Source organism: Lithobates pipiens, unplaced genomic scaffold, assembly GCF_037356315.1.
Source record: "Lithobates pipiens isolate NorthernLeopardFrog02 unplaced genomic scaffold, aLitPip1_a1.2 Scaffold_16, whole genome shotgun sequence".
In the NCBI taxonomy this organism is placed as follows: domain Eukaryota; kingdom Metazoa; phylum Chordata; class Amphibia; order Anura; family Ranidae; genus Lithobates; species Lithobates pipiens.
The window spans coordinates 566379574-566509957 of NW_027507748.1; the positions used below are offsets into that span (position 1 = coordinate 566379574).

Sequence of the window (130384 nt, forward strand, 5' to 3'; positions counted from 1 at the left end):
AAAGGTTTAGAATCACTTTAAACTCTGCTGTATGATCTGAAGTCCATATATGTCGGTGCAATAAGACAGGGCTCGACAAACCCCAGGCGCCAGGTCACCAATGCGACCAGAAATCGCAACCTGGTGCCTAAGCTGCCACCAACCCACTCACTATTGATGCCCCAGACATGCAGCGCATGAACACTGACTGCCGTCCTCCTCCCTCCTCCACACTCAGCGGCGCCGCGCTAAGTGTGTGAAACTGACGAGCAACGAAGAGAGGAGGATCTGTCAGATTTCAGCTTGATGTCGGGGTGGGCGGGTACCGGCCGGGGTGGGCGGGACCCAGCAACTATCAAACACCAGCCAATGGGATCTGGGTGGGCTGCTATGTGTATGTGGCCCCCTCCCCTTTTCTTAAGCAGCCCAATCGTTGGCTGGTGTTTGATAGCTGCTGAGTCCCGCCCCGGCCGGGTCCTGCCTATTCCGGCATTAAGCTCAATTCTGACAGCTCCTCTGTTACATTTCAGTAACGGAGTGCTCCGCGTGAAACCTGCTAGTGCCAACCAGTGCCACCGCCAATCAATACCACCTGCAATCACCAATCAGTGCCACCTGCCACTACCAGTCAGTGCCAACCAGTGCCACCGTCAGTCAGTGCCACCTGCCACCGCTAGCCAGTGCCACCTGCCACCGCTAACCAGTGCCAGTGCCACCACCTACCAGTGCCACCGCCAATCAGTGCCAACTAGTGCCACCTGCCAACACCAACCAGTGCCACTGCCAATCAGTGCCATCTACCAGTGACAATTAGTGCCACCGCCAACCAGTGTCACCTGCCAGTTCCAAACCAGTGTCACCTGCCAGTTCCAAACCAGTGTCACCTGCCAGTTCCAAACCAGTGTCACCTGCCAATGCCATCTGGCAGTTCCACGTGCCTGCCACCTGCCACTACCAATCGGTGCAACGTGCCACCGCCAATCAGTACCAACTAGTGCCACCGCCAACCAGTGCCACCTGCCAACACCAACCAGTGCCACCGCCAATCAGTGCCATCTGCCAGTGACAACTAGTGCCACCGCCAACCAGGGCCACCTGCCAGTTCCAAACCAGGGCCACCTGCCAGTTCCAAACCAGGGCCACCTGCCAGTTCCAAACCAGTGTCACCTGCCAGTGCCATCTGTTGCCAGCCTTACTCTTTCTGGTCAGCCCATAACCCTGATGTAACAGTGTTTGATTGGAGTTACTGACTGGGTGCTCCATTGTGAGTTATGCCACGTACACACGAACTGACTTTTTGACAGCAAAGGTCCGACGGAACGAGTCCGTCGGACAATTCGATCTTGTGTGTGCTCCATCGGACCTTTGCTTGGCAAAATTCTGGCGGACTTTAGAAATAGAACATGTTTTACATTTTTCCACCGGAACTCCGCCGGACCCAGTTCCTACCGAGAAATCCGCTGGTGTGTATGCTAGTCCGACGGACAAAAACAGACGCGAGGGCAGCTATTGGCTACTGGCTATGAACTTCCTTATTCTAGTCCGGTCGTACGTCATCACGTTCGAATCCATCGGACTTTGGTGTGATTGTTTGTGGCCAAGTCTGTTCATTCGGAAAGTCTGCTAGAACTCCGCCGAAAGTCCGTCGGACCTAGTCCCTCAAAGTCCGGTCGTGTGTACGTGGCATTAGGGATAGGGGTGAAAATGAGTGGCCTTACCCCGGGAGCTGACAATCCATACCACTCTAAAAAAAAAAAAAAAAAACTGGCTCCTAACTTTTTTAACTGGCTCCCAAATTCAAAGCAAATTTGTCAACCCCTGCAATAAGAACAAGTTCCCAATGTCTTTCTGCAGCATAACTGCACAAGCATAGTACAGCAAGTTCAGACGTAAGAAGTCTGAGTGCTATAGTATTTTTTTCTCTAGATCCTACTGGTGGGCGGATAAGAAATTTAAGAGGCACTTAGCTAAAGGTACATTTGTCTTTTCAGTTTTTGTTTCTTTTGTCGCAGTCTTTAAAAGCTTAAACAGACCTCTTCTTGTTTGGTGGAAGTAATGAGGCCCATTACCATTTTGCATCTTGTGCAGGGAATGTTGTTCTAAGTGTTGTGTGGCTCCTCGCATGAACAGAGAAGTAGTGAAGCTCGGTTGTTTAGAGCACCGTATATACATATTACACCCACGTATGGGTCCTTTTAAATTAGAAAATGTTTCTTGTGAGTGCTTTGATCTTAGAAACATGATATTGTGGATTCATTCCTTTTTAATGACTGGAGTCTGATATCAAGAGCTGTTTGCTGCCTCCAAAAGGCTGTTGGGTAGAGCTGTTGTGTTTTCAATCAGCAATGATTTTCTAAATGGAGAGGTTGTGTCAGGTCAGACATCTGGCAGACAATACTGAAGCTTTTAGCAGGCCTGTCTGTGTTAATTGATTTAAAGTTACTGTATGAAAGTAAACAAGTTGTTGATGTGATCTTCGTATCTTTATCACTAAATGCAGACAGGTTAAAATTCTACCTAATCACTCTCTCCATTGGTACACAAATACCCAGAATAAATTTAACTGCTTGCTGACCGCCCTATAGCACTTTTACTGCTACAGAGCAGCAGCTCTGCGCAGGATCACGTGTGTGTGTGCGCGCGCGTGTATGTATGTGTATATATTTATATATATATATATGTGTGTGTGTGTGTGTGTGATCCTGCACTTCCACCTGCAGGGGGCATTCGTGCTTCTGCTGTGATAATTCACAGCAGAAGCCAATATGCGGGTGCCAGGCATAGGCCGCCCTCCCATTCTTGATGCGTGGCAATTGATGGTGTCCTCCGCCAATCACTATCAGTCATGGGTAATCCTAGGCATATATTTTCCTGCACAGCAGCACCTGGGGCGGAGCTAGCCTTACTCCTCCTTTCAGGACCAGTCACCGGCCAACAGGGGCATGTCTCCATATATCTGCTAATATCGCCGGGTCCTAGTGCCGCCTAACCTCCGAGGCACAGCAGGAATCATTCGGGTCACTATCCACGCAACACAATCACATCAGACAGCAATATTGTTAGTATTGCTGATAACGATGGTGCAGTTGACTGCCCCCCCCCCCCCATCCTGGCGCCCCTCTCAATACAGCACACCCCCCCCCCCCCCCCCCCCCCCGGCAGCAGATCAATAAAGTATACAGGTCACTCAACTGTGAAAAGAAAGTTTTCTGTAGGCCAGGACTTCCTCCAATAAAACAAACTATTTAAAAATACAGGGGAATTCTAATTCCCAAACAAATGGATGCCAACTCCCCAAAATTGTAGGTGCAGGGGATTTGATTGAGTATAGTTTATACACAGAACAACCACCTATGGGTAGATAGGAGGTAAAAAGTGATCTGTCTTTCCCCACGTGACATTAAACCAAACAAATCAATATTATATCAATTATATTATCAATATTAATATGTCTATATTATCACATTTAAATAGGACAAAACAACCCGTCAAAAAATGTGGTCAAACCCTTCACCATACAATTGAAATTAAGAGAACAGTGTTGTCTTTACAACACATCCATTAGTCCGGACCACATCAGGAGCCACTGTGAATATGCTCCACAGTTGTACATGACTCCAAATCAATATTTATAAATGGAGTTAATACCACATATGTATAACTGCATAAGTCTACACACTGTCCCTCATCCCCAGCATGTCCACCTAGATGCCTCTGTTATTCATGCTGACATATATCACAAATCTATAGGCTGGCAGAAGATATGAATTCAGCAAATAGAGAGGTTATATCAGTGTCTATAACGTGGAAGGTCCTCAGCGAATCAGTTATTTGTGCACATTAGCTAGACTTTTAGATCTAGAGGCAGGCTCGTAATGCACCTTTAGCAGGTAATATAGTTGTGGCAGTAGAAATGAAGTAAGAAGTCATCAGCAGGTTAGCGGTAGATTAAAGTTGAGTATAGGCACCATACAGTAGGTCAGAGAGCAGTCAGTAGAAAGTGCAGCACCTCCAGGGTGCAAAGTCCACCTGTGAGTATGTATACAAACATAAACTGACACAGCTAACCCAAATCCAACAACCTCCAGCTTTATCATCACCAGGCATTAAAGGATAAGTTTGATTTAAAAAAAATAACTGCAAATTTTTTTGCAGGTAAAATAAATGTGCATTTATTATTTTTTGTAACAGGAGCCTGGAAAGTATTGCATCAGTGATCAGCAGTTCGCTGATGCCATGCAGGACTCCTGCACACTGTCAGTGTTATCTGCTTGCCCATACATCCCGTACACAGCTGGTGCAAGGTTTTTTGACACCCTAGGCAAAATCTCATTTTGCCCCCCATTGGCTGCAGCCCTGACTCCACCATCTTTTGCCCTGCCCTTGTAAAACATGTGACCTACCTGACCACATACACTGACCTATGTGACACATACACTGATATAACTGACTCATACTTCCTGCACTACTTACACACACACCCCCACACACTCTTCCTTACTTCTCCATGGCCTCATCGTCCATCACATCTCTCCTGAGGGCTCTCTCTAGCACTGGGTGGGCAGTATTGCTTAGGAGTCCCCGTCGGTGCCATCCAGATGCTCCGTGGTGTCCCCTGCTGGTCGGGAAGTCAGCTAAACTAACAGCCACTGCACGGCTCTCATGATCTCCACTAAGCCCCCCCGGCTGCGCTGTACTCACACAGGCCGCACCAAAGGGACAGGCTGGAGCAAAGGAGTCCTGGGGTGGCAGCGAGGAGGGACACATTGTAGGATAGTGGAACGGCACCTGCAGCGGATGTGTTCCCGGGACAGCAGGCACTGAATGGGGGCCAGCGATCAGGAGAGCTGAGCTCACACATGCCTGGAACTTCACCGCACTGTGACAGAGGCTGTGGCTGCCCCCTAGGTGGTAGTGCGCCCTAGGTGGCTGCCTAGTTTGCCTAGTGGTAGCAACCGCCCTGCCCGTATAAGTAAGCTGATGCTCGCTGACAGGAAAACTCAATGAACTACCACAGCGCTCCACAGTGCAGTGCTATTTCGTTGAGAACTACAAGCAAACAGCCACTAAGGATGTTGGGGGTTGTAGTTCATTCAGAGACACAGAGCTGTGTGTATGAATTACGAGGCCTTTTTAAAACAGTGACAGCTTGTACGGGGGAACTTGTACCTGTAATGCTGCCACAGGTGGCAGCTGCAGTACTGAGAACTTGTTGCATATTCCTAACGGTTTACTTATACTTTAAGTATATCCACAACTAGTTCTCCATGGTTGTATGTCAGCAACTGAGACTAACACTATTGTCTCACTGTGTCATTCTCACCCACCCGCTGCTCTGCCGGCATCCTACTTGGTTTCTGTGCTTCCACCTCTCCTTCAATGTTGCTCCACTGCTGCTATCCCTCAGTGGCCACATTGGGGGGGGGGGGGGGGGAGAGATCACTTTTTACCCGTGATCTTCCCATAGGTTGGTGTTCTTTGCAGGAAGTCCTCCAAGTCTGCATTTCCTCCCTAACTATATGTGTAAGGGCAGGTACCAGTGAACATTCTTGTGGGCTAATCACATACACAAAGGGCAAACCTGCACATATGATGCATCAGTGTAACCTATGTGGACCCCAGTATGTGAGCCATAATTATCTAACTGGGTATGCAGCCTCACATTCTGCAAGGCCATAATAGAACTCACTCTTTATTTCACTCGCCATCTGAAAGGCCACCCCGAAAATAAGGATCACAAACTGGTCCTTTGTGTAAGAAGTTTGACAACTCCTACTACAGAGAGTTTGACATCTGGCGGACACTCAGGTTATGGTCTATAGCAGTGATGGCTAACCTTGGCACCCCAGATGTTTTGGAACTACATTTCCCATGATGCTCAAATACACTTCAGAGTGCATGAGGATCATGGGAAATATAGTTCCAAAACATCTGGGGTGCCAAGGTTCGCCATCACTGGTCTATAGCAATTATCTGTGAGGCTGACTTTTTAAACCAGAAATTTACATTGTATTAAAAAGGGCACAATGTAGAATGATACATGTCAAAGATAATTACTGAAAATAATTGTTTCTTATTCTTGCAGGTGGTAATGTGACCCTGACAGACCTTCCACATACTCTTTCACAGATTGAGAAAAACGTTTCTGCCAATGTTCCCGATGGCTATTCACTTAACGTGTGTGCATTGTCTTGGGGACTGGACCAGACCAAATTTCCACAGGACTATGACTTTGTCATTGGGGCAGATATTGTGTATCTGAAGGAGACCTATGACCACCTTCTCCAAACATTGCAGCACCTCTGTTGTCCCAGCACCACCATATTTCTTTCTTCCAAAATGCGTGCCGAGCATGGTACTGTGGACTTCTTCCAGGATGTCCTGCCCAAGTATTTTAATGTACAACTTGTTTGGAGAAATGCTGAGGAGAACATCAACATCTACATTGTGACCCAGTATCAGAACTGAACTCTCATTCTTGGACATACAATTCCTTATATTACATTCCAGAAAATGAAAGTAAGCCCAGTAATGTGAACCCCAGTCATAGCGTTAAAGCTGAACTCTAAGCAGATATAGACAAACGCCATTTAATACAGTTGTGTAGTCACTGATAAAATCATTAATTGTAGAATACATTTAACTACTATAGGTACCTTCATCAGTGTATTTAACTGTTGTCTTGGAGTTCACTTTTAATGCTTTTCTACGCATAGAAAGGGTTCTCCAGTATTTCGAAAGGAGGATGTTTTTAAGGCAGATGTTTTAGGACACATTTTAATGATTAATTCATACCAAATACATTTATATGGTTTTATATGGTATGTTTATATTTCACAGAAGAGTGATAATGGGTAAACCTGCAGCAACCAATCAGATTTCATTTTGGGGTAGTAATGTCTGACTAATGAAAAAGGAAATTGAATTGGCTGTAGTTAGTGCACATTGCTTTATAGGATTCTGCCACATGGGTATAGTGGTAGATGTTTTCTATTTTACATTACTACATGCTGGATTTTCCTGTACCTTTACTGAAAACAGAGCCTGACCTACTGCTAAATTTTGCAGCCTTAAACAAATATCAGGTCAAGAGGATATCAGCGTGTACATGCATGTAAAGGATGTGTTCACACTTACAGAAAAGATGTATATTCTATTATCCCAGAAGTCAGGCTAAATATTCCCACCCCTCTGGTACAGCAAGTGAAGAGAAAACTAGTTCCACCTGTTTCAGAAAAGCCATCATGTCAAACAGGTATTAGGCAATGAGATGACAGGAACCTGAGGGAAATGCAGGTCTGTACAGTTTTTTTTGCCTTGAATTAAAGTTGCACTATTTTAAAAACGACACATGGGAGATCCCTGGACTACAATTGGCATTAAGTGGTAAAGGCCAATATATGGCACCAATAATGGATCTGACACTGGCCTAGGTCAAAGGTGATAGAAACTTGCTGGGATTTTTTTTTATGTTGGGGGTAGTCTAAAGCAAAGATGAGAACTCCTTGAACTGAACAGACACAGATTTACTAAAATTGGTGCAACTGTGTATGGTAGCCAGTCAGCTTCTTACCTCAGCTTGTTCAATTAAGCTTTTATAATAAAACCTGGAAGCTGATTGGGTTCTATGCAGAAGTGAGCAATTTTCTGTATTCCAGCTTTCGTAAACAAACCCCACAATAAGAGCATTGCCAATGTGGGTACCAGACTCAGTTTATATCATCCCTATGGGATGAATATTTAGTCTGTGTAACCTCATATACAGTTTGACTTTGGACTGAGTTCACAAACCAGGAGAGCCTTCTGTTACTACAAATGACACATTTATCCCTGCCAGGATATGCCAAACAATAAATCGCCCATGGATTTAAAGGGTATCGACCAAAACAAGCATTTACGTTTTTCAGACATCCCAACCTGCAGAAACTCATTTCAGGGAGGTGACGTTTTGCGCCGGTGTTGACCCCCCCCCCCCCCCATCACTGCCAGGTTTTTTTTTTTGGTTTTTTTTAATTGCTACAGCCTGCAGATCAGTCTTCTCTCTGCCTCCACCTAGCCCCCTCCTTCCCTGTTGAACAAGGTGGTTCTACTCTACATTTTGGATTATCATTTGATATATTGATAACTGGTGGATGACTTACCCTAACAAACTTCACCTGCAAAATAACATACTGTAGCACATGATATAATTCATTCCTCTAAGTCAGGGGTGCCCAACCTTTTGAAGAGCAAGGGCCACTTAAGCGTCTTGGTAACCAGTCACGGACCACAATGTGAGGAGCGGGTGGATGGCATGTCCGTGTCCACTCTGCATTTGGAGAGCGGACACGGACACAGCCCGCGATACTTTTTAGCAGATAGTATTGGAGGTAGAACACAAGTCGGTTTATGTCTGCCACTACTTAGAGGTGAATGGAGGGTCCAATGGGTCGGACTGTCAGACTGACCGCGTGAAAGGGGTCCAAGGCTGCTTTCACACTGATGCACTGCGGTTCACCCGCACCACGTGTACAACGCAGTGTACCTTATGGCTTTCCTGCAGTTTGTAATAGACTTCTATTATATTCTGCAAGAGGAAGTAAACCCTGATGGGTTTACTTCCTCTTTGATTCCCTGCAAAGGTAAAGCATAATGGACTACTATGCATCGCATAGTAGTCCATTATGTGTCACTTACCTGAAACAGGAGCCAGCGATGTCACCGCTGTCCCCTTGTGTACGGAGCCTCCATCTTCTTGGTGGGTCTCGCTGCTCCGGCGCTGTCATTCAACGGAGATGTGATGACGTTACTCCCACGCATGCGCACGGGAGCCGCCACTCACGGCATATCACCGTTAACAGCTGCGCGCTCAGTATGCCTGCGCGCCGCTGTCTACGACGCATGCGCCATAGACACCGGTGCCTGTCTTTTGGCAAATATCTCCTAAACCATGTAGGTTTAGGGGATATTTCTAGGACCTACAGGTAAGCCTTAATCTAGGCTTACCTGTAGATCAAAGTGGTTTGTAAGGGTTTACAATCACTTGCAGGTTTGGTGCACTTTCAGAAAGCTCGCCAAACTCGCAGGTAATAATAGAAGTATATGGCTCAGTGCAGGTGACCCGCAGGTAAATTGCTCTGCACCTGTGGATCAGTTTGAAAGCAGCCCAGTAACCACTGCAGAAAAGATATGCCCATATATACACTGTGATTTTAGTAATAAACTGACCTTTAATAACAGTATTCTTTCTATTCTATCCCAGAGCAGGAGGTCGCGGGCCACATCTGAGGGCTCCACGGGCCACAGGTTGGGCACCCCTGCTGTAAGTCCTACAAACTTCCATACCTCCACCTGGAGTTGCTAGTAACAGATCATATATGCAGAAGATAGTCTTATTAATGTAATATTTCTATTAAAATGTGAGACTGGGATGCTGAAATACTTTGTAATTAAAATGCACATACCATTTTTTAAAGAAAATATTTTTTTAAGGAATATTTTTTATTACCCACAAAAATTCCAAATGAGTTTTATAATGTTCTGATGTACTGCTGTTTTTAAAGAACATAAATTGGAGATTTTATGTCCATTTGAATACTGTAATGTTTTTAAACAAGTAAAAAATAAATGACAATATCACAGTAAGCGGCATGTGTTCTCTTTCTAAGTGGGAAAAGCTATTATTTTCACATGATTTTACAGCTTTCTGTACAGCACATTTAAATAAATTATTTCTATAGTGTAGCAATTCATGATCTTAAATACTTTCCAGATTGTCTTACTTTTCTGTATATTGCAAAATGCTTGTTTGCACCCTTCTGGTTACAGCTGGAAAGCTTTTGTAAAAAGGTAGAGGGGAGAGCGCCAAGCAAGCTCTTGGTGTGGTACTGTTTTAATAAGTGAAGAGTAAAAATATAAAATTAGCCACTCACAGAGGTGCAGAGCAAGTGTAAGGCTCACAACAGTAACGTCCTGGCTGAAGGAGGCGTGGCTTGCTTCCAAAACGTTCCCAGATTGGCTAGTCCCCTCCTGGTTGACAGACCGAGCTCCAGACTCTGACAGCTCTCTCCCTGGCGTCCTCCGTCATCGACCTTCTCTAGTGCCGCCGCTGCGACATGGACTGAGCCCTTACACTTGCTGTGCACCTTTTGAGTGTATATTTTTACTCTTTACTTATTAAAATGGTACTACACCAAGAGCTTGCTTGACGCTTCTCTCCCCTCTACATGGATCACAGCAGTCTTGCAACACCCTTGGAGTTGGTTACTGGATTCTAACCCTTTTATAGGCAAATTTCAGACAGGTTTTTTTTTTTTTTCTGGACTCTCTTATGGACAGTACACCCTGTTAACTCATGATCTATACATTTTGGTCTTTTGACACCTTACAGAGAAGGGTATTGCTGAGAATTTTGTTTGTAAAAAAAGGTGCAATACACAGGCTCCCGCAGACTAATCCTCCAGCCCCAGATCTGTATTGCGGTATGGACCTTCGGGTTATGGAGCTGGGGTACCTCTTCATTTTCACCTGGTGATTCTGCTAGTAACATACTTTCTGGCCTATGATGTATCCCATGAAAATGCTGCACTTTAAATCAAATGATTTTACCACTGTAAAGGGTAGAAGTAAATCATGATCTCTCCACCCCCAAAACTGAGAGGCTACTCATTAGATCATTGATCCTTGACTTAAACAGGTACATATGCACTTAAAAGGCTCTCTTCTGACTGATTCTCAATGGCCTCTTTTCTGGTAGTAGTGTTCATTGGGTACTGATGTCAGATAGCACATACCCATGTCAGGTGCTAGTGGTTTTATAAGTTTGTGTGCGTTGGCAGTTTTCTACTTTCATATAAAAGATTTCAGACTTTATGTGCACTTTTCCTTTCCTTTTGAATTGGATATATTGGTTTATTCTTGTACAGAGTGGATGCTGCCAAGAATCAGTTGGATGATATCCGATTATGTTATAGTGACATCCCTTCAACTTGAGGTCCACCAATCTGGAGCGTGATCTCTTTTAATTTTGATTGGAGGAGGTTTCTTCTCTCTCAGTGGTGAAATCATTTGATTGGATTGAAACTGCACTTGGAATTTTCTTTTCATACATCAGGGGACACAGCCATAGAAGTTACCATGTGGGTTATAGGACACCTTCAGATGATGGACACTGGCACTCCCTAAATTAAAAAGTGCACTCCCTATATAACCCCCTCCCACTGGTGGGAGCACCTCAGTTTTTTTGCCAGTGTCTAAGGTGTTGGTTACGAGTAAAGATGTGCTGTGCTCCACTGGAGCAATCCTTGCTGGGGCTGGCTATGTAGACAGATCCATTCAGAGTGTCTAATCTTGGCCATATTGCTTGGTACCCGGCCTTCATATCTGAAGAAACAAGGTTTTTGCCTGTGAATGCTCTCCTTTGGGAAGCTGGACCCTGGGATGCAGTACTTTTTTGGTATTAAGGCCATAATATGTCCTGTATGGCATATGTCTCCTGGTGTGAATCCAGGGGTTGGCAACCCAGGAAAAATATGTCATAGGTAGGATCCTTGAATTCCTACAGGTGGGATTAGAAATTAAGCTGGCCCTGAGTACTTTCAAAGGCCAGGTATCGGTCTTATCAGTTTTTTTTTTCAACAACCACTTGCTTCTCACTCTCTGGTTCGTAATTTATTCAGGGGGAAACGTGGATTAATCCTCCAGTTAGGTCACCCCTGAATCCTTGGGATTTAAGATTAGTCCTGTCAGCTTTACAAAAACAGTCTTTTTGAGCCAATTCTGGATTTTTCCCTTGGTCCTCTTGCGGAGAAACATAATTTTCCTGGTTTTCATATCTTTTGCAAGAAGAGTATCAGGGTTGGCTGCTCTTTCTTGTAAAGAGTCATATTGGATGATTATTAAGGATAAGGTTGGATTGCGGCCTCATCTTAGTTTCCTTCCGAAAGGTAGTGTCAGGTTTTTTCATATTAAACCAAGATATTGTTCTACCTTCATTTTTTTCCAGAACTTCATTCTCTGAAAGAAAGGGAACTACATTCTCGCGATGTGCTGAGAGCGGTCAAGGTGCATTTAAAGGTGACCGCTTGGATACATAAAAACAGATGTTTTTTGTTTGTGTTGCCTGATGGTCCTAAAAGAGGACAGGCAGCATCGGAATCTACGATTTCTAGGTGGATTCGTCAAGTGATTGTTTAAGCTTTTGGCTTAAAAGAAGAAAATTCCTCCTTTTTCATTTTAAAGGCACTCCACCAGGGCCGTTAATGCTTCTTGGACAGTGCATCACCATGGCTCAGATCTGCAAGGCCGCAACTTGGTCTTCAATCCATACATTTACCAGATTCTATCAAGTAGATGTAAAAGATCATGAGGATACCGCCTTTGGGCATAGTGTACTGCAGGCTGCAGTATGAGTCCTCTAGTCTCTTGGTGCCCTACTATTGCTGTGTCTCCCTCCCTTCAATTGGCATTGCTATGGGACATCCCACATAATAACTACTATGGCCCTGTGTCCCCTGATGTATAAAAACAACTTACCTGTAAAATCCTTTCCTTTGAAGTACATCAGGGGCCACAGAGATCCCTCCCTTCTTTGGTATACACGTGTATTGCTTTGCTACAAAACTGAGGTACTCCCAACAGTTGGAAGGGATATATAGGGAGTGCACTTTTTAATTTAGAGTGTGCCAGTGTCCATCATCTGAAGGTGGCCTATCACCCACATAGTAACTTATATGGCTCTGTGTCCCCTGATGTATGAAAAGAAAATTTCAAGTGCAGTTTCAATCTAATCAAATGATTTCACTACTGTGAGAGTAGAAACAACCTCCAACCAAAACTAAGAGAGATCACACTCCAGATTGGTGGACCTCATGTTGAAGGGATGTCACTATAACATAATAGGATATCATCCAACTGATTCTTGGCAGCATCCGCTCTGTACAAGAATAAACCACATCCACTTGAAAAATCTGACCAGCTTCCACTTGAAGATCCAATTCAAAAGGAAAGGAAGAGTGCACATAAAGTCTGAAATCTTTTATATGAAAGTAGAAAAATGCCAACACACACAAATTTTATAAAACCACTAGCTGATAAAGAGGCTACAGTATCCTCTAGGGTTACATCTGAGGATTACCTATTGAACCTTCACCTTTCGCTCTGTTAAACCTTCAGGAGCTGGGGATCCGAAAAGAAAAACCCACAATCCTGGGCCTGCAACAGTACCCTGGCAGTAAAAACTTTTATGGCCTTAATACAAAAAAGTACTGCATCCCAGGGTCCAGCTTCTCAGAGGAGAGCATTCACAGGCAAAAACATTGTTTCTTTGTATACGAGGCCTGGGCACCATGCAATACGGCCAAGATTAGACACTCCGAATGGATCCGACTGCTCCAGTGGACCTCAGCACAACACATCTTTACTCGTGACCAACACCTTAGACCAGGGGTCTCAAACTGGTGGCCCTCCAGCTGTTGTGAATCTACAAGTCCCATGAGGCATTGCAAGGCTGACAGTTACAGGCAGGACTCCCACAGGCAGAGGCATGATGGGACTTGTAGTTTTGCAACAGCTGGAGGGCCACCAGTTTGAGACCCCTGCCTTAGACACTGGCAAAAAAACTGAGGCGCTCCCACTATGGCACTGTGTCCCCTGATTTACTTCAAAGAAAAGGATTTTACAGGTAAGCTGTTTTTAAAAATCATGTTTTTTTACTGTTGACTTTTGCGTGCCACTGACTTTGAAATTTTTGGATTTTTACTAGTGTGCGCTGTTTATTCTTCCTAGGGTGACAATGGTCACTCACTGTACTGTATCTACGGCAGTGTTTTTAGGACTGGATTTCTAGCAGGATCAACAAATATTTTTTGCTCCTATTTAACAGATATAACAAACTGCTTTTAAAGTGATCGTAAAGGAAAACATTTTATTATAAAAACATAACAAACATGTCATACTTACCTACTCTGTGCAGTGGTTTTGCACAGAGCAGCCTCGATCCTCCTTTTCTCAGGTCCTTCACTGGTTCTCTGGGCTCCTCCCCTTTGCTGAGTGCCCCCACTGATACATGTCCCCAAGGGCAGTACCTGGGTCCCCATACAGTTTTTATTGCCTTTAAAATTAGCACTCTTGATTTTTTTATGTTCGTGTCCCATAGACCCATAGGGTTTGCATGTTCGCTCAAACCTTTTGCCTGTTCGCATGTTTTGGTGCGAACCGAACTGGGGGGGGGGGGGGGATGTTCTGCCCATCCCTACCCATTGGCCAGTATTATTTTTTTAATATATGTCCCCAAGGGTACTGTCTAGCTCCCAATGTCCTTTGTTTGAATTTGGGGAGTTCCCTATCAAAAAAAACTTGGTAATTTACACACAAGAAAAAAAATATCTGTGCAGTATAGCAATTAAATGAAAACAGATTTAGGGTTTGTTCGCGCCATATGTCCTTAAAAAAAAAGTTGAGAAAAAACACACACAATTGATATGCATTGAATAAGCGGAAAGGCAGCTCTAAAAACACAACAAAGCACACTGGCCTTGTAAAGTATATAAACATTTTAAAAATTTTTTAGATGAAAACGCAACCATAAAAGATCAAAGTGCTTACTAGCTTGATCATCAGGCTTCTTGTTTTATAAGATGTTTCCACAGAAAGTCTGGTCAGATCTCCTTCCAGCCCTCTTAGAATACAAAACCACTGCATGCTTGAAGTCAGTGGCACACTCTGCACTGAGATGATAGCTGGTTTAAACTTTTATGGTAATGAATGTTTTTTTTAATGTGATATAAAGCAGTATATTAAAGTGAAATTGGATTTTTCCCCGGTATGCCAGATAAGGTTTTTATTTTTTTTTGCTAGCAACCACCATATTCCTCTCCTATTCGACACACGCTCACTCCGAAGGGTCTTAAACCCCTGATTGAGATCAGCTCCCTCTCTTGTGCTGGTTGAGGAGATTGGCTTCAATATCTCCAACTACATAATTTTTATGATATATTGGTGGTCAATGGGGCAGCTTTTTGGGTGATCTGACTGTGTTTGAGGAGTTGTGTGGTTCTGACCAAATACGTACACATGCTCTTTCTAAAATATATGGTATCCTCCTATCCCATGCAGGACTGCTGTTTTTATACTCGAGATTGGGAGCGAGAACTAGGCAATGATTTGGCTCCTGAGGAATGGGATAGTCTTTTGTCTCACATTTAAATCAACCCTAGATTCCCACTCGCTGGAACTCAATTATAAAATCGAAGCCAGATGGTATTGCTCCCCTGCTCTAGTAAACAAAATTAACCTGACTATACCAGACCAATGTTGGAAATGTGGTGAGCCTAGTTGAACACATCTACACATATGGTGGTCCTGTCTGGTAATAAAACCATTCTGGGCAGCTATACTCCAGCTAAGCCATTTGATTACGGTTAAGATCTGGCCAAAGACCCCAGAGGTTGCTCTTTTATCCCTGATTCCAGGATCAATTACATCTATTAACAATTAAATATTTTGATTCTTGTTAATGGCAAGTAGAGAGATTCCCTAGATATTGGAAATCGGCAGCAATACCAACAATACGTGAATGGGTAACAGATTTGAACTACACTATGCGTATGGAAGAGTTGGTAGCTTCAGCCAAGGAAAATGACTAAGTTCAGGGAGACTTGGGACTGCGTGGGTGCATTTTCTTGAATCCCCTATATTTCCACCTTTTATGAGTTAAAAGGACACTGCCACCCCCCGCTGGGCCACACACCTTGAGCTACTGGAAATTAATGCACATACGCATGTGTATGTATATACGGGGTATGAATGCATGTGTATGGATATGTATATATGCATGCGTGTGGGTGTATGTGTATACACACACTGCTCCATCCCACCATGCTCGCTTACAAATAATAAAGCACACATCAGTCCTGCAGGCATATGTAATTGGCGATTGTACCACATATATGAGGTATCGCCACAAACAACGTGAAAATAATTCTAGCACCAGATCTCCTGTGTAACTCTAAACTTGTAATGTGTAAAGGTTTTGTTTATAGAGCAAAAAATTAAAACTGCAGAGGTGATCAAATACCACCAAAAGAAAGCTCTATTTGTGGGGAAAAAAAGGACATCAACTTTGTTTGGGGACAGCTTTGCACGGCCACACACCATTCAGTTAAAGCGACGCAGTGCTGTATCGCAAAAAATGCTCTGGTCATTAAGGGGGTAAATCCTTCCAGGGCTGAAGTGGTTAAATACCACCAAAAGAAAGCCTTATTTGTGTGTGTGTGGGGGGGGGGGGGGGACTTTATATGGATACAGTGTATATGACCATGCAATTGTCATTCAAAGTGCGACAGCGCTGAAAGCTGAAAATTGGCCTGGGCAGGAAAGGGATAAAACAGCGCAGTAAGGATGAGCTCTGGCGTGTTCGCATGGTCCACGTGCAGAGCCCGACAGGAATTTGGCGCAGTGCTGCGCTAATCACAGGCAGTGAGACATTGCCCCGATGTGTGGCTGCAGAGATCGCTAGGGATGGTCTGAGCTCATCCCTAGTGCGCAGTAGGCAAGTTGAATAACCAGTGGTGGTGAGCAGGCAGCGTCACTTGAGTGCAGCAATAATGAGCGCCCATGTAGTGTCACAGTTTGATGCCTATCACAGGATGGTGCGGAAGTGACGTTGTTGCGTACTGCGCATGCGCGATGCGCTCCAAACGCTCGCGCCGTGCGTTCCAACATAGTTTCGGCAATACAGTTCAGCGAAACCATCACATAATGTTACGGAAGTGATGTTACACACAACACAAACACGGGCCACGTTGTTGCGTACTGCGCATGCGCGATGCGTTCCAAACACTTGCGCCGTGCGTTCCAACATAGTTTCGGCAATACAGTTCAGCGAAACCATCACATAATGTTACGGAAGTGAAGTTACACACAACACAAACACTGGGCCGTTCGTTACAACACTAATACTTCCCTTGTTACCTAGTAGGTTTTGCATTGCTGGGACTTGTAGTGCCTATCCTGAGCTACATGCTTCAATGTTCAGTGTCCTCATCCCTATCCCCATGCTTCAATGTTCAGTGTCCATCCTTATCCCCGTGCTTCAATGTTCAGTGTCCTCATCCTTATCCCCGAGCTTCAATGTTCAGTGTCCATCCTTATCCCCGTGCTTCAATGTTCAGTGTCCTCATCCCTATCCGCGAGCTTCAATGTTCAGTGTCCTCATCCTTATCCCTGTGCTTCAATGTTCAGTGTCCTCATCCCTATCCCCATGCTTCAATGTTCAGTGTCCTCATCCCTATCCGCGAGCTTCAATGTTCAGTGTCCTCATCCTTATCCCTGTGCTTCAATGTTCAGTGTCCTCATCCTTATCCCCGAGCTTCAATGTTCAGTGTCCTCATCCCTATCCCCATGCTTCAATGTTCAGTGTCCTCATCCTTATCCCTGTGCTTCAATGTTCAGTGTCCTCATCCCTATCCCCATGCTTCAATGTTCAGTGTCCTCATCCCTATCCGCGAGCTTCAATGTTCAGTGTCCTCATCCTTATCCCTGTGCTTCAATGTTCAGTGTCCTCATCCCTATCCCCATGCTTCAATGTTCAGTGTCCTCATCCCGATCCGCAAGCTTCAATGTTCAGTGTCCTCATCCCTATCCGCGAGCTTCAATGTTCAGTGTCCTCATCCTTATCCCCCTGCTTCAATGTTCAGGGTCCTCATCCTTATCCCCGAGCTTCAATGTTCAGTGTCCTCATCCCTATCCCCCTGCTTCAATGTTCAGTGTCCTCATCCCTATCCGCGAGCTTCAATGTTCAGTGTCCTCATCCTTATCCCCCTGCTTCGATGAGGACACTGAACATCGAAGCATGGGGATAAGGATGAGGACACTGAACATTGAAGCTTGCGGATAGGGATGAGGACACTGAACATTGAAGCACAGGGATAAGGATGGACACTGAACATTGAAGCTCGGGGATAGGGATGAGGACACTGAACATTGAAGCAGGGGGATAGGGATGAGGACACTGAACATTGAAGCTCGGGGATAAGGATGAGGACACTGAACATTGAAGCAGGGGGATAGGGATGAGGACACTGAACATTGAAGCTCGGGGATAAGGATGAGGACACTGAACATTGAAGCTCGGGGATAGGGATGAGGACACTGAACATTGAAGCTCGGGGATAGGGATGAGGACACTGAACATTGAAGCATGGGGATAGGGATGAGGACACTGAACATTGAAGCTCGGGGATAAGGATGAGGACACTGAACATTGAAGCACAGGGATAAGGATGAGGACACTGAACATTGAAGCTCGCGGATAGGGATGAGGACACTGAACATTGAAGCATGGGGATAGGGATGAGGACACTGAACATTGAAGCACAGGGATAAGGATGAGGACACTGAACATTGAAGCTCGTGGATAGGGATGAGGACACTGAACATTGAAGCATGTAGCTCAGGATAGGCACTACAAGTCCCAGCAATGCAAAACCTACTAGGTAACAAGGGAAGTATTAGTGTTGTAACGAACGGCCCAGTGTTTGTGTTGTGTGTAACTTCACTTCCGTAACATTATGTGATGGTTTCGCTGAACTGTATTGCCGAAACTATGTTGGAACGCACGGCGCAAGTGTTTGGAACGCATCGCGCATGCGCAGTACGCAACAACGTGGCCCGTGTTTGTGTTGTGTGTAACATCACTTCCGTAACATTATGTGATGGTTTCGCTGAACTGTATTGCCGAAACTATGTTGGAACGCACGGCGCGAGCGTTTGGAGCGCATCGCGCATGCGCAGTACGCAACAACGTCACTTCCGCACCATCCTGTGATAGGCATCAAACTGTGACACTACACCCACACTGTACTTGACAATAAAAAAAAAAGAAAAAAGTAAAACTCCAATGGGTGTAACAAGATGTCCGCTTGCCTCCTTCTCACTGTATTCCTTCTGTGGAGGAGTGCGGGGTGTAGAAAGATGGCAGAAATGAAACGTCACCTCCGTTAAACATTCTGACGGGTCTCCTAATCGGACGAAACACCTGCACGACTGGAGTCTGATTATGTCTAGAAAATGGCCTTCATTGTATTACACAGCTGCTGGATGACCTACTACAAACACACAGAATATCATCCCAGTGGTCTCCGGAAAAATGGCTGCCGAGATGACCCGGAAAAGGATGGCCTTCGTTTGGCGCTGCTGTTTCGCGTCATCAGGATGCGCCGCTGTCATTCAACGCGGGTACAGTGTCAGGGATGCTGCGCTGTAGGGTAAGTGATGACATTGTGTGTATGGGGGGAATCCCTGTGTCTCCGGACATTCTACTGAGTCACTTATCTCCTCTTCCATGGCAGCTCCTCTCCTGGCACAAGGCCGCCCTCCTACACACATGTAGCCGGGTGCTGGCCGCAAACAAGGACCTCCTGCTGAAGCTGAGGAAGAAAACCGGCTACTCATTCACCAACTGCAAGAAGGCCCTGGACAGGTTCAGCAATGACATCAAGCAGGTGATGACTGTTCTCAGGCTGGGGGTCATCTTACTACAGGGCACACGGGGGGGCCTCCTAGTACAGGGCACACGGGGGGGCCTCCTAGTACAGGGCACACGGGGGGGCCTCCTAGTACAGGGCACACGGGGGGGCCTCCTAGTACAGGGCACACGGGGGGGCCTCCTAGTACAGGGCACACGGGGGGGGGCCTCCTACTACAGGGAACCTCCTACTACAGGGGAACTGGAGTCAAGCAATCAGACAGTTGCAAATCAGTGGTCTCGCTATCAGACAGGTTTTTTTTGGTTGGATATTCAACACAGAAAAACTAAATATAACATAGTGTATGTGTGACAGCTCTGTGTAATCATTATTTTATATATTACATCACCCTCTCTAACATTTACAATATGGTATGATTTTACTGTGGAAATTTAAAGATACAGAGCCCCAAGTATCAACCCATTGGCAACAAACTGACATTTTTTCCAATACTTCAAAGTGGATCAGAAACAAAATCTCCCATTGGACCAAGATGTTTACAATTCAGATGTGTCATACACACCCCCCTCTGATATTTTACAATATGGTATGATTTTACTGTGGAAATTTAAAGATACAGAGCCCCAAATATCAACCCATTGGCTACAAAGTGACATTTTGGCACTACTTCAAAATGGGTTCAAAACAAAATCTCCCATTGGACCAATATGTTTACAATGCAGATGTGTCATACACACCCCCCTCTATGATATCTTACAATATGGTATGATTTTACTGTGGAAATTTAAAGATACAGAGCCTCAAATATCAACCCTTTGGTTACACAGTGACATTTCCGCAATGCTTCAAAATGAGTTAGAAACAAAATCTCCCATTGGACCAATACGTTTACAATGCAGATGTGTCATACAAACTCCCCTCTATGATATCTTACAATATGGTATGATTTTACTGTGGAAATTTAAAGATACAGAGCCCCAAGTATCAACCCATTGGCAACAAACTGACATTTTTTTCCAATACTTCAAAGTGGATCAGAAACAAAATCTCCCATTGGACCAAGACGTTTACAATTCAGATGTGTCATACACACCCCCCTCTATGATATCTTACAATACGGTATAAATTTCCACAGTAAAATCAAAGATATAGAGCCCAAAATATCAACCCATTGGCTAAAAACTGAAATTTCTGCAATACTTCAAAATGCGTCAGAAACAAAATCTCCCATTGGACCAATACGTTTACAATGCAGATGTGTCATACACACTCCCCTCTATGATATCTTACAATATGGTATGATTTTACTGTGGAAATTTAAAGATACAGAGCCCCAAATATCATTTTGTTTTGAACCCATTTAGAAGTAGTGCCAAAATGTCACTTTGTAGCCAAAGGGTTGATATTTGGTGCTCTATATCTTTAAATTTCCACAGTAAAATCATACCATATTGTAAGATATCATAGAGGTGGGTGTGTATGACTCATCTGCATTGTAAATGTTTTGGTCCAATGGGAGCTTTGGTTTCTGACTCATTTTGAAGTATTGCGAAAATGTCAGTTTTTTGCCAATGGGTTGATATTTGGGGCTCTGTATCTTTAATTTCCTCAGTAAAATCATACCATATTGTAAGATATCATAGAGGGGGGTGTGTATGACACATCTGCATTGTATGTGTCTTGGTCCAATAGGAGATTTTGTTTTGAACCCATTTAGAAATGGTGCCAAAATGTCACTTTGTAGCCAAAGGGTTGATATTTGGGGCTCTGTATCTTTACATTTCCACAGTAAAATCATACCATATTGTAAGATATCATAGAGGGGGGTGTGTATGATACATCTGCATTGTAAACGTATTGGTCCAATGGGGGATTTTGTTTTGAACCCATTTAGAAGTAGTGCCAAAATGTCACTTTGTAGCCAAAGGGTTGCAATTTGGGGCTCTGTATCTTTAAATTTCCACAGTAAAATCATACCATATTGTAAGATATCATAGGGGGGAGTGTTTATGACACATCTGCATTGTAAACGTATTGGTCCAATGGGAGATTTTGTTTCTTACTCATTTTGAAGTATTGCGGAAATGTCAGTTTTTAGCCAATGGGTTGATATTTTGGGCTCTATACCTTTACATTTCCACAGTAAAATCATACCATATTGTAAATGTTAGAGAGGGTGATGTAATATATAAAATAATGATTACACAGAGCTGTCACACATACACTATGTTATATTTAGTTTTTCTGTGTTTTATATCCAACCCAAAAACAATTGTCTGATAGCAAGACCACTGATTTGCAACTGTCTGATGGCTTGACTCCAGTTACAGGGGACCTCCTACTACGGGGGACCTCCTACTACAGGGCACACGGGGGACTGCCTACTACAGGGCACACAGGGCCTCCCAACTCAACCTTCTTCAGCAGGAACTCTGTGAAGCCCAATTTATATTTAAAGTGGTCACATGACATCATCTTAGGGTCACCACTAAGGATGAGGTCAGGCGTGTTTGCAACCCACATGTGCAGAGCCCACCAGGAAGACGGCACTGCACAGCGCTAATCACAGGCAGTGAGACATTTCTCAATCTCTGCAACTGCAATTCTGGAAATTGTCTCGCTGACTGAGATTAGCGCTGTGCAGTGCCGACTTCCTGGCAGGTTCTACATGTCTGGATTGTGAACACGCCTGAGCTCATCCTTAGTCACCACACACATTACAATCTGGCCGTATAGCAACTTTTTTGGTGGCCATGCATGCTTCATGGTTTTTTTTATTTTTATTTTTTATTTATAGAATTCATCAAGGTTACAAAGAACATAGAAGACAAGTGCATAGTAACAGCAGTGCAAGGAATTTTCTACAGTCTCCCAATACACTACCTAGCTTAGATACTGTATGATCTGTCATGTGCGGAAAATTAAGATCTATAGGAATATTGTTTTTAAAACCAGCTTTAACTACTTCAATACCGGGCACTTTCACCCCTTTCCTCCCCAGGCCAATTTTCAGCTATGAGTAAGCACTTTGTTTAGTGTGAAACACTGCAGATTGTTCCTATATTGCTTTTCTGTGGCTTGTACAGTGTGATCCCGATTGTTTCAATAAAGGCACGAGAAATTTTACCCGGAATGTGGCTGTCCAGAACTTTCTATTTCCTTGATTTGCAATTTTCAGCACTCTTGCACTTTGAATGCCAATTGCGCGGTCATGCAACACTGTATTCAAATTACATTTTTATCAATTTGTTCATACACCTAGAGCTTTCTTTTGGTGGTCTTTAATAGAGGTGCGCCTCTTCACTGGTCTCACGATTCAAATCGATTCCAATTATCCGCTCAACGATTTTGATCAGATTCTGTGATGCATCACGCTTGCTGCCCATGGTTTTCATCAAAAAAATTAAGCAGTCAGACTCATTCAAGGCTGCATCCCCTTCCCTATCCCAAATCCTCACCTGTGGTGTAGCAGGCCCTAGTTAGGACAGAAGGGATGCAGGACCTTGTAGTTTCCACAGTTGCAGTGTGTTAGGCCTTCGTCAGAACAGAGGAGAAATGCTGCCCCCCCCCCCCCATACACACAATTGGACTTTAAACAAACTTTTCTGTTGATTTCTTTACAAAGGCTGTTGGCCGTGAACTTGTACACACGGCAGGACTTTTTCAGCCAACTTTCACCAAATGTGTGGTTTTTCTGCTCTTTACCGCCACCCTTTGGTCAACTTCTGTATTGTTGTCTGATCTTTTGCATTGGTTCTGAGCATGTGTGTTTGTACTTTGGACTAAAGTCCTTTGGTTTTCTGTACACATGATTGGACTTTGATCCATCAGACTTTTGTTGGCGAAAAGTTTGTCTATTTTCAGAGCGAATTTTTGTCCCATGAAAAAGTTTGTCCGATGGAGCGTACACACGGTCTGATGTTGCCTTAAAACAGCTAACTTGCATGTTTGTTGTCAACCAGTCCAATCGTATGTATGTGCCTTGTAGTTCCCCCAGTTGTAGTGTGGCAGGACCTGATTAGAACAGGGAAGGCTGAGCCAATTGCGGATGAAGTAGAGCTCAGACCAGTCCCGACTCCCAGGTGATGAGCCTCATGATGTCGGGTGTTTGGAGCTCGGACTCATACCAGATGCCATGCACGGTGAGCTATGACTGTGGATCCGACTTTGCCCCACGGCTTGAAGTCCAACATCTATCTGACTTCAGTGAATGGGGATCCGCCTTTGATCCCAATAATACCAGGCACTTTGTGTCTGGTTTGACCCTTGAAGGGAAACTCCACGGCAAAAAAAAAGAAGAAAAAGCTGCGTGGGCTCCCCACGCCCCCATCCCAAAGTACCTTGTCCCCATGTTGATGAGGACAAGGACCTCTTCCCGACAACCCTGGCCGGTGGTTGTTGGGGTCTGCGAGGGGCTTATCAGAATCTGATAAGGGTGTCCCCAGATCCAACCCCCCCACCCTATGTGAATGAGTAAGAGTACATTGTAACCCTACCCATTCACCAAAAAAGTCAAAAATAAAAAACAGTACACAGGTTTTTGACAAAATTAATTTATTAAATCCGCTCTGGCGTCTCTTCCAATTTTCTTCTCCCCTGTCCGGCTCTTTTCCATCTTCTTCCTCTGCCGGTTCTCCTCTGCTAATGTCTTCTAGCCCTCTTCTGTTCTTTTGCCTCTTAGAGTGGAAGAGAGCATCGAGTCAACATCGGAGGAAAAACAGAGGGAGGGGAGACGTAGCAGAGGCAGAAGACAGCTGACAGAAGAACCAGAGAGGGCTAGAAGACATCAGCGGAGAGTGAAGGATAACCGGCAGAGGAAGAAGACAAAGAGCCGGAGAGGGGAAAAGAAATCGGAAGATACCCTTGTCCTCATCAACATGAGGACAAGGTGCTTTGGGGTGGGAGGCGCTCGCTCATCCCCACCCCCTTTTCTGACCTGCCGGGCTCTGTGCTCGGATAAGGGTCTGGTATGGATTTGGGGGAGGGGGCACGCTGTTTTTGGCATGGGGGTTCCCATTAACATCCATAACATACCAAAGGGCCTGTTATACTCTTGGAGGGGGAACCCCCAAGCAGTTTTTTTTTATTTATTTTTTTTATTTTTTTTTTTTATTTTTTTTTATTTATTTATTGGGCGTGGAGTTCCCTTCAAGATCCTCCGAGCACAAGTCGCATGCCAAAGTCGGATCAGTTAAGACGATGATCCGACTTTGGTCCAACTTCAATGATATTCAGTGGGCTGAAGTAGGATCAAAGTCGGACCAAAGTAGTGCAGGAACCTTTTTTGAAGTCGGACCAACTTGTGTCGGGCCAGTTAAGACGGCTCTCATAGGGAAACATTGATTTCCATACGTCGTGCGACATGAGCTCCCAATGTCGGAGCGTTTGTCGTACAAGTGTTAAACTGGCCTTAAGGTCAAATTACAATTCATGAAAAATTATTTTGTTACCATTCTGTGTTCAACATTTTTGAATGCCTTTTTAACCATTCCCTCATCTTTCAAAGGCAGAAGCTTGGCTCCATGAACAGGCCCAGAAAGAAGGATGGAGTAAAGCCTCAAAATTGCAAGGAAGAAAGACTGCAGAGGGTCTTATAGGACTGTTGCATAAAGGCAACTCTGCAGTGTTAGTGGAGGTGAGTATACACCCTGCTTTATACATGGAGACTAGGGTAGTGGAATGTGGATGTGCTGTATTGGTGCCGCTATTTCTAGTGCTGATAAGCATATAAAACCCCTCTCTAATTTCAGTGTTGAATTACTTTATTGTATGCTTGACTGCATTTTTTTCGTTCTGAAAACTACGAGCATAAAAACTGCACAGCTTGTTCTATTGCTATATTAAAGGGATTGTAAAGTTAATTTAATTTTTTTTTTTAAGTAACAAACATGTTATACTTACCTGCACTGTGCAGCTCGTTTTGCACAGAGTGGCCCCGAACCTGCTCTTCTGGGGTCCCTCGGCGGCTGTCTCTGCTTCTTCCCGCAGGTACTTCTCACGTTCATGCAAGCTCCCTTGCATGGTGAGAAGCACCTGTGGGCACGCTCCCGTGATACAGCTGGCGGCTATAGCTGCTCGCTGTATCACACGGCCCCGCCCCCGGCCCTCCGCTTCAGTGGATGTGATTGACAGCAGCGCAAGCCAATGGCTGTGCTGCTTTCCATCCACTCCAGCCAATCAGCGGCCAGGCTGAGTGGCGAGGAAGGATGGCGGGGGCGAGCATGGGATTTTCGAGGGGTGAGGTAAGTAAAACAGGGTGCTGGGGGTGCAGGCACTGTCAGATGTTTTTTCACCTTAATGCATAGAATGCATTAAGGTGAATTTTTTTTTTACCTTTACAACCCCTTTAACTAGTTGCTGTCAAATGACACACGATTCACACAACGTAAACCTAGGATTTACACACTTTTTCCAATTTGATGAAAACTTTAATGGTGTGCAAAGTAAACTATAGAGAGACCCCATGTTAAAGCTGAGGTTTAGTGTACTGTACACATATATTGCCTTCTCTTGTTACCTTCTCCACCCTGATCATCTGTGTTTATAAAAACAAATTCTGCTTTTGATCTTTTTCAGTATTAACAGATGAAAGGACACATCCCCAGGGTCCCTTTTTTAGATGTGCCTGCTTCTCCTTGCTGGCCACTGGTTGGTGCAGACTTTAGCTGTGCAGTCTGCTGATTGATTGTTTTTGGTCATGCACATCTAAAGAGATAGCCGGGTATATTTTCTTTCGCATAAAGCTCCAGGACATATTAAGATGATGGGTGGGGGGCGGCAACAAGTATGGATCAGAGAAAAATGATTGACTGATGTAATTTAAACAGAAGGGGTTTAAAGGCTGTATTGTAAAGATAACTTTTTGCAGGGAATTGAGAGTAGTTGAACAGGGAATAGAGAGGAGTGTGGGAGTAAACAGAAGGCTGGAGCTCAGCCTATTCCATCTTTAATGTGGAATAAACAAAGAGCTGAGGGATTAAAAGTGGATTAAATCCATAATGGCATTGTGAGAAAGGTGGGGACACAAATTCACACTGCAGTTTCCAAGAAACTGGTGAGATTTTAAAGCAGAGTTCCAGCCTCTGAGCAAAAAATTTTAAATTCAGCAGCTTCAAATACTGCTGACTTTTAAAATAAGGACAGTTACCTGTCCAGAGATTCAGAGATGTTGGCCCCCTGAAGCTGATTCATCCATCGGCTCAGGTGCAGGTGCCGGCATTGCAACTAAGGGAAATTGGTAGTGAAGCCTTCAGGCTTCGCAGCCGGTTTCCTACTGCACATGTGCAAGTCCCGCTGTGCTTTCTGAATGGTCCCGTTGTCTTCTCGGACACACACAGGTCCCAGAAGGCAGAGGGGAGGAGAAGGGGCCCATTGAAAATGCAGAGATGTGATGTACCTCACTGGGGAAAGGTAGGATGAAAGTCCAGCTGGAGAACAGCAAGAAAAGGTACAAAACGGCAAAAAAAAAATCCAAAAATTTGCCTGGAACTCTGCTTTAATTTATCACAGATCATCCAAAAGAGTTGATCTCAAACAATGTAAAGGAGTTGGCTTTGTTAAATATAAGAATACAATTTAATGCTCTTTCTTGATTTGATTGGAAATCATGCAGTCAGGAGAACCATGCTGTTAACTACTTGAAATACCTTTACCAGTTAGGAGGACTACAAAAATCGCTTGATTTTTTCCAGGTGAACTGTGAAACAGACTTTGTTGCCAGGAATGTGAAGTTTCAGCAGCTGGTCCAGCAGGTGGCAGTCTCAACACTAAAGCATTGCCATAGTACAGAGAGAAACCAGACCTCCTACCTGAAGGTGAGATGTTGGAGACCACACATTAAGATTTCTAGATTAATAGGTAATATCTTCTAGGCACAGATATATGGAAACTAATTTGCCGTTTTATGTTTGATGTAAGCCAGTGGTCATCAACCCTGTCATCAGGGCCCAGTAAAAGGCCAGGTTATATGTATTACCTTGTGGAGATGCAGACTAGAATAATGCAATCACTGAACATCAAATTATATCACCGGTGATGTATTACAATTATCTTGCAAACCTGGCCTGTTAGTGGACCCTCAGGACAGGTTGATGACCACTGATGTAAGCAACTGACCCAGAACAAGTATGACCCTGCATAGAAAATACTTAACTATCCTCTTCAGCTCTGGCAACTGTTTACCACCAGAGTAATCTTGACAGTTCAGCAATTTGCCATTAATTTTGTTATAAGATACTGTAGTGTGTGTGTGTGTGTGTGTGTGTGTGTGTGTATGTGATATATATATTAAATATTCTTTGTGCACCTGTTATTACAACACCAAATATATGTAGATGTTGTATTTTAATTATAGTTGGTGACATGGAAATTTATAGATGGGCAACTCCTATCCTCCTATTGATTAGTGGTTCCAAATTTAATAACTACTGCAGTAGGGAACAGATACAAAAGATACACTCCGCATCTTTCCAAATAACTGTTCTGCTATATTATGACGCAATTGAAGGTTTTTTTATAAACTATTACGTAGGTATCACATTTAATATTACAATTGTACATTTTATGGTAACAAGGGGCGTAACATAGGCAGACTAATTCTTATCATGCCTTGAAAGAATGCAAACATGTAATGAAAAAATTGTCGTGTGCACAGTGAGGGCAGTGTGAAATACATACAAAATAGAATACAATTATATACAAAACTCACAAATTTCCTTTGCAGTTGGCTAAAATATATAAAGGTGACCACAGAGGCCCAGATAATAGATGTTTCACATGTACGCTCTAGACCTTTCTATTAAAAAATAATTGGATCCTAAATTCTTTGTATTATTTAGACCCCATGGTTCTGTATGTTTCAGAAAGGAGATTACAGATCTTGAACTTCTGTCTCTCAGTAAGCACTGGCTTCTTCTTTTTAGCTGGGGACAGTCTTCCACTGATCAACAGAGTAAGGGGGTTCTTTTCCCACTGATTGCTCATATAAGGGGGTACTTCTCCCACTGGAAACCACTGTAAGGAGAAACCTCTCCACTAATGTAAGGGGGAACTACAATTTTCAGAGATTATTTTGTCTCATAGAAGAGAGGAGTACTGCATACTCTAGGTACACCACATCCTTTATTCTTTTATTTACCATTATACAGTATCAAATCAATAACTTACAGATTAAAGTATAACCTAAAGGCCAAACGTGTTTTTTTTTTTTTTTTTTTTTTTACGTTTTGAATAGAGTGGGGAGGGATTGTAACACCTGTCAGGTTTTTATTGCTCTCGGTGCGCCCCTGTTAGAGAGATTCACACTCTATATTTGTCCTGTTTATCATTGAAAGTGAAAGTAGCACCTTTTGGGTTGTCCCCAGAAAAGTATTAGAGGGGAAATCTTCCAATGGGGACACTAGTTCTGGTGACATGGGGGTACCAAAGTTTTGCCTATAGCTCTGCTTTAGGCTAATGTACCATACATTGTAGATGTAGTAATTTATGTTTCCTGAGACATGAACATTTTTTTTTTGGGTTCCTTTTTGTTTAAAAAATAAAATAAAATGAGGCTACTCGTAAATGGTCCCATGTGTGTGTTTATTATTATTATTATTATTATTATTATTATTATTATTATTATAGGGCTCTTACCAATATAGAAAAAGCCACTATATGGCTTGGGGGGGTCAGTTAGAAATGTATGTTGTAATCTATGCAGAATGTTACATTTGCAGTTATGTTTTGGTTAACTTCTCCTCTGCAAAGATAGATTATAAAAAGTGAATGTAGCATGTTCTTTTCTTTTAATTAGGACAGGGTTGTAGCTGAAAAACATTTTAAGGTTGTATATACAGTATTTTCCTTAAATTTTTGAAGTCTACCTTTTTTGCAATATAATAGTTTTTTTTCTTTAATGCTGAAGTTTAGTCTGTTTTATATTTTGCTTCCACATGTTCCTTCCTCTCACCTCCTTCCCTATTTTTCTATTTTCTTTACATTCCTTATTTTAGACCCTGTGACATCATCATGACCGAGATTCTTTACTTTCTAATGCAGTCAAAACTGGTGGGGGTGTTCAGCAGGGTGTTATACATAGCTTCCTAAAGAGATCACACCAACCCTGCCTTAGTACTCCTTGGGAGGCGTTATGCACATATCAAAATGCATTAATGGAAGAGGTGGGGGGTGAGTCTGGAGGAGTTGGCGTTAGTAGGCAGAACATCTGTGTGATGCTCATAGTATGCATTATAATCGGAGTAAGCCATTTCGGTACGTTTCCTAAAAGATTACTACGGCTGCCAACGCAGACCTCCTAAAAATGCTGTTTGCATTGCTGATCCATTGGTTTTACTATTTTAATTAACCTGTGAAAAATATGCAGATTTGGTAAGTCATAGGGCCCATACACACGATCAGACTTTTTGACAACAAACATGCAAATTAGCTGTTTTGGAGCAACATCCGACCATGTGTACGCTCCATCAGACAAACTTTTTTGGTTTTCATCGGACTTTTGTTGGCTGTGCGAACGAACAAACTTTCTGGCAACAAAAGTCCGATGGAGCAAAGTCTGATCGTGTGTACAGAAAACCATAGGACTTTTGTACAAAGTACAAACAGGCATGCTCAGAACCAATGCAAAAGATCAGACAACAATACAGAAGTTGACCAAAGGTGGCGGTAAAGAGCAGAAAAACCACGTGATTTGGTGAAAGTTGGCAGAAAAAGTCCTGCTGTGTGTATGCAATACAAGTTCAGGGCCGACGCCCTTTGTACAAAAATCCAAGGGAAAGTTTGTACAAAGTCCTATCGTGTGTATGGGCCTATAAGTATCTGCATACTTGTTCTAGGTTAATGACTCAAACTGTTAAATCAAGAGAGTTGGCATGCCAAGAGATTTCAGAATGAGAAGTCACATCCTTGTTTCTCTTCCATTAAAAGCATAAAATCCAACAAAGTACAACACAAAAATGTATTAGAAATAAATGTATATGAGCCTCTTTTCTTTATTCGCTTGTTTCCCTATCTGCTGTTCTAATCTATCATGCACACAGTAAGTTAAAAATAAATTTTTCATTACTATAGGGTTTCCTTGCTGAAGAAGAGTTTTTACAAATGAAGACAGAAGAGTCCTTATTGAAAGATCTTCTTGCAATGACAATTGGTAAAAAAAAAATATTTTCCTATATGTATGTTAGTGACATGTAGTCTGATGTTCCACTTCTGAAAGAAAATGGTGTGAGTTTGTGTTGCCTTTCATTTTTATTTGTATTCTTTTAACTTTTTCTTTTATCTGTTTTGTGTTTTGAAGGAAAACTGGGCGAGAACATGACCATGAAGAGAGCTGCATGGGTCACTGTCCCTTCTAGTATGTTTATTGGTTCATACATGCATGGCTCCCTACCTGCAGATGCACCTTCCTTGGCTAACATGGCATTTGGGAAGTATGGAGCCTTGGTTGTTTGCAAGCCAAATGATAACTGCAAAAGCAACATTACTGAACTGGGTCGTAGACTGGGCCAACATGTGGTGGGCATGAGCCCATCGACCCTGGGTTCTCTAGAAGATGAGTCTGCTGGGGAGACAGAAACCAGGATGCTGGCCCAGCCTTTCCTACTGGAGCCCAACCTAACTGTAGGACAGTATCTTCAGCCACATGATCTTGAAGTGCTGGATTTTGTACGCTTTGAGTGTGGGGAGGAAACACAGACCACACAGTCCAACCAATCCTAGTGCGTCATAACATTCTCCTTCTGGAAAGTATGAACAATGTAACGTGTATATATATATATATATTTTTTTTTTTTTCCCCTAGTGAAAAATAAATGATACCTTTCACTATTGTGTGCCCTTTTTAATTTTGTCAAGTTAAAGCAGTAAGTAGTTATAAATTATACATAGGGTTTAAAAAAAACATCCCTGTTGATAAGATTATTCAATTTTAATCTCTTTACATGTCTAGACAGCTATAGCTTGCCTGCAATTTGCAATTCTGGTACCTCTTCACAACCACAGCATCCCTGGTGTGCGCAGCTTATCCAGAAAACAGCAGTAGCACAGTCTGCTCCATTGAATGCTCAAGGTTTATGCATGCAAGATGAAAAAAAGAAACGTATGTGTGTTTAAGTCCCCTTTCATACTAGTGCGAATTGTCCTGTGACTTGGGACCATAAAGTCGCATGACAAGTCGTTCCCCATGATTTCCAATAATAGTCATTCATATATGTGCGACTTCAAGTTGTGCTGAGTTCAAAGTATTCCCTATACTGCTTTGCTCCGACTTTAATGCAAGTTGAAGTCCATAGACCTCAAGTTTACACAGGCATTCCTTGAAATCGCAGTAAAATCGCGCAACTTTTAAGTCGTGGCAGTGTGAAAAGGGCCTAAGACTCCCATCCTTTGTGCAAACCTATTGAAGACCAAACTCAGTAGCCAAATACACTAAATATGTTAGTATCACAATTGATAAACTATTGCACTTTGTATGCTTTGCCGGTTACAATGGCTTTAAATTGATCTCTTGTCTGGAGAGTTGAACAATAGTGACATCTAGTGCTTCAACATGGTAATGATCCTTTAGTTAGGAGATGGAGTCTTGCCCATTGAAGCTATTAAACAAATATGATGATAAGATGCTGTTCAGTGAGGGAAGTAATTTACTAATACAGCAATACAACAGCCAGCAGATAAAATGTAATCTCTAGATTGTAGTAATAGGAAAGAGTCTGAATTTTGAAGTATCTGACTCAGGACCAAATAATTTTTTTACTGTATAATCTTTACTTGTCTAAAAAAAAATTGAAAATACCGAAGAGTGCCTTTTTTATGTACATATCAGGGAGTTGCAGAGGGTTAGGCCCCTTTCACAGGATAGGACCATCTGTATGTTTTTCAGGTGGACACAATCGGGCTACCCATTGTCCTCTATGAGGAGGCAGATGTTAGAGGATATGTGTCTGCTGACCTCCGATCCAACAAAATCTGCTGAAAACATACGTATGGCGATACGTTCATCATCTGTCCAATGGGTCAGATCGGATGAAAACGGACAGTATGTTCGTTTTCATCTGATCTCCCCATAGAAAAGAGCGGGACTCTGACAGGTCCATCTATGCACAGTGATTGGAGACAGACCTGTCATCCACCTGAGCAAGCGATTTCTGTCAAAACTGATCCGCCCTGTGTGAAAGGGGCCTTTAAGGTTGCCTAAAATGTAAACTAGGTAGGTAGGTAATCATAATTTTAAAAGGTGAACAACCATTTCAGCAGCCTACACAGGAGGATAGGTGCTGGTAGTGTTATTGCAGACAGCTCCCCTTATTTCCTACCAAAGGAAAAGTTAAACTTCGCCTAACCTGCGTCTGAGCATCTTAAAGTAGCTGTAAAGGCAGAAGGTTTTTTTTTTTTTTTTTATCTTAATGCATTCTATGCATTAAGATAAAAAAAACTTTTGTATATAGCAACCTCCTCAGCACCCCCTAATTACTTACCTGAGCCCCATCTCTCTCCAGTGATGTCCAGGACACTCCTCTTTGGCTGAAACACCACAGAGGTGCCATTGGCTCCCGTGGCTGTCAAAGTCAGTTAGCCAATCAGGGGAGTGATGGGGCCTGAGCGGGACTCAGTGTCTGAATGGATACAGTGAGCTGTGACATGGCTTGTGTGCCTGCATAGGAAGCTGCTGGCTGTGGGGGCACTCGACAGGAGGGAGGGGCCAGCAGCAGCAAAGATGGACCCGAGAAGAGGAGAGTCCAGGCTGTTCTGTGCAAAAGCAACTGCACAGAGGAGGTAAGTATAACCTGATGTGTGGTGTTGTGTTTGTGTGTTTTTTTTTTTTTTTTTTTTTTTTTAAGACTTTACAATCACTTTAAACGTGGGGCTACTCTGTGGGTGAATTGCACTTGTGTTTCACTGATTTATCAAATTCCTAGGCCACAATTCATTGGAATGCTCTTCTGGCAGCTTATTTGACAACTTTGCACATAAACATGTTGCTTCTCTTGCCAGTCCACACATATGTGTGTTGTTTTTCACAAATCTTGCATTCTCAACCATTTATCAGACTTAAAAGCCTATCTCTATTTCATAATATTGTCCCCTGGTCAGTGAAACTGCTTCTTGGCCACAAGCTGGCCTCAATATTACATAGTTGGTAAGGTTCAATAGACGCCTGTCCAGCCAGTTCAACCCGTGTGAGTGCGGATAATGTCAATACCATTTCCCTGTATATTGAGTTTGCTAAGATGTCCATCTAAGAGCATGCATGCACAGAACGTTCCAGTGCACAGCCAGCTTATTTAAGCTGTATATGCCAAGCATGCGGTGCTTAGAGAAAGCACAGCAGACTGCTAACAGGCACTTGCAACAGTTAATTTCTCCTTATCCAGGTCACGTGATTCACCAAGTGTTGCTTGGCAGGCTAAGGTGCTTAGCTGGATTTTTGCATAGGGGGGCTTGGTGAGCCCTATTAAAGGGTCTCCCTTCTGAGGTGTTTTAACACGACACCCAGGTGCTCTCTTTTTGTTGCTGCTAAATGTCTTCAAAAAAAGAGGAGCGGGACTAACCCTACAGGGAAGGGCACACCTATGTCATTAATAGTTCCTGATGAACTTAGTCATATCCCTGGTGTTGTAACCCCTGAAGGACCACAGGCTTCCGGGCAATCTGAGCCACTGCGCCTATCTGGGATTGTGCCTACAGTCAAAGCTGCTGCTTTAACATTTATCACTAAGGATGAACTGTCCTCATCCCTAGCCGGCTTAGAGCACAGGATTGCTGGTATGATTGCCTCCATCCCGCACGGTGGCAAGAATCGTGAGAGCATGAATGGGTTGGGGAAAAAAGGATATTCAGTTGATGTCTGCCTCTCAGTCGCAGAGGCTTTCATTCTGACTCTGACCAAAATGGTTTGTTCTGCCGTTAAGTTGCTTAAGTTTCCTCTTAAAAAAGCAGAGGTAACTGAGCTCCCTGGTCCTGTTGGGATCCCAGAGGCTTCTTCAGGCCGCACAGGCTTTCCCTCTACACCCCCTGCTGGAATAGGCGGTGTATGCTAATTAGGAACATCCTGACAGGATTTTGTTCCTCTTAAGAGGTTTTACCTTTTTATATCCCATGGATGAAAAGTTTGTTAAAAAAGGGAGCATGCCAGCCATAGATGCAGCAGTCTTTTTTCCTTAAAGCGGTAGTAAACCCGCTAATTTTTATTTTTTACCACCTGCAAAGCAAAAGGCATAATCGGCTAGTATGCACCGCATACTAGCTCATTATGAAATACTTGCCTTAGAACGAGGCCCTGACATCTGGCCGGATCCACACCGAGGGAGCTGACATGCTCCCTCTGCGTTTCTTCCGGGTATCGCCGCTCCGGCACTGTGAGTGGCCGGAGCCGCAATATCGTCACTCCCGCGCATGCGCGCGGAATAAGGATTTCATCCCGGCCGGGTCCGACCACTGCCGGACTTTCAGCCGAGAATCCCCTTGTGCGCATACCGAGGGGAATATCTCCTAAACCGTACAGGTTTAGGAGATATTTTTTTACCTACTGGTAAGCCTTATTATAGGCTTTCCTGTAGGTAAAAGTAAAAAAAATTTGTATACAACCACTTTAAACAAGAACTTAACTTGTCCAGGTAGATAACGCACAGGGTTTCAAAGACCCTGTTGACAAGAAATTGGAGTCATTATTAAAGGCTTCTGTTTCTTTGGCCAGTTCACCTATTCAGCCAGCTGTTGCAGCAATTGGTATCTGCCAGTCTGTAAAGGATCAGGTCAAATGGCCTGATAGGCCTAACCAGGAGGATGATCTGCCTGAAAATAAGACCGATATTCCTCGAGTGCTGTTTTGCTGTTGACACCTTAAAAGGATGCAATACAGCAGGTTTCTTGTCTGTACATATGCACAGACTTTGTGGCTTAAGAACTGGTCAGCCGATCTTCCTTGTGAAAAGTTATTGGCAGGCTTCCCTTTTCATGGGAAATGTTTATTTATGATCATTTGTACAAATATATCCAAAAAGATTTCCCAAGGCGTCTTTCAGGACAGCACCTGAGATAGCGACTCCTCCCTCCTCGTTAGGAAACGCCTTCTTCCTCCAAACTTTAAAGGGAGGCACCTCCCTACCACACCTCAGTTATTGTGTTTCCTCCGGCCCGGAGGGAACATCTTTTGGGAGGGAGTCAGATCTCTTGGGTGTTCCTGAGGGACAAGACTTCCTTCCCTTTTTTCCTCCTTAAGGGACCCGCTGTCCTCCCGACCTACCCAGGCCTCGGCAGCGGTAGCAAGCAGGCTCCTCTTCCCCTCTTGGTGCTCGGAGAGAGCCGAAAGATTCAGTGGCCCGCACGTCCGTAGGCGCGACGGCGCGCGTGTGCCGCCGCCATGTTTTTTTTCGGCGGTCGCGCCAGAAATGACAGAGCGGGTCACTGGGTCGGCGGAAACTTAGTTTCTGGCGTGGACGCAAGGGGGGAGGAGGGAGGACAGGAGTTGGTGCCTATTTCCGCTTCCGGTCTGGTGCAGATGCATTATGGGAGTCCGGAGGCGGCGTGTAGCCACAAGTGGAATTCTGCACACCTGTTATGGAAGATTCAGCGTCTGCAGCGGTGGGGACAGGCACAGGCACCAGCAAAGTCCAGGTAGGAGGCAGTGGTTAAAGTCTGCCTTTTTCTCCTATTTCCTGGCTTTTGGTCTCTCTTTTTTTCTTTCCCCCCCTGGTGGCAAGGGGCCTATCTGGGCACTGGAGGCTGACTGGTTTCTTCTCAGTGCACCTGTGTGGTGATCCCTATCAAGGCTGAGACTGGGTCTCAATAAGGGTCCCCAGTTTTTTTTCCCTTTTTTGTCTTTTTCTTCATAGTCTAAGAGCTCTGACCCAAAGAAGAGATGTCCTTCTTGCAGGCAAAGCTGGGAGAAAATTGGAAGAAAACCCTATGCAGTGCCTGCATTACTTCTTTAGTTAAAGAGGAATCAGCCTCTGTATGTGAGGATCTGGTTGCCTCTGTAAAGAAGGAGCTATACGCCACGATTCAGAATTTTCGTGACTCACTAGTAAACCCGGCTGCTAGTCAGCCTTCCACTTCAGAGTCTTCCCAGGGGTCGTTCTATATCCCGGTATTGGAATTTCTGCCTGAAGACCCTTCAGATAGGGAAAAGCAGTCCACTGCTCTTCCGTTAAAGATTCGGAAGAGGAGTTGGAGGAGTCTGAGGTAGTCCCCTCTAAATTCAAACTGTCCCTTGAAGAGGTAGATGGCCTCCTTAAAGCCATTCATGCTACGCTTGGCTTAAGTGAGGAGAGAAAGGAATTATCACTCCATGACCGCATGTATGCTGGGTTGGATGAGCCTAAGGGCCGAACGTTCCCAGTTCATCCGGTCATCTCTGAGGCCATTAGGAAAGAATGGCAGGATCCAGAGAAAAAGCCCTTTTTCTCCAAAGCCCACAAGAGGCGTTTTCCTTTTGAGGAGGACCCTGCAGCAGTGTGGAACAAGGTGTCCAGACTGGATGCCACCTTCTCCCAGGTCTCAAGGTCCACGGATCTGTCCTTTGAAGACATGGGAGTTTTGAAGGATCTGATGGACAAACACATGGATCTTTTGCTCAAGAGATCATGGCAATCAGTTATGAGCAATTTAAAACCAGCAATGGGCACAACGTGTGTAGCCAGAAATTTAGAATACTGGATCAACCAGTTAAAGTCGCATATAGCTGCAGATTCCCCCAAACAGGAAATCTTAGATTCTTTTCCTACCCTGACTGCGGCAGTTACTTATATTGCAGATGCCTCAGCTGAGGCAATTAAGATGTCAGCCAGGTCAGCAGCTCTAACTATTGCTGCAAGAAGAGCCTTATGGCTTAAAACCTAGCCCGGTGATTCGGCATCAAAGAACAAGCTGTGTGGGTTACCCTTTTTGGGTGACCTTCTCTTCGGCCCTGACCTCGATAATATTCTTGACAGGACAGCCGATAAAAAGAGATCCTTCCCGGTCAAAAAGAAAAAACAGGTACCAAAATGTCTTTTTCGACCTCAAAAAACTCAGGATCAGGACAGCAAGTTGCAGGGGAGAAGGAAAAATTGGTCCGCCCCAAAGCCGAAAGGTGGAGGCAGAATTCTCTTCCGTCCTCCTACACAGACCGAAAAATCTCAATGACTCGTCTCTGCGGGTGGGCGGAAGACTACAAGAATTTCTTCCGCAGTGGTCAGGGATAACTTCAAATCAGTTTATTCTGACCACTCTCTCGCAGGGTTACACACTCGAGTTTGCCAACAACCCCCCAAAAAGGTTCCTGATTACAAACACCCCACGGGACTCGGTAAGGGCCCTGGCCATGAAGTCCTCTCTAGAGGAACTGATGCAGCAGGGTGTAGTAGTACAGGTGCCCCTGCAAGAACAGCAGGAGGGGTTTTATTCACATGTTTTCCTAGTAAAAAAACCGACAGGAAAATTTCGGTTGATTCTCAACCTAAAACCTTTAAACGAGTCCATCAGGTACAGAAGGTTCAAGATGGACTCAATTTTTTCAGTCAGGAATCTGTTGACGCCAGGATGTTTTATGGCGTCAGTGGATTTAAAGGATGCATACCTACATGTTCCGATCTCGCCCCAGTCTCAGAGGTTCCTCAGGCTGGCGGTGAGGTTGGGGGGTGTGGTTCATCATCTCCAGTTCAGGGCCTTACCCTTCGGTCTGTCATCATCTCCCCGAATTTTTACCAAAGTAATGGCAGAAGCTTTAGCTCCGCTGCGACTTCAGGGAATCGCAGTTATTCCCTATTTAGACGATCTGCTGTTTTTTGCCCCATCCAGCGAGGAATTGCAGATCAATCTAGGCAAAGCTCGCAGCCATCTGGAGGCTCTGGGGTGGATTTTGAACCTCCAAAAGTCGTCTCTAAACCCATCCCAGGAGATTTGGTTTTTAGGGTATCTAATAAATTCGGTGGATCAAAAGATCTTCCTTCCCTTAGACAAAAAGGACAGGATTTCCGGTGCAGTGTCTTTACTGCAGACCAGCCAAAATCTTACGGTAAGACAGGTTATGTCAGCTTTGGGGGTTCTAACCTTAACAATGCCGGCAGTCCAGTGGGCAAGAATGCATTTCAGGTGTCTGCAGGCTTTTCTTCTAAAATCTTGGGATCACACAGTGGCATCCCTAGAAGCAGAGGTAAGAGTGGCAACCCAGGTGAAAAGCTCCCTATGGTGGTGGAAAAGACAGGATGTCCTATCGGAGGGGTTAGTCTGGGCTTTTCCAGTCGAGAAAAGACTAACAACCGACGCCAGTTCCTGGGGGTGGGGAGCCCACCTAGGAACACGTTTTACTCAGGGATCCTGGGCCAAAGAGGAGGCAGTAAGGTCCTCAAACTGGAGGGAGCTCAAGGCGATTGCCTTGGCTCTGGAATTGTTTGTTCAGGAGCTTCAGTCCCATCATGTTCAGGTCCTAACAGACAATGCCACGACGGTGGCTTATTTAAACAGGCACGGGGGGTACAAGAAGCAGGTCGCTTCAAGTACTGGCCATGGAGATCCTTCGGTGGGCGGAAAAGCATTTGTTGTCTCTATCAGCAGTCCACCTAAAAGGGGATCTAAACAGGTTAGCGGACTTCCTAAGCAGAAACCCTATTCGGGAAGCGGAATGGTCTCTAAACCCGGAAGTCTTCGCAATGATTGCCGGGAAATGGGGGCTACCAGAGGTGGACCTGTTTGCCTCAAAGGAGAACGCCCAGGTTCCCCAGTTCTTTTCCCTGGACAGTCGCTATGGGTCGCTGGGCACAGATGCGCCAGCATATCCATGGGAATTCCGTCTTTGGTACGCTTCCCCCCCATTTCAGTTAATCCCGTTAATTTTAAGGAAAATTCAGAGGGAAAAGGTGCCAGTTATTCTAATCACGCCCTTTTGGCCAAAGAGGGCCTGGTTTTTGACAATTCTAGGTCTGGCAATCAAGCCTTGTTGGCATCTGCCCCTCAGGCACGATCTGTTGTTGCAGGGCCCAGTAAACCATCCAGGAGTGGCCAGCTTGGCGCTCACAGCCTGGTTTCTGAAAGGCAGCTCCTTAGGAGCAAGGGGTTTTCCAGCCGTTTGATCTCTACCCTTTTGGCAAGTAGGAAAAGGGTTACAGGGGCCATTTATTCTAAGGTTTGGAAGCGTTATAAAACGGGGGGTTTTTCAGCCGCCTAGGTGCCAGGGAGCCTTGTCTCCATCTTGGAGTTTTTACAAGATGGAGCAGACAAGGGACTAGCAGTTAGTACCCTGAAAGTGCAGGTATCAGCTCTGACAGTGTTCTTAGAAAGATCTGTGGCCTCAGATCCGCTGGTGATCATATTCTTTAGAGCCCTTAAAAGGTCTAGGCCAGCACCTATTAAAGTTTTTCCTAGATGGGATTTGTCGGTAGTCCTACAATCTCTAACAAGGGGTCCTTTTGAGCCCCTTGAGGAGGCGCCCCTTAGGTTTCTCACATTAAAGACCGTTTTTCTGATTGCCATTGTCTCTGCATGCAGGATCAGTGAGCTAAATGCTCTGTCAATTAAAGAACCGTATCTATCCATTTTTCCTGACAGAGTTATTCTTAGAACAGATGCAAAGTTCTTACCGAAGGTAGCTTCAGTTCAGAACTGTATACAGGACATTACTTCCAACCTTTTGCATTGACCCAAAAGGAGATAAGGAGTCTCTTTTCCACATGTTGGACATCAGGAGGACTCTGTTGAGTTATCTAGAATGAACGTCTGAAGGGCTCCGTCCTGAGTCACTGTTTGTACTTTTTTCAGGAAGTAAAAAGGGTTTCCAAGCTTCTATAGTTACTTTAGCTAGATGGCTGAAATTATCTATCTCGGAGGCATATTCCCAGGCAGGATTATCCCCTCCAGCAGGAATTTGTGCACACTCAACCAGGGCTCTGGCGTCTACATGGGCAGAGAGAGCTGGTGCCACCCCTGAGCAGATCTGCAAGGCGGCGACATGGTCGAGTTTTCACACATTTGTGAAACATTATAGACTGGACCTCACTTCGGCCAGCGATCAAGCGTTTCGCAGAAAGGTCCTGCAAGCTGTCTACTGCGATTTGCAGTAGAGGAATGAAATTTTCTGTTTGTGGTTCTACACTTCGAGCTTGCTACAGCTCCCCGGGTGTTCACAAAGGTCCTAGCTCCCACAGCTGGTGCAAGGATTTTTGACACCCTAGGTGAAACTTAATTTTGCTGCTCAGGTGTGTCAAATAAGGAGTACCAGACAACCCTCCATTCGGCTCTATATGAGTCTTCTAGGGAGGATGGTATCCTCCTCCTAGGCAGTGCCCTATGTCCAATTCCATTCCAGGCCTCTACAAAAAGACATCTTGTTTGCTTGCTGGATTATCCAATGTTCTTATCTTTTGGGCACGCTTAAGCCTAAACTGGTTCCAGGATCAGAACCTGCGAAAGGGAAGAGCCTTCCTCCAGGTAACTTGGAGAGTACTAACTACAGATGCCAGTCTCTCAGGCTGAGGAGTGACAGAACAGATCCTGCCCATCAACATCCTGGAATTATGGGCAGTACGACTGGCCCTACAGTCCTGGATGATGGAACTTCAGGAATGCCCTATCAGGGTTTAGTACGACAATACCACTGCAGTGGCCTATATAAACCATCAAGGCGGTACCAGGAGTCGTTCAGCTATAAAGGAGGTGAACCACATACTAGCCTGGGCAGAGGAACAGGTGTCGATTCTATCGGCAGCCCATATCCTGGGAGTAGAGAACTGGAAGGCAGATTATCTCAGCTGCCAGCAGATCTGCCTGGGGGAATGGTCCCTACACCCAGGGTTGTTCCAGTAAAATTTGTCAGCGTTGGGGATGGCCAGAGGTCAACCTACTGGCATCCAGGTTCAACAACAAGCTACAGCAGTTTGTGTCCTGAACAAGAGATGCTCTGGCAATTGGAGCAGATGCTCTGGTAGTTCCATGGAGCCAGTACTTCCCTGGTTTATGCTTTCCCTCCGATCCAGCTCCTTCCACATTTGTTGCGCAGGATTCAGAGAGAGGTAATTCCAATCATTCTGGTGGCACCGGCCTTTCCCAGAAGCCAGAGATTGTGAGACTGACAATAAACGGGCCGTGGACACTTCCACGGTACCCCAATCTATTGTCTCGAGGTCCTATATTCCACCTAAATTTACAGTTTCTAAATTTGATGGCATAGCTATTGAAGCCAGGGTGTTAAAAGACCGTGGCATCTTGGGACCAGTGGTGTCTATCCTATTGAATGCTAGAAAAGCTGTCACTAGGAAGATCTATCATAAGGTCTGGAAGACTTATATTGCTTGGTGTGAAGCCAAAAAATGGCATCCTCGGAAATACTTGATTGGGAGAATTCTCTCTTTTCTATAGTCAGCTGTGAAAATCAAATTGGCTTTGAGTACAATTAGAGGTCAAGTTTTGGCCCTATCAGCATTCTTCCACAGGCCTTTAGCCTCCCATTCACTGGTCCGAACATTTATGCAACTCGCTTCCCCCCCATTAGGTATATGTGTTCTAGGGACTTGAACTTGGTGCTGTGTTACAGAAACGACCATTTGAACCCTTTAAGGAAATTCCATTAGACTTGCTGTCACGCAAGCTAGCCTTCATGGCTATTGCCTCGGCTAGAAGGGTGTCAGAGTTGGCGGCCCTTTCATGCAGGGAACTGTACTTGATCCTTCACCACAACAGGGTAATTTTACAACCTGTTCCATCCTTGTCAGGTCACCTTGAGGCGAGGTGACAGATGCACACCGTAGGGATCAGGAGTGCACCGCAAGGTTGTGGACCCTACGGCTGACTGCTGCGGACGGGAGACAGGTCCCACCGGGGTTTGAGCGTAAGATTCCCTGGGGCGCGGAGTCTAAGAGCCAGCAGGTGTTCCCCAGAGCCTCGAGTGGAGAGGATGGACTTGACTGCAACTGGCTCCAGGTCGCGACCCCCAGCTCACACCCACAGTAGGCAACAGGAGGATAGGGATGGTGAGGGACAAAGCCAAGGTTGGGGCCACAAGCAGACAGGAATAGTCTGGGACACGCCAAAAGGTCAGGATCACAGGCAAACAGGGATAGTCAAAGACACCCCAAAGTCGGTAACGGAACAACAGAAGAGTACACGGCAGGTAACAGGAAGCTAAACACACAAAGGAATACACAATGGTTGAACAGCACTGTTGGCTTGCAGTGCACAGGTTAATATAAGGTTCCCTGATAGGGCCTGGGGTGGAGCCATGCTTAGAGGAGAGGTTATAAAAACCACCAGGTGGAAGTGGCTGGCCTCTTAGTCTGAACACATGAGGGGAGGTAAGCAAACAGGAAGATCACTGCATAACCATGACAGTACCCTCCCTCTTACGAGGCCTCCCCCCTCCCCCGTCTGGGTCCAGGCTTAAAGGGAAACTCCAGATGGAACCTCCTCAACAGACGAGGAGCAAAGACCTCAGATGCAGTGATCCAAGACCTCTCCTCAGGGCCCAACCCTTTCCAAAGTACAAAGTACTGAAGAATGCCTTTACGGAGCCGGGAATCCAAAACTTGACTAACCTCGTATTTTAGATTATCCTCAGAGGCCAAAACCGAGGTATGGAGAGGACAAGAGGACTTGAGGACTAAAGGCTTTTTAGGAATGGGTAAGGGCATGAGAAGATCAGGAGTCTGAGCAGGGTCCCCCACACCCTTAAAGATGAGCTGGGCATCCATAACAGGACCACCAAACTGGGCAGAGGTCAGTGGATCCCTGAGGTCAGGTTGGTTAGAAGGTGACATGTCACAAGTGTCAAGCTGGATAGCTGCAACACAAACAGAATGCAGAGAACCCTGAGAAAAAGATTGAAAACCCCTCCTGGCCGAATGAGGTATTCTATCCAAAGGATGGATTGAGCCTCTTAAACGTGTTTGAATGGACATAGCAGCAGTAAGGTGAGGCCAGGTCACCGAAGGTGCTGAACAAGAAGCAGGAAGCTCATTGGGCATGGGATGGACTGGCATAACTGGTGCAGAGGTCGACTGAATAGTATTGTCAGGTGTAGCGACCATCTCAATCGCATCACAGGGCATAGCAACTGTGGAACTTGCAGACAAGTTAGCCTGGCTGTGCGTCCAAGGGAGATTAGGGACAGGCAAAGGTAAATGGTTATGCGAACTAGAGTGAATGATCGACTCAGGTTTATAGGTGGGCCCCTCATCCAGAGTACCACATGACCTAGAGAGTGCATCAGTCTGACTATTGCAGGACGCATCCCAGAGATCGCTATATACAGCGGGAAGAGCAGAAGATACTGGGGTGGTGGTAACAGGAAGTTTCTCCTTTGGGGTACCCTTGAGTAGGCAGGAAGAGGAACAGGAGGAACCCCAAGCTAGGATCTGTCCTTCAGACCAGTCAACGTGTGGAGAATGGAGCCGTAACCAAGGAAGACCTAATATGATAGGAGATGAAGCCTTAGGTAAGACAAGGAAGGATATCCACTCCTGGTGGAGTGTCCCTACTGACATCTTAACAGGAAGAGTCTGAAAGCGGATAGGGCCCCCTGGGAGACCCATGCCATCAATCGCCAAGACCACCAATGGTGTTGTAAGGGGAAAAAGGGTAAGTCTCATGGAGGATGCAGTTTCCCAATCCATGAAATTGGCAGCGGCTCCAGAATCCAGATGTGCTGAGACCGAACGAGAGGAAGCACCGTCATGAAGCAACACAGAAAGGAGAAGACGTGAAGGTGATATTTCAGGGTCTAATACTCCATCTTCCAGATGTGTTAACCCTGAGCGTTTTTCCGGACGAAGAGAATAAGTGTCACGGAAATGACCTTTGGCCCCACAATAGAGACATAGGCCCAGAGTTCTGCGCCTAGCACGTTCTTCGGGAGATAATTTATTTCAGCCCAACTGCATAGATTCCTCAGTAGGCAGGGGGTGCTCCTCGGATCGAATAGAAGGGACTGGGGCTCAGGCTGCCTAAAGAACGGGGAATGCTGGCGTCTTTTTTCCAGGGCCCTCTCCTGAAAGCAAATATCGATCTGGTTACACAAAGTGATGACACTGTCCAGATCAGCAGGAAGGGATCTTCCTGCTAATTCATCCTTCACTCTATCAGAGAGGCCAGGTAAAAAGGTTGCAACTAGGGCCTCATTATTCCAGCTCAATTCAGCTGTGAGGATACGGAACTGAAGAGCATACTGTCTCACAGACGCATACTCTTGACGGAGACATAAAAGAGTGCTAGCCGCTGAGGAGACACGACCCGGTTCCTCGAAGATATTCCGAAAAAGTTTCAAGAAATCAGACAGGCTAAAACCACGGGATCATTCAGTTCCCACAGAGGGGTAGCTCAAGCTAACACCTCGCCGGACAGGAGGGATATGATATATGCAACTTTTGCCCGATTGGACAGGAAGTTTTGGGCAGAAGTTCAAAATGAATTGTGCACTGGCTAAGGAACCCCCTGCAAGCCTTGGAGTCCCCAGAGAAATGGGCCAGAGCTGGTAGTTGCAATGAATGTGTGGCTGCGACTGATGCGATAGGTGCATCGGCAGATAGCGGTTGAGGTTGTTGAACTGGGGGTCCTAATGAGGCCTGAACCTGTTCAACACGGGATGCCAAATCCTGAAGGAATCGCATCACCTGGGTCCGATTCTTGGGTCTCAAGTCTGCGAACTAAGCTCAGCAATGGATCATCTGCAGGAAGCGGCACGTTAGCCGGGTCCATGGCTGATCAAACTGTCAGGTCACCTTGAGGCGAGGTGACAGATGCACACTGTAGGGATCAGGAGTGCACCGCAAGGTTTTGGACCCTATGGCTGACTGCTGCGGACGGGAGACAGGTCCCATCGGGGTTAGAGTGTAAGATTCCCTGGGGCGCGGAGTCTAAGAGCCAGCAGGTGTTTACCAGAGCCTCGAGTGGTGAGGATGGACTTGGCTGCAACTGGCTCCAGGTCGCAACCCCCAGCTCACACCCACAGTAGGCAACAGGAGGATAGGGATGGTGAGGGACAAAGCCAAGGTTGGGGCCACAAGCAGACAGGAATAGTCTGGGACACGCCAAAAGGTCAGGATCACAGGCAAACAGGGATAGTCAAAGACACGCCAAAGTTGGTAACGGAACAACAGAAGAGCACACGGCAGGTAACAGGAAGCTAAACACACAAAGGAATACACAATGGTTGATCAGCACTGTTGGCTTGCAGTGCACAGGTTAATATAAGGTTCCCTGATAGGGCCTGGGGTGGAGCCATGCTTAGAGGAAAGGTTATAAAAACCACCAGGTGGAAGTGGCTGGCCTCTTAGTCTGAACACATGAGGGGAAGTAAGCAAACATGAAGATCACTGCATAACCATGACAATCCTTTTTGCCAAAAGTGGTGTCAGCCTTTCATTTAAATCAGGACATTATTTTGCCTTCTTTTTTTTCTCTCAGCCTCGTTCGGCAGAAGAGAGACGACTGCACTCCTTGGACACTGTCCAGGCAGTCAAGGTTTATTTGTCTAGATCTGCGGAGATCCGAGGTTCAGACTTATTTTTTGTTTCACCAAAAGGACCCAAGAAAGGGCAGGCAGCTTCCAAGCTTCCATTGCCAATTGGGTCCGTCAATTGGTCATTCAGGCCTACATTCTGAAACATAAAGCTCCTTCCTTTAGGGCAGTGTTTCTCAATTCCAGTCCTCATGGCCCACTAACAGGTCATGTTTTCAGGAATTCCCTCAGATGAAACAGCTAGGGTAATTACTAAGGCAGTGAAACTGATCAAATCACCTGTGCAAAATAATGGAAAGCCTGAAAACATGACCTGTTAGTGGGCCATGAGGACTGGAATTGAGAAACACTGCTTTAGGGTAAGAGCTCGTTCTACCAGGGGTGTAGGAACCTCCTGGGCTTTTAGCCATCAGGTATCTGTGGCTCAGATTTCTAAGGCTGCTACCTGGTCTTCAGTGCATACGTTCACAAAATGTTATCTATTGGATGTTCGAGCAGACAAGAATTTGGCTTTTGGCCGTAGTGTACTGCCTGCTGCCGTATAAGTTCTGATGGCCATTTTTTGGCGGGTTGTCTCCCTCCCCTCAAGGCTATTGCTCTGGAACATCCCAGTAGGTAATGTATATTAGCGTATTTCTGTGTCCCATGATGTATGAAAAAGAGAATAGGATTTTTTTCATCATACTTACCTGTAAAATCCTTTTTTTTGAGTACATCACGGGACAGAGAGGTCCCTCCCCTCTTTTTTTGAGGATTCAGCGCTTGCTACAAAGCTGAAATGCTTCCTGTATGGGAGGGGATATATAGGGGATCACTTCCTGTCTAAAGACCTTTGGTCTACCAGTGTCCGTTCACCTGGAGATGAAGTATAACCCAGCAGGTAATGAATATTAGCCTGACTGTGTGCCATGATGTACTCAAAGAAAAGTATTTTACAGGTAAGTATGATGAAAAAAAAAATCATATTTTTTTAAAACCGTTTAAATTGATGGGTTTAGATCTGCTTTATGATTTACTGCTGTTCAGGGGCTCTGGGCTTTAGCAAAATAGCAGTGTCTGGCAAGAAGAAATTGGAGCAATGCTGGAGGCAATTTACAGCACACACTAATTTTGGGAGCATAGTGATTAATGTGGAATGTATGTTCCTTGCTAAAGAATATTATATTATTATATTATATTTTTATCAGGTTGTTATGAGTAAAGTTACGCTTTAAGCTGACCGTACATTGTGTCAAACATTTCTTTCAGTTTAGCAGGGACCAGCCAAACTTCAATCCGTGTATGGTCACTGTGGTTGAGCAGAAGTCAATCTATCGATCACATCTACTATTTTTTCTGTTTTGCTTAATCAGCTCTACAGGCAATAGACTGCAGTGCAGATCAGTGTATTCAGAGGGCGGGAGAGTCTCCCTGCTGCCAAAATACACAGTGGGGAGAATTCCCCCATCCACACATTCAAGTCAGTTTTTTCAACTTGTTGGTTGAAAGAAAAAAAACTCATCTATGGTCAGGCACAATTATTCACTTTCACAGGACCCAGTTGGCTGGAAGTTATTCAGAACTGAGACTTAGTCATATAGACATTTAAGGCTGGGTTCACACTAGAACACGCAGTGGCTCACTGCAGGAGTCCGGTGCATCTCCATTCACCATTTCAGGTCCGATTTCAGCCTGAATTTTGGGCTGAATTCAGAACTGAAACGGACCAAAAGACGCACAGGAGCCGCTGCGGAGAGATGTGAACGGGCTCCATAGAGAGTCGGTCACAATCTCCTGCTATGCAAATTGGATGTGGGGAAACCCTTGTCCAATTCGCATAGGTGTGAACCCAGCCTGGCAGTTGTATGGCTGAGGGGTTAGGGGTTAATGTTACAACAGTCAGGGTTTAAATTTTAAGTGGAGAGGAGTTAAGACTTGGGACCCTGTAAACAACCTAGGGTTAGGACCCAGCATCTTCCAAAGGCACAGAGGAACTGATCTGAAGGCGAGTGCAGTTACTTGGCAATACCCTAGAGTGCTTGCACTTTAAGGCTGGGTTCACACCATCGCCAGCTCCATCACACAGCAAGGGTCCTGTGCGTCCTGGCTCACCATTTGAGGTCTGATTTCAGCCTGAATTTTGGGCTGAATTTGGACCTGAAACGGACCAAAAAAGGCATATGTTTTTCCAGCAAATCGCACCGGACCTGCTGCAGGGATATGTGAACGGGCTCCATAGAGAGGCAGTCACATTCTCCTGCTATGTGAATTGGATGCAGTAATCTGAAACCAATTCGCATAGGTGTGAACCCAGCCTCATGCTACTTTATCATCTCTAGAATTTGCTGTCCCTTAAGTTATATGTAAGGCTGCTTTCACACTGAGGTGCTAAAAATAACACATGGAAAGCGTCTCTCCTCTCACTCCAGTGTGAAACCCCGAGTGCTTTCACACTGGAGCGGTGAGCTGGCAGGACACTAAAAAAAAAGTCCTGCAAGCAGCATCTTTGAGGTGCTGTAGGAGAGGTGCCCCTGCCCATTGAAATCAATGGGCCGCGCTGGCAAAGCGCTGCTTTTAACCCTCTTCCGTCCATTAGTGGGGGTTAAAGCTCCCCGCTAACGGCTGAAAAGCGCCACAAAAACTATGGTAACGGCACTTTACCACCGACGCCCGCCCCAGTGTGAAAGTGCTCTAAAGTCAATTACCACTTAGTGAAATTTCAGTTTTCTTGCCTCCCAGAGCTTGGAAAAAAATTTTTTTAGCTTTCAAGCAGATAATAAGCTTTAGGGGTTACAATATTTTGACTAGGAAAATAGCTCAGGAGCAGCTGGAGGCCCACATCTCCCTAGAGCAGGGTTCAAGAGGCGAAGTTGTTTCCAGGGTGGTAAATCCCTGGTGCAGATGGACTCCCGATGGAAATTTGATATCAATTTGTTGAGCTGATGGCTCCTAAACTTACCTCCCTTATTGCAGAATTCACCTCCCTGGATTAACTCCCTGTGTCTATGGAGGAAGCTATTATTGTGTTGGTTCCGAGGACCAGCCTCCTACAGGCTAATTTCCTTTATTGAATGTTGATACCAAAATTTTCTAGCCCGTCACCTCTCTACAGTCAATGAGAACTTGACGCATGTGGAGCTAACGTACTTAATGCCAGGGAAGGGAAATAATATAAGATGCCTTTTCCTTAATATAACCCTCCCGCACTATAATCCTGGTACTAGGGTGATCGCTTCCTCCTAAATTTAACCACTTGCATACTAGCCTGAAATACCCCTTTATAACCAGGCTATTTGCGATTCCAGTGCTGCAATACTTTGACAACTATTCAGTCATGCCACACTGTACCCAAATTACTTTTATATCCTAGAGCTTTCTTTTGGTGGTATTTACTAACCACTGGGAAGGAGATGAGGGGGTCATTGTGAAGGATAAATGAGGTGAAAGTGTTATTATACTGGATGGAAATGAGATCTACAGCTTACACTCAGAGAGGAGTCGGGGTTGAAAGGCCTAAAAACAAAAGATCTCATACTAAAATTAATGTAAATAGGGGGTAAATAGGCTGCTGCCTATGATCTATTGATTCACTCTTCTTTCCTCTGTTGTGAAAGGATGGAGGGGAACTCTCAAATGTAGTAGTAGTAGTAGTAGTAGCGTTTACCTTTGTGATTGCTGTGATTGTCATTTACAAGGCACGGCACAGAACCACTATGGTCTGTGCATTTTGCCTGTGAGCTGTGCCATCTGATAGTGTGATTACAGACAGATGTAAACAGAGCACATCCACCAATCCACCATTTTTAAAACTAATGATGGTAGTCAAGTGCTTAAAGTGTAACTATAGACTTTTTTTGTTTGTTTTTTTTTTTTTAGATTTGGTGAACGGTTAAAACCACTGTCAGTAATTTTGTTATCGCTGTCTGTGACCCCCATTAGGTAGGTTCATTCTCTGCTTGTTCTGGTCACCAGGAATGAATGTGAGGGTAAGCCCTTGTACACACGGAAAATGTCAGATCGGCCCGTGTTGTCGGATAATCCGACCGTGCGTGGGCTCGATCTGACTTTTTCCGTCGGAATGTCAGACCAACAAAGTTTGGAAGCTGGATATAAAATTTTCCAACAACATGATCCGATTGGACTTTGTCCCATCGTTTGTAGAAAATTCCAATCGAACAAAGTGCCACGCATGCTCAGATCAAATTACGAGACCAAAGCTATTGGCTACTAATCGGAACGAACGAACATCATCACGTTCCGAACAATCGGATTTTCCGACAACTTTGTCCGACTGTGTGTATGCAACACCAGTTTCGGACAAAATTTGGTGATCGGAATGTCCAACTGTGTGTACAAGGGCTAAGTCCACACATTCGAGGTACCACCAGAACAGGAATGGAGGGGGAATATTGAAATGGAGACATTTTGTTTCTTGACAACCTTCTAAGGATTTCCCTCACATTGAGTCTACAGGACAGGAAGTGAAGATACAGATATCAAAAAGGGAAATCCTTTCAACCATTCCACCCTATCCTAAATTATAAATATAAATTCAATCTTCACGTGTGATCTAAGGTTTTATAAGGTGTATGGCAGTTAACGAATATCTAAACCCAACATTTCATATTCCTGATATGTGCCTACTGTTCCATGTACTTTTAAACGTATCCTGTTCCCTTTTGTATTGCTTCCTTTGTGTGAAATCCCTGGTGTTTCTGGCAGTCCTTCTGCTTTCCTATTAAAAACTGACCACACTAAGCAGGAGAACACACCGTGGTCAGTAAATACATTGGGAATAGTTACAAATTATTATTTCAATTCTTTGGCTCCAACAAAAAGGCATAGCAAGTAAACTTTATTTATCATTGCACCTTAAATATACCAGGCTATAAAACTAAAACAAAAAATTCCTGTATGTTACACAGAGTAAGGCAGGAGAGAATGCCCTTAGTGTGTGCCTAACTCGCAGGTAGTGCTTGTAGAGCATTGTGAGGACCTTAGGGGACAGGAGATTCCAGATCCTGGTCAAGCAGCAGATCAGAGCTGAGACATGGCAGTAAAAGGTGAGAATTGTACATGGCGCTTTGTATATGACAAGCAGTATTGCCGCAGCTCATAAGAGGTATGTATTAAGTATAGCATCCTGTCATATATAACTTTATATTGATGTTTAGATTCACGCTTAGTTCAGTGCTGCCTGACAGCAGTTTGTGAAATAATACAATTCTACTTGTCAATAACGCCCATGGCTTCAAGATTGTATGATGTGCATGGCATTCTTAGAAAAGTCCAATTCCTTTTTTCAAGCTTAGTTGTTTCCATGCAGGTAAAGCTGAAAATTCTCCCCTGGTCATCCCAAACGTATCAACAAAGTCATGGTCTGAAAGGTAGTTCTGGAATGTAAACACAGATAATTACAAATGAGAGAAATAAAATGTTATTTATTTTTTGTTACTACTAGCCACAGACAGCATTCAGATAATCTAAACCTTTTCAGCAGTCTTCCAGTCATCTTTCTATGGCGGGGTTATGCAATTAGCGGACCTCCAGCTGTTGCAAAACTACAAGTCCCATCATGCCTCTGCCTCTGGTCATTATGCTTGTGGCTGTCAGAGTCTTGCTATGCCTCATGGGACTTGTAGTTCTGCAACAGCTGGAGGTCCGCTAATTGCATATCCCTGCACTATGGCAATATAAGGATAGGACTCACACACCAACAGCTTTTCTCCATAGAAAAGGCCATGACAGCCTGGTACCTACAGTGCCTTGAAAATGTATTCATTGGGATTTTATGTGATAGACCAACAAAAAGTGACACGTAATTGTTAAGTGGAAGGAAAATTATTATTATAATTTTTTTTACAAATATCTGAAAAGTGTGTAATAAGTGTGATGTGCATTTGTATTCAGCCCCCTTTACTCTGATACCATTAACTAAAATCTAGTAGAACTAATTGTCTTCACCTAATTTAGTAAATAGAGTCCACCTGCATGTAACTCAATATCAGTATAAATGCAGCTGTTCTGTGAAGCCCTCAGAGGTTTGTTAGAAAACCTTAGTGGAAAAACAGCATCACGAAGGCCAAGGAACACACAAGACAGCTCAGGGATAAAAAAAAAAATATCCCAAGCTTTGAGCATCTCATGAAGCACTGTTCAATCCATCATCCGAAAATTGAAAGGGTATGGCACAACTGCAAACCTAGGCCGGGCAAAGAGAGCATTGACCAGGGAAGCAGCCAAGAGGCCCATGGTGGAGGAGCGGCAGAAATCTACAACTCATGTGAGAGAATCTGTCCACAGGACAACTATTAGTCTTGCACTCCACAAATCTGGCCTTTATGAAAGAGTGGCAAGAAGAAAGACATTGTTGAAAGAAAGCCATAAGAAGTCCTGTTTGCCGTTTGCGAGAAACCATCTGGAGGACACAGCAAACGTGGAAGAAGTCAAATGAGACCAAAATGTAACTTTTTGACCTAAAAGCAAAACGCTATGTGTGGCAGAAAACTAACACTGCACATCACCATGAACACACCATCGCCACTGTGAAACATGTTGGTGGCCACATCATGTTGTGGGGATGCTTTTCTTCAGCATCTTCAGGACAGGGAAGTTGGTCAGAGTTGATGGGAAGATGGATGGAGCCAAATACAGGGCAATCTTAGAAGAAAAGTATGCAAAAGACTTGAGACTGGGGCGGAGGTTCACCTTCCAGCAGGACAACGACCCCAAACACAGCCAAAGCTACAATGAAATGGTTTAGACCAAAGCATAGTCATGTGTTAGAATTGCCCAGTCAAAGTTCAGACCTAAATCCAATTGAGAATCTGTGGCAAGGCTTGAAAATTGCTGTTCACAGACACTCTCCATCCAATCTGGCAGAGCTTGAGCTATTTTACAAAAATGTCACTCTCTAGATGTGCAAAGCCGGTAAAGACATCCCCAAAAAGACTTGCAGCTGTAATTGCAGCGAAAGGGGGTTCTACAAAGTATTAATTCAGGAGGGCTGAATGCAAATACACACCACACTTTTTTCACATATTTATTTGTAAAAAAAAAAATTGAAAACCATTTTATCATTTTCCTTTCACTTAACAATTATGTGCCACCTTGTGTTGGTCTATCACATAAAATCCCAATAAAATAAGTTTTTTGTTGTAACATGACAAGATGTGGAAAATTTCAAGGGGTATGAATACTTTTTCAAGGCACTATACTTGTACACAGATGTTTCAATATGCTAACAAGCATTTCTATGGCTCTTAAAGTCATACTAAACACACACAGTTTAATTTACATTGTCCCGTCTATTTCTGTGTGTGGACCAGCTTTTTCCCAGGCTGTATGCAAGGAAACATAAGCAGGAGGAAATTCTAGAATCCTTTGCTGCTGGTCACATGTTAAAAAAACAAAAAAACTGCCTTTGGGATACAGAGTAAAAATAAATATTTTATATCAATAAACTGTTTTGAATTGCCATACAAATATATATATATATATATAAATTCAAATTGTTATCATTTTTTGCAATAACATGGTACGGGTGGATTTCTGTACAGTCACAGGCTCTATCAAGCCTCTCCAGCCTGTGTCTTAAGAGTGAAGCCTACATCAATCTACATGTAATATCTAACCTCCATTCTGTTTAGCTGGTTAGTGGACATAGAGGAGGAGGGAAGGAGTAGGCTGTCATTTACCACTGTGTAAACGCACAGATATGTGACTCTGTAGTCACATGGGCTGCACAGATGTGATAGGGAGGAAATGCTAAGCATAGAAACTCACTGAAAACTGAGCATGTGCAGAGCTGCCAACACTGCTCTGCAAAATCCCAAGCTGAATTGGGGACTTGGACAGAAGGGGAAGATAGAGAACAGCAGGATCAACCAGGTTTTTTGCAGGATACAGAAAACGAATCTCATACTGGCTGAGTGAGTATGAACAGCATGTAATACACCATTTATTGATAGTTCTTTATGATGTGGGTTTAGTAACATGTTAAAGGCTTGTTTTGTTTTTTCTTCTTTTAACATCCAATTGAACCTGCAAGACTTATGTTTGTGTACTGATGCGCAGTCATGTTGGAACTAAGGGGTCAAGCCCAACCTCTGAAAAACAACCCCACACCATAATCCCCCTCCACCAAATGATTTGGACCAGTGCACAAAACAAGGTCCATAAAGACATGGATGAGCGAGTTTGGGGTGGAGTCCTGAAGCCAATAGAACATCTTTGGGATGAATTAGAGTGGAGACTGCGAGCCAGGCCTTCTCCTCCAACATCAGTGCCTGACCTCACAAATGCGCTTCTGGAAGAATGGTCAAACATTTCCATAGACACGCTCCTTAACCTTGCAGACAGCCTTCCCAGAAGAGTTGTAGCTGTTACTGTATAGCTGCAAAGGGTGGGCCAAATCAATATTGAGATGCCATTATATACTCAAGACTGGAATTCCATTAAAGTTCATGTGCGTGTAAAGGCAGGTGTCCCAATACTTATGACAATATCGGGTATATCAAGTTCTCGTACTCCATTCATCGCCTGACCTCACCTCTTTCTTTGTGGGATCCACGCCTTCTGGCAGCTCATGTTTTTGTTTGCCTTTTAAAGCATCAAGGGGAAAACACTGATAGACACTGTTCGCACTTGGGGAGCTGGGGGACAGCACAACTCCATTTGCTTCCTGTGAGATACAAAGCATAGTATTATTTTACAGTACTGTTCATGCTTGTAAGCCTCCCTATTCACTGCCTGTAGTGGATACAACCTTTTCATTTGCATTTACCCCTTCCAAACTACACACTGCATATACAGTATACATATTTCATATACATATCAGTATTCATATTTAATAATCATTTATTGATATGAGCTATTTTGCTGAAATGTAGATTAAAGCCACGATCGGACTTTCCAACGGGAAATGTTCGATGTCAGGCTGTTGTCGGGAAATGTTCGATGTCAGGCTGTTGTCGGGAAATGTTCGATGTCAGGCTGTTGTTGGTAAATGTATGCTCCATTGGACAATTGTTGTCGGGCTTTCCACCAACAAATGTTGGCTAGCAGGTTTTCAAATTTTCCGTGGACAAATGTGTGTTGTCGGATTTTTCGAGCGTGTGTACACAAGTCCGGCGGACAAAAGTCCAAAGTACAAAAACGCATGCTCGGTAGCAAGAATGAGCCAGAAGCGGTCGGTCTTGTAAACTAGCATTCATAATGGAGAATGGAATCTCCAAATGTAGCGTACATTCTCTTCTTCTTTAATGGGATAATAATGAAGCTGCTTTACTGGTGATACTGATGGAGTTATTGCAAACAAATTTTCAACATCTTTTTTTTTTTTTATGTTATCAAGAATAATATTATTATGCTTTTTTTTTTTTTTTTTTTGAGCAAGTTACCACCACACCATTATTCCATAGTTTTTAAGATCAAAAATACAATTATTTTGGTGTCCCTTGTCAATTTTACATTTAAAAAAAAAATGTAACTGCCTACACCTAAGCTGTCATTTGAAGTAAAACACATAGACAAGTATTATTCTACACAATTTTTTTTACTGTGCATTAAAAAAAATAAAACAAATAAAATTAGACATGCGGTCTGCCAATAGAACTTGACCAAAAAGTGCATTCTATGCATCCAAAAATATAGAAAATATACCAAATCAAATCATTATTCAACCAAAAAAACCATCAAAGCAATAACACCAAGGCCAATAATAAATAACACGTTATCTCCTCCGATTCTGCAACATGTCTGGTTGATGAATGGCCATTCAGAAATGAAATGAAAAGCGCAAAATGAAAAGCGCAAAATTAAAAGCACAAATCAACACTCAACAAACTTCTACTAACTCAAAATTAGCAGAAGGAGCCCAAAGGGTGGCGCTAAAGAGCTGAAAAACCACCCAGTACGTCACTACGTTAGTAATTGTTGGCCAACGATTGTGTGGCCATGTGTATGCAAGACAAGTTTGGTGCCAACGCCCTTCGGACAAAATTCCACGGTTTTGTTGGCCAACAATCCAATCGTGTATACGAGGCTTAAAAAGTCACTGCACATGTTCTACCTGATGTGCGAACTACATTCAGCAAATTTTTAATGATCAATGTACTTTTGTGGTCCTGGTTTACTAGAATGTGAAACGAAGAGAATATCACATACAGTAACTGGAGGTTTTAAGTTAACACAATTAACGCCTCTTCAAGACATCTGTGCTGATCAAGCTGTCAGTTCTAACCTGGCTGTCATGCAGATCCAGTGGCTTCAAATGAGTCAATGCCCTGGAACAGGTATTCAACAGGCAATGTCATAGTGTCAGGAAGATCCTCCTCACGGACGTCCGAGCGGCGAAAGTCGCAGAAGATCTCTTGCCCAGTTCCAGGAGCGTTACCGCGATCGGCGGTGCGCGCGTGCACGTGCGCGCGCGCGTGCGCATGCACGCGGGAGCGCGCACGCGGGTGCGCGCGCGGCCGTTTGACGCAAATTGGCGCCAATAGCGCTATTTAAACTGGATCCATGCCTCACTGCCTTGCTGCCTGATCAACAGCGTTCCTGTGCGTCCTGGTGATCCGTATCTGAATCTGAACCTGAACCTGTACCTGTACCTGTACCCTGATCCGTATCGAACCCGGCTTGTTTCCGATTCTGCTGTTTGCTGCCTGCCCCCCGACTTTGGCTTGTACCCGACTACTCTTCTGGATTCCGTTTCTGTATCTGATCTGCCCGCCTGTGCCTGACCTGGACTGTTACACCATCCGTCAACTGTAAGTTGCTTGCTGTTGTACTACAGGACACCTCCCAGTCCTCCGCAATATTTGGCTGTACTCCTTCTGTGTTTGTAGCCTTCTACCTTTGGCCACAGACTACTGGACTCTTCCGCTTCCGCTTATCCATTGCACCTGCATCCGTTGTTGGACTACAATACCCCTCCGTTGTTTGTCACCTCCTGCAATCACTTGTATGCCGTTGCTGGACTACAGGAACCCTTCTGCTGTCTGCTGGACCTTATCTCACCTTTGCCTGCATTCAGACACCGGACTACAATACACCTCCTCCTTCAACGGTCTTCTGCCTTTACCATCTGCTATCCAGTCAGGCACTTGTGCCCCTCTGTGCTCCTGAGCCCCTGTCACCACTACCAGGGTCTCTCGAGTCAGAGGTCTACGAGAGGCCACTCCCTGCACTCCGGGCTCTGCTTAAAGGTACGTGACAGTATCAGGCAGCCATGTCTGAGCCCACGCAGGGAGATTCGGCCATGGATGATTTATGCCGTCATCTTGCTGGACTTACCCAGGCTGTTAAATCTCTACAAGAAGGCTATTCTCGATTGGAAGAGCGTGTCCAGGTCCTATCTACCACAGGCCCTACCGTGTCGGGAACTTCTTCTGCGCCATCAGTGGTTATGTTACCCCCTGAACCCAAGGTCCCAACTCCGGAGAGGTTTTCGGGAAATCGCAGCAAGTATAGAGCTTTTCGCAATGCCTGTGAATTGTTTTTTGCACTTCAACCCAGAACTTTCTCTCTAGAATCCACTAAGGTGGGTTTTGTTATCTCCCTCCTACTGGGTGAGCCCCAGGCTTGGGCCCACCGCCTTTTGGAGCAAAAGGAAGCCTGCCTTAATAACCTGAATACCTTTTTTCAAGCCATGGGTTTGCTCTATGAGGATCCTCAACAGGCGGCCACAGCGGAAGCAGCTTTATATTCTCTTCAGCAAGGCCGCAGAGCGGCAGAGGACTATGCGTCTGAATTTCGGCGCTGGAGTTCCGATACTACCTGGAACGATGCTGCTCTGCGATACCAGTTTCGCATGGGACTCTCTGAACCTCTAAAGGATGAATTGGCCCGGGTGGGTGTTCCAGCAACTCTTGAAGCCCTTATCAACCTCTCCATCCAGATAGACAGACGCTTGAGAGAACGGAGAACAGAACGCACTGCCGGGCCGTCCCGACCAGTCTGGATGTTACCCCGTGTACCTAATTCCCCTGCACATCCTGCTGCTGACACGCCTGAACCCATGCAACTGGGCTTACTTAGACCAACGCTCACCACCGAGGAACGACAACGCCGGCAGCTCAACAATCTGTGTCTTTACTGTGGAGAACCCGGACATTACGTGAGATCCTGTCCTGCCAAATTCCGTAAGCATTCTTCTGTATCTTCTCCTGTTTTACCTGCTGTGCCTAGTAATGCTACTCACCTGGCTGTTCCCGTCTCTCTTCAGCTACCCGGAGGGAACATTCAAGTCCCCGCAATAGTTGATTCTGGAGCGTGCAGTGGATTTATGGACTTATCGTTTGCCCAAAAGTTCCAAGTGCCCTTACGGCCCAGGGCGAAAGGGCTGTCTGTACACCTTGCCGATGGGTCAGCTATCAAATCAGGACCAGTGACACAAGAGACATGTCCTTTGACTGCTACTATTTCCGGTAACCATCAGGAACAACTCTGCCTGGACATTATTGAATCTCCCCTTTTCCCTATCATACTGGGTATGCCCTGGCTTCGGGCACACAACCCGCAAATAGACTGGTCCACCGGAAACATTTTCTTTTTCTCCCCCTATTGTCGTCAACACTGCTTTCAAGAATCAACGAAGGTTTCACCCCATTTAATGTGCATGGAGACCGATGTTGAGACTCGCCAGCACGTTCCTGAGACCTACCATGACTTCCTGGACGTGTTCAGCAAGAAGGGGGCAGAAACACTTCCCCCTCATAGACCCTACGATTGCCCAATTGAGATCCTTCCCGGAGCCGAAATCCCTTTCGGGAGAATATTTCCCTTAACAGAAGTGGAATTGGAGACTCTCAGGACTTACATTGACGACAATCTGAAAAAGGGGTTCATACGTCCTTCTACGTCCCCAGCTGGGGCAGGAATCTTTTTTGTAGAAAAGAAGGACCATTCTCTCCGCCCTTGTGTTGACTACCGGGACTTAAATAAAGTTACAGTCAAGAACCGGTACCCACTGCCTTTGGTACCCGAATTATTCCAGCGCCTTGGATCAGCTAGTATCTTCACAAAATTGGATCTTTGCGGAGCCTATAATTTGGTCCGTATCCGAAGCGGGGACGAATGGAAGACTGCCTTCCGCACCCGCTTCGGACATTTTGAATATCTCGTAATGCCCTTTGGGCTATGCAACGCTCCTGCGACTTTCCAGCATTTTGTGAATGATATCTTTAGAGATTTTCTCGACCTGTTTGTTATAGTATATCTGGACGACATCTTAATTTTCTCCCCCTCTCTGCCAGCTCACAGGGAACACGTTAAGAAGGTTCTCACTCGGCTTCGCCAACACGGCTTGTACGCAAAACCTGAGAAGTGCGAGTTTGAACGTCGCAGCATTCAGTTTTTGGGGCTGATTATTTCGGTGGATGGAATCAAGATGGATCCGCAAAAAGTTTCGGCCATCCTGGACTGGCCAGCCCCTACTGATAAAAGAGGAATTCAACGCTTTGTGGGGTTTGCGAATTTTTATCGAAAATTCATCAAGGGATTTTCTACAATCATCGCTCCAATCACCAGATTAACGAGACAAGGTATCAAGTTCCAGTGGACTCCGGAGGCACAGGCCGCATTTTCTTCCCTTAAAGAACAATTTGTATCAGCATCTGTCCTGAAGCATCCTAATTCTGCGCTACCCTACATCCTTGAGGTGGATGCATCCGAAGTTGCAGTGGGAGCAGTCCTTTCTCAGAGACAGGGCCCAAAGGCTTTATTGCACCCAGTGGCGTTCTTCTCACGTAAATTGTCTGAAGCGGAAAAGAATTATGATGTCGGGGACAGGGAGTTACTCGCTATCAAAGCCGCACTTGAGGAATGGCGCTATCTCCTGGAGGGAGCAGCTCATCCCATTCTGGTATACACTGACCACAAGAACTTAGAGTATTTAAAGACTGCTAAGAGGCTGAAGCCGCGTCAGGCCAGATGGGCACTGTTCTTTACAAGATTTTCCTTCCACATAACCTATAGGCCCGGATCAAAGAACACCAAACCCGACGCGCTATCCCGGATGTTCAGCGAACCCGAAGTTCTTCAACCCACAGACACCATCCTTGCGCCCGGAAATTTCCTTATGCTCCAGGAAGATCTTCTATCCCAACTTAAGCAGGCTTCATCTTCAGCTCCACATCCCTCAAACACCACCTTACTCTCTAGCAATAACTTGTTATGGCATGAAAACAAGATCTACGTGCCCCAACAACTACGGGTTGCTGTTCTCAAGTCTTGCCACGACCACAAATTGGCCGGTCATTTTGGGGTACACAAGACCGCCGAACTTCTCCAACGCACCTTCTGGTGGCCTCAGCTGCTAAGAGACTGTAAACTTTATGTTGAATCTTGCATTACCTGTACCCAGAACAAGAGTAGCAAGACCAAAGCCTGGGGGTTGCTGAAACCACTCCCCATCCCGGAAAGGCCTTGGAAAATGATTTCCATAGACTTTATTGTAGAATTACCTCCGTCAGAAGGCTTCACCACTATCCTTGTGGTGGTCGACAGATTGTCCAAAATGGCTCACTTTCTGCCCATGAAGGGTACACCTTCTGCCCCTGAGACCGCAAGGATCTTCATTAAGGAGATTGTAAGACTCCACGGTATACCTGCGAACATTGTTTCCGACCGAGGGGTACAATTTACATCAAAATTTTGGAGAGCTTTATGTAAGTCCTTGAAAATTGATCTTTCGTTCTCGTCTGCCTATCATCCCCAGACCAACGGCCAGACCGAACGAACGAACCAGACCCTTGAGCAGTATTTGCGGTGTTATTCTTCTTTTTCGCAAGACGATTGGGTATCCCTTTTACCACTTGCCGAGTTTTCCTACAATAACTCTGTTCATTCTGCAACTAATCAATCTCCCTTCTTTGCGAACTATGGTTTTCACCCTCAGTTCTTATCAGCCAATATCCCAGAATGCACGGTTCCAGCAGTTCAAGAAACTTTGGACTTTTTCTGCACCAATAACAAGTTGCTTCAAGAAACGATGGCAAGAACTCAAGAACGCAACAAAGCAGTTTTTGACAGAAAGAGGAGAGGGGAGCTCGACCTAAAACCCGGAGATTTGGTTTGGTTATCTACTCTGAATCTAAAATTAACATGCCCATCTAGAAAACTGGGCCCAAAATTTGTGGGTCCTTTCCCAATTTCCAGGAAAATTAACAATGTGGCTTATGAGCTGAAATTACCAGAATCGCTGCGTATTCACCCAGTGTTTCATGTGTCCCTCTTAAGACCTTCAATCCAGGATCCCTTCACCGATCGGAACGTGGGCCCTCCTGAACCTGTGCTTATTAATGGTGAAGAGGAGTTTGAAGTAGAAGCAATTTTGGATTGCAGAAAGAGACGCAACCAGGTACAGTATCTGGTGAAGTGGAAGGGGTATGGTCCAGAAGAGAACTCCTGGGAACCAGAGACTGGCATCCACGCCAAGAGGTTGGTTCTGGCATTTAAAAGATCTCACCCAGGTAAGATTTCCCAGTTGGGCATCCGGAGGCTGCCCATTGGGGGGGGCAATGTCAGGAAGATCCTCCTCACGGACGTCCGAGCGGCGAAAGTCGCAGAAGATCTCTTGCCCAGTTCCAGGAGCGTTACCGCGATCGGCGGTGCGCGCGTGCACGTGCGTGCGCGTGCGCATGCGCGCGCGGCCGTTTGACGCAAATTGGCGCCAATAGCGCTATTTAAACTGGATCCATGCCTCACTGCCTTGCTGCCTGATCAACAGCGTTCCTGTGCGTCCTGGTGATCCGTATCTGAATCTGAACTTGAACCTGTACCTGTACCTGTACCTGTACCCTGATCCGTATCGAACCCGGCTTGTTTCCGATTCTGCTGTTTGCTGCCTGCCCCCGACTTTGGCTTGTACCCGACTACTCTTCTGGATTCCGTTTCTGTATCTGATCTGCCCGCCTGTGCCTGACCTGGACTGTTACACCATCCGTCAACTGTAAGTTGCTTGCTGTTGTACTACAGGACACCTCCCAGTCCTCCGCAATATTTGGCTGTACTCCTTCTGCGTTTGTAGCCTTCTACCTTTGGCCACAGACTACTGGACTCTTCCGCTTCCGCTTATCCATTGCACCTGCATCCGTTGTTGGACTACAATACCCCTCCGTTGTTTGTCACCTCCTGCAATCACTTGTATGCCGTTGCTGGACTACAGGAACCCTTCTGCTGTCTGCTGGACCTTATCTCACCTTTGCCTGCATTCAGACACCGGACTACAATACACCTCCCCCTTCAACGGTCTTCTGCCTTTACCATCTGCTATCCAGTCAGGCACTTGTGCCCCTCTGTGCTCCTGAGCCCCTGTCACCACTACCAGGGTCTCTCGAGTCAGAGGTCTACGAGAGGCCACTCCCTGCACTCCGGGCTCTGCTTAAAGGTACGTGACACATAGTTTGTGATCTACTCATTCTGTTTTAGTATAAATGACTGAATCAGCACGACAGCCAGGAAAGTAGCATTTTTAGGAGGGTTTAGCAGTGGTGGCTTTTTTTTTCCCCTCTCAGTACAGGTGTTGTTTAATTCACTTTACTTCACACTTTAGTAAATTAGACCATGTGAGTGGGATAACCCGACAAAGGTATTAACCAGGGATGTAGATACATCAGTTTGCCATTGTTGCCAATACAAAGCACTGTCACATGGGAAGGCTAGAATACCAGTGCAAACTCCTCTTTAGGTTGTGTTATAGTAGAATTGTTAGAACATTACCCTTGTAATCCTCTCTATGGCTCCAGTATCGCCTAGTTCTTTCTTCAGTTCTTCATATGATTTACCACTCTACAGGGAAAAAGGGAATGACAAAAACTGTGTTTATTTAAAATATTTCATTTAATATTGTAAAATATGATGTAAACAGACAATTGGAATTCTATTTTTTTAATCTGAGTTAAATTAGTTTACTGTATGTCCACGTTTTACAAACACGGCCCAGTCACGTACCATAACCTTTAAAATGTCCAAGTACTGCTTGTTCTCCTGCACGTATCCGTTCTACTCAATTTTACTGTTACAGTATTGGCAGGGGCGGACTGACCATTCAGCCACTCCGGCACTGCCCGAGGGCCCTGGGCCACTAAGGGGCCCCATCAGGGTTGCCAACCTCAGTAAAACCAGGGACAGTATGTAAAAATCTGTGTTTTATTTACACCTGTCTCTGCAATGTCCCTTACCGACATCCTTTTGGTCTAAAAATCCCGAGATTATAGCTGCCCCACCTCTCCAGTACCTTCTCAGCCAATAGAAACATGTCTGTGTATACTGTGTGGCCCCATAATCTCTGATTGCCTGGGCGCCCCATAATCTCCAATTGCCAGGGGGCCCCATGAGTTGTCAGTCCACCCCTGAGTATTGGTTTAACCGCTTGACTTTTCACTCCACTTTTCAACCTACATTAACCAAAGCATCATCCATAAGCTCACACGCTTACCTGCACTTCATTACCCTCCCAAAAAACTCTCCTTCAAGAAAGTTGTTGACCCGCTAGTTCCCTGTGGGCATTATACATTTCTAGTATAGCTATTTTTTTTATTTTTTTCTTGGTACTTCAGAAATGATGTTAATAAAATGCTTGTCTCTGCATTGTATTAGGAATTCCATAATGAGGAGAAAATCTTTACGATGTACTAGATCTTACACTCCATTTGAGTGGATCCCAGGCCAGAAACCACCCTCTGAAGTTGGGGGGCTCAAATCCCTGTTTGATGATTAGAATGGGTGTTTCTGAGTCTCTGCAACTAGGATGAGTGTTCAGATATTCCAGAGCTGTCACTGGTGCCTCCTTCTTCTCAACTTCATTGGCCTCTGAACCAATCCACAGAAATATCTGAAGGAAACAAGTATACTGTCAAATCACTATCCCATTTTTGACTATGTTTAGTCTTTAGTACGTGACAAAAGTGGCCAGTCCTTGGATACATACTGTAAGTCCACATATTCAACATAATTGATTAGCACAGGTAAATAATTACACTTATATAATAAATTAACTTAATTTAATTGTAGTATGCTCTCAAATTAAATTGACTTTGCATGAACATTGTCTGTTATGTGCCGGCCTTGACAAGTCATTAGCAGTCTTCTCTGACCTGATCCCATGTGTCCAGGAGCATGACATCAGAAGGGTCAAGATCATCTTGGTTAAAATCTGTGATGTCAGTGACAATAAAGCGTCCAGTCTTGTTGGAGCATTCAAAGAGCCGTGGTTGGACATCATCAGTTACCTTCTGAAGCCTGGTGGAAAAACGTAGACATTAAATAGAAATACAACATTCTGTTATTGTCAGGGTAAAAATCTGTAAAATTTGTTGTTCTTCTGCACCTTAAAAGACCTGGCAGGTTTCTAACTTGTATTTGTAACTAAATAATGTTCTGAACTATAATGGGATGTGGTGTTATGACCCATCTATCAGTCTATAGTGTATTTAAGGCGTTATTTTAAATAATACATCAGACATTGGCCTTATTTGCACAGGCATACAGATCTAGACACCCATGCAAAGGGACATCTTCAGCCGTGCAGAATGCATAGGTCTTCCTTGCAGCCCTTGAAATCAATAATAGGCGGCGAGCTGCATGGATCTGCACAAATCTCCAAGAGCATCCGAAAGAAGGAGTGGCTGGTCCATAAGGGGCGCTGACCCCCTAGTTTGCATGCGGGGTGCCGGATTCATGGGTTTCCATAAGTTATTTTTTGTTTGTTTTTTTCAAGCCACATGATTAGAGCCCGGGCTCTAATTGGCCTGAAAAAGGTTGGGCTTGGGGCGCAGTGCTCTGAACCTCAAACCCCCCCACTTGTGACACTAGCAAATCAATATTTGCTATTGTCTTCCCGCTTCTCCTTCTGGCCAATGAGGACAGGAGGCAGATAGGGTTGGCCGAGATAGGGTTGGCCGGGAGGAGAAGCCGAGGAAGCTGCGGAGGGGCTGAGTTCAGGGGGGACCATGGAGGGCTGAGTTCAGGGGGGGCCGTGAAGGGCTGAGTGCAGGGGGACCCTGGAGGGGTGAGTGCTGGGGGTGGTTTGTTTGCCCCCCCCAAAAAAAAATCCTGCATGGGTGAAGATTGCCGTTTGGATGGGTGTATGGAGCAGTATGCCCATGTGAATAAGTCATTCTCTAGATTTCCTTGCTCTCAGTCATCACCTTCATTTTTTGTTTGAGTTTTTGTTCAAAGAAAATACTCACTGGAATTTATAATGATTGACAGAGGTAGAATTCACGAAAGTATCTTTAATGCATACTAAAAGTGTTGAAGAATGCACTAAATTCATATACCTGTCTAGAACTTGTGGCACATCAGGAGCCAATTTCGAGTACTTTTAGGATGCACTTGAGACACTTTTGCAAAATCTGTCTGAACCAGTTTTTCTCTCAGTACACCAACAGAGAGTTGGTCCTAATTAGCTTGACTTTTACATTTGGCGCATTCAAAGCAAGTGGTGCATCCAATGCTACACAATTTAAAAATGGCGCATGTTAGAACTACCTGAATTTGGTGCATGGGTCGCTGTCAGAAGCAAAAGTGTTGCAAATGCTTCATGAATTTAGTGTGATGCATTAACAAGCGGAATTAATGCCAGAAAAGTGGGGCAGCAGCTTAATTGAATTCCCCCCTGTGTTCCACATTACAAGCACAGCACTAGAATCGTGACTAAAGCACATCTGCCTAATTTGTATTTCCGCAAACTTGTTGGGCTTGGGCAAAACTTTCTGGACCATGGCTGTAAGATGGAGGGCAGAAATCTGAGTTTGTTAAATGTGAGCAACCAGAACAAGACTGTGTACCTTTTGTCACTGGCATATGGGGCTTTGCCACCCAGAGTTTCCCAAAACTGTACAGTCTCCTGTCCCTCTGCCAGAGTCTCCTCAGAACCAGCAGATAAAATGGCTGCCAGTTGCTTGGCCATTTCTCTTTCATCTCCACTTGACCCCTGTGAAATAATTCAGAATGTACAGATATGTCATTAACAATATTTAGATGTGTCTAAGAACCTCGTCACAAACACAACATAGGGACATAGTCAAAATGTTTTTGTGATGGTTTTCTAAATGTTTTAGAGTAGTCTTAAAGCTAAACTCCAGGCAGATATAAAAACATTTAACCACTTGAGGTCCACGCTATAGCCGAATGATGGCCACAGCACAGACCTGAATTTCCGGGAGGCCGTCATAGGACATCCTCCCCTTTACGTGCTCCCAGCATGCCCCCTGCAGGGCGCGCAGCCCGCGCTGTGATCACCGAGTCACCGACACTCGGGTGATCACCAATCCGAGTAAGGGGCTGGTCCCGGCCCCTTACCACGTGATCAGCTGTCATCCAATGACAGCTGATGATGTGTATAAATAAAAGCTCAGTAACCGGCTTTTTTTTCTCCTCATGCTGACAGCGTGAGGAGAAAAAAAAGCCAATCACCGGATTATGCTCAAGGGACATCGGTCCCGAAGAGGAAGGAGGCACATCTGCCTCCTCCTCTGTGCCTCCAAGTGCCACCTGCCATTACCCACAGTGCCCACCACTGCCACTTACCAATGCCCATGAGTGCCACCTATCAATGACCACAAGTGCCACCTATCAATGCCCACTAGTGGTGCCACTCAGTGCCACCTAGCAGTGCTGCCTTTGTTTAACCCATCAGTGCCCATCACTGCCAGCTATCAGTGCCACCTATTAGTGCCACATCTCAGTTACCACCAATGCCACCTATCAATGCCCTTCAGTGCCACCCATCGGTGCCTACCAGTGCCGCCTATCAGTGCCGATCAGTGCAGCACATCGGTGCCAATCAGGGCAGCCTCATCAGCGTACATCAATGAAGGAGAAAAAATACCTGTTTGCAAAATTTTATAACAAAATATAAAAAAATAAATTTTTTTATTTTTTAACAAAAAATAAAAACCGCAGAGGTGATCAAATATCACCAAAAGAAAGCTCTACTTGCGGGGGAAAAATTATAAATATTTAATTTGGGTGCAGTGTTGTATGACCGCGCAATTGTCATTCAAAGTGCGACAGCACTGAAAGCTGAAGATTGGTCTGGACAGGAGAGGGGTTTAAGTACCAAGTAAGCAAGTGGTTAATGCAATTTTATTTTAATTTAAGCATAATGAAATGCATATTTAAATTAAACCACTGTAAGTAATTAAACCTGATTTGATATAAGGCCCCAGTGTTAGCTTCTATAGTAGTTCTAGTGGCCAATCAGACGTGGTTTACATATGCACTGACAATGAACATACGGACAGGAGGAGAGAAGAGTGTGACCAGAGGGGTGAACTGCTCTTGTTCTGTCACTTTCCAACCACAAGCTTGGTGCAGAGAAGTCACCTAATGTTACAGTTTTTTTGTACAGTTTGGAAGGACTGTGTTTATCTTAGACTGGAATGGATGGAGAGAAATACAATACAAAAAAATATATATATTTTTGTAAATAGTGCTAGTGGAGTTGTTCCATTATAATCAAGCTCACCTTTCCATACCACAAGTAGTGATCAGTCTGGGTTTTCAGCAGGAAAACATCATTAGAGTTAAGAGAAGATGCATATGCAGGAACCTCTATAGCTTTGGTATTGGAAGGTTCTGTGCCGTGAATCTGAAACAGTCTGACAGGTGGTTCGGGATCCTCATTTCCCTTGCGGGATGTGCCCCCCTATACAATAAAGCATAATACAAGGGTTAAGAAAAGCAATAGATAAAGGCTTCATGTTTCATTTGGCCCTCTAGAGTATGTCTCAGGATTTATTTATTTTTTGTTGTCTTTTATCTCATTCCGTAGCCTTTGGGGTACATTCACACTTGCGGATATATATATATATATATATATATATATATATATATATATATATATATATATGAAATATACTGCCTGTACTGACTGAATACAGAGTTTACACAGTATATATATAGGCGATGCTGAATGCAGTGGGAGCATGGCACCCTGCCCTTGGCCAATTATGGCACTCACTGAGGAGTGTGCTGTGATTGGCCAAAGTATACAGATCAGGTGTATGCTTTGGCCAATCATCATACAGCAATGCACTGTAGTCTTGCAGTGCATTATGGGGCGATAGAATTTGCCGGTGAATGCCCCATAAAATTCACTGTTCGGCAAACAGGCAAATACCTGATGTTTGAGCCGAACTTACCTTTAACTCAAACTCGAAGCTCAGCCCTACTCACAGTGCTTCAGCACACTAAGGCCGGGTTCACATATGTGTGGCCACTGTTCCCAACATGGGGTCCGGTGCGTCCCTATTCACTGGGTTCAGATGCGATTCAGGTCCGAATTTTTGCCTGAATTCGCACCTGAACCAGACCTAAAAAACGCACAGGACTCTTTTGGAATGCAGACAATGGCCGCCCCAGACCTGTGGGAACCGGCTCCATTGTGAGCCGGGCATACTCACAGGTCATGCGAATTGGATGTGGGGAAACCCAAGTCCAATTTACGCATATGTGAACCTGGTCTAAATGTCATCCACATTAGGTTTAGATCTACTATAAGTCAATGGTGGGACAAAATCATGATAGGGAACATTTTTTTTTCCCTAGGTAATGGCTGCTTTTACTCTGTGTTAAAAAAACAGAACACTCTAAACTTTAAAAATACACTGATCTTAGTTTAAATCCTACCTCAAATATAACCATCTTTCCTTTAAAGATGGCCATGAAGTGTCGAGGCTCCTTTCCCATGCACACTCGCACCTGTACCGGCTCTCCTTTAAAATCTTGATCGACTTGAACAGCCAAGAAGGCAGAAGCCGCTAACTCATCTTGTGATGCATGGCGACCCTACAATTAAGACAGCAGCGTAAGAAATAGCAAAGAAAAACTTTGTGAGCCTTCCCAAACACAATAATTTCAACTAAATAAAATACCTCAAATAGTATCTGGATTGCTAGACAACTCTTATGTTGTTTTTAAAGTACACCTATTAACAAAGGTTAACAAATGTACATACAGTATAACTCAGGAGATAGATGTCCAGTCTAGATGCCAGGAGGTATGTACAGATAGCCAGGAACATGTCCTTCCACTGATGGTAACAGAAAATGCTCAGAAGAAAGAAGATGGTATTTTTTAGGTACATTGGCTAACTAATTCTAGAATTTGTCCAGCTATGCATGTTGTCACTATTACCAATAACTCAGGTTCTGTTTTTAGTAATAGAGGCCAGTGAAGCATGCAGTTGGTAAGAAGAGGAGTATGCTAGCAAGACTGCCATTTGTAATGTTAAACTTTGGAAATGTTTGATACATAAGAAAAAAATGTGTCAGCTGTTGCTTGGCATTGGTTTTATAGCTGATTATTGCCCACACAACCCATAAAGTCATTTTGACTAAACATATACTTGACTGATCCTGACAATTGAGGGGTATTTTAATCAACAAATAGGAAATGAAAATTTTGAGAGTATCAAGTTAGAAAGAATTTGTCAAGCTAGACCAAAGTGGCCATCACCAGTTCAGGATATTTCTGCCAGAGCTCAACAAACATCTCAGACAGTCAGAAGACGCTTATTATAATACATAGAAAATAAACTCAGCTGTTTGCTCTGCTATAAGGAAAAGCCCTCACAGGTATTGCTATCACCATTAGGTGAAGATTAATTCAGGTCTCAGCACTATGCAAACAATTCAAGGATGGACAGCTGTCTATATGATTTTGACCACAAACAGGTGATATATGTCCATTTATGGCCAAGATGTTTAGATTACAGAACTCCTGTGTTTCAATCTCATTTTACCAACAGAAGTGTAACTAATGACATGATTCCATTGGAGTACCATACCATATTTCTCTTGTTGTGGCTTCTGCTGGTGGCTAAAACCCCTTTAAAAATATACATTCTTGTAGGAAAGGGTTTTCTGACTGACTTACTGTTCTACATGTGCTACCTCAGATCACACTCACTGTAGATGATTTCAGCTTAGATTTACCTGCCATATGTAGAGTATATAGTGTGGTTTCTTGTTCAACTGGTAAGTGTAGAGCACCAGGTAACAGTCACCTCCATAGAAAAAGCCATACCACTGAGGATCCACTGGAACCATCTCCAAGTTCTCTATTCTCCACACCTAGGAAAAACATCTTTGTTAGAGTAATGTGAAAACTCCATGCCACAATAGTGATCCATATTCCAATAGTGATTCCATATTAAACGTACCACCTCTATGCCTCAAGACTTTTATTGTAAACCTACCTGTAATTGATTGCCTTATGAATGATGTAAGTGAAGCACGTTCCTATATGTGCAATATTTTTAAATTGAAATGCTATTTGTTGCTGAGCATTGTTGAATTTCAGAAGTATTAATCATCTTGCTTCAAGAGTGTAATATTATTCCAATTACTGTGACCCATGAAGAACAATAGAATAGTAATCTGCAAATAGAGTGGCTTTCTGCCACAGATGTTGACCTGTTGGCCTTTCCATGAAACCAAACCTGGCTCTTTTCTGTAGCATACAACATATTGCAGAAATACGTTGTACTCTAATAGTTATATTAAACAGGTATAGAATCTGGATATAGAAAGTAAATACTAATTATATAGTGATTCTCATCATAACATCAACCCTCTTACCTCAACACTTCCACTTCCATCATCTACCATGCGCTCCTGAGCGGCCATTGCTGGCTTTGCATGAAGTAGGGAAGCATCAAATTTCTCTTGGCTGACCTTGGCTGAAATATACATTGATATATGATTTAATGGTGAGTCCACATAAAAATGTTATGTTGGTGTTTTAATGAAGGATGATGAGCCAAATTGTATCTTGACTTTTTTATTTAATCTTTGGAAACCAAGCGACAGTATTTCATCCAGGACTTGCTTATGAGTCAACATTATATGTAGGAGTGTAACATCTTCCTCTTACATTCTGTTTAGTAATAAAAATTTGTTTTCTACTTCTTGCTCACATAATTATTTTGTATTAACATTCTTGAGCAAAATGTCATTAACACACTAAAATGTATGTTGTTATCACAATAGTGGCATCCTGAGAGGCAGCATTATTGAATCTATGATGTACATCAGGGGTAGGGAATCTATGGCTCTTGAGCCAGATGTGGCTCTTTTGATGGCTGCATCTGGCTCTCACCTCTCAATCCGCGGATTGCATGGTGTGCTGATCTGTGGATTGAGCCCATAGGAAAGGCCGCAGCTTCGGCCTAGCTCCGGAGCTGTGGCCATCTTGGTACACCCGGTGGTGGCCTAGGTGAGCGGCGCACTGATGTCATCATCACCCGCCATCAACCCACATGGGTTGGTCACATGGTGACCCCGCCCCCTTACGATGTCATAGTCCCCATGTGACATCAACCCATGTGACCAACCCATGTGACATATACCATGTGACACCGCCCCATTGTCACTATATAAGTGGCCGCGCAGCGCGGCTCTGGCATTCCGGCCGGAGAGAGCGACGTGTCAACATCTCCTGGAGAAGAAGAAGAAGAAGAACAAGAAGAAGAACGGAAGGCGACCGGAAGGCGACAGCGGCGACAGAAGAACGGGCCACCGCCTGTAAAAGAGCTATAAGAAGGCGCGGTGGCCCGGCAGAAGAACCGAAGAGGGGGACAAGACCCCCGAAGTCGGGAGAAGAGGCCGGCGGCGGGGAGGAAGAAAGCCGGACTCCTCCGCTAGCAAAAGAGCTACAAGAAGATAGCGGAGGAGTCCGGCGAGAAGACCCCCGAAGACGGAAGACCCCCGGAGCTGTGCAATAAAATATTTTATCTCGTGTGTTGTGGTTTTTTTTTGGGTACTTTTATTTTACAGGTGAATGGGTAGGGGTACATTGTACCCCATACTCATTCACATAGGGTGGGGGGCCGGTATCCGGGGGCCCCCTTATTAAAGGGGGCTCCCGGATTCCGATAAGCCCCCCGCCCGCAGACCCCGACAACCAACGGCCAGGGTTGTCGGGAAGAGGCCCTTGTCCTCATCAACATGGGGACAAGGTGCTTTGGGGTGGGGGGGCCGCGCGGCCCCCCTTCCCCAAGGCACCCCCCATGTTGAGGGCACGCGGCCTGGTACGGTTCGGGAGGGGGGGCGCGCTCGCTCGCCCCCCTTTCCTGGCCGGCCGGGTAGCGTGCTCGGACAAGGGTCTGTTGTGGACTTTGGGGGGACCCCCACGCCGATTTTTTTCGGCGTTGGGGTTCCCCTTTAAGTCCATACCAGGCGGCGGGGCCCGCGACGTCTCCTTCGCGGGCCCCGCCTACCTGGAGACGCGCTCGAAATGAGCAGACTTTCCTCAGAGCGGGAACAGTTTGCTCATTTCGAAAGTGGCCTACACACGGGCGGACTGTCCGCTCAAACCAAGTTTCAGCGGACAGTTTTTCGGAATTTCCGAAAAACTTTGTTCGTCAAACTGTCCGCTGAAACTGTCCGCTGAAGCCCCACACACGAGCGGACTGTCCGCTGAAACACTGTTCAGCGGACAAAGTTGAGCGAACAGTCCGCCCGTGTGTACGCGGCCTTATAGGTCATAAGTCTCTAGAAACGTTTGAGGGCCACAGATATCCATATTCAAAAAGTAACCCTTTCTGAAAAGGAAGCATTGAAGCTGAAAGCTGATGTCCCATTATGAAGATGCTAGTTGTTGGCTTTCAAATTAAATATGAAATTTATTCCACTGAAAACCACTTATTTGTATTTTCAGCTGTACAGTAAATGAATAATTGAAGTCCCTGAAAGAAATGACTCACTGATATTCTGTGCTCTAAGTATAGCTGTTTACTAATAGAAATTGTATTGTATTCCAATCATTTCAATTCCTTCAGCTTCACGCCTAATGATGGTGAATTATTAAGTATCAAAATGACAGCTGCTTGTTTGGTATAGGCAACAACATTTTGTTTCCCTTTGCTCAAGTTTTTATAATGGTAAGTTTGCTACGGACTCTACTCACCAATCTTACTGCCACTGAAAGTCTTCCCCAAACCCACCGATTGGTCTTTCACTGTCCACTTCTGGAAAAGCTGTTTAAACATGGCAGATTCAGCTCCATCATTAACCATCTCTACGTTGGTACTGTGCGGATAAGATTTCATTTTAATGAATTCCTGTTCAGATCAATAAAGGAAAAATTACCACTGTGGTGATCTCAGATATGCAATTACCAATGCTCTATTTCCAGTAATAGATTGCCCAGCGTAAGTGTCTATGGTAGCATTTAGAAGCATGTTATGTTTCAGAAGTAATGTTAAAAGAACATTAAGATGCATAAGATTCATTACTTATTTTTCTGGAATTAAGATAGGCAGAATCTAGAGAAGAAAGGAAAAGTGCATACTGTTGTGTACAGTCATGAAGAAGAGTAGTTTGCCCCCCCCCTCCCTTCCCAAAACGACACACTGACCTCAACAAGGACACTAGTGCTGGGGAGCTTTCTAGCTTACCAATTAAACAGTTCATTACCTTGATCAAAGTGTGATAACAAGTCCTCAACAGTTAGATGGATTAGCATCAACACATCATCCACATCAAATATTACAATATGCCTAGAAATGGACATATATGTCTTGCCATATGAGAAACTTCAATTACATTAAATTAGGTGGATATTTAAGAAGTTAAAACAAGCTTCTCATCTTTAAAGTGTAAGTAAACCCTCCTATCGTTTTCAGCCAAGGAAGCTGCCATCTTGGCCTCTGTTTAATCTACAACTGCCATGATGTTGCACATGTGATCAGTTCAGACACATGCCATTGGATGGCTTGACATTTTGGTTGAGAGCACGACCAATGGTAGTGTTACATTTCTGGCAGGTGCCGGAAATGAAACTGTTTTATGGATGGGTTTACTTTCGCTTTAAGTATTTAATGTCATGGGCACTCTAGGAAGATTTGCCCACAATTTATGGTAAATAATTACTACATATGACCCATCTAAATAAAAATCCAGTTATTTCATAAAATAATGCTGAATATGGGTATATTTTATATAGTTACCAAAGCTTTGGACATTGCAGTCTGCTTTTCAGCCTTTGTTGCACCTTTCCCCTTCCAAACATATATTTTGATTCCTCCTTGATCTAAGATGTAACAGTCCTAGAAGGACAAATGAGATTTCAACGAGGAGGAGTAACAGATACGACTCTAGTTTATCACACAGCTATTATTCATGTACTCCTGCTAATTGATCCTGTAGGTCTTCCCTAGGTCTTCACTTACCTGGTGATTTAACATGTCTTGAACTAATGGTCGTTTTGCTATCTCTGTCACCTCCATTTGCCCACTAGCATCTGAAACACTGATACAAAAGTGCAATTTAATTATAGACTTCCAGAAAACTCTGTGGCTAAGTGGTAAAGCTTATATCCTGTGGAAAAGATGAGTTTGGTGTTTAAAAAGAAAACTATTCCGTACAGAATACACACATATAATTACATGGCAGTTAATGAAAATGACAAACTACAGAAATTCCTGATTAATTATCAGCTCTGAATGTGTTGATTAGAGACACCCCCATTCAGTCCTAAAGAGTGGACTTAAAGTGTTACTAAACCCAGGACCCTGCATCCATTATATCTGGTCTCCCACAGCATATAGAACATGGAAATTGAGTACATTTAAACTGCTAAATACCTTTTTTCATTAGCAGTATATAGCAGTCTTGTGACTTTTATCAGTGTCTGATTAAAGCTTGCAGGATGTGTTTTCATTCTCCTCTGACTGTCCTATGAGGCTGCAGGACCTCTGACCTTCTGTCTGGACAGTGCTGATTATCTTCCCAAGAAAAAAAAACACTCTAGCAATACACACCAAACTGAGCATGAGCAGAGTGACTCCAAAGTCTCTGTCTTATTAGGAGATTGGATTGGGGACAGTGAAAGAAGGGGAGGATACATGATCAAACAGCCTTTTTACACAATGGAGATAATTAACCACTTAGATTCCACAGTGAGTATAACAAGCATACAAACTGATTTCACAGTTGTGGGTTTAGTAACACTTTAATTAAAGATCAAATGGAGGAAAGTGACCCCATCCTAACCTCAATAAGACTGAGTGTCATTTACTTCTCTGAGTCTCCTTGTGCTACATATTTCCCATAGAGTTTTGCAGGGTAGACACTGCTGGTGCTTACAAATGTAAGTGAACACTTGCCTGCTTTGGCTCATTTAGGTTGGCTTGGGCAGTTACCATAATATCTATATGTTATAGTAGATAATAAGCAAGCAAGCTTATTTTTTTCTTTTCTTTTTCCTCCAAGATTAGCCTAAGTTCTCTACCCCTTAAAAAAAAATATGCTGTATACTGTAACGTCTTGTACATGTACTGTACAAACATGTATGTGTATAGAACCAGAGTTTTCTGGTTCTGGCACAGCCTGTTAATGTTTGTTGGCAGGGTTAGTCTTTTATAGATATGGAAGCTGACCTAAAGACCTATAAGCATACTGCTCTAGCCAAGACCTTTACACTGTAATCACCATTCTTACATACCCAGATCGGCTGGCTGTATCATCTTGAATGGCTCTTCATTGTTGTTGTTTTTTTAATAATACCATATCATTTGGCAAGTTGTTCAGTGCTACCAGCATTATATGCTTTGTTCACAGGGCTCCAAAGTACACCATTACCATGTCATGCACATTTTATATACTTATTAGCACCCATTGTGCTCATGTTGGGCTTTTAATCTGCCCCTGTGCCTTTAAGGAAAATTGTTTGCCTCCAGGCAAACCTCCCCTTAATTTATCCATTGTTATATATTGTGTATGCTCAATATGGAGACTCTCAAATATGAGTATGGACCACACTTTACAGTGGGACCTTGACAAGATGGCTCAGCTTCCACATATATTTGCAAACATGTGCAAATAAAACCTTTTTTAAGGAGAATTTTGCTATTTTGCTTTTTTTTTGCAGGCTGACTACTTGATGTCCCTAGCGTGCTGGGAAAACTTTTGCTTGTTTGTGGTATATACAATTATTATACAAAAATTTGGATGGACTGGTGTTACATTACCTATAAATGTCAGTACCAGTTATATTATGTAAATTTAGGAAAGAATCCAAACCTTTTTTAAAGCAATCTACTGAGCTGGCCAGAACCACCTCTGGAGGGAGTCTTTTCCACATTTTCACAGCTCTTACTGTGAATAAACCTTTCCATATTTGGAGATTAAATCTTTTTTCCTCTAGATGTAAAGAGTGCCTCCTTGTCCTATATGGACCACTTGTGTTGATCATACCCCCCCCCCCCCCCCTTAATTTTCTCTTCTCAAGAGGGAATAGATTAAATTCCTCTAATCCTTCCTTTATAGCTGAGCTCCTCCATGTCTCTTATCAGTTTGGTTGCCCTTCTCTGCACTTTCTCCAGTTCCCCAATATGCTTTTTGAGAACTGGTATCCAAATTTGAACTGCATAATTCAGATGAGGTCTTACTAATGATTTGCACAGGGGCAAAATGATATTTCTCTCTCTGTTGTCCATACCTCTCTTAATACAAGAAAGGACTTTGCTCGCTTTGGAACCCCGCAGCTTGGCATTGCATGCTATTATTGAGCTTATGATCTACCAAAATCCCCATATGTATATGGTGTCTTTTTTCAACCTCACCAACTATGTAACTATGTAAAAATATAGCTATATCCTTTGCTAACCTTTAACTAGGAACACATAACACAACTATAGATTGGATGCACACACTCACTACTTACTGGTATAGCATGATGTTAGCTTTCTGTGTCTGATCAGCAGTTTCATCAGCTGTCCCTGGTCCAATAGTTTGGGTCCTCTCTCCAAGTGTGTTGTATAGAAGTTTTAGTAACTCAGACGATGCTTGCTCATTATCTCCTTCAATCACCCCAATCTCCATCCGGCCTCCCCTTTCCCGATCACGTATGTCCTTAGCCAACAGCATACCCTAGCAAACAAAAAGCATAAGACCACACCATACCGGGACTAACTGTATTTTTGTTTATAATAGTATGTAAAAGACAATGGTTCTGGAAGCAGCAGCTACCTTCATTCTCTCTGCCTTATTGCTGTCAGGTCCATTCCACTGTACAATCACTCTCCCCAGATCCAGTAAAAACACATCACCAAGGTTAAAACTGCTCCAGTTGAGCGCCACCTGTAAATAATATAGAATGTCATATAAAACAACAAATACAGAACAAATACAGAAATACATAAATTATATACCATTTAAAAAGCTATCAAATAATTCTATGTGTGCGCTTCCTTTTGTCTTCCATACAATCAATTTCATAAAAATTCACATTTGTGTGCTAAGGAAAAACCCTACAAATTAGGAGCAAATCGGTAGATTGAATTATTTTTTTTTATATATAAGTCAGTTTCAGGCAACCGTACAGGAGGATTTTTGTACATTGTAGATAAGCATCTGGAATGCCATGTAACTATGGGTCCTCCTGCTGGTACTACAAAGGCCTTATTCAACAAAGTGTTCTTATTTTTAAGTGCAGTAATCAACATCAACTATCAGAAACTATCCTGTGCTGGTTTGACTTTAGAAGAGTGAATTCTGATTGATTTATTTATATTATTGCACTTGTTTAGGTATAAAGTTGAAAAAAATGATAGCACACTGAGGGCCCATTCAAATCTATCGATTGTGGGAACAATCTATGTTTCCACAATGCATGTTACATTATTTGACCCGAATAGCATCCCAAATCAAAGCGGCACACATCTGTGCAACGTTAAAAATTATGTGGCATGTCCTTTTTTTGGGATATTTTCATGTGTTGGCAGCCAATGTTTTGAATGGGCTGCCTTAATACAAGTGCGTTAACATACGTACAGTAAAGTGTTTGTAAAGGTTCATTTAAAAAAATGAAAAAAAGAAACATGTTATACTCAACTGCTCTGTGCAATGGTTTTGCACAGAAAAGAATGAACCTCCTATTCTAGGGTCCCCCACTGGTGCTTAGGCTCCTCCTCGAGTGCAAGCTGCTTGCTATGGGGGCACTCATGTGGGCTCAATCCCGAGTCAAGTTGTGTATGTCTATTGGTCTTGGCCCCAGCCCTGCTCCCTCCTCACTGGATTTGATTGACAGGCACCCGCTGCAGCCTCCATTGTCCAGTGGGGAGAGAGAGAGCAGCACTGAGGAACAGGGCTGGATTGAGTTTAGGCCTCAGGTAAGTATTTAGGGAGGGGCTCTGAGCAATAAAGTTTTTTCTTTTTTTACTTGAGAATGCAATAAGAGAAAACCAGAGATTGCATTAAGGTATGAAAAACATTATCCTTTACAACCACTTTAATGTGCCACACAAAAGTAAATGGTTCCTTATTCTTGCCACTATAATGTGCATGATATATGAAATGTACAGCAACATTATTGATTACTGAGGGCTGTTGCAGTCTTATTTAAAAAAATATAAATACATGTAAAGTACTACAGTGTTGTCTTCAAATCACATACTCCTCTGCCCAGTAAATACAGCATGTCCTGCTGCACCCCTGCCACAGGCCAGGTTCCACGCTGCCATCTTCATCTGTCATCGGGAGCCCAGCTGTCTCTGCTGGGTTCAGGCAGCCAGTCCCCAAAGACACATGCCACTCTGTATTGTAGCGTCAATTGATTGTAATAGCTAGTTTTTGTTTTTTTTATTAAATATCAAAATGTTATACTTATCTGCTCTGCGTAATGGTTTTGCACAGAGCAGACCCAAACCTTCTCTTCACGGGGTTCCCCGCCAGCACTTTGGGCTTCAAATCAATTACATCCAAGTTATGAGAAAAACAATAATGTATAAATAATAAAAATTAAAAAAAACATCTTTGTGTCAAGCAAGTTCACAGTGAAAAAATGTATTAATATCGAAGCATCATCAAAAAATTTTACATTTTCAGCAAGTCCACAGTGAAAAAGGTATATATTGAAAATATATATATAATAATGTCCTATAAGGTGACTCTTGTGATGATGATCCAGGTAATAAGATCGGTGACTTCACACACGTGCCCCCCCCCCCCCCCTCGTGTGACTGTGCTCACCTCAAGGTGTGTGACTACACAATCATGTTTGGTCTACAAAAGCAGCTGAACCACCTCTGGGCTCTAAGTATAACGGACTTTGCAGGATCCCCCAGGTATAATCCAGAGATGTTGTCCTCAATTTAAAGTAAGAAAGAGGCTGGATAGTGCATCATCGTTTGAGTATAAATTCATTATTGGTAAAAAAAAAATCAGGGTACTTGTGTGTATCAGCAGCTTGCTCAGAGAGCACGTTACTGTCTCTTTCACCGTCCTAGCCCCTCCCCTACACGTGATGACACAGGGCTAATCACGTGTCTTTTTGCACAGATTATGGGAGTGTGATTAATGCTACGCTGCTGTGTATTGTTTTTTTATCCACATTTATAATTTTTATTTATTTATTTTATTTGTCAATACTACACCTGATGGTAGTTGTAATTTTGGCTGGTCGTCTCTAATGGTAGCTCGCAAGATTTATTTTCTATTTATCTATATTGAGCTTCACATCCATGCCAAGTGTCCCCTTAGCAAGCTGATTACTATGGGGACACTTGTGCATGCTCATAAGACACACAGAGTGGGGCTTAGCCCCACCCCTCTGCTCCCTCATCACTGGCTCTGAATGATGGCAGCGAGAGCCAATGGCTCCTGCTGCTGTATCCGAGCCAATGAGGAGCGCGAGAGCCTTGGCTCTTGTGCCCATCGTTGGATCCAGATCAGGGTCAGGTATATATTTAGGGAGGCTGGGTGTGAGCTGCATGCAGAAGGTTCTTTACAGTACTGCTTAGAATGTCTTTACAACAACTTTAAGGATGCTGTGGGAGCAGGGACACATCAGAGACACATCATTCTCACCTAGACAAGAATATCAGTCCGAGGCAAGGCTGGTTGAAAAAAAAAATGGTATTTTAAACTTGTGGATTGGGGAGGGTTGAATGGAGGAAAGGACACATTTTACAGTGAAGGTCCAATTTGAGTTAACTGATAGTTGGTACGTTTCCATTACTGTCCCAAATTACTTCTCCAAATAGCCTGTAAAACTGGAGCACTCTACAAGTGAGGTGCCTGCGACAGTTCTGTCAAAGCAACGGCAGATTCATATACATCTCACTGACATGTACATGAATCTATCACAAATTCTGGCATTCGTCACACTAATACAAGACAGGTTTCTAATCGGTATCCACAATAGGCTTAATGACTCCCAGGGTCTATGTCCAGTTTTCACAATTTTATGCAAGGCAATCATGCCACAGACATAGCCAAGATGGACAGCTAATGGATTGATGAATGCAGCTGTAGGTGCAGAGAATTACCTCGGTAGCTGTGACATTCCGTTTTCCCTTAACATGAAGAAGCCTCTTCACATCATATGTGTTCGTATCCACGTGTTTCATACCAGATGCTACACCACCTTTCTTGTAACTGAAATAGTAAAGAAATTGTCTAAGAATGGTCAGATCACAAAGAATCACAGTATACTGAACATTTTATAATTAAAATCTGCACAGTGTGTTAGAAGCCCTCTTTAATCTAATACCTGATTATTAACAATACTAATATGTATGATTGTGTGGACCTTAGGATCAATTGAATTATTATATTTGTTCAAAATTAAGGAAAGTAAAACAAACAGACTTTAGAGAAGTCTATGTGAAAATACATATATTTTTGCTTTTAAGTGCTATAACCAGGTCTTTACAGATAGTATTCATTGGGCATTCGTTCATACAGCCCCTCCCTATTCATAATTCAAACTTGAGAAAATAGTTTCCTATTTAATATTCCTAGTGAGATTTAAAGGGGTTGTAAAGCTTTGTTTTTTATTTTCTAAAAAGCTAGTGCATTGTTGGTTTACTTACCTTTTCCTTCGATTTCCCTTCTAAATTTTTTTTTCTTTGTCTGAATTTCTCACTTCCTGTTTCTCCTCAGTAAACTTCACACCATTATCTGAGCGGTGTTTAGTCAGCCAGAACAGCTTACTGAACAGCTTACTGAGGAGGAACAGGAAGTGAGAAATTCAGACAAAGAAAAAAAACATTTAGAAGGGAAATCGAAGAAAAAGGTAAGTGAACCAACAATGCACTAGCTTAAAGGAACCTATTTAGAAAATAAAAAACGAACCTTTACAACCCTTTTAAAGTATTTCTACTGTAATATTTCTTGGTAAAGATATTAACATAGGATTGAACATTACATTAGGTATACATATATGGGTATATCAACTTTTTGGAAACCATATACAGTATATAACTATTTTTGTTACATTCCCTCTTCCACAAGCTCTTGGTCATTAGATTGGAGGAGGGCTTTCTCTTTACACATACACTTTTTGTAAGTTGCCAATGTGGCATTATAATGGAAGGGAAGAGGCCAGCAACCTTTGTTGAAATTTGAGTTTCAACAGCAATTCATTCTTTTACAGAGAAGCCAACTGATGCCATACTATATTGGGAACTACAAGTAATACGTCAGGTCAAGGCAGATGATGGGGGCTTGTAATGTCCTCTGTGAGCTCCTGAACCTCTCCTTTTCCCCATTACTTCCCTCTGGAATGAGCAAGGCACATTAGTTGCAGTCTTGTGCACTGCTCTGTGCACACTATAAATTTCATAGACCATCTCAGGGGAGAGCAGGAGAGTTTGGCTACCTTAATACATACACTCTCTAACAGGAAACCGGATCACAGCCGCAAAAAAAAAAAAAAAGGAATTTGAAAGAGGTCTGAGAGCAATAGTAGGTACTAATATTGGTACTGAGGTACTGTTTTGATTAACAATACATACTTGATTATAATTATTCTTTAAGCCAGAGTTTAATATCACTTTAAGTCAAAACCATAACTGTGTTAATTGTGATATTATCCTATGATTATTGTGTACACTGGTGGCCGCCATATAAAATTATATATCTCTCTATGGCGGAGTCTTGTATATAGCTTAGAGTATCTGGTCTTACACAAACTTATTGTGATTTTTCTTTGGAGAGGTGTCATCTTAATCTGTGCCACAGCTACAGTTATTGATATGCTTACGGTACATGTATATGCTATCTGCATTTTCTCATGTGTAAACACATGGCATGAATATTCGCACAACGCGTCCCAAAATGCAAAAAAATACATAACTATTCTATGCATTTCTGCACATGTTGAGATCTGACCCACACCATATGTACACTGCAACCTTCTTATTCCATAGCATCCATCAGCAGCTCTGGCACCATACATCTGGCAAAAAACACAGCAAAATGCACATTTTTTTCTTTGTATGAAAGTGTCATTCCTCTATTAATAGCCTTTATTGGTATTATTATGTCCATTATTTAATGAAAAATCTTTTTATCTGCACCTCAAATGCTTTCTTTATGCTTTTTTTTTTAAATAAGATACAATCTTAGAGTTAACACAATCAAAAATGAATAGTATTTTGATAGATCAAAGCTGCTGTGGTAATGTATTCCAAGCATCAAAGCTTTTTCTTCCTTTGTTTTAAGACTAAATCTAGAATGTCAGCTTCGTTTTTTGTTTTTTTCGCTGTTTGTGTCTCGTTATAAGAAATTTTTCTTCACACCTTGTTTAGGGGACAAAACAGAGAGAAGGTTTCTCCAAAGTGAAAGGAAACCCCCTCCCCCTAAACCGAAAGATTTATTTTCACCTCCTATTTTGGCGACAACAGTAAAATGTTGGAATTTATATCGCTGTCTCAATGACAATGGTCACCAAGACAAACTGAGAAGGTGAATGGGGTAAACACAGTAAGTAAAAGCTGTAGAAATATAACTGGCACTCCAAATACAAAAAAAAAAGAAAAAGTAATTCTTTAATGGGGTCATAAATAAGAAAAGTCTAAGGCCTTATTCACATTCACATTATTTATAGCTCAAAGTTCCAAAATGCTCAGCTTTCAAAATCCCATGGTTTTCAATTGTGCCTGTTCACACCTGAGCATAGTGTTGCTTGAATCTCTTTTTACCTACAAGTGTTTTAGCCCCAAAAGACTTCAATAGAATAGTAGGCAAAATTTACATTTTTTAACTAGCATTCCATTAGATAAAAATACGTTAAAAAAAAAGACTGTGAAAACGAGCAAAGATGCTCAGCTCAAAGTGTGAATGCAACCTAAAATACATTACATGCACACAAGGCTTTTTTTCTCAGAAAATAGGTGCAGGAACCCATCCACGACCCTCCAAAACCTCCTGCATTACGTACAGAGTGCTGAGTTAAGGGGGGGATGTTGTGTTACACACAGAGTGCAGAGTTCAGGGGCGTGCTACATGCAGAGTTTGGGGCGTGTGCTACGTACATTGTTTAGAGTTAAGGGCTGCTCTGCATACAGAGTGCAGAGTTCAGGGATGCAATCTATCCACATCTTACTTTCACCCCTCTTCAGCTCTGGCCTCTGCATGCAACCCCCCTTCCACTGCCCCCATCTTCCCCCTCCCTCCTTAGAAGCTCCACCATCTTCCACCACATGTCTTACTTGTGTTGCTGTATTAAGTTGAAACACCCAGCCAGTTCTAGTACATCCCCACACACTGTAGGTGGCTCTGCCTCTATCACTTGCTGGGATATCATCCATTAGTGGTTTTGGAATCTGCACTGCACCCCGGGCACCTTCATATCCCTTGTTCCCACCCTGCACTCTGTGGGAGCTGTTCAGGAGATCAGATCTGTGGGAGCTGTTAGGAGATAAGCTGTCACTGATAAACACAGAAGCCGGACTTCTGTGTTTACAACTGATAGTGGTGAGAAGGGAGCAGAAGGCCTGAGCCAGAGGTGGTAGAACTGAGTTCCACCAAGTTCCAGCTGAAAAAAAGCCCTGCATGCACATATAGGGCTCATTCAAATGGGCGAATTAAACCCTCCTCTGTAATGAGCCGCTGGCAGATGCCACCTCAGAGCCGAGAGGTGACACGGTCTTTATAACACTTCCACATACTATACATAACAATAATATTTTTGGGCTTTCAACGGTTGTCAATGTTATTGATACTTTTCAAGTTAATTTCAAAGTGTAAATGGGCTTGCTGTCAATTTGCCCTTCCAGAATTGTATGCCTTCATCAGCCATTTATCTATGCATGCAATAGGAGGTAAGTGAATGTGTGAACTATGCTCATCTAAAGATCCAATCAATTTTCAGACTCTGTTGACCCCCTGATTGTGGAATCCCCCCCCCCCCCCGTACTCATTTTTTACCTAGAAGTGGAGAAGAAAAGTTCAGTCCACTAAGGCTGGGCGCTCATTGTACTTACATTATGCCGTGTTTGAAGTACCCTTTAAAGGACTCTGATTCATATCCCTGGACCTCCCGATGCTGCACAGGACCTCCTCCCAGGAAGTCATCCAGCTGGATGGTGTATATGGCTGCTGACCCCTGCTCATCTTGGGAAGAGTCATTACCAATCCAGTAGTGGATATCATAAAGCAGGTTGTTGCCAGATTTTTTTGTCTAGAAATGCAAGAAAACCAAAATCAATGAATGTTTCCATTTCTTATGTTGAAAGGCAAATTATTCTTTTTTAAAAACTAAATTGGGAAATATTGGCAGAAAACAAATGGCCTGCATTTGCTTTAGGACATCATTCAGTTTTAGCCTTGCTCTTTCCCAGGGTTGCAATTGCTGGCTAAGAGCTTTGTTGGCACTTTATAGTATTTGCTTACCTTGGGCCTCGCCTATTGTTTATATTGACTTCCTGTTCATTCGTGTATATAAAGATTATCATGCTTTTACTTTTCATCCTTCTCAGCACACGCCATTAAAAAACAAGCCAAGGACAGTTCTGAATACAATTTGTGCTTAGCCTACAAATACTTACATACAGTAAGAGGTAGCAGTCTCCCTCAAAGAAGTTCCCATGGGCTTTCGGTGGCACCAGCACAAGGTCCATTTTCTAAAAAATGTAATACAAAGAAACTGTTTACTTGGACAGGATCTCTATGTGTCTCAGTCTTTAGTGCTGTCATGATTTAAAGTGTGTGTCAAGCCAAATTTTTTTTTCAGTTTTAAATAGAATAAGGAAGGGTTAAAAGAGAAGCGTGGGTTTACAAATAAGAAAAACTCCAAGCCCCTGTACACATGGTCGGACATTTCAACAACCAAATCCGTCAGATTTTGCCCATTGGATTTTGTCCGTTGGATCTTGTCCGAAACTGATGCATACACACGGTTGGACAAAGTTGTCGAAAAATCCGATCTTTCAGAACGTGATGACGTAATTTCGTTACAATGGGACTACGGAATCTGAGCATGAGTGGCACTTTGTCTCATCGAAATTCTCTACACATGATTGGAGTATGTCCTATCGGACCAGTTTGTCGGAAAATATTTCCAGCAAGTTTGAAAATTTGGTCCGACGGATATTTAGACGGAAACAGTCCGATGCATACCACACACAGTCGGATTATCCGACAACACCGTCCGATAGGATACATTCCGACGGATTCTCCGACCGTATGTACGGGGGCTTATAGTCACCTAGGTGGATGCAGCATTGATTGTGGATCTGTCTCCTGCTGCCTCTGCACTGAGAATTGAGAGATTAAACACAGCTGATCAATCAGTTCTCCCCTCCTCTCTGAGCAGAGAGCTGGTACTGTACCTGTCAGTCACGGCTCTCTGCTCTATCCCTCCAGCACTCAATGGAGCCCTAAGCTGGGGGGGGGGTGTATTGAGCAGTCTATCAGCAGCATAGCCGAGAGGCTGAGCCAGCTGTCAGTCCAGGCATCTGGGTGGATCCGGACTGTAAAGTTGGGATCTTTCCCCAGCCTTGACCGGCTGAGTCATGTCAGCCGACAGCGGCTATAAACAGGTCACAGGAGAGCAGAATGAACAGCACTCCTGTGATTCATAGGAGAAGTATAGCCAAACAAATATTTGGTACAAACTCACATTTAAAACCCTCAAAAGTGTGGGTCCGTCTTGAACGTGAATCGATCCCGTTTCCTATTCCCTGGAGCGGGACCGGCCTTACTGAGCTGGCGCTGGTGCATCCCCTCATTGAGCCTACACTACGGGGACTAGACAGGTATTACAAACTGGCAGGAGTACCCAGCTTCCCCTCATCCTTAACACCTATCATAGGACTTAAGAGAAGTGACCTGCTGCAGTACCAAGTAGCAATGGCATGCTTCCATCCCGGGTAAATTGTATAAAAAGAAAAGGGGGACAAGTGGGACTTTAAATGAAGCATGTCAATTGAAAATAACAATGTATGAATACATGTGAATAAAATAATTTAGATTTAATTTATAATCAATGACCCCTAGGGGTTGTCCATGATCTGAATGCATACAATGGTAGTACAGTAATATAAATATAGATATACACTCAATATATTTTCATAATAGTAATCAGAGAATCTGGAGTATAGACAAATCAATGGACATACATTGATGCAGTTCATAACAGAAATACATAAATTACTAATCAAAAATCATAAAATCACATGAATGAGTACAAACTCTATAGGACAAAAGTTTATATTATCAAGGATTAAAATAAGCTTAAGTAGGCATCCTCAGTTTGAGAACCCGACGCGTTTCTTGGCTTCTTGCCAGTCATCAGGGGTGGGATGCATGTTTTTACTAGAAAAGCAAATAAATATGACAAAATATTAATATAGGTGGAACCTCAGTTAAATAGAGAGAGTATCAAATTGGTCCACTTAATTGATAAAGTGACTTACAAAATAGCCCAAGAATTGGGCAGAACTTCCAGCAATGGGAACTGTTAAAGCTGAGATATAACCGTCTCATCCGGGGTTGAGGCAGGGTTCAGACCATCCCCCAACAATGTCAGGGGGCAGGCCAGGGGGAACCGAAACAGACATCCTCAACACAGGTCCACTAGGTACTAAATGTATATGTGTGTTACCCAAATCTGCGAAAAAGAAAAAAGAAAAGTGTGATGGGTCACCAAAAAAAACAAAAAAAAAACAAAAGCAGGACACTGAGTGTTGGATTGAACGTGTTGAATGAATATAGCTAATTACTGAAAAGTGTGTGCGAATGAGAAATACACAAATGATTGGGAAATAGGAGAAGACTAAATGTGTGTTGAATAAGTGGGAATGGATGATGGGGAAATACAAAATCATCCAATTCAAATGTGTAAAAAAATATGTGCAGTGCTCTGAATGAAACAATGTATGTGCAAAAAGGAAAGAAGAAAAACGAAACAAAAAAAACCATGAATAAAACTCTATTACCCATATGTAGAGTTAAGGAGTGATCTCTTCCTAGTGGAGCGCAGTGGAAGAGTGAACTGTCTGTCTGTCCCAGCTCATATACCCCAGGCCCTGGGCGGATCCCTGCCAGCGTCATGCATGATGTCTTTTGCAGCTGTGAGAAGAGGAAGGAACACTCACAGCTGAGGATAATCCATACCTCAGTGGGTGCCCATCCATCTTAGCTGCAGCATCAGGTGGAAAGACAGAACGAGAAAAAAATAAAAATAAAACACAAAAACAAACAATAGACTCCCACCTTGCAGTGTCTGTTGACACCACTCGAGGGGCTCATTTATGCATGGCGCCGATGCGCTGAGATCGAACCCCACCACCCCTTGTGATCCACAAAGGGAGGTAGGGAGGGTGACCCATCACACTTTTCTTTTTTCTTTTTCGCAGATTTGGGTAACACACATATACATTTAGTACCTAGTGGACCTGTGTTGAGGATGTCTGTTTCGGTTCCCCCTGGCCTGCCCCCTGACATTGTTGGGGGATGGTCTGAACCCTGCCTCAACCCCGGATGAGACGGTTATATCTCAGCTCTAACAGTTCCCATTGCTGGAAGTTCTGCCCAATTCTTGGGCTATTTTGTAAGTCACTTTATCAATTAAGTGGACCAATTTGATACTCTCTCTATTTAACTGAGGTTCCACCTATATTAATATTTTGTCATATTTATTTGCTTTTCTAGTAAAAACATGCATCCCACCCCTGATGACTGGCAAGAAGCCAAGAAATGCGTTGGGTTCTCAAACTAAGGATGCCTATTTAAGCTTATTTTAATCCTTGATAATATCAACTTTTGTCCTATAGAGTTTGTACTCATTCATGTGATTTTATGATTTTTGATTAGTAATTTATGTATTTCTGTTATGAACTGCATCCATGTATGTCCATTGATTTGTCTATACTCCAGATTCTCTGATTACTATTATGAAAATATATTGAGTGTATATCTATATTTATATTACTGTACTACCATTGTATGCATTCAGATCATGGACAACCCCTAGGGGTCATTGATTATAAATTAAATCTAAATTATTTTATTCACATGTATTCATACATTGTTATTTATTTGCAATTGACATGCTTCATTTAAAGTCCCACTTGTCCCCCTTTTCTTTTTATACCTATCATAGGACACCCACGCTTTGTGCCAGGCGCATCCGATAAATCTTTTCGTTTTCATCAGGACCAGGACCTAGCCAGGGCCTCTCTCTCCTTGGGAATAGGTGATTGGAGAGACTTTTCGGTTCTATATGTGGCATTAGGGAACACTGCGATGGGCAGGTGGAAGCTAGCCCAACTTTCCACTTACTCAAATCCTTACCAAGCAGTGATAGCTTTAACCCCGTTCGAGGAGCTGTGCATGGGAGAGGGATCGATCCGCGGGTCCCTCTCCCACTCATATGACATCCTCCTAGAACACTTATCTCAGGGGGATCTGTCGTTCATTAGAAAATGGGAGAGAGACCTCAATGTAAAATTTTCGGCAGACCAAAAGAATCGTAAAACTCCTTTTTGCACGCAAGTCTTCCTTGTGCAGAAAATATCAAGAAATCACTTACAAAATTTTGACCCGCTGGTACAGAACTCCCACGGTCCTAGCTGCCATCTTTCTGGGACACAGCCCAATGTGCTGGAGGTGTGGCACGCAAGCTGGTACTTTGCTATATATCTTCTGGGAATGCCCACACCTGACCCAGTTCTGGAGACAAGTTCTCAAGATTATTCATACTCTCACCATGGTTGACCTCCAAGATAACCCAGCAGCGATATTTCTCAATTTGACACCTATGTCTGGTAAAAAATATCGTAAATCACTACTGAAACACCTCTTGAATGAGGCCAGGGCATGCATCCCTAGTGTGTGGAGGCAACAGTCCCCGCCAGCAGTAACACAATGGTTTGCGTGGATCTGCGACATTCATCGTATGGAGCAGCTTACGTCGACCTTGGGGGATAGGGAGGAGGAACCACGATGCCCGATGGTTGCCTTGGAATCTTTTCAGGTTTTCAGATGAATATAAGACTTATCTGTGAGTCCCATGGTGGGAGGGGAAGGAAGGACCCGGCTCGTGGGAACTACTGGAGTCTCTCCTCTTTGCCCTACCCCTTCTCGACCATGCTGGTCTGCTCTACCCTTTTTCTTCCTTCAACTGTCTTCTTTACTCTTGCCCTACTCTTCCCCTCTCCCATCCACCCCCCCTCCCCCTACCCCTCAGTTTAGCAAAAAATCTTGTGATTGTCAGGGCTCTGTCATACTATTTCCTCATCTTCCTTACCGCTGAATGGCACCTATTAGAGTAGTACTGCCTAGGCCTTTTCTTACAAGTAGTAGGGGCTTGCATTGGAGGTGATTTCTCAGGGACGGTCCGAAAAGGGGACACCTCAGAGAATGGCCTAAATGTATGGAGATCGCTAGGAAGACGGCCAGGAAAGAGAACTAGAGTCATTGACCTTGTGTATTCGCTGTGGGTAACACTGTAACGCAATACTTTTGTAATTGACCTGTATGCTGTACATAATGTATTGATCGGTACCAAGGAAAGTTGAGTAACATGTTCTTGTTCAGTATGTTTCTGTATTACCTGCAATCCATAAATAAAGAATAAAAAAAAAAAACCCCAGAAGGTCTGTTTCCCAACAGGGAGTTTCACCCTCACTTCTTGTCTTGGAAACACAACAGGAAATGCAGGCCAATCTCTCCAAAGTAAACAAAATTCCAGTCCTAGAGACTATTCACTGCAAATTGTGTACCCAATTGGGGCTTTTCTTTATCTCCTCTGGCAACTCAAAGTTTGGATTTCACTTTCTTGGTGACTATGACCACCATGAGAAATAAAGAGAGTGAATATCCCCAGCAGAATACAGACAGCAATAGAAACTGACAAAGGGTCTAATCCTTTCCTGCTCTACAAAAAAAAAAAAGTAAGTTATCTTGATATACACTTTGATGTTTGACTAATCGAGACAAAATCTAAGGAAGCACAGGGTTTTGGCATAGGGACATAAAGGAAAAAATGTGGTCATTACAAGTAAGAATAGTCATACAGCACATCGAATACTAGAGAGGGGCTACAGCTTTTTGATAATCGTTAATTTTAACTTGATAAAAGGGCTTACTTATGATATCATTCTAATATCAGTTTTCATACCTTGTATTATTGCAGGGGAATTTAAAAGGGATCTCCAAAGAAGGTGTATTCCCCCTAAAGCAACAATATTGTGATGGTCACCAGGCTTCTCTGCCCCTCTGGTGCCTAAGGGGTGGTCCTGAGAGGCATGGAGACATATACACATAGCCCTCATATACTCACTGGTATGCCACCCTGCATGCTACCGAGTATTCTGTACTGATATAAATAAAGGGGTTGGAGCATGTCCATTTTTTGTAGCATCAAACCTGTTTCCATTTTCAGCACTATGGAGAGCTCCATAGGCACATTTATTGTGCTAAACATTCACCAGTAGTACATTACCTGCACTGAAAAAGCATCAGATAAATGTCAGCAGAAATGAGGAGATTCCAGCAATAGTACCTATATTTACCAGTAGACACAGTATCGCATTAGATATAGATGTTGCTTTGAAGGACTAATGCCGCCTACACATGTATCAGACTATCCGGCGGACTTAGTCTGGCGGACAAACCGACAGACTGTCCGCTGGACTTTCCGAACGAGCTACCTGCCCACACACGGGACTTTTTCGGCGGACTAGGTCCGGCGGATTAAGTCCGCCGGACTATCCGCCGTACTTTTGAAATGAACACCCACACACACGTAGGAAAGTCCACTCATTTTGAGCGCGGCTCCAGGTAGCCGGAACCAGTGAAGGAGGCGTCGCTGGCCCCGTCACTTGGTATGGACTTAAAGGGGAATCCCTACGCTGAAAAAACGGCGTGGGGGTCCCCCCCAGGTCCATATCAGACCCTTATCCGAGCACGCTACCCGGCCGGCCAGGAAAAGGGAGGGACGAGCGAGTGCCCCCCCGAGCCGTACCAGGTCGCGTGCCCTCAACACGGGGAGTGCCTTGGGGAAGGGGGGCCCGGGCAGCCCCCCCACCCCAAAGCACCTTGTCCCCATGTTGATGAGGACAAGGGCCTCTTCCCGACAACCCTGGCCGTTGGTTGTCGGGGTCTGCGGGCGGGGGGCTTATCATAATCCGGGAGCCCCCTTTAATAAGGGGGCCTCCAGATACCGGCCCCCCACCCTATGTGAATGAGTATTGGGGTACCATGTACCCCTACCCATTCACCTGGTGAAAAAAAGTAAAGAAAAAACAACACATATTTTTTAAATAATTTATTGCACAGCTCCGGGGGTCTTCTTCCGTCTTGGGGGGTCTTCTCGCCGGACTCCTCCGCTATCTTCTGCTAGCTCTTTTACTAGCGAAGGAGCCTGGCTTTCTTCTTCGCCGCCGCACGGGGGTCTTCTTCCGACTTTGGGGGTCTTGTCCCCCTCTTCGGGGGTCTTGTCCCCCTCTTCGGTTCTTAGTCCGCCGGACTTTTGGGTAAAAAAAGTCCACCGGAGCCTACACACGGGTGACTTTTCCACCGGATTTTTTGATCATGTGTAAGCGGCATTAGAAGCAATTCCAACACTGGTGCTGTGTTTAGTATATACTATGGGCCCAGTATCAAGTTTATTTGTGCTGGTGTCTCAAAATAGACACCCCTTTTCCCTGAGCCCTTCTGCATCCAGCAGCAAAGTTACAAGATTACTGTCGCTAAATTTTCATATGCATGTCCACAATTGTCATTGAAAAGTAATGCAACTGTGTTTAATTGGGAAGATTTCAAAAATAAGTCTAAAAGAACAATTTCATTGAATTTTCATAATGTAAACACTTATACCTCATCTCTTCTTCTTACCTCAATTCTCCAAATAATTAGCCCCGGGGTTTTAGTGACTGCCTTAAATGCACCACTGAGTGCCATGATTGTAAGCAATTATTGCATGAAATGATTGGACCTAAAAATGTGAAACACAACAGGGATAAGTTATTTGCAATCAGTAACAAAAATATTAAAATAAACAAGAAATCTAAGTTTAACTTGGCAAATCAATAAAAATTGTTCATGTTTGATGGTGTGTAAATAAAGTAGTATTAAATCCTTGTTTGTTTGTTTTTAATTTAATACATTAGGTACAGCAAAATAAAGATTTCATGGTATACATTTTTTTTAAAAATTTTACCCAAGCATTTGCACTTTGGGCACAGGCATGGGCACCGCACAAATCCCCCCCCCCCCCCCCCCGATAGTCACAAAAAAAAAGTAAAACAAAAAACATTTTTTAATACCGGCCCGTTAAAAAACAAAAAACAAAAAAAGGTCCTTAAGTGCGCTGTTCGGATGCCGGACACAGTGCGACGCCAGACACAGTGCACTTATGGGAAGCGCCATTTCTATGCAGTCACAAGATCACAGTTTGATGTCACTTCCTGTTTTCTTTCTCCCATTGTGCCCGGGAGAAAAGAAACAGGAAGTATGAGAGGACACCGCTGTTGTGGAAGAGAACACCGACAGGAGAGGACAACACATAGCAAGGTAAGTAGTACCGTTGTGCTCCCACAGAGAACGGGGGGGTTCGATGTGACACAGGCACAGCTGCATTTGGGGGACATAGAGGCTGCATTTAAGGGACACAGGAGACTGCATTTGGAGAACACAGGAGGCTGCATTTGGGGGACACAGAAGACTGAATTTGGGGGACACAGGAGGCTCTATTTGGGGGACGCAGGAGGCTGAATTTGGGGGACACAGACGACTGAATTTTGGGGACACAGGAGGCTCTATTTGGGGGACGCAGGAGGCTGCATTTGGGGGACACAGAAGACTGAATTTGGGGGACACAGGAGGCTCTATTTGGGGGACGCAGGAGGCTGCATTTGGGGGACACAGGCTGCATGTAAGGACAGATTCCGCTGGGCATCTGGTGGCAGGCGACGTGGCTAGTGACATGCTCAGGGCTCCCACTGATTCTGAGAATGAGAATGCCAATGTGGTCATTATTATTTTGTTCTGCCACTTTTAAGCAGCACTAGGTCTTGTGCGAAATGTACAATAAGGGATTTTTTTAAAACCGTAGTTCCAGTGTATTCTTGCCCACTCCAGAGAAACTGAAAAGCTTTTATTGAAGTACTGCAAACAGTCTTTGGAAAGAATCTTAAGACTGGAGGAGCATCACTGGGTACAAGTTCTTAATGCTGCTAAATTTAGTTTTCTCTTGTTGGTCTGTAACAGTAGCAGATAATTGAGTATTAAGATGTTAACTCATCATCAAATACCCTTTGGCAGAAATATAAGGAAGACATATTGTACAGTAAATGTATTGATGGGCTTTACTATGATAAATAGCCACCTGCCAAGATTTTATATATATTAATAAAAAAAATGTAATTCAAAGTTATGGGTATAGACTTATTATTTCATTATCAACCTCCAAATCCTATTAGTAAAAGCTGATCACACAATAGGGATAGATTTCCATTATTCAGTCAGTACGCATTTGATAGCTCTACAATATAGCATTGCCAACATATTTTATTTGCCTAGTGAGGACATTGGTTTATTGTAGAACTACTTCTACAGTTTAGGCTTCATACTACAACACAGAGAACATAATGTCAAAATATAGCATCCAAAATTGGTGTGGTGCAGGCAAAGTCCATCTGGTAATGGTCAGCTATGTGACTTCAAATATGTCAATGGTGTCATTTTTCTTAGGCATACAGGGTAGAATAACTATATTTTTAAGACTTTTCCCTCGTTGTAATATTTTGAAAATGGTAGCCATGTGCTGAAAGATGGAGTTCCAAACATCTTGAGTCAAATAGGTCTGATAAGGTTTTGCCATTTCAGCTTTTAAAGCAATAACTATGTCAAATATCAAATCTTTAGTAAAAAAAAAGACACTGAAGGGAAATGTATCAAAATTGATGCGGACACAATAAGGGGTTAATAGATTGGCTTGGCAAGAACAATTCTTCATTAATTCATGCTGATTACTGCTAATGATACCGTTTTCATTACTAAAATCTTGTATATAGTCCCTTATCATCCCCTCCAAGAGCTTGCATACTATTGATGTTAGGCTAACTGGTTTGTAATAGACAGGGATGTACTTTGGCCCTTTTTAAATATTGGTGCTACATTGGCTTTTCTCCAATCAGCTGATACCATTCCAGTCAGTGGACTGTCAGCAAAAATTAGGAACAATGGTCTGGCAATTACTTGACTGAGTTCCCTAAAGACCCTTGGGTGCAAGCCATCTGATCCCGGAGACTTATTAATGTTAAGTTTTTCAAGTCTATTTCTAGTTCTGTCCATGAGAGTGCTTCATGTGATGTGTCATGAGGATAAACTCTGCAGTTTTGGTTACGGAAGCCTCCCAATTCCCCCGTGAAGACTGAGGAGAAGAATAAATTCAATACCTTCATTATCTCATCATACTTTGTAACCAGAATCCCTTCCTCATTCTTTATTGGGGGGCAATATGGTCTGTCCTCCCTCTTTTACGGTTTATATACTTAAAGAATTTCTTGGTATTTTTTTTTCCTCTCATCCGCTATGTGTCTTTCGTATTCTATCTTAGCCGCCCTAATTGCACCCTTACATTTCTTGTTCTGTTCTTTGTAAATTTGGAATGCTGATGATAATCCCTCAGCCTTGTATTTTTTGAAGGCCTATACCTTTGCTTTTATATACATTTTTACATTGGAGTTAAGCCACCCAGGACTTTTGTTCGCTCTTTTAAATTTATTTCCAAATGGGATGCACTGGCTAATGCCCTTATTTAATATGCTCCTAAAGCAAACCAATTTCTCCTCTGTGTTCTTTGTTCCTAAGATTTTATCCCAATTAATATTTTCTAGCAAGGTTTGTAGCTTAGGGAAGTTGGCTCTTTTGAAATTCAGTGTCTTTTTTTTCCCCTTATGTTTCCTATTTGATATTATTCTACCACTCTATGATAGTACACAGAAACCATGTGCAGTTTGAGAATTAATCACCTACAGCCATTAACTTACACTGTAATAATGCTAAGCCCCATTACATTAGTCCACACGGTATCAGTAAGAATAGCATTGATCATAAAAACATGAATGGCAGAACAGAAACGTCACTATAATTCATAGAAATAGCGTCTCAAAAATTGTTCTTGAGTACATTCTACACATACAGCTGCAAGAGTGTGTGGGTGTAAAGGGTTCCTGACAAAGGGGTACCCCTGGAGGTCACCGATAAAGTACCTAGTGTCAGTGTTGACTGTCTTTCATTGGGGCCCTTCTGTAGGTGGTGCACAGATAGCTGTCCCTGTACACAAGGAATGGCTAATGGGCTGTTAATTAAGGACAGTCTCTATTGACATTAACTGTAGGCAATAGGCTAGATTGTGCCGCTCACCACTCCTGGTATGCAACTAATCCGGTCCCATGTTCTTGGCAGTCAATAATTCCAAAAAGCTCAGGTTCCCACTGGCTATAGACACACACGGGAACAGATCTCCCAGCTGTGGTCCCAGGACACAGTGACTTTTTATGGCTCAGTCTCTCATCCCTGATGTAGACACACACAGCTCATAAATCTGCACAGCTCCATCCAGCTCAGTACTCAGGAAACTGGTCCTTATATGGTCATCAGTGGCTCTGGCTCAGCTCTCACCAGTTCTCTCTCTCTCTCACTGTTAGTGGGAGTGCTGACCCAGACTGCACAGATCTGAATTCTTTTTCTCCCTGCACACCACTACACTCTCTCATAATTTTGCCAGTAAAATACTATCTCTCTCCTCCTCCTATTTGCAAGGAATCCTGGGTTTTAAAGTCCACAGCCCAAAGCCTCCATACCAAAGTGTTCCTTTTTCTTACTACAGCTCCCAGAATCCATTGCAGAATTGCATTATCCAGTCTCTCCCCAGTGACTGTCACACCCTTCAGCTCCAGGCGGGACGGGGGAGAGTGGAATTTTACACAGAGCCCACTTCTGTCAGCAGCTCAGCCCACAGCACAACCAGCGGGGGGGGGGGGGGGGTATACACACAGCCTGCTCTGCCTCCCAGAAGGGAAGGGGAGAAGCAGGCACAGGAACACAGCTGGCTCTTCACACACAGCTGGCAGCACACCTGGGGGGTGTGATAGTCCGCTGCTGTAGCATGGGGGGAGTGCCGTCTGTGAAAGGAATGGAGGAAGTAAGTTCAATTGCTTTGATTTTCCACTAAACGAAATGAGCACACTTTCAGTCCCTGTCCCTATTACCAAAATACACATACTGCAGACATTCTGCATAAATCCTTTATTGAGGAATTATATTCTTTAGGGAATGAGAAAATATGGTGTAACAGAGATAACAGATAGGTACTTTATATCCGCCACTTTCTGCATTAGAAAAAAAACACATATTGTACAGTATTCAAAAGGACTCATGTTGATGGGCAAGTGCAGCTTAATTTCAGGTGCATTCAGGATCAGAGCCATGCTTAATATTGATTGGACCCTGGGCAAACATTTTCTTGAGCCCTCCTGAATCCACCTGTCAACTATTTTCAGGCAGTGTATGCTCAAAGGGCAGCTGCGTTGGGCCCCACAACAATGACTGGTCCCGGGGCAGCTGCCCCTTTTGCCCTGCCTTAAAGACGGCCCTGTTTAGGATCATGCTTTTGATCATTCAGAGTTCATTGATGGATGCATTTTTCCTGCAATTTACCTCAATCTAAGCTGCTTTTGTATAACGTTTTTGACGTGTATAAGGGGAAAAAAGCTTTGACACAAACAAAAACCCATCAACACAAGCCCTTAATACATCAGCAACTGACATTTCAGAATTTCGAAATGTTTCTTTTCATTAGTCATTATACCAACCGAAAATGAAAATGAAACAAGGCAGAACCAGTGACCATATTATTATAGTTAGTATTATACTTGCTTCTGTTTTACTTTGTCTTTTAGGTTGGCACTTAAAAGAAATGCTGCTTGGCCAGAGTTAAACCGTTTTCCACTTTCTTCCTCAGCTAATAAACTTACAGTAAAATGACAGATGCATTTCCTGCGCTTGTCTGCTTCTGTAAAGATTGTCTTTCAATGATAATCTGGTATTGCTCTTCATAATCACCTGAATTAGTCTATTACAGTCTTGTTAATGTCTCCGTATGTGATATAAATGACATTTTATCATGAAGAGATGCATGGTCTCATTTCATGTCTACAAAGCATGTATTTTATATATGTTTCTGCACTTAAGTCAGTTAAAATAAAATTTTAAGCTAAAACCAGTTTAATTCGATTATCTGGATTGCCTAGAATACACTTATGTGCATGAAGCAATAAATCAGATGGATATTTCCTGTATCATATTATAATCAGATAATGTTGTTAAATGGACTCAGGACAACATAAAAAGATGTAAAGCAGCACTGCAGAAAGTTAGCAACACAAATGCACCACAATTTATAGTATAGATGTAGTGGTCTCGTGACTTTTAGATAGGATGTTTATAAAGTCACAGCAGAACATGCAGCACCTAAGGACATTACATTAGAGGGGAGTCAATAAGTTTGAATATATTCCCCAGGAGATAAAAATATCTACTGTATGCCCACCATTTTAAGTTAATATTTTAGAATGGCATGGTTCTCAGCAATGTTCCTGACTTTATTATGTAGACTGGAAAGTCAGGCACTATAGAGTTCTTGTTTTGGTGAACTCCCATGTATGGTTACACACTAGATTTAAAGATATAGGAAGTCAAGGAAATATGTTTTACTGACGTGAATCAAGTTGTAATGGATTACACCAGTGATTTTCAATCAGGGTTCCTCCAGAGGTTGCTAGAGTTTCCTTCAGCATTGGGCCATTTCTGCCTCTCGGATAAGTTCCCACTGACACCATTGATCTTTTTAGTTATCTGTAAGGAGGTAATTCTTCCCAATAATATAAGGACCATTCTTCCCACTGACCATCACACTAATGTATCATGAGTTGTAGATTTCTAAGTTAGCAGAAGTTCCCTGAGAATGGAGAACTATTTCAAGGGTTCCTCTGGGTTGAAAAGATTGAGAAAGGCTGGATTACACAGTGGCAGGAATTACCATAGAATTCTCTGACTACTGGAGAAAAAAACAACTCAACATTTTTAACAATACTTTTCGTGTTAAACAAACTGGAACTGTTCCAACTTAGTCTTGCGAAGCATAAGTACTACCCAGGAAACAATGCTATATACACATTTAAAGGATAATAAGGACTTGGCCAATCAGCACCATGAGCTGGGAAATCAAAGGGCTGCATAATTATTTCTTTAAAGTCTAAGCCACATGGAACACATGTTTTTGCATATGTGATTGCCATAAAGCTGAAATTACATGGGCTAGTTCTGCTCAGTTTTTGGTTATATGATCTGTGAAAAGGAAAAAAACGACTTTATTGGACACAGACCGTGGAAATGAGGCCGCGTACACACGGGCGGACTGTCTGGCCAACTAAGTCTGTCAGACAATCCGACAGACAGTCCGTCCTACTTTTGAATGAACGGACTTGACCACACACGATGAACAGACAGTCCGTTGAAAGCTTGCGCGATGACGTGTACAGCACGTACGACGGGACTAGAAATACGACGTCCAATACACTGCAATGCAACCTTCGGCCGTGTAAATCCTTTCTGAGCATGTGCCATACTTAGTCCGTCCAACTTGCCTACTCACGAGCGGACTGTCCGTTGAAACCAAAGTTGGACGGACAATATTACGGAAATTCCGAAAGACTTAGTCCGCCAGACTGTCCGCTGAAAAAGTCTGCTGAAGCCCACACACGAGCGGACTGTCCGCTGAAATGTGTTTCAGCGGACTAAGTTGGACGGACAGTCCTCTCGTGTGTACGCGGCCTGAGTCTCACAAACCCTCTTCTTGTTCAGATTGCTCAATGTAACCATCATCTGATATCAAGCATAGTGACTGACTATGTTCCATTATAATACCATTATATTTTTGTGCAATACATTGCATATGACATATAATTCTGATTCCTGATTTTACTTTTAGGAATTTGCTAGTTTCCTGGCGGCAATGTTCAATTGTGCCTTCATTGCTTGATAAGTTATTGACCCAGGAGTAGGCAGGTTGAGAGGCATCACTACATACTGTACTATATACACTCACCGGCCACATTAGGTACACCTTGCTAGTACCTCTTGGACCCTCTTTTGCCTTCAGGACTGCCTTAATTCTTCATGGCACAGATTCAACAAGGTGTTCCTTAGGCCGCGTACACACGCGGGGACTGTTCGCTCAACTTTGTCCGTCAAACAGTTTCAGCGGACAGTCCGCTCAAAATTAGCATGGACGGACTTGCCCACACACGACGAACGAACAGTCCGCTGAAACCGTGCACGATGACGTGAACGGCACGTACGACGGGACTAGAAAACGACGTCCTATACACTGCAATGCAACCTTCGGCGTGCAAATTCTTTCTGAGCATGCGCGAGACTTAGTTTGACGAACAAGCCTACACACGGGCGGACTGTCCGCTCAAACCAAGTTTCAGTGGACAGTTTTTCGGAATTTCCGAAAAACTTTGTTCGTCAGACTGTCCGCTGAAACTGTCGGCTGAAAGCCCACACACGAGCGGACTGTCCGCCGAAACACTGTTCAGCGGACAAAGTTGAGCGAACAGTCCCTGCGTGTGTACGCGGCCTCAGAGATTTGGTCCATGTTGATATGATAGCATCACGCAGTTTCTGCAGATTTGTTGGTTGCACATCCATGATGTGTATCTCCCATTCCACCAAATTCCAAAGGTGCTCTATTGGATTGAGATCTGGTGACTGTGGAGGCCATTGGAGTACAGTGATCTCATTGTCATGTTCAAGAAACCAGTGGTGAGTTGATTAAAGCTTTGAGCTTTGTGACATGGTGCATTAAAATTCTGGAAGGAGCCATCAGAAGATGGGTACACTGTAGTCATAAAGGGATAGACATGGTCAGCAACAATACTCAGGTAGGCCGTGGTGTTTAAATGATACTCAATTGAAACTAAGTAGCCCAAAGGATGCCAAGAAAAGATCCCCCACACCATTACACCACCAGCCTGAACCGTTGATACCAGGCAGGACGATTCCATGCTTTCATGTTGTTTACGTCAAATTCTGGCCATATCATCTAAATGTCACAGCTTAAATTGAGACTCATCCGACCAGGCAACATTTTTCCAATCTTCTATTGTCCAATTTTGGCAAACCTGTGCGAATGGTAGACTCAGTTTCCCATTCTTAGCTGACAAGAGTAGCACCCAGTGTGGTCTTCTGCTGCTGTAGCCCATCTGCTTCAAGGTTCGATGTGTTGTCCATTCAAGTATGGAATTCTGCATACTTTGGTTGTTACAAGTGGTTATTTGAGTTACTGTTGTCATTGTATCTACCAGCCTGCTCATTCTCCTCTGATCTCAACAAGGCATTTTCGCCCACACAACTTCCACTCACTGGATATTTTCTCTTTTTCGGACCGTTCTCTGTAAACCCTAGAGATGGTTGTGCGTGAAAATCCCTGTAGATCAGCAGTTTTTTAAATACTCAAACCAGCCGCCTGACACCAACAACCATGCCACATTCAAAGTCACCTAAATCCCCTTTCTTCCCCATTCTGATGCTCCGTTTGAACTTCAGCAAGTCATCTTCACCACATCTACATGTCTAAATGCATTGAGTTGCTGCTATGTGATTGGCTGATTTGCAATTTGTGTTAGTAAGCAATTGAACAGGTGTACCTAATAAAGTGGCCAGTGAGTGTATATTATATATATTATAATAACATAAATATTCAAACAAATATTAAACCTGTCTTTAGGAACTCTCAAAATCCTATTTTCCTTGAAAGACCTCCGACTTTCACACTGGAGTGAAAGGGGCCGTTTTTTTCAGGCGCTACACGGGCGCTATTTTTAGTGCTGTAGCGCCTGAAAAACGCCCCAGTGTGAAAGGGGCCTAAGTATGCAATTACATGATTATCTACATTAGAGTTGTATCTGAAATTCTGTTCATAATGTTCTCCATTTGAGGGGTCTATTTTTAAAATTATATTTTTGTGGCAGTATATTAATGATGGCTATATTTTCTTTCATATATTAATTAAAACAAAAACAGCTAATTTTGAAATCTACAAGATTATTACTTTACTTTCTTTTCTCAATGAGGTTTTCTGTATTTTTTTCCAACTGACAGTGAATGTTTTGAATGTCAAGATTGGGGTAGCGTAACAGTTATGTTATTAGATTTGTGCCTATGGCACTTCCCATGAATGATTTTTGCATTACCAGAATAGACGGTTCAAAGCCCAGTGAGACAATGGCATGGTTTTATCCAACAACCCGCCAAGAAGATTGGCCATTAAAGAGTTACATTTGAATCCAAGCTCTCAAAGTCGCAAGTTCCACCCTCTCACCACACAGCAATAATCATGGGAATAAATATTTCCAGCCTGTCTGAAGAACATTATTGTTATCAGAAATTTCAGCCCACAAACTGCAGAAAGCTTTTAAACACTTTCCTCACATTCCTTGGCCTAAATGTTGCAATGGATGCTGGGAGCATAGGGTTTTAATAATGCAGCTGTTCAGATTAATGCTAATAGAATGCAGTATAATCTTGGTGACTGCTTCTAGGCCCAGCACTGTAAAGGGCTCAGCATATAGAAAAAAAATATGTCACAGAAGACTGGATTCTCTGGTTCTACAATGCTGGTGTGAACTATCACAGGTACATGATGTGCATCTGATTTGGTCTCACAGGGCTACATGGGTGCCAGCTGAAGCACCCCACATATCTGTAATAGGGAACTAAGCCGGGTACATGCTATTCATTTTTTTTTTTGTTCAACCCTCCAGGTTGAACGAAAAAACCTGACACCTCCAGTCGGAGTTGCTGTACTAACCATGAGAGGTTAGTTTAGCGATCTCCCCTGCTGAGCTGTTGGTTCAGACAGGGGGATGCCCTCCTGCCAACAGAACACCCCGATCAGTGCTCTCTGCCATTGGCTGAGATCACTGATCGGGAGTTGGTCGGATGCTGGTTTTCCACCTCAGACAGACCGATATACACACAGACCAAATGTAATTTTTTTTGAACCGGCCGTTGTCTCCTGACATTTGCCCTGTGTGTACGGAGCTTTAGGTACAGTACACAAAAGGTTATTATATATATTTTAGATTGTAAGCAGGGTGTTCTATCAGAAAGCTGCTACCCATCAGAAAGTGCAACCTTAGTGACGTTCTGTCGCAGCCATCTTAGTACACCCGCACTCGTCCACACTAAGCCTACAGTCAGAAGGTGGTAAGCGGACATCTTATTACACCTACTGGAGTCTTGCATTTCATGCTTATTTTTACCAGTAAACTCAGCTTATATAGTGAAATACAGTATTTAGAAATCCATCTGACTGTTGTGATGTTGAATCTTAAAATCAGCGGTCAGATAAGCAAACCTGTGAGATCAGCAGGTTTGCCGATGATTTTAAAATTCAACATCAAAACAGTGTCACGGACTTCCAAATTCTGTATTTCAATATATAAGCTCAGCTTAGTGATAAAAATAAGTATGAAATGCAAGACTTAGATGGGTGTAAAAAGATGTCCCCTTGCCCCCCTCTGACTGTAGGCTTATTGCAGACGAGTGTGGGGTGTACCATGATGGCTGCGACGGAATGTCACTTCCGTTGTATTTTCTGATGGGTAGCGGCTTTCTGATAGAACAATGGCTCTCCTTACTCTATTGTATTGAATTGCATTGTATTTGTACTGTCTCTCCTTATTTTGTGAAGTGCTGAGTAAACTGTAGGCGCTGTGTAGATCCTATATAGCATTAATAGTAGTAAAATTGTATACTGATATTATATTATGCAGTCCACAGTCAGCTTCTGCCCTCAAACTAGTGACTAGTCAGTGGACAAAAGCACAGCTCAGTGTGTCTCAGAATTAATGGAGAGGCCTATACAAGTGATATTATTCAAATTTAAAAGAAGATACCTGTTCTGAGATAAATACATGGCTGTCATTGCTGCACTCTTTCTAAAATTGCTCGTTTTCTGGCTGTCATGCTTTATAAACCTCAGATTTTAATACTTTTTGAGCAACTCACCTGGAACAAAAATGTAGCAAGCATACTTGTCCAGGGTCTATTTCTTAGAAAGTATTAAAACTATTCAATCTGGTTGACAGTTGGGCAACTAGGAGAGGTCAGCAGTGGCAGCCTCTGGACCTCAATCAGGGCCAGTTTCCTTTAAAACCCACCTATGTCACACTAGACTACTGTAGCTAAAGCAGACACTCTATTTCCAGCAGGCAGCATTTTTGGATTGTACATTGACAATTATACTAGATTGTAAGCTCTAATGGGCAGGACCCTCTAGTCCCTCCTGTATTGATTTGTATTGTAAGGGTACTGTCTGCCCTCATGGTGTAAAGCACTGCGCAAACTGTTGGTGCTATATAAATCCTGTATAATAATAATAATAATACACATATACAATGTAGCTGAAGAACCAATGTTGTAATCAGTATTACAATCCAGGCAGAATAGTTTATGGTTCAAGACACAGTCAAAGTACATTCTTATCAGTTAAATGAAAATTTTCCGCTTATAGGAAACACCATAGCTCCCAACTGTCCCTGATTTTAAGGGACTGTCCCTGGTTTGGAACAATGTCCCTCTGTCCCTCTTTCCTCCTCATTTGTCCCTCATTTTGGTATGACATATATTAGACATGTGCACAACAAAAAAAAAATTGTATTCAATTTCATTTATGTTTCCGTTGATTCGTAATTTTGTAACGCAAGTTTTTATATTTGGACTCGTTTGTATTTTCGTAACAGTTATATTTTCGTTGATACAAAATGATTCGTAATTCCGTTAGTCTAATTTTCTTTGATTTGAAATGTAAAATTTTGTTAGATAATCATTTTCGGTACACTACTTGTAATTTAGTAATTGTTACTTTTGTGAGATTGCCTTTTTTGTTGATTCGTACTTTCGTAAGTAATAAAGAATAATAATCCTATGCTTGCTTTTTTTTATAAGTCCTGTACTTACTCCAGTCCACTCCCTCAGTCACGAGACCTGACTTGGTCTCCCCAACTGAATTTAAAAAGATTCAGGAATGCAGTGTGACTCAGACACAAAAAGGGTAAGCTGATTGGCTAAAGATATTAAGTAAGATACATCACTTACTAATACACTACCCATTCGTTCTTTTACTGTTTCGGAGTTTCGTATTTTCCCAAGTTTGTCTGTTTGTGAGTTTGTATTTTCATGTGTTCGTTATTTTGCTTATTCAGAATTTTCGTATTTCCTATTTTGGCTCTTTCAGCTATTTGGATGTTCGAATTGATCTAAATGTATGAATAATAACAAATTTGTATGAAAATCTATTCATTATGAACCAAATCGCACATGTCTAACCTATATAACTGTATATAAAATGCACTTTTTAGCTTTTAAAAAGTGTTTACCAGAACTAAACCTTTCATCCAATTTCTAAATTGCTGCATTTGTAAATTTCAAAAGCCAATATAAAGGAATAGTAGTGGTAAAAAAAAAAAACACTAGTAGTAGGTTTAACCAATAATTTCTGTTTGTATAATTCTCCTTTAAAAGGGGTGACAGGGGTGTGTCCTATACCTACATACTTTTGCTAATAGGTGTCCCTCATTCCCATCTCAAAAAGTTGGGAGGTATGCAACATCCATGTAAGCAATGTAAACAAGTTACATATAGGGTCTCTTAAAGTATATGTCAAGGAAAATGTAAAATGTAAATATCTGAAATACATGCACATTTCCCCATATTTAATTCCTTAAAGACCCTGCAAGTACAGAGAGATACCTGATGATCTTCCAGAAATGTGCTTATCTCCTAAGTCCTGTTGTAGGCTGACAGCACAGCTGTTTTGTAGACTAGAGTGTTGTCAGCCCTCCCAATGTCATTTGTAAAACTACTCAACCACTCGCTCTCAGATCTCCGCAATATGAAGGCTAATTGTTCAGAAGTCCAAAATATGAATTAAGAGAGCTGTTTGAGATAACACAGTAAGTGCACACAGGACAACTCTAAATTTCTGACATTAGTTTTTTTTTTAAAACTATGAAACATATAACAAAATTAAAAAATGTGTAATACTGCGCTGTTCCTACAACACTCTAAAGTGTCACAGATCAAAACAAATGTGTAAACCTGCTGCAATTAAAAATGTGAGACACAATATACAAAGCTGGAAAAAAATTAGCCTCGCTGAAAAACATAAATAATAACAAATAAATAAACGAATGTAGCACTGACCCCTGAAGGAGCTGCTGGTTTGATTTGGGCCTGCACTCTGCTAATAAACCCCACTAACTTGCCTCAGTTCTCTTGACACATCTGTGGTGCAATACAATACAGTACAATATAATATAACACAATATACCTGTATTGTCCTCTCGGGATCCACTGGCTCCACCTTCTGGGAGAAAACAATACTCCACACAACAGGGTACTTAACCAAAGTATATTTTACTGTATATATTGGTAAACAGGTGATTACAGCAATTGTAGTGTCATTCCAACATAGAATGACAGGACAATGAATTTTGATCAAAAAGTTATAAACAATATATATATATATATATATATATATATATATATATATATATATATATATATATATATATATATATATATATATATAGGAGATACCCCTACTTTTATAGCTATACTTGAGATCTCACTTAAAGTACTCAGTTTTTAGTCTTCTTGTCTTCGCTAGCAATGATAATTCCTTATAATTTGTAATCCAAGGGTTAAAGTAATTAAAGTTGAGTTAAAGATGATCCTAGTGTTGCTTCCGTAATTATAATACAATACTTGAGATGCGATAGTAAGTAGGCCTTATGCCTGCCTAGTGTCAGTTACTATACTCCTCCTCCATGGGACTATGGATCCCAGCGAGGCCTGTATATAAGTCTGACTAGGTGTAAGGTTTAGAAAATGTGGGCCGCAACCTGCTCACCAACTGGATCAGAAGCTTGGTATGGTAAATTTGGTCTGGTGTTTGCAGCTTGCTCCGTTCCATTTCGATAGGTGGACCTGGTCTTCCGATGCTCAAAGGAGTGTCTCTGGATATTCTCAAACCGATCACTGTGTCTCTGGCACTTCAGGTCACTCACACAATCAAACAGAGTTGCGATTCGCAAGGGCAATAGGCCGCTTCCTCCGGGAGGCCTCTCACAAGTCCTCAAAGGCAGGCCATGCGTTCCCAAGAGACCTAAGATAGCCGCTCGGGGTCCTTTTATGTCCTACCCAGAATGCAGTGCAAGAGAGGGTGTCCATGGGTAGGTCACCTGGCATCCTGGGTAAAAAAAAGTCAACTTTCCAGTGTAAATAACAGTCACTTCCTGTACCAAGTTCAATGCTTTGAAAAAGCAAAAATCATTTAAGTCCACTATCAGTGTTTGGCCGGTAGATGGCGCCAAACACTAAGCCATAGAAACGTCCATAAGCTTCCATTATAAATGATAATACACATTAGTAGACAAGGATACCAGAGCTACACTAAGAAATATGCAAGTGAATCATAAAACAAAACTGATATTGATAATATTGCCAAAATAATGCAAAAAACCTGTGATAAGAAAAATGATACACAAGAGGTGAATATTATTGTCCAAAGGTCCAATAGTTTCCAAAATGACTATGTTCAATATTCCACCAGGTGATGAGTATAATATTCAAATGAAGGGTCATTAGGACTTTATTCAATAGTGACATAACACTGTAGCACACAAGAAATAGTGACAGGGTATGACAGAAAAGGTCCTCCACCACCGAAAATGCTGCCGCTTACCAGATCAATAGATCTCTTTTTAAGGAAATCTTAAAAGCCTGTGGCTCTTTCCCCAGCCCCGGGTCTCTGTATAAGAATGGTAGATTGATCCCTGCTCTTCCGTGCAGATTGGCTTTAATGAATTAAGCAATTGCTTCAGCCGCTGAGGAAAGATGTGACTAATGATGTATATAACAAAATGCTTTCAATGGTATACTTAACAGACTAAAAGGGAGCAAATAAGCAAAGCACATTGCATACGTGCAATGCAATATTAGCAAAACTATGTAGGCATAGGACACAACCCCTGTTACGAGCCCTTAAAAGAGAATCATACAACAAAAAAAAAAAGATTATTTAAACCCACTATTGTTTTTTCTTACCACTACTATTCCTTTATATTGGCTTTTAGTTAACAAATGCAGAAATTTCGAAATTGGATGAAGTTCATGCCTGCATGACTACTAGACTAATGGTGGCATAAGTTGCTGCTTTATTGGTTGTTGTGGGTTTATATAAACCCTAGCAAATAACTTCTTTGCTTCCATTGCTTTGGTAATATACAGCACAATCAGCCAATCAGCCAATCAGGTGTGTTGCAGTGTACGCAGCATTCTGATGAAAATGAGATAGAATGTGCTCTGGGGGACAGAGTCTGTGACATCCTCATGCTGGATAGGAAATTATGTCTCACAGCTTGGTGTAGTGCAAAGCTGATATGTTGGATTCTTAAAGGGGCAAGTTGTTGTTTTTTTGTGCACAGATTTTAGTGCACTATAAAAATGTTAGTGCTTTTATGTTTTTTTTAAAACTTCTCCTTACTGAAGTATAAAATGGTGAGTAACAAAACAAGGCCTATTGGGCATTTCCAGGCCTGATAAATACAATAGCAAACAAACAAAGACACCAAGACAGGTATATGGTACTAATACAGCAGTAAAACAATTCCTCACTCGTGGTAATCATGACACAAGAGAAGTGTGCTAGAGGCATATTACAAATTCACAGAGGTCCCTACAGAGCAAGTAAATACCCAGTATAATGCATGGCTAATTCAGATCATAATATAGTGAAGGACTAAACAGAGCCAAGATAAGGGTGCAAGGGCAATAGGGTAATACACCAATAAAAAGAGAAATAAAACAACCCTATGGAGAATTATGTCCCAGCAGAAAAGTGGTGTCATCAGAATTAACCCAGAGATCCCACACATTTTTCAGTCAACCCCAAGATAGGTATAAAAGGATCACAGAATTAACCAAAAATCTCCAAAAATATATATATGGCACTACAGGTAATTTCCACTTTAGAATAATGGCCTTCCTTGCATAGAACAAAAGAAGGCCCAATGAGGTTCTCATTGCTCTTGCATGGGCCAGAGAATCTACAAGACACAATTGGCAGACTTTAGGTTGCAAAGGCACAGGGTTGGTGGTAAGGTGAGCAATCATTTGAACTACTGCATTTCAGTATTGGCTCAAATGAGGACAGGCCCAAAGCATGTGTATAATCAGCCGACTCGCTCCCACATCTCCAGAAGGTAGAGGAAATACTGATATTCTATGAAGCCTCAAAGACGTAAAATAGATTCTATGTAAAACCATCAACTGTATTAGTATTCCACTTGCTGACACTAATTGTAGGAAGGTGTATTTCCAAACCCTTTTCCTAGTCCTCATCATCCAGGTCCAACACCTCCTCCCACCATTTGGATTGTAGGCGCTCCACACACAGAAGGTTGGAGGGCCTTGGTAGATGTTTGAAAGTGGTTTGGGAAGGTTAGGGTCTCTCAGTAGTGTCTCCATTTCAGAGGAGAAAAGGGTCAGTGGAGAAACCCCAAGCTGTCAGAAATAGGCAAGGTGTACCAGAAGGCACCTGAAAAGAAAAGAGTTAGGAAGGTTAAACTGTAATTTAAGGTGCTCAAAGGATTTCAGAGTGGCCCCTTCACAGATGTGGCCTAACGTTTCAATCCCTTTAACAGCCCAGATAGAGGGATCCAGCGTGGTCAAAGATTCTACACTACTATTTGTTTTTCTATTGTAACTTTGAACTTATTACACACTGAGGGGTTCCACTTTTTTGTTTTTGTTTCTGTTTAGGTGTGGGAACACACAGCATTGCGTAGCTGCGAGCCTTCACCCATCCACTTAGATATTTAAATTTACCAGTATTCCCTGCTATATAGATAGTAGCGTGCTGTGATTATCTTTATTAAATGCCTTAAGGTAGTCCTTAATAGCATGATCCTCACCTGAGAGCCAGACTGGGAGTAAGATCACTCTGTTTATGGCTATCTTTCAATTTAACAAAAGATGCATGAAATAAACATTAGGCTTCTATTTATGAATCTGCTATGCCATCTTATAAGAGCTGGCAATAGTTACTGAATGGAGGTCAGACACACCACCATAATTAATCAATAGGCAATCTTGTTTGAGTTTATTTGCGCAGAAACTAGAGTTGCATATGCAGGCATGCACAAAGTGCCAGTTCTACCCTGTTAGGACAGTATCTACCAACCAGAATAAAACATTTTTTTTCTAGAGATTGAAAAGACAGGGGTCCATACTGAGGTTTCAAGGAGTTCATAGACATCAAAATCATTATCCAATTCTATCAAAATCATTGAGGTTGATTCATAATCATCGAATCTATAGCTACCTAATGAATGATTCCATTGAGATTCCATTGACAATGCATTACAATACAACCACAACTTCAATCCTTACATCCCAGACAAAAGCTAATGATAAAAATCTAGTTCTGTATGTAATATGCTTGCAATACTATAAAATAGAAATTTACATTTACATTTATAAGAAATGCAATTGATACAATAGTTATTGAACATGTAGAAGTAAGATTCATACTTACTGGAAGAGGCTGAGCAGAGACAAATAAGCAGCAGCTTTCCCTGTTAGAATCCAGTCTGATATCTATTGTACATCACAATCTTAACAATGCCAGCAGAGGCGTGGAGCTGGCACCATTCTCTGCCCATTATGGATCACACCCTGAGCCACGTGGAAAACGTTAAGCAGAAAGACTTCAGTGATGGAATATAGTGATGTACCATTTACTACAGCATCTAGTATCTCCGGCTTGCATCTTTGTATCAAAGCAAACACAAGCCATATGACTGCTATCGCTGTGTTCACCAACCATTCCCCATAGAATATTGTGTAGATAAATATACATTTTAAAACCCATTAACGAGAGAACCTATTGATTTCTTTAAGTAAATCTGTGAAGATAGAAGGAATCTGGAAGCTGCCATTGCTGACTTATTTTTAAAGTTGAGGCCCTGGGACTATCATTCTGATCCTAGCTTTGATTAACTAGTAAGTTACTGAACTAAGAATGCCTATCTGACAGCTTCCCTGAAAATGTCAAAATGATATTTTCAAAAAAACACATGAGAATCATTATTAGTGGACACCAACGTAACATAACTTACAAAATTTCTGCTAAATCTAAAAGATAAAACTGCATTGAGTTAATAAATAAAGTTATGTGTACAAAAATGAGGTCTTGGGGCTCACTCACATAGGTACTGTGGCCTGTACAGTGTGAATCAGTGTTTTTTTTTAATGTGGCTATTGCTGTGTACAGGCAGCCCGTGTTATGCTATGCGGACATAGCAGCTGTAGGAACGAAGCCACAGGTCCTAATTTGACAGGTGTGGATGCATGTGTACAGCCCTGAACACAGTGTGCATTCAGGGACACTCACCTGTACCTGTACACTTATCAAATTAGGATGTGCAGCTGTGTTCATATAAAAAAACAGGTGGTTCCAGCCGCACAAACAAATCACTTATTCACACTGTATGGGCCAGAGAACCAGTGTGAATAAGTCTTTAATTAAAAAAAAAAAATTGAATTTTAGAATTTAGACCAGGGGTCTTAAACCCCAAAATCTCTCCTTTGAGACAGAGAAAGATCCTGCTGCACCGATTCCCCTGCTGTCTGGGCCCTGTGTGCCTAGGCCCCCTGCAGGAGGCCCAAAGGTACACCCCCCGTTGGTGGCCCTGCACTGAACTGAAACAAGCATGCAACCAGTGTTGTCTGTTAACCATAACTTATTCCAGGTCAGTGATACACTGGATCAGGATGACAGCTTGAGAGCCTGAACCTTAAAAATTGGTCAATAATGGCAATTCCCTGTACTTTTGTTCTCATGGGTTCCATTTTCATGGCTGGCCATACATGAGAAATAGTTTGTTTCTCAACAATCAGATCACTGGAAGATCCTTTGGATTTCTCTGTTATGTTACGCCTGTCCAGGATTTGTCAGTCTCATGGAGATTAAATAAAGGCACTGGATGATTTCTGCACTAGCAGCATAGAAGACCCGTAATCTGCCAAATAATTCCAATCCATCTGCTTTAGCTGACATACAGTACGTAAAACTATAGAATTGTTTACAGATGATCATGCGCTCTATAGATGCTATAATCACCTATCGTGCATATCCACTATATAGTAGGCGAGGTTGAAAGCATTACCCATTTAAAGTGGAGTTAAAAAAAAATGAAGAAAACAAAAATGTAACATGTAATATAGTATGGACATTAAAGAGGAACTGCAGTCTGCTCACATAAGTTGTAATAAAAACATCTTTGCCATTCTGAAGCTTCCCTCCTACCAGTTTGCATATTATTTTATTTATACTGTGATTCTGTACTTGCCAAATATGTTGCAGAAATCTCCCTCCACTAAGTCTGGCTGCATCCATTTTAACTGTGGGCAGCTGAAGCTGTTGCCTGTTCACTTCCTGGATTTATACAGACACATCTCCAGCTGCTTTCATTGGCCCTCTTATGACTCATCCCCACTCCCTTCCTTGAGAGAGAGCTGTGCAAGATGTTATGAGCCTAGGCTAATGGCCAGACAAGAAACAGGAAGTGGGCTATATAAGGTATTTACTGGCATAAAAAAATGTTTTACTATCCAAAGTTAAAACAACAAGGGCAGAAGATTTAATAGATGGAAAGATGAAAAAATGACTGAAGGTCTGCTTTAAGGCCCATTGGTGCTTGAGCACCTGCTCTTTACACCTGCTTCCTCTAGTGCCCCTTGCCCAGGGTTAGCCTTAGGGGTGAAAAGCATGTACTTTGGTGCCCTTAATGTAAAGAGGTGCACGTGTAAAGGGGAGCATACTGCTTTGTCTAGAATTTAAAGGGGTGCAAAGTGTGGCGCACTCTATATTTAAGGTGGTTGGCAGGGAGCGTTAAGTGATAGGGAGCAGTGATGGATAGTATTGTTTGCTGATTGTATTTACGGTGTATTCTGCAAAATGCTACATGCACAGTGGGTCGCTCTGCGGGGCATTGGTGGTGGTGATGGTGGTGGGAGGGAGGAGTGCATGTTGCTTACCGAGTACCCAGTAAGCTCTTTCTCTTTTTCATGTATTCGTTTGTATTACGCCACTGATATTGTTCTGGAGATTGCATTTTTTTTCTTTGACCACCTGTGTTTGAAGAATTCTATGGACACCAATGTGAAACAGTACATAATTTATTGCAATCAGGTTAAAAAAAAGTATGGAAAACTGCAAAAAGAATATGGCTTTTAGTATATAATAGTGGTCAGGGCATTCTTATGAGACACCTATCCAGAACAGAGTTGTGTCTGTGCTTCTAGCAAGGATGGCAGGTTTTTAGAGGAAGTTTTTTTTATAGGAATTGCACGTCAGCATACACAGCTGCTTGGAGACAGCACAAAACAGAAAATTGAATATCAAATACTTACCGCAATTTTCCTTTCCTGACGAGCTCTATGTCAGCCACTTCCGGGTAAGGCCCCGCCCACCCCCATGCTATCAGAACCTAACTCATAAATTTGACCCCCATGCCCTGAATGGCGTTATGCAACTAGAACTTTGTCCATAAGGTGGGAGTCTGCGCTGACATGGAGCTTGTCTGGAAAGAAAAATTGTGGTATTTGATAATCAATTTTCTGTTTTCCTGACAGCTCCATGTCAGCCACCTCCTGGAAATAACTAGATACAAGGGTGGGATGCTGTTATATCAGTTTAGTTATGACCGTCGACCACAGAAATGATAGTTTTGCCAAACTCCACTGTAGTCAACATTAACAGGTCAACACAGAAGTGCGAGATAACATGTGCATGGATGACCAGGTTGCTGCCTTGCATATGATTTCTGGAGATATCCCACATGCAGCTGCCCATGACATTGAAACACTCCTCGTGGAGTAAGCCATTATTCTCTCTGGAGGTGCCAACCCCTTATCCTTGTATGTCATGGAAATTGTCTTTACCATCCAGGTGGCGATAATTCTGCTGGAGGCTTTGTATCCCTTTGCATACGCCGTCGGAAATCCTGAACAGGGCGTCCGATCCTGACGCCAGAGGTGGCCTCCGTGTACCTTTTTAGTGTTCTGCCCATGTTCAGTGGGCTGACTTCTTGTACGTCATGCTGGAAATAGGTCGGCAGCACTATATCCTGACTTAGATGGAACTTGGGAATGAAGTCTGGCATCAGCCTTAGAATGACCCTGTCTGCCCCAAAGGACATGTGGGGCTCTTTAACCCTCAGAGCCGCAAATTCTGAGACTCTCCTGGCCAAAGTAATTGCGACCGGGAAAGATGTTTTCAGCATCAAGTCCCTTAGCGGTGCCCCTTGGCCGGACCTGGGGAGGCCAGAAAGTTCAGAACTGGTGGCAAGTCCCACTTGCAGGCACTCTGGGGGTCCTTAGTTTCACTACAACCTTGAAGAACTGGATTGTCAGGTTGTTAGAAGTCCACCTAATCCCCATGAACGCAGAGATGGCAGAGACTTGGCCCTTGAGTTTACTTACACTTAGTTCCATTTCCAAGACCTTCTGTAGGAATCCAATAATGTGACAGGCTTTGAGTTCTTACAACTCAAGTTCTACCAATGCTGCGTACTACGGGAACTTTTTCCAGCTTCTTTTGTAGACGCTATTTGTGCTCCTCTTGCAAGCCCTCATAAGGGTCTGTAAACTTCCATGGAGCATTTAATTTATGAGCCTCTGCCTTTCAATATCCAGACTGCTAAGCTGAGTCTCTCTGGTGCTCGGTGCAACACTTGTCCCTGGCCCAGGAGATCTGGCCTCGCCGGTAACATACGAGGCGCCCTGGCACTCAGGAGCAAGGGATACCACAGGCGTTTGAGCCAGTCAGGAATTACTGCCAGCACTGTGATGTCTTCCCTTCTCAGTCTGTTCAGAAAAGGCAGTATCAGAGGTCAGTCTCTGTGGTCAGTGCATCCACAAGGGTTGCCCGAGGGTGAACCGCTTTTGTGCAAAATTTGGGGAGCTTTGCATTGGCCGGAAATGCCGAAGAGGTCCACTTCGGGCAGAAAGGACCCGGCTACCAGCTCCCTGAACACTGATATCAGTAGGGACCACTCGTTGTTCTACATTGCGGTCCTGAACAAGCAGTCTGCCTGGAGGTTGACTTGCCCAAAGTAATTATACCGCCGGGAGGCAAAGCAGATTTTCCTGGGCCCAGTTCCTTATGGGTTCTACCTCCTCCTGGTGGGACTGATTCTGCGTGCCTACCCGCGTCTTGATATAAGCTACGGCTGTTACATTGTCCATCTTCAGGAGGACTGAGCCACCACGGATTATCTGGGCAAAGGCAGCCAGCATACTTTTTCAAGACAGGATCCCTTTATAGTAAGTCTAAACAATGTGCTTGCATTGAGATGTTTTCTCCTTCCTCTTCAATTTACAACACTTTACACAAGGATAAGGTTATATTTATTTAATCATGTGGCAATCATTTTAAAATATAATTGAACTCAGCTATAAAAAGCTGCCACCTTCAAGAAAATAAGAATCCTTATTCTGGTGTGCTATCTTTTACTAACCTGTTAGTTATCTCCCTAACTGAATTGAGGAACTTTACAATCAAAGCTAAAGCTCGGCTGAGCAACAGAAATCCATAGATTCCCTCATTTATGAATGTAGCACCCTGCCCTAGGATGGATAGATTTGGTTTTTGGCTTGGCTGTACCAGGCTGAGCAGCAGTTAATTTTTTAGGTCTTTTTAGGTCTATCGCTAAACCTAGGGGGGTTGATTGCTCATGCCTGCCTCTGGAGGAAACTTACAGAAATTGAGTAGAATGATCAATCTCTGGGCTATGAATATTTTTCTCAGCTCAGCCAATCCCTGGGAGGGGGGTCCAGTAGGTGTGGCTGGGGAGAAGATAATGTTTGGGAGGGCCTGTACAGAGCTCTCTATCTTCTGGGGCTTCTGCCCCTGGGAGGAAGCCTGTGTTACTGAAGAGTTGTTGTTATCAGGCCTCAGCATGTGCCTGAAGAAACCTGGATTAAGGATGCTACCTTAGGAAGTTGGGTTGGAGAAGGCCCCCTTTTACTGAAGTGTCGCAGAGAAGCAGATTGGGGAGCTGTCTCTGTACATTGAGAGTATGAAGGTTTGCCTAGAGCTTGACAGCCTCCGACCAGCCCCTGACCTGGAGAGACCTGTTTATTTCCAGCACCCCCCTCTGAGGGTTAGCTCTACACATGTAACCACTTCCAGACTGGCCTTTTCTGGCACTTTTTTTTTTTTACATGTAACAATCAGTATTTTATTTTTTGCTACAAAATTACTTAGAATCCCCAAACATTATATATTTTTTTTTAAACAAAGGTCCTATATAAATTTGTGGGTTTTGTAATTTTTTTTATATCACACAGTATTTGTGTAGCGGGTTTTCAAATGCAATGTTTGGGGAAAAAATACACTTTTTAAGATGTTAATGCAAAAAAAACACAATACATAACCCAACTTTTTTGTAAAATATAAAAGACGATGTTACGCCGAGTAAATAGAGAACAAACATGTCACGCTTTAAAATTGTGCAAGCCCGTGCAGCTGTGACAAATGACATAAATGTTATAATCCATAGGCAATGCTTTAAAAGCCTTTACATGTTACCATTATAAGTTTGCAGAGGAGGTCTGATGCTAGAATTACTGCCTATGATTAACACGGTCATCTTCATGGTGATAATTCACATATGTGGGACGATCGCTGTTTGCACTGTTATTTTTTATTTTTATTTTTTTACACTGTTGCTTTAAAAAGATAAAATTATTTGATCACTTTTATAAATGTCACAAGGAATGTAAACATCATTGTGACAGCAATAGTCATGTGACAGGTACTCTTTAAGGAAAGATCTGGGGTCTAGAAGACCCCAAAATTCATCCTCTGCATTTAAAAGCATTCAAAAAGATCAGTGTTTTTAGATGCTTTTGATTCTTTAAAGTTGGCGCTGTTGACATCAGGGTAAACCAGAAGTGATTTCATGTCATCACTTCCAGGTTACTATAGCGAACAGCCAATCAAATCCAATCCTGGCTTGGGTCTCTCGGTGGGACAGGAGAGCCTGAACAAGCCCTGGAAGGCAACAAGGGGGGAGGGATCAGGCATCATCCCAGTATGACCACCGAAAATCCAGCGACATACAGGTACGTCATTGGTAAGGAAGTAGTTACACAATGTGGATGGACACATTTTCCCTGCCAGCTATTGTAATTTGACAGCTGGCTCTTGTGGCTCTTGTGGCTGTCAGAATATTGGAACAGTTACTGCAGTTGATTATCTGCAGTCACTGTTCGCCAACTTTGACAGGCTTCTGACAAACATTTTCGATTTCTCAATTGGAATTTGTCAAGCCAAGTAGGCGTCAGCAGGACCAGCTTTAAGTACACAGAATGCTCTTACACCCCATATGCCCAGAGCGGTCTTAATAAGTGGGCACACCTGGGTACTGCCCAGGGGCCCCAGCTACATAGCGGGCCGCTGCACTTTACCCAAAGCAGCTGGCCCTTGACTCCTGGAAATGTGGTGCCCCATGATGGCACTGAGAGTGATGGATACACAGGGGAGGCAGGCTGGCAGCAAAGCGCCATGCTCAGCCAGCAGGGAGGGGTAGGGCCGGAGTGCCAGTGATGCTCTGACCCCTGATGCAGCTTGAATGCTCAGGACTCAGGGGCAGAGGGGTAGGAGCTGGAGTGGGAGCTGCTGAGTTGACAGCACTGAGAGCCCACCTGCGGAAGTAGCATTGTGGATGGTGTCATGGTGAGCCCAGCTGTCCAGCACTGTTTGCACTGAAGGGCTTGGAATGCCCGGAGGGATGCTCCCTCCTCTGCCCCTCTGTCTGCCTGCTTGATTGGCATAGGGGAGTCCAGTGCTGGAGGTGGGCACAAGTTCACATGTTTAGCCACGTTTGCATGTCGCGTTTAATGGCGTTTTGCAGCGTTCGCATCTAGGAGCATTTATTTAAGATAACATCATAAGACCATCACAAACCACAAAAACAGTATTATTTAACTATTTCAGCCATTCTGTGAGAGAGTGAGTAGCAGCAGCTGAGAGAGCAGCAATGTATTTGTATCTACCTCAATTTCGGTGCTTTTACTAATGATCCCATAATGAGCATATGCGAGGAAATGCTCCTGACGTTGCTGTTGATGAGGCTGGAAAGACGTCAGAAACTGCGTGCAAGGACCAGAGTTCAACTGGTTCAAATCTAACAACATATAAGTCTAATTCCAGTTCTACTTTGGCTAACAGCAATGCTAGTGGTGTATTGGATTGGAGTGTTTTTTCATCATTTGCTATAATTTTTAAGTTTTTTAATGTAAAAAAAATAGGGCACCTTTAAAAACACTTCAAACTAAATCGCGTTTAAACGCCTGTACCGTATTTATTTTATACTCAGTCTTACCGATTTTATTCTACCATATTTTAACTTATGTATTCTGCTGTATAAGGCCAAACTAGGGTATAAGGCTGTTCAAACTAGGACTGTTACTGATTAAAAATTTCGTGTTTGATTAATCATTTTTTGTTAATCGATTAATCGACTAATTTCAATTAATTATAATGCACATACAGATCAAACTACTTTTAGCTGATCTCCTTGCATTGCGACTCTGCATTAGTCAATGGTAAATGTGGTATACACTATATACAATCACCCGACACTAGTTATTTTCCAAAATCCATGACTTAACTTCACAGTTCACACAAATACGTTTTAAATTCAAACTGTAGCACTGACGTCATTTTTTTTCCCACAGTAGTGTGACAATCCCTCCACCTCCGGTCTAACTAATCACTCTCACCTTATGGCATGGACCCCTGTGCAAACAGGTGGTCATTCAAGCGCGTATCAAAAGGGTTAACATGGACCATAAACTTCTCTCACGTCTCCTTAGATCTCAGCAAGGACACCAGGTCATGGTTAGAAATAAAAGATCTAAATGTTCACCGCTTAAGTATAAGATTAAATTTTTGTGTTCAAACACAAACTACTCACATAAAGATGATAAAAACACAGCATGTAAAACCGACAATCGTGCTAGTTCTGTAGGGCAGCAGTCACCAGACTCCTTCCCTTCCTTAGCAGGCGGAGGCACTTGGGGAAGGGCAGGGAGAGTCCGGTGACCTCGATGTCTGTGATGTCACTGGATCTCAGACAGAACTCCCTGAATACCTGGAAGCTGGTGGAGAGGTGAGTACTGATCAAAAGAATTTTAATCGATCAAAAAAATTAATGATTAATCGAGGAATTAATCTTTAATTTCCACAGCCTAGTTCAATCCGTTATTGGGCAGGCTGAATGTACCAAGTTGATTGATCGATCGACTTGGGTACAACCAGCCTGCCACATCCTCTTACAATTATCACTGTCTTCTGGTGGGGACAGCTTCCCCCGTCGGGAGAAAATTGCTGATTCCTCTGTCCACACTGTCTGTGTTGATGGGGGAATCATGCAAATTTTTTTCCTGCAACCTGTAGTTTCAGGAAAGAAATTTGCACCGTCTATGGCCAGCCTAACTCTAGATTGTCAGGCAATGATCCTCAATAAATATTTCACTGGCCAAAAAAAATCAAAAAGGTGATAACTAATCTAATCGAAGATTTCCTGAAAACTTCAGTGAGAAGTGTTTGTTTAAAATGTTATGTGTGCAATAAAACAATCCCCGTGTCATCAGGAAACGTTTGTGATCTCGGCTTGCTAAGGAAGATGTTAAGTTCAGTTTTGCAGAACATACTGTACCTAGTGTACAATTTACAGTGAAATAATATTTAGCGAGGAAAGGAAGGTTTGTCGCCAGCAGCTAACAGCAACAGCAACACACATATGTACATTCTTTCAGCAGTAATAGTAGATAGGAAATTACACTAAATTAAACAACATAAATATTGAACAGCACTGTATAATTACAGTTATGTAAACTGTTAGCACTCTTACTTTAGCTCTCTAGCTCTGGGTCATGGTTCACAATCCCAACAAAGATGCCAGCTACATGGAGTTTGCATGTGATTATCTCTGGATTACCCTGTTCTCTCCCACAATTCAGTAGTATATTGGTTGGTAAAATTACCCTATATATCTGTGTATGTGGTAGGTAAATTAGGTCACCATTGTCTTTGGGGGGCAGAGACTGGTTTGATAAACTGTAAAAATTGCATATGTTTTATACAACATAATATATATACATGACATAATATATATATGTTAGCTCTATAAAAATACTGGACATGATTACAACATTTATTGTCTTACACCAGTTGTTTAATTATACATTAATTTAATTAAAAATTAAAAATTAAGTGATAAAGGCTCTGATGAGCTCAATGAAATTGTGTAACATTAGGTAAAACATTATGACTTAAACTGTATCTAAACCCAAAACCAAAAATGTTAAATATTGCAGATTACTAGTCCTTCATGTGGTAGTCACATTTGTTTTCTTTTTTAATTTAGTTTTGTTTTGTATTCAATTAGTAATTCTGCAAATAAACTAATTCCTGCTGCATTGCTCCTCCACTGCATCTTTGGAGGGAGCCATGGTTGTCCTGGCTACATTGTTTCTCCACTGCATCTTTGGAGGGAGTCACAGTTGTCCTGGCTACATTGTTTCTCCACTGCATCTTTGGAGGGAGCCATGGTTGCCCTGGCTACATTGCTCCTCCACTGTAACTTTGGAGGGAGCCATGTTGTCCTGGCTACATTGTTCCTCCACTGCATCTTTGGAGGTAGCCATGGTTGTCCTGACTACGTTGTTCCTCCACTGCATCTTTGGAGGGATCCATGGTTTTCCTGGCTACATTACTTCTCCACTGTAACTTTGGAGGAAGGCATGGTTGTCCTGGCTACATTACTCCTCCACTGTAACTTTGGAGAAAGGCATGGTTATCCTGGCTACATTGTTCCTCCACTGTATCTTTGGAGGGAGCCATGGTTGTCCGGGCTACATTAATCCTCCACTGCATCATTGGAGGGAGCCATGGTTGTCCTGGCTACATTGCTCCTCCACTGCATTTTTGGAGGGATCCATGGTTGCCCTTGCTTCATTGTTCCTCCACTGTACCCTTAGTTGCTGTCCTGATATGGATTACAAACATGCCCCATATCTCCTCATCTTCATTACATGGGGGCAGGGCTGTTAGTAATTTACAGAAGATAGCTATGAAGAAAGATATTCTTCATTGCTGCTCACAGGGAGGAGCACAAACACTGCTTTTCTGGTAAGATCAATAGGTATTCGTACTTGCTGAAAATGTTCTTAACTTGAAAAAAAAATAGAAAAGGAATGCAGCCATCACATCTAAGGACTGTAAGCTGCTGTAATATTGCAGTTTTGTTCTTGGCTTTGGTTATCCTTTAAGGTTAGGTTTGACCAGTTGTTATAGGTATTGCATGACTACTATATGTTATAACAGCTCTTTGCAGTATCCTATTAAATTAACCTAGTAGCATTTCTCACCTTTGAAGCTGAACGCCAAGGGTGCAGAGAGCGATTCCTCTGTTCACCGCACAAAGCCGAATCTCTTCATCAGGGAGTTAAAGAGGGAAGTGCCGGGTGTCTCTGTCAACAAGAAAGTGTTTGGTTCTGCTAGCACAGGAGATTTGCCTATGTTTGCATTGTCATATCTCTTTGAAAATCTCTAGCCAATCATAGTTCAGCTGGTCATCTCACTCAATATACTCAAATTGGATGAAAATCATCTATTTGTCCATATTCAAACCAGCAGCACAGAGAGTTGCAGTGTCCTCTCACGTTTCTTTGCTGCCAATAGGCAGCCCAACATCCCACCGAGATTGATTTTTCAGAAAGTGCCCATTTCAAACAATCAATAATTCATAATGATAAATACATTGCGGAAGTCACTGCAAGGCTGTCTAGAGAAGAGCTGAAGCATATTTATATCTATGATATTTTAGAAGTAAACAGATTAGGATCACAAGAATACAGAGTTTTATCTTGATGTTTTCTGGAGAACTGGTAAGGTAAAGAGCACCAGAAATCTAGTAGTAAATACCATTCAGTGGAGGAGGGCAGGGAATGTACAGGGCCATATGAGTGTTCACTGTACTGTGAGGGTAATGGTTACTATTGGGATTGTAACCCCTGGGAGTCCAGCTCAGAATATAATTCAAGTATGTTTGTCAAGATTGTTTCCTCTCATTGGTTTTATAAAAGCATCACCATGATGAATTTATTAGCTACAAACTCATCATGCCATTAAAGTTGTCATCTTTTGGGGCATTTGTCTGGGTGACATAATTAAAGGAAAAATACATACCTTTTAATCATTTTATTTTAATTGTTTAGGGTGAAATGTTCTATCTTTAGTTCTGTTATGTTTGTATATTGCCTATTATACAAATGTCATTAATACAGAGTGCTCCCATGCTTCAAAATGAGCAGTGCATGTATGGGTTTGGTTACTTGGTTTGTCTAATGGGAAAGCCAAGCATTTTGCTCCTGCAGGCTGAAGACAGAATAAGATACAGTGGTGGCTAGTGCATCAGTCGGGGGGTGGCAGACAGACCTGACCAAAGACCCCCACACTAACCTCCCCCCCGTTGCTCGAGCCCGCCATCGCACACCATTGACAACACCACCCACCCACTCCGGTTGCCGGCTTGCCCTCTTCAGCCCTGCACTTACCCTGCAGGTCACGGCTGTGGTGGCGGCTTCTCCCCTCCGTCTCTTCCGTGTCTCAGCCGTCGTTTCTCCTAACCATTTGGGTCTTTGGACTCCTAGCTAATGGTGTCTTAGGACTTCTGGCCAATGGGGTCTCAGGATTGGTCGGCCGGAGAAACAGGAAGACATTAGAAAATATTAATTCACTAATGTCATACAATAGGTTGGGCTCAGGGCACAGTGCTCTGAGCCCTGAGCCCACTCTTTTTGAAGACAATTAAAGCCTCAGGATCTAATCATGTGCTTCTAAAAAAAAAACAATGCGTCCAATGGGGACCGGGCACATGGATTGGTTGGGCGGCGCCCGTGTGCCCCCAATGAGCGGCCGCCACTGATAACTTAACCCAAGAACAAAAATATAATATATTGCAGAATATCTGCCCTTAGATGTGGTGGCTGTATTAGTCTTATTTTTCTAAGGCGGGCGGATTGTCTGGCCAACTTAGTCCGCTGAAACGTGTTTCAGCGGACAATCCGCTCGTGTGTGGGCTTCAGCGGACTTTTTCAGCGGACAGTCTGGCGGACTAAGTCTTTCGGAATCTCCGTAATACAGTCCGTCCAAACTTGGTTTCAGCGGACAGTCCGCTCGTGAGTAGGCAAGTTGGACGGACTAAGTATGGCGCATGCTCAGAAAGGATTTACACGGCCGAAGGCGTACACACGGGCGGATTGTCTGACCAACTAAGTTCGTCAGACAATCCGACAGACAGTCCGTCCTACTTTCGAATGAACGGACTTGACCACACACGATGAACAGACAGTCCGCCAAAAGCTTGCGCGATGACGTGTACGGCATGTACGACGGGACTAGAAATTCGACGTCCAATACACTGCAATGCAACCTTCGGCCATGTAAATCCTTTCTGAGCATGCGCCATACTTAGTCCGTCGAACTAGCCTACTCACGAGCGGATTGTCCACTGAAACCAAGTTTGGATGGACAATATTACGGAAATTCCGAAAGACTTAGTCTGCCAGACTGTCCGCTGAAAAAGTCAGCTGAAGCCCACACACGAGCGGATTGTCCGCTGAAACACGTTTCAGCGGACTAAGTTGGACGGACAATCCTCTCGTGTGTACGCGGCCTAAGGAGTAGGATGGAATTATTTTTTTTGCATGAACACATTTCTAACAGTGTACATGGTTTTCAATTGGTAATGTATATTTATTACAAAATCGAATATAAAAAGCAAAAAAATGTATTGAAGTATGTTTAAACGACATTCATCAAGTGAGAGTTTTCATATGAATGTTCGCTTGAACATCTATTTGGGTGTAAAGCCAGCTTAACCACTCCAATACCAGGCATTTTCACCCCCTCCTGCCCAGGTCAATTGTCAGCTTTCAGCGCTGTAACATTTTGAATGACATTTGCGTGGTCATGCAACACTGTACCCAAATGCGTTTTTTATTTTGTGCGCTATAAACCAAAATAGAGTGATAATTTTGAAAAAAAAACACAATATTTTTTACTTTTTGCTATAATATATTTCCCAAATGAATTTTTTTTTCCTGAGTTTAGGCCGATATGTATTCTTATACATATTTTTGGTAAAAAATCGCAATAAACGTATATTGATTGGTTTGCCCAAAAGTTATAGTGCCTACAAAATAGGTTATTGATTTATGGCATTTTTATTATTAGATTTTTTTTTTTACTAGTAATGGCGGTGATCTGTGGTTTTTATTGTGACTGTGACATTGCAGCAGACAGACCGGACACTTTTGACACTATTTTGGGACCATTGACATATGAAGGAGTTAACACTAGGGGGCGATCAAGGGGTTACCTAGGGAGTGATTCTAACTGTGGGGGGGGGGGGGGTGGGGGTGGGACTGACTGGGGGAAGAGATTGATCAGTGTTCCTATATACTAGGAACACACAATCTGTCTACTCTCCCCTGACAGGATGTGGATTGGATCTGTGTGTTTACATACAAAGATCCACATTCCTGCTCTGTCATGAGCGATCGCGGGTGCCTGGCAGACATTGCGGCCATTGGGTACGTGCATTGGCTCCTCAGTGATGTGGCCGCCTATACCGCCGGGAAGACGAGGACGTCATATGATGTCCCCCCCAGGATGAGAGATCAGATCTGCGGATGACATATTACTATAGGCAGGTATTGAAGTGGTTAAATGTAGTTGCCCACTGCTCTCATTTTCCAGAAGCCACCAGATTTGGTGATTTGTTCTTGGGTATATGTGGTTCTTAAGCCGCGTACACACGGGGCGGACTGTGTGGCCAACTTAGTCCGTCAGACAATCCGACGGACAGTCCGTCATACTTTCGAATGAACGGACTTGCCCACACACGGCACTTTTTGAGCGGACTAATACGGCGTACTAAGTCCGCCATACTATCCGCCCTACTTTTGAAATGAACGGACTCGCCCACACACGCGGAGGAAAGTCTGCTCATTTCGAGCGCGTCTCCAGGTAGGCGGGGCCCGCGAAGGAGACGTCGCTGACCCCGCCTCCTGGAATGGACTTAAAGGGGAACCCCAAAGCCGAAAAAAATCGGCGTGGGGTCCCCCCCAAGTCCACAACAGACCCTTGTCCGAGCACGCTACCCGGCCGGCCAGGAAAGGGGGGCGAGCGAGCGCCCCCCCTCCTGAGCCGTACCAGGCCGCGTGCCCTCAACATGGGGGGGTGCCTTGGGGAAGGGGGGGCCGCGCGGCCCCCCCACCCCAAAGCACCTTGTCCCCATGTTGATGAGGACAAGGGCCTCTTCCCGACAACCCTGGCCGTTGGTTGTCGGGGTCTGCGGGCGGGGGGCTTATCGGAATCCGGGAGCCCCCTTTAATAAGGGGGTCCCCGGATACCGGCCCCCCACCCTATGTGAATGAGTATGGGGTACAATGTACCCCTACCCATTCACCTGTGAAAAAAAGTACAAAAAAACCACAACACAGGGTTAAAATATTTTATTGCACAGCTCCGGGGGTCTTCCATCTTCGGGGGTCTTCTCGCCGGACTCCTCCGCTATCTTCTTGTAGCTCTTTTGCTAGCGGAGGAGTCCGGCTTTCTTCCTCGCCGCCGGCCTCTTTTCCCGACTTCGGGGGTCTTGTCCCCCTCTTCGGTTCTTCTGCCGGGCCACCGCGCCTTCTTATAGCTCTTTTACAGGCGGTGGCCCGGTCTTCTGTCGCCGCCGTCGCCGCCGCCTTCCGTTCTTCTTCTTCTTCTTCTTCTTCTCCTTCTTCTCCAGGAGATGTTGCCTCGACGATCTCTCCGGCCGGAATGCCAGGGACGCACTGCGCGGCCACTTATATAGGGACAATGGGGCGGTGTCACATGGCTTTATGTCACATGGGTTGGTCACATGGGTTGATGTCACATGGGGACTATGACATCGTAAGGGGGCGGGGTCACCATGTGACCAACCCATGTGACATAAAGCCATGTGACACCGCCCCATTGTCCCTATATAAGTGGCCGCGCAGTGCGTCCCTGGCATTCCGGCCGGAGAGATCGTCGAGGCAACATCTCCTGGAGAAGAAGAAGAAGAAGAAGAAGAAGAACGGAAGGTGGCGGCGACGGCGGCGACGGCGGCGACAGAAGACCGGGCCACCGCCTGTAAAAGAGCTATAAGAAGGCGCGGTGGCCCGGCAGAAGAACCGAAGAGAGGGACAAGACCCCCGAAGTCGGGAGAAGAGGCCGGCGGCGAGAAAGAAAGCCGGACTCCTCCGCTAGCAAAAGAGCTACAAGAAGATAGCGGAGGAGTCCGGCGAGAAGACCCCCGAAGACGGAAGACCCCGGAGCTGTGCAATAAAATATTTTGTGTTGTGTTTTTTTTGTACTTTTTTCACAGGTGAATGGGTAGGGGTACATTGTACCCCATACTCATTCACATAGGGTGGGGGGCCGGTATCCGGGGGCCCCCTTATTAAAGGGGGCTCCCGGATTCCGATAAGCCCCCCGCCCGCAGACCCCGACAACCAACGGCCAGGGTTGTCGGGAAGAGGCCCTTGTCCTCATCAACATGGGGACAAGGTAGACATTAAGAGAGAAATTTTTTTTGAGAGAGAGGGAGTCCTAGCAGATTAAGGATACCACATCCCCAAACTCAATCAGTCTTTCCTGAAGAAGCCCATCCCGGGCGAAACATGTTGAGAATGATTGCAGCTTGCCTTTTCTTCACTTCTCTTGTTCGGTGAAAAATGGGATTAAATATGAATATGCCTTCTCTTGCAAATTGATGTCAAATCATCGTTTTTATGAATGTCTAAATTAAAATTGTGTATAGCTTGAATAAAATTGTAATATTTTATATATCAAGATTTTTTTCTTGGTTAATATTTTTCTGATTGGATACCGTTAAAGTCCCGGGGGTTGGTGATTCCCCAGCCCTCTCTTGGCCCCCCCTGTTTTTCTCTGATGGGGACAAGGTACTTTGGGGTGGGGGGGGGCGCGCGGCCCCCCAAGGCACCCCCCCATGTTGAGGGCACGCGGCCTGGTACGGCTCAGGAGGGGGGGGCGCTCGCTCGCCCCCCTTTCTGGCCGGCCGGGTAGCGTGCTCGGACAAGGGTCTGTTGTGGACTTGGGGGGGACCCCCACGCCGATTTTTTTCGGCGTTGGGGTTCCCCTTTAAGTCCATACCAGCCGGCGGGGCCAGCGACGTCTCCGTCGCGGGCCCCACCTACCTGGATACCCGCTCGAAATGAGCGGACTTTTCTCCGGGCGGGAAAAGTCCGCTCATTTCAAAAGTACGGCGGACTGGCACACACACGGGCGGATTGTCCGCCGAAATGCGAGTCCGACGGACTGTATTACGGAAATTCCGAAATACTTAGTCCGCCAGACTGCACGCTGAAAAAGTCCGCTGAAGCCCACACACGAGCGGACTGTCCGCTGAAATGTGTTTCGGCGGACTAAGTAGGCCAGACAGTCCGCCCGTGTGTACGCGGCTTTAATTGGACTGTCTTTGCATTATAGATTTGTATGACAAACATTGTACAGCTGTAATCATTAATAACTCCAGACATAGTTAAAGAAGTCACTGAACATCATACATTGCAAAAACTTTATTTTTGAGTATGAGAATTCAGTTATGTACAATAAAAATCAAAAGAATTACCGCACTAATGTTAGGACAAAGCTGCAAACACTACAATTGCCAAATATTTTGTAAAGCTTATAAAAAAATATAAAAGTGCTGCGCTAAAATAAGCATATACGTGATAATCAGAATAAATCACATATACCTGATGTGAATCAGTGAACATGGATTAAGATAATACACTTAAGTACTACCAACTGGTAAAATCAAAGAGAATATGAAAAAAAAAAGGTCCAGAACGTGATAGTCCATATGATGCCACTTCAAGTGTGTCCAAATAGTTTCAAAGTGCATCAAAAGTGTTTAAACTGGTGATCCTTGAATAGTGGTAACCACAATAGTGATAAACATGTCACCTTATATAAATGAGGGTACACTTACCATAAATTGTGGACCCAAATACCGTACGGCAGAGGTAAGTGGACATTCAACAAGGAAGCTGGATCTCCCAGGTGACTCTGAAGGATGGATCGCTCAAATACCCATTGTTCTGGTGCAGACAAACTCCAAGCTGGACTCACCATCAATATGAGAATGAATGTACATGTGAAAATATATCAAGTAGTCCCACATTGTGTAAAACCATCTTTAACAAATTTATTTTAAAAGTGCAAACAACTTACATGGATGAAGGATAAACAGCTTTTTGTTGGAATAATGCAATGACCCGGGCAAATAGTGGAAGCTGATGCTTTTCGTCAAATATGACATCCTCATAGGGCTTAAAAAACCCCCATGATCATTGCATTTATATATGGAGCACCCTCTAGTTAGCAAGCGCTAGACGTGAGGTTTTTTTGACAGGGTAGGAAGATTTGGGCAGGCCTAGCTGGTGGCTTGGTCTGTTTGTTTTCATTCTGGGCTGGGAGTGACTCAGAAAGAGTTGGGTGACTGACAGGGGGCATCACCATCACCTCCCCCTTCCTTCTAGAAGGTCTCCGAAGGAGAGGAGGGGAGGAGAGGTGGAACTGCTTGATGTGTCTGGGGAGCCTTGACCAATCCCCAATTTGGATTGGCAGGGGGAAAGCCTCTTTAAATGCCTGTGGTCAGCCCAACTGGGGAGGAGTTGTCGGGTGGAAGTGCTGGAGTGAGAGGGTGTGGAGGCTGTCTGGCCCACGAGGAGCTCCCCAGTCTAGGGGGGGTGACCCTGGTCTGGGGCCAGGGTGCATCTGGGAGGAGTGAAGAGATCCCAAAATCAGAGGCATCTGAGAGAGCAGGAGAGAGGACAGAGGGAGAGAACACTCTAAGAGTGTCCAGGTGGACTACTGGTTGCAGTCATGAGGGCTGATGAGTGAGCTTAGTCAGGAGGACTGGGGAGGCACGCCTGAGAGAACTAGAAGTTTGTAGTTTGAGAGATGGGTGCAGAACCAGTGGAGAGAGGACTGTGGAGAAGGGCAGTGAAAAGGGGTCTTTGCAGCCAGGCTGGCTGGCAGGGCCTGAAGAGAGCTATCTGGGAGTGGCAGCTGAGGAGAGGACAACTATCACCCAAATTATTCTACACCCAGGGGCCCGAGGCCCATGCATGCAAAAGTCTGTTCACTGAGGCCTGGCTGGAGCAGTGTCAGGCCTACCCACGTGGTGCTAGTTAGTCTGGAAGAGTGAAAGTCTGCAGCAAGGGAAGTGCTGGTGGAGAAACAGTCAGCAGCAAATGAAGTGCTTGAGGAGGAACAGTTTGCCGCAAGTCAAGAGCTGGAAAGAAGATTGAGGTGTATGTACAGGGAGTGTACATAGTAGTGCCAATTGATTGATATACAATTTACAATTGATTGAGCTACAATTCACAATTGTTTGTTCTAAAATCCTGGGCATCCCATAATTCCCTAATTCCCATCCAAGTTTAATCCCCTAAATAAAACAAAACAAAACAAACTATGGACTGGTCTGTGTTACTAAGTGAATGTAAGATGGATGTTGAGCTGGGCAGGGTGATGGGTGAACCATAACTTTCACTAACCCCCAAGGGGGCATACGGTAGCTACATATATACATAGTAATAAACCAAATATTTATCAGTTGTGAGGTAGCAGTATGCATATAGGTCATGGCCACCGAGACTAAGGCAAAATGGCAAATGATGTGCACTTCAAGCCTCGCTCCGACTATCACCAAAAGGAAATGCGCATGCGCTACCCCCCATAATACAGATACAGCACAGCATGTGTCCCAAGCCTCGCTTCCGGGGTTTACCACTCACTAAAGGACATGCTCCACCCTGATAAGTAATTTCCAGCAGCCACATCTGAGTAAAAGGCCACCCACCTTTCCAGCTATCATCTTAACCACGGAAGGTAAACATAAAACCAGTCCTCAGTCTAGAACTGGCCGAGTAAGTGTAATAAATAATATAAACCACTACCACAGAAAAATAAATGAAAAAATATTCCACACACAATTGAAAAATATATAAAATAAAAAAATGGACAAAAAATACTCAATATAATACAAAATATACTATTGAAAAATTGAATAAGATAAAAAGTAATTAAAAAAGAACACACTTGTCATCTACAGTGTATTGAATATAGATAAAAGGTGAACATCAGAGAGAGAGAGGTGGAATAACATGTAAATAAATAAAATGTAAATAAAAAATGTGTATAAAAACTATGCAGTGCCCACAAAAAAATCATAGTGAGCAAAGCACAGATTAAAAGAAACAACCCCTGGGAAAATAACCTAATCTGGAGAATGGGGCCATCAGGAGGGACTCATTAGACAGAGCCCCATAATGTTCATAATTTCTAGAGACATACTGAACATACATTCCCCCCAAAAAGAAAGGAAAAAAGGGGGGGCACAAGTGCAACGTATGGAAAAACAGATAAATAAATGGATGGAAAAAACATTTTTACAAATAGGATAAAATGAAAGTGGGGGCACTAATCTCTATTGATAAAGGAGTTAACGTCTCACTCCAAGTTTAATCCTTAGGGGGCGTAGGACCGTAGCTCTTAAATCCAGGTCTTGAGTCTTGAAACTCCCCTCTTGTGCAACCCCCCCCCCCCCCCCCCACCACCACCACCTAATTTGATTAATCCTCCTACTAAATCCTCCTTTTTTCACAACTTAAACAACACAACAACACAATGCCAATCTTAGTGGGAACGTTGAGTCTTTTAATTCTACAATGACCAATTGCATTTACCCCATCAAACAATTTGTCACATGTGGTACTACAAACATTGTTTATTTACTAACCTGCCCCTGTGGGAAACAATATGTTGGGCAAACCACATGCACGTTCTCAGGGAGAGTTAATAAACACATTTTGACATAAAAAATGGCCTACCAACCATAGTGTTCCCAGACATTATTTACATCATAATAGAGATCCCACAGGAACACAGTTTCTCATTATACTTTAGATCCTTTTATGGCTCCTTGGAGGGAGGGTTCGACCAGGAGGGGAGTTTCAAGACCTTT

The 130384-nt window shown here is 43.4% G+C and overlaps 3 protein-coding genes across 4 annotated transcripts in view; 2 read left to right on the plus strand and 1 right to left on the minus strand.

Annotated features, from left to right (window-relative positions):
• EEF1AKMT3 (EEF1A lysine methyltransferase 3) overlaps nucleotides 1-9603 on the plus strand; it is an 18117-nt gene extending 8514 nt beyond the window's left edge. Inside the window, exon 3 of the mRNA XM_077483659.1 lies at nucleotides 6065-9603. Coding sequence (XP_077339785.1) covers nucleotides 6065-6447 — 383 coding nt within the window. The 3' untranslated portion in view covers nucleotides 6448-9603. The remainder of the gene's footprint in view (nucleotides 1-6064) is intronic.
• A 9492-nt stretch (nucleotides 9604-19095) lies between these two features.
• Nucleotides 19096-31269, plus strand: TSFM (Ts translation elongation factor, mitochondrial). Its single transcript, XM_077483660.1, has 6 exons — nucleotides 19096-19223; nucleotides 19308-19460; nucleotides 24952-25080; nucleotides 27137-27259; nucleotides 30513-30591; nucleotides 30739-31269. The coding sequence occupies exons 1-6, from the start codon at nucleotides 19209-19211 to the stop codon at nucleotides 31158-31160; spliced, it is 921 nt and encodes a 306-aa protein (XP_077339786.1). The 5' UTR covers nucleotides 19096-19208; the 3' UTR covers nucleotides 31161-31269.
• Nucleotides 31270-50670: 19401 nt separating this feature from the next.
• On the minus strand, nucleotides 50671-120944 carry AVIL (advillin). 2 transcript variants are annotated; one of them, XM_077483662.1, is made up of 20 exons: nucleotides 120678-120944; nucleotides 91926-92025; nucleotides 84632-84706; nucleotides 84068-84264; nucleotides 80126-80234; nucleotides 76827-76937; nucleotides 76522-76727; nucleotides 74027-74105; nucleotides 73805-73903; nucleotides 72763-72916; nucleotides 70434-70534; nucleotides 69789-69926; nucleotides 68482-68640; nucleotides 67319-67498; nucleotides 65637-65782; nucleotides 63942-64086; nucleotides 63491-63679; nucleotides 62566-62634; nucleotides 54395-54526; nucleotides 50671-51236 (listed from the first exon to the last, which is right to left on the minus strand). In XM_077483662.1, the coding sequence occupies exons 2-20, from the start codon at nucleotides 91989-91991 to the stop codon at nucleotides 51123-51125; spliced, it is 2469 nt and encodes an 822-aa protein (XP_077339788.1). In that variant the 5' UTR covers nucleotides 91992-92025; nucleotides 120678-120944; the 3' UTR covers nucleotides 50671-51122. The 2 variants fall into 2 exon arrangements, with proteins under 2 accessions (XP_077339788.1, XP_077339789.1); XM_077483663.1 differs by lacking the exon at nucleotides 120678-120944 and adding an exon at nucleotides 109768-109969.
• Between the last annotated feature and the right edge of the window lie 9440 nt (nucleotides 120945-130384).

Bases quoted from the DNA above. Each gene is read 5' to 3' on its own strand.
- TSFM (XM_077483660.1), top strand. The intron at 19,461-24,951 runs GTGATGACTGTT...CATCTTTCAAAG, and splicing joins TCAGCAATGACATCAAGCAG to GCAGAAGCTTGGCTCCATGA. The intron at 27,260-30,512 runs GTGAGATGTTGG...TCATTACTATAG, and splicing joins ACCAGACCTCCTACCTGAAG to GGTTTCCTTGCTGAAGAAGA.
- AVIL (XM_077483662.1), bottom strand. From the start codon at position 91,991: ATGGCACTCAGTGGTGCATTTAAGGCAGTCACTAAAACCCCGGGGCTA. The intron at 80,235-84,067 runs GTAAGTACAATG...TTACTATTTCAG, and splicing joins TACTTCAAACACGGCATAAT to TTACAAGAAAGGTGGTGTAG. The intron at 51,237-54,394 runs GTGAGGTCAGGC...TTTACATTCCAG, and splicing joins TGGATCCCACAAAGAAAGAG to AACTACCTTTCAGACCATGA.